This window comes from Pinus tabuliformis, chromosome 1_1, assembly GCF_031772625.1.
Source record: "Pinus tabuliformis cultivar Carrire ecotype Pingquan chromosome 1_1, CPIR1, whole genome shotgun sequence".
Taxonomy (NCBI): Eukaryota; Viridiplantae; Streptophyta; class Pinopsida; order Pinales; family Pinaceae; genus Pinus; species Pinus tabuliformis.
In genome coordinates, this window is record NC_142297.1 from 833,682,520 (window position 1) to 833,826,698 (window position 144,179).

The 144,179-nt window shown below is 38.6% G+C and overlaps 1 protein-coding gene across 2 annotated transcripts; it reads left to right on the forward strand.

Annotated features, from left to right (window-relative positions):
- Window positions 1-22,738: 22,738 nt before the first annotated feature.
- On the forward strand, window positions 22,739-110,529 carry LOC149216720 (putative U3 small nucleolar RNA-associated protein 11). Of its 2 annotated transcripts, none has more exons than XM_089392828.1 (9): window positions 22,739-23,221; window positions 23,406-23,485; window positions 23,648-23,738; window positions 24,030-24,121; window positions 24,203-24,296; window positions 24,393-24,472; window positions 55,198-55,284; window positions 109,769-109,881; window positions 110,079-110,529. In XM_089392828.1, exons 2-9 carry the CDS (start codon window positions 23,430-23,432, stop codon window positions 110,087-110,089), a joined length of 624 nt encoding a protein of 207 aa, XP_089248954.1. In that variant the 5' UTR covers window positions 22,739-23,221; window positions 23,406-23,429; the 3' UTR covers window positions 110,090-110,529. The 2 variants fall into 2 exon arrangements, with proteins under 2 accessions (XP_089248954.1, XP_089248953.1); XM_089392827.1 differs by having other exon boundaries at window positions 22,743-23,221; window positions 109,769-109,868; window positions 110,079-110,468.
- Window positions 110,530-144,179: the final 33,650 nt, after the last annotated feature.

Here is a 144,179-nt window from a genome sequence, read left to right on the forward strand (position 1 = left end):
AATCATGTCATTTCAGGTGGATGGGTTTTCTTCAATAGTTTCATCTGGTAATAAAGTATAAGAAGAGCACTAGCAACAAAGTGGTCGATATGCTATCTCGCCCTCATATTTCTGCTTCTATTATTTTGCATAATGCTTCATTGTCTTTTGAAAGTTATGCTGAACAATATGCTAACGATGATGAATTTAAGGAGATTTACGCAAAGCTAACCCATGGTTCACAGGTGGACAACTATCACTTGCAGGGGAAACTGTTGTATCACCTTAGCAAATTCTACATACCCACAGGAGAAAGGCTACATGTAATCTGGGAGGCCCACACCTCCCTTGTGTCTGGTCATTTTGGTATTGAAAAAACTTTGTGTCATGTACAAAGATTTTGTTTTTGGCCTCATATGAAGAACATTGTGACTCACTATGTAAAGGGTTGTGTGACGTGTTTTGTTTCAAAGCCCTCTAATAGAAAACTCGGGCTCTACACACCACTCCCTATTCCGAGTCGTCCATGGGAAAGTGTGTCGATGGATTTTGTAAGAGGTTTTCCTTTGTCTAGAAAATTTCATGACTATTTGTATGTCGTCATTGACCGTTTTAGTAAGATGTGTATTTTAATGCCTTGTAAAAAGCAGATCACGGCAGAGCAGATTGCTCATCTTTTCTTTCAGCATGTTTGGGTCCATTTTGGGTTGCCCACATCGATTGTGTCAGATCAGGACTCTCGCTTTCCCGGAGAGTTTTGGACTAGCTTGTGGAAGATGGTGGACACTAAGTTGAAAAGAAGCACGGCATTTCATCCACAGACTAACGGACAGATAGAGGTTGTCAGTCGCACCGTGGTAAATTTGTTGCGAGGATATTGTGGGATGAGCATCTTCCATATGTGCAACATTCCTACAACCAAGCAGTGCACTCATCTACGCAGCGTTCACCATTTGAGACATGTTTTGGTTACCTGCCAAAGGACCCTTTTGATATGGTCTTTGGAAGGGAAGATGACTCCAGTGGACGTGATGATAGGGACAAAGCGCAACAGTTCATTTAGCGGATCCAGTTGATTCACCAAGCAGTACAGGAGCAGTTGGAGAAAAGTTAAGCCCGTTACAAGGCTCGACATGACAAACACCAAGTCGACCATCAATTTCAAGTGGGCGAAAAAGTGTGGTTCCATATCAGTAAGGACAAGATGAAGGGAGAAGGGAAGAAGTTGTGACCAATCCGGTATGGTCCATTCACCATTTTGGAGAAGATTGGAAACAATGCCTTTCGTCTTGATTTGTCGATATATATGCAAATGTACTTCGTAGTGAATGTGGAGAACTTAAAGCTGTATGAGCCACCATTGATTATGGACACCGAAGAGGTGGGCACAGTTCCTACAATTGATGATTTTGCACCAGAGTATCTCGATGAGTTACCTGAAGACATCATCCTTGACAGAAGAACCAGGACTTCACGACAGGGAGATGTGGAATACCTTCGAGTTGGTTTCAAGGGGATGCACCCTAGCAAGGCAAAATGGCTGGAGAAGGAAAGAGTGAGGGAACAATTCCCTCACTTGCCAATTGACTGATAAAGCTTTTAGCGGTCCAAAAGCTCCTCAATGGGGAGGATTGATCCAGGTGGATCTTCAGACATAGTGGCATGGAAAAAACTCAAAATTCAAAGTGGTAGAAAGGTGATGAACTTGACATCAGATCAAAGTGCTCGTCGCCCTGATTCCAACGGTGTGAATGACACTCCAATCCGAGTCCGGATGAAGGAGATAGAAGCAGTCAAAGTTGGGTTGACTTTTGATGACTGGGCACGTTTAACGAGGGCGCAATTTGGCATTTTCCGGCAGACGGAATCTGGCTAACTCCGACCAGATTCCGGGAAAAATTGTGGCCTCGTTAAAATGACCCCTTCGGTCCAAAACCGAATTTCCAAAGTCGCACATTTTGTTTTATTTAACAAAAAATAAAAATATAAAAATAGGGGTGGCGGGCCACCAACCCCGCCACCCCAACTCCCAACCGAATCCACACAATAAATTTTAAATAAAATAATTGGTGGAGGGGCGGGCCACAACCCCCGGCCCCTCCCACGGGTCCCTCACACCACTCCTTCGCTCCCACGGAGCCACCCTAACCATCCCACGGAGCCACTCATAACAGCCCACACTATGTGGCCATTAAGGTGGTGGCCCGACCTTGGGGCGCGGACCCATCCACTTGAAAAAAGAATGCGGGCAGAGATGGGTATGGTGGGCAGTGCAGGCAGAAATGGGTATGGTGGGCGGTCCGCCCAAGATGGGCCCGACCCAACCATTATTTTAATTTAAAAACAAATTTGTTTGTGGTGTATAAAAAAAGAAGGAGGCGGGGATTGACCTCCCGACCTCCTCCCTATTAACCGGATCCTCAACCAACGTGCCACAACAGAAATCTTGAGAAATCATATCAGCAATTTTTTATTTAAAACGCATTTTTTAGTGAGCTCAGAGAGGATGCTGTGCACGCGGTTCGAGGCAGAATTTTGTAGGAGGGGCGAAATTTCACTTTGTCAGAATTTGAAAATTTTTATATGGTTTCAGCAATTCTCAACGCCACGAACGCAATGGTGTTGTCCATTTCTCCGTCAAAGTTCTGCATTTTTCGGCCATTTTTCAGTATGGAGGTATAAGACTCCTTTTTGTAACTAGTGCTTGTACTCTCATTTTTCATGCCACTTAATGAATGAAGGCCTCCCCATTGATCGAGCAGGGCCCGGAGACGTAGTCCGAGTCGGACGACCTCCGTTATCAAGTCTTGTTGTCTTCTTTCATGCTTTTATGTGTTTCTCCTCTTGTCTCATGTGCACATTAAGTTTTCTATGTTAAGCTACAATTTATGCATGTAATTCTTTAACACATCTATAAGCAAAAGATTTTGGATCAGCGGTGGAGACAGCATGTTACCTGGTCAATAGATCACCTTCATCAGCGTTGGAGGATAAGACTCCACAAGAGGTATGGACTGGTAAGAAACCCTCTCTTTCACATCTAAGGGTATTTGGATGTGATGCATATGTACATGTTCCAAAGGAGAAAAGAACCAAGTTAGATAGTAAATCTGAAAAGTGCATCTTTATTGGGTATAAGGATGGTTTAAAGGGTTATAAGCTTTGGAACCCAGTAACAAGGAAGGTTGTGTATAACCGAGATGTGGTGTTTAGAGAGGTGAAAGATGTTATTAAACATAAAGTCCAACCAAAGGAACCTGAGAAGATAGAGTTTGAGCTTAAGGAGGAAGAATCAAACTCTACAACAGAGGAGGAATCAGAAGATGAAGAGCCACAAACTCTGGGTGTGAGAAGATCAGTTCGAGAAAGAAGGCAGCAGAAAGGTATAGTCCATCTGCTTTCTGTTCAAATTTTGTTTTATCTGTTACTGATGATGATCCCAAAGCTGTGAAGGAAGTAGTAGATTCGAATGATGGCAAACTCTGGAAAGAGGCCATGGTTGATGAAATGGCATCTTTGCACAAAAATGAGGCTTGGGATCTCATGGAGTTATCGGCTGGAAGGAAACCCATTGGCAGAAAATGGGTGTTCAAGAAGAAGACAAATGCAAAAGGAAAGGTGGAGAAATACAAAGCTCGGTTGGTAGCAAAAGGTTATTCCCAGGTATTGGGAATTGATTTTGGTGATATTTTTTCTCCTGATGCCAAGGTAGCTTCTATAAGATTACTTTTATCTGTCGTTTCTACTTTTGATTTTGAGGTAGAACAGATGGATGTGAAGACAACGTTTCTTCACGGGGATCTGGAAGAGGAGATCTACATGAAACAACCTAAAGGTTTTGTGGTGAAGGGTAAGAAAGAACTAGTATGCAAGTTAAAGAAGTCTCTGTATGGGTTAAAACAGTCACCAAGGATGTGGTATCAGAAATTTGATACATTTATACGGGGACTTGACTTCACTAGAAGCAAAGTAGATCACTGTGTGTATTTTAAATTAATTGGTGACCTTGTTATTTATCTGGTCTTGTATGTGGATGATATGTTGCTGGTTGGAAATGACAAAGAAATTATCGAAGATTTGAAGACCCGATTGTCCTCCAAATTCGACATGAAAGATCTTGGTGCTGCAAACTATATTTTGGGCATGGAAATTAAAAGAGATCGGGCAAAGAGGAAGCTCTGGTTAAACCAGAGGAAGTATGTCAAGACAATATTGCATAGGTTTAATATGCATGATAGTAAACCGGTGAAGGTTCCTATTCCTATAGGTGTGAAGTTATCTTCCGAACAATGTCCTAAGACACAAGAAGAGGAGGAGGACATGTCCCGTGTTCCATATGCAAGTGCAGTCGGTAGCCTGATGTATGCAATGGTTTGTACTAGACCAGACATTGCACATGTAGTAGGAGTATTGAGTAGGTTTATGTCAAAACCAAGGAAGGAGCACTGGACAACAGTGAAGTGTGTTTTCAGCTATTTGCGTGGCACTAGTGATTATGGTTTGTGCTACCAAGGAAGACCAAGATTGGACATAATGTTGCATATTCGTGGCTTTGTTGATGTAGACTGGGCTGGAGATCTGGATTATAGAAGATCTACAAGTGGGTATGTGTTTAACCTATTTGGAGGTGCAGTCAGTTGGATGAGTAAGAAACAATCTATAGTGGCACTATCAACTACAAAGGCAGAATACATGGTAGCCACTCATGCAAGCAAGGAAGCAATTTGGTTGCAGAGATTGTGTTCAAGTGTGGGGTTAGTATAGGGAGCTATAAGGATAGACTGTGACAGCCAAAGTGAAATTTTCTTGGCAAAAAACCCTGCTTATCATTCAAAGACAAAGCACATTGATGTTCAGTATCACTTTGTGAGGGATATGATAGAAGACAAAAAGGTGTTGCTGGTAAAGGTGGACACTTTGAAGAATATTGTAGATGCATTGACAAAATCTATGAGCTCTGAGAAGTTCTCTTGGTGTAGAGAAACAATGGGCGTTTCAGCGCTAGATAAATGAATAAGCTCTCATGTGGAAAGGAAATAACAAGTGGGAGAATGTTGGGTTGTGTTATATTCTTTCCACAACTAGCCTAACCAGGGGGTTAGAGGGTGGCGGGAGCCCCCCCTTCGTTGCACCGAATACACAGCGGGGGTACAGGGTCCGCCCCGAAGAATTTTTTTTTGGACCCTATATTAGGTTGGGCGGACCTACCTATGGTTTTTCGCACATGGTTTTGGACGCGATGGTTTTCGGTCCATGGTTTTGGATGTGATGGTTTTCGGTCCATGGTTTTGGATGCAATGGTTTTCGGTCCATGGTATTAGATGCTTCGACATGTATAAATATGTATTGTAACATTGAAAGGAACATAATGAAAAATCAAGCTGGTAGTCCCGGTTTTGGGATCTAGGGGAAAATCTCTGTGTATATGTGTTTTATGTGTTATGCTCTCGCATTGTTTATCTTCTATTCTTAGAATTCGTATGCAGGTAATTTATGTACGGGGTTCAAACCTACACCAAGTACATCTTAGCAATCTAGGGGAGCACTCTAGGCCTTGATGTTTTCTAGACCATTTTGGCACTCACTCCAATATGGAGCACTTTGGGCCATTTTGACACTCACTCCAATATGGAGCACTTTGGGCCATTTTGACACTCACTCCAATATGGAGCACTTTGGGCCTTAATGATCTCAGGACGATTCTCCCTAACCACATTACATGGCAACCTAATTAGTACCTTTGACGTAGGAAGAATGTTTGTCCTTGATGTTATAACATCAAAACTCCCTCTAACTAAGGGAAGCATTCTCAACTACTGAAAGCTTTTCTTTGAAGTATACAAACTTCAACCTGGAACAGAGGCTTTGTGAGAATGTCAGCATTCTACTTGCTTGTGAAAAAATGCATTGGAGATTATTGCTCCCTTTTGTATGTCTTGGATATAGTGATACTAGATCTCAATGTGCTTTGACTTGTCATCATGGTTATCTCCTGCACTTATTCAAACAAAGTTGCAAGTAGCTTCTGAAGCAACACTGCTTCACAACTTGCTAAACTAGCTGCAATATACTTGACTTTTGCAATGTTGAGTGCAACATATGTCTGCTTCTTGCTCATACTGAAACAACATTTTGATGTGCACTTTCTACTTGATTTGTGTATTCTTGAAGTTGTACTTCATTATTTAGACATGTACCATGTTGGTACCCCAACACATATTATATCGTATGCCTCAGCTCAACCATACATTGAACAACTTTACTAGATCCGTCAACACAGTTGTTTGACACTAAAGGAAATACTGTTGTAGCAATCATGTATGCTCCCTCTATCATGTGAGTCCTTTTGTTCCCATAAAATATAATTCATATCAGGTATCCATCAATTTGAAAAATAGAAAACCTAAATTTCCTGCTTGCGGTCATATAAAATCTTCTTTATTATACAAACATGAGACTGTGACACCCTCCTCCCACATCTATACTAGTAACTGAACAACCGAGGTAAACGTGTGACGACATGCTACCATGATATGATTCAACCTCCTAGGTGACCTTAACGAAGAGGAATTGACGGAAACACATCAAATCTACCTTACACGTCAGCAACAACACTCTCAGGAGCCATCCCTACCACTCATGTATCATGTCCCTGGGTCCCACCGAGTTTTTAAGCTATTAAACCTTTGTACTCTCCCATAATATGGGCATGCCAGCATCCAGAGAGCTCTGTATGCTCCCACAAGCCTGCATGCCTGCGTCCAGGGACTATATCCAACAGACCTATTCCAGAGTCAGTGAGATTTAAGGCACTTTTCAAGCCCAGAATTCAGGCCACTGCCCAGAACTTGTTGTAACTTCCGGAATCCATTAAACACATGATGACAAGACTAATAAACCAACAACTAACTCCAGGACTAGGCCTGACCATGCCCAACCGTGATTGATATTCTTTCAAACACTTGGCATCAATGCAATCTACGAGTGTAAACAACAAATTTAAGCATAGGGGCCTCATACTTATCTGAGATTCGCTAAGAAGCATTGTCCCTTATATCATTAGATGCATTATCATCTATTAGGTCATAGATACATTGTTCATTCATCTACAAATCAAAACATGAGGAGAGCCATACATAGCCACTTTCATAAAACACATACATAACCAACATAATAGCAACAAAAATACCAAGGAAATCGTAGCCATATGATCCACATATAAACTAGTATAATACTCATAGAAATACAAGGAATATTAACCTCATATAGATGATGCAAAATCCAAGCCTGGGATGGGACTACCACGTTCCACCCGACCATAGAATGGCCAAGCCAAAACTCTCTTCAGCCATTCACCCCCATGCCATATTCCAAGCATGAATGTGGAACTCAAACCAAAAGAACCAACCAGGGCATCCTGCGACTAAACCACCTCACCCTCATCAATAGAAATCAATTTTTAACGTAATCCATCTCAGATCATTAGGCCAACATAATAAACATGTAATAACAAACTTTACCATGATCTCCTCCCGATCACTAGGCCAAACAAGCATGGATGCCACCAGAATTATCCCCCTACACCATGAGGAATTTTCTTGTCTCTTAGTCTCTCAGGTTTTACCACAATCCACACCATATCTCTAGGCCTTAAACCGAGACCCACTCTCCAGGCTTTACCGCATATCCCATCCCGGGATTACTAGGCCCAATGGAGAGCAATCCACCTCTTGGATTTACCATATATCTTGCCATTCACCGACAAGGATTCCTAGGCCCACGGGGCACAAAATCCTGACTTTACCGCAACCCACAATCTGGCTCTGGGGTTACTAGGCCAGTGGCTTTACCATGATCCACAGTCTGGTTCAAGACCACTAGGCCATGTGTTCTATCATTCGGAGATCCACCTCACTGAGTTTCAAATCCATCCGGTAATCCAGCTCAACCAAAACATGAGAACCCCATCACACCATGGCTATCTGGAAATGGCAAGGCTAGGCTGAAAACATTGTCACACCTGGCAAAACCATGCCATGACAAAAAAGAACCACATGCAATACCATGCATGCCAAATATAGCAAGGAAAACACAGATGCAAATCGACACCTGCAAAGAATATTGCTGTAGTTGCTTGATCCTGCTCTTCCTTGCTTGATCTTTTGCTTCCTCTTTGCCTTCTTTGCCTTTCTTAATCCAATGTTGAGCAAACGCTTTTCACCCACTGATCCTCAGAAGCCTTTTATCAATGAGACCTCTATTTTCTTCAATTTCCACTATTTTCCTTCAATTTCCTCCTCACATGCAACTTGTGACCTTTCACCTTCCTTCTCTCCTAATTTCCATTATTTTCACAAATAAATGTGCCAAAATGCCATTTTACCTTTCCAAAGTCTTAGCCATTGCCTTTACCAATTTCCTTTAGCCATAATAAACCGAAGTGACACCCCAGTAGGATGTTTTTCCCACCATTCAGATTGGAATACATGTCCCATCACTATGGCCTTATATATTTTTTACATGGAATTTTCACTAGGGATGTTACAGAACCCTCCCCCTTGGGGGAACGTCGTCCTCGGTGTTAAATGACACCTATAGCCAACAAGACTACTGAAAACAAAACATGCTACCCATGGAGCTTTATAACACAACTCGTTGAAGTATTTACAATGACCATTGTAGAAAACATGACAACATATCGCATACTGGAGCTTTATAACACAAATCATTATGATATTTACAATAATAACCACATATACACACATACACATTTGCTTCATCCAACAAATAATCATACTTTCTATGGATATTTATAAATCCACATTGATACAATATTTACAATAATATACATATATACACATATGCACATTTGCTCAACGAGCAAATAAAAGAATGCTATGCATGTATTAATCAACATGGGAATCCAGGGTCTCACCCTCAAAATTAGTACCAAGATTCACTTCCTTACCAGGAAGTCTCGAATCCACTGCCAAATTCAAAGATGCATCCAATGTCTAGTCACTATCCAGCGCTATAATTCCGCGCCAGTTGTCATCTCAATGAACGGTTATCGGCTCATTGTTCCAGGGCGCACTCCCAATGTGAATTTGATTCCATCTGGAAATGTTGATGACCAAAACAAATCCATCCCTGACCTTCCTTTCTCTGCTACACAGTCCCTCGGGAAATTTGGTCACCCCCTTCCGTGCAGTCACTCACCTTCCACTTTCCTTGACATTCCTTATCCCGAGCGATCCATCCCTTGGCAAGGCTTCCTCGCATCAAAATGTCAACAACCAAGGCATATACCTGCCTCAAAACCATCATACCGGTCATAGCTTTCTCATGGCAATCAATGGACACTATTGGGTATCAGTGTCCCACAATGGCCCTACTCCTGAAGTTCTTTACCAACATAATGTTGCTCGTTTGAATTCCTTTCACTGCTGCTGCTAATTCTTGTAGTCAGTTTCAACCACCCAACTAGGAATTTTTGTGCTTTCCTGTACCAAGCACATAATTTCCATTAGATTGAAAAAAATTGAAACAACTTCAAATCATACCTCATTGATGGCCAGTCAACAAGGTACACTTGCAATTTTGTTTGCTTCCTGTCACAACAAGTCAAACTAGCATCTTTGAACAAATCATCATGTATAAACATATCACATCAGGTTAGCTCAAAACATAACCATCATGGATCAAAATCATATATCACATGTAACCATCATAAACCAGAATCATAGATCACATGTAATCATCATAGACCATAATCATAGATCACATGTAATCATCATAGACCATAATCATAGATCACATGCATAATAGAACTAAAATAACATAATGATACTTTTCTTTCAATTAATTCTTATCTTCTACCTCTTTCCATATTCCGTATGCACACCGTATCAGTTTCCACACTCAACAAACACCTAGTGCCTTCTCCTGAACCATGTGCACATACACATAATGTGCATCACACACATACAACCACACATGACATACAACACCATGCAATACATGCACCTGCACTTGACATACCACACATACACCTATACCTAGTGTACAACACAACACAATACATATGCCTACATCCAGTACACCACAACATAATGCATACACCTACACTGGATGTACAACACAATACATATACGTACACACTATACAACACAATGAATACACATGTCACGATATGACGACTACACAATGCACATACGTAGTATCACATGTACACAACACAACATGTACGACATGCATATAATACCACATGTACAACATGTACATAGTACCACCTATACACAATACCACCTATACACAACACCACTTGCATAACGTGTACGCAACATCACATGTACACAACACCATCTGCACAATGTGTACACAACGCCACATGTACATCGTACCACATGTACAATGTGTACACAATGTCAGACATACACAACACCACATGCACGACATGTACACGACACCACATGTACATAACACCATATGCACGACATGTACACAACACCACATGCTCACAACACCACTTGTACAATCATGCACACAACACCATATGTACATAGCGCCACATGTACAACATGCACACAACACCATATGTACATATCACTGCGTATACAAATGTACATAACACCCTATGTACACAACATTGCATATCCAACATGCACATAGCACCATCTATACCCAACACAACGTATGCAATATTCCACAACATTATTTGTACCACTATCTACGTAACATTGCATAAATAACATGTACACACATTATATATAGACCACACCGCATGCGCACAACATCACAAATGCAACATGTACAACATATGCACAACATTAGTACCACACATCCAAAACCACATTGTATCTACCAAGCAACCTTGCTTTTAGTGTCTCTTCGCCATCCATGCTTATCCCAACATCGTGCAGACCACACTGCTTTCATTTCATTGATGTATCCCTCGGTATAGCATGTCCATAAGATAGACATAGTATAATCACATAATATCAACTCATAACCACATGATATTGACCTCATATATTTGTCACGACTACTCTCCCCAATTGATTCCCCATAAGACCATGAACCTTGTCATGCCATTCACCTACATAAGGAATCATTCCTCCACAAGAATGATCCCTAATGACCATGTCGGACAACGATACATACATACATACATGTATACACATATAGACATCAGCATAATCATGATCACAACATAATAACTAGATATCGTAAGGTCAAGGTTAAGAGAACTCTCTTTATCCAGGCACCGCATTCACAACATTGAGAACAATCGTTCTCGACATAGCCAAGGAATCGGATGCCTCACATCCATTCACTTTACCTTTCCTGTTATCTTTCTCATGATTGTCCAACCACCATCCATTTACACTAATGGACCCAACCAACTTAGTCGATTGTCATACTCTTACCTTTATCTGCCATTACACATGCACAAACTTCATCTAAGTCTTGCATTACCTATTGGGTTTCATCCGACTCTTCTTGAACTCCATCAACTTTCCACTTTCCCAAACTGATTCCCAAGACTCAAAACTTAAAAGGCAAGCGCAAGAAATAAACAAGAAGAAGACCATGAAAACCAATAACAACACAACACCACAACAAAGTGGCAAGGCCTTGCACCAAACATAAACAAAACCGCAAATCAAGCTCAAACAAAGCACAAAGAATCGAAATCACAAGACTCTCAACGGACACCATGACTCAATCCCCATGGTTCCCAGTGCTTCAAAAGGAAATCTCAACCTAAGCCTTCTCTAAGATTTCATGGCAGTGTCTTTGCCATGCAATCCCCTGCATCATATTGCCATAAACACATAATTGTCAATGCATAAATAAACATGACAATACACCAGTTACCTTACCTTGTTGTGCCAAGCACGTTGCTTGCAACTGAACACATCTGTGCCATGTCTCAAGGGAGTCCAATTCCCTTGAAGGATCTAGCCATAACTAGAACCAACTGTTATACCTGTCAAATACACATTTATGAATATAACACATATCCTCATAATGTCAGACAAATTCAAGGTTAAGAAGGCTTCCTGTATGCAAAGCACTCAGCGTTTGGAATTGTAGTTTCCAAACATAGCCAAAGCAATTATCACCCAATTCATTTATTTACCATTTTACCTTTCTGCAATCAAGTCTTACTATGTACTGTCACATCACCTCGATGTTAGTTATATAAACAATTCAACTACTACCTTGTCATGATAATACTAAACATGCTTCCTGCAACTATTTACACATGTTAACCACATGTTCCAAATATCAATGCAATCGTATCTATCAATTTGAAATCAACCTTTACCAAGACTAGCAATCATGTCATAATCCATAGTCAACTCATAGTCATTAGACATGATGCTACAACTGTCACTATTACACTCAAGTACATGTAAGCTATCTCAACACATATGTGTTAGTACAATAATCTTAAAACAAGATCATTCCGACAATAAATATTATAGAAACATACTCATATCGTTCAAGTAATAAAACATTCAAACAATAGATAAACGACATAATAGACACTCAAACACTCAAACCCCAAATAAACGACATAGTCAAAACACCAAATACACGACACAAGAAAACTCATACCTTAATGTATCTCAGGGGAGGCTATCTTGTTTTCACTATCAACCTATATTAGCATGTTATAACTTCACAACATATCAACTCAAACATAAATAAGGTCATGATATCCATAATAGTCACTAGCTAACATGTTCACATCATAAACTCATAAACAATTATCATTCGTACATAATAATCACATCTGCATAATAAATATAGATTAGTATGACATAATATCACATCATATTAACTCATACCTGAATGTCCTAACCCTAAGCATTTGCATAGACCAATCCAATTTAGTACGATACATTTAACATCAAGATCTTAATGTAATAACCCTAATCATTAAGTTACTAGCATATAATAACAATAAGTTATACATCATGCTCATCAACAGCATATAACCTAATCATCAAGCTAACTATCATATAACAACAACATGTTAACCCATCAACAACATATAACATAATCATCAAGTTAATTAACATAAAACAACAACAACAATGCATATAACAAGAAGTTACTATCATTCAGGACTATCTGACACATGTGCATATGACTACACTAATCAATTAACATCTATCTCATATGTAACCATAAAATCAATAGAATGAAAGGCATACACATAGCCATAATTCATATAACAATCCTTAACCTACATACCTGCATGTCAAACATACAATACCTGTATGACGATATGCTCTTGCCTCGAGCTCCAATGTTGCAACTTCACTTTAATGATTTGCATCTACTGCTCTATCTCATCCAACACATTAGCATCATAACATACCAATAGCATCATGATGACCTAATTGCATATAATGACCTCACAATGCATGTTTGACCTACTATACATGCATAACTATAACTATAACCATGACAATGCATGCATAATGACATATGGACACTGACATGCATAGCAAATGCATATACAACCATACACTCATGAGGACACATTCCACAACAACACCATCATCCTTCACATGGCGACATCACTATAACCATGATCAAAACCGTGCAAACACATCAAGCACATGGACTACAAGCATAAGGAACACATATGAAACCGACATGAATGCATGACCAACACACCGCCCATCCAGTCCGAGGGGTGAACCATGCTCTGATACTACTCTGTGGTATCAGATGTGACCCAAAGAGAGCGCAACCCACTCTGGTACCACTCTGTAACACCCTCCTCCCACATCTACCCAAGTAACCGACCAACCGAGGTAAACATGTGACAAGAGGCTACTATGATATGATTCAACCTTCTAGGTGACCTTAAGGAGGTGGAATCGATAGGAGCACATCAAACCTGCCTTCCACATCAGCAACAACACTCCCAGGAGCCATCCCAACCACTAAGGTATCATGCCCCTGGGTCCCACTAAGTTTTTAAGTTATTAAACCTCTGGATGCTCCCATGCTATGGGCATGCCAGTGTCCAAAGAGCTCTGGATGCTCCCACAAGCTTGCATGCCTGTGTCCAGGGACTATTTCCAGCAAACCTGTGCCAGAGTCTGCAGGATTTAAGGCACTTTTCAAGCCCATAATTTCGGCCACTGCCCAGAACTTGTTGTAACTTCTGGAATCCATTAAACACATGATGACAAGACTAATAAACCAAAAACTAACTCTAGGACTAGGCCTGACCATCCCCAATCGGGACTGACATTCTGTCAAACACTTGGCATCAATGTAATCTACATGTGTAAACAACAGATTTAAGCATAAGGGTCTCATACTTATCTGAGAATCACTAAGAAGCATTGTTCCCTTATATCATTAGTTGCATTATCATATATTAGATCATAGATACATTGTTCATTCATTTACAAATCAAAACATGAGGAGACCCATACATAGCCATTGTCATAAAACATATACATAACCAGCATAATAGCAACAGAAATATCAAGGAAATCACAACCATATGATCCACATATAAACCAATATAATACTCATAGAAATACAAGGAGAATCAACCTCATATTGATGATGTAAAATCCAAACCCGGGATGGGACTACCACGTTCCACCTGACCATAGAATGGCTGAGCCAAATTTCTCTTCAGCCATTCACTCTCGTGCCATATTCCAAGCATGAATATGGGACTCAAACCAAAGGAACCAACCAAGGCATCCCGAGGCTAAAGCACCTCACCCTCATCAATAGAAACCATGCATTACCATAATCCATCCCGAATCACTAGGCCCACACAATAAACATGTAATAATAGGCTTCACCATGATCTCCACTCGATCACTAGGCCAAACAAGCATGGATGCCATCGGATCTCTCCACCTACGTCGTGAGGAATTTTCCTGTCTCTTAGTCTCTCAGGCTTTACCGCAATCCACACATGGTCACTAGGCCTTAAACTGAGACCCACTCTCCATGCTTTACCGCATATCCCATCCCGGGATTACTAGGCCCAAGAGAGAGCAATCCACCTCTTAGCTTTACCGTATATCCCGCCATTCACCGACAAGGATTCCTAGGCCCATTGAGGCACACAATTGTAGATTTACTGCAACCCACAGTCTGGCTTAGGGGTTACTAGGCTAGTGGGTTTACCATGATCCACAGTCTGATTTAGGGACCACTAGGCCATGTGTTCTATCATTTGGAGATCCACCTCACTCAACTTCGAATCCATCTGACAATCTAGCTCAACCAAAACATGAGAACCCCATCACATCATGGTTATTTGGAAATGGCAAGGCTAGGCTGAAAACACTGTCACACCTGGCAAAACCCATGCCATGACAGTAAAGAACCACATGCAATACTATTCATGACAAATCTAGTACGGAAAATACACTTACAAATCAATACCTGCAAAGAATACTGCTGTAGTTGCTTGATCCTGCTCTTCCTTGCTTGATCTTTTGCTTCCTCTTTGCCTTTCTTGATCCAATGTTTAGCAAAATCTTTTTGCCCACTGATCCTTGGAAGCCTTTTTATCAATGAGGCTTCTATTTTCTTCAATTTCCATTCTTTTCCTTCAATTTCCTCCTCACATGCAACCTGTGACCTTTCACCTTCCTTCTCTCCTAATTTCCATTATTTTCACAAATAATGTGCCAAAATGCCATTTTGCCTTTCCAAAGCCTTAGTCACTGCCTTTGCCAATTTCCTTTAGCCATAATAAACCGAAGTGACACCCCACTAGGATGTTTTCCCCACCATTCATCTTGGAATACATGTCCCATCACCGTGGCCTTATATACTTTTTACATGGAAGTTACACTAGGGATGTTACAAAGACTTCTTCTCATGTACCTCAAAGCCATGACAATTTGAGCAAATATTTCCTCAGTGTCCTCTTCCTCTTTTTGGAAGAACCTTCTTGCCATGGATCTTGCTCTATATTACCATCTATTGTATGCTTGATCTTGTAGATCCATTTGGAAGTCACCACTGACTTCCCTTCATGTCTCGGTATAATTTCCTCCACTATGACATCTTTTCAAACTTACTGGATTGCCTACTTCCTCTAAACTAGGAGCTCTCATGGTTCGAGATGTCAATAAAATTTCTCCCTCTTGAAAATTACTCTAGTTGATTTCATGCTCGATCTTGGGAGATTCTTGTCACCATAAACTTTGCTTCGTTCTTCCTGACGCTTCCATCTATTGACAGAGCCTTGGTGGTCTTCACGATGTACTTGCAATCTTGAATAAGAGCTCATAGAAGAAATGATTATAACCCAACAAAAGAAACAAAGATAAGAGGCTAACTAATGATAAAACAATAATAATCAATGAAGAGAGAGATATAGAGTACTTATCTTTTATTCTGAGGGTTAGAGGCATTTTACAACTCCCTCTTGATCTTAGCCTTCTTGCAGAAACTCATCTACAAGCTCATCATCATCATTATCATCATCGACTACTAGTGTATGTAGTTTTCCTTTGTACGAGCTAGGATTTCTTTGTCCTCAAGTTATATAGCCACACCAAGAAATCAATAATAACATAACAACATATCTTGGATCTCTTATTTGTATTCCTTATCTCACTATAGGGTTTACAAACCCTAAATATTCCATTTCTTGTACCAACTATCCCTTTCTTGTAATAATCGTTTTCAAACCTATCATATTCATCCACAAATGAATTAACAATACAAAAAAAATCAACTCCAGACACTAACATCAATGTTCATATTGAGCCCTGACACAAAGAACAACTTCAGGAATATAAGTGGATCTAAAAACCATAATTCCAAAAAGACAAGAATTTTGGCCATTGATTCTATCACGCAACTAAGTCAATAGGTATTGTTCTGGGGTTTCAAAAACTCTGAAGACTTCAATACAAGTTATAACTTCTAGCTTTTGGATCTACCATCTTTATAAAGACTTCATATTCAAGATTCTTTTCTTGTTTGATATGAAGGAGCCTTTCTCCTCAACTCCTTTTAGCTCTTAGCCTATTTATCGAAAATCAAGCAAATTCTCATCCTCATCATCATATGTTCTATCATACGTACATTTCTTTTGATGTGAATGCCGATCATTATTGTATGTTGCTAAAGCATCCTTCCTTTTTCTATTATTATTCCTTTCACGACACTTTTTTTATTGTGATCATATTTGAGACAATGGAAACACCGAATCTTTGACATATCATCTTTTCTTGGTCCTGAGTGGGATTAGGTATTCTATTTGCATTATTTTTCTGAAAATTTCTAAATTTTCTTCTTCTTTCTTTATAATGCATGGAACAATTTGCAAATGCTTAAGGTCTCTGAATCTTCCCTTTTGACATTAACCTAGATTCCTCTTGGATACATGATTTCCATAGTTGATCAAACATTGTTTTGCCACTAATGTTTGATATAAAAGAATCCCATGAATTCAACAAGCCATTAAGAGTTGTAGTCACAAGTTCTAATTCACCAATAATTTCCCTAATGGCTTTGCGTTGATCTCTTAATTAAGAGATCTTCATGAAGTAGGAGGCCACAATGTCTCACCTAGTCATATGAATACTATGAAGTTGATTTCTCAAGGTCATTTTCTGTCCAATATTATTGACTGTATACAAACCTACTAGGGTATCATATACTTGTTTCGAAGTCTTCATTCCTAAAACAAAAGGAATCAAGTTGTATTTGATGGATTCAACAAGAAACCTCTTGGCCTTGATTTCCATTTTCTTGTGCTAAATCTTTTCCTCATTATCTCGAGGCTCATAAACATTGTCTTTTGCATATTTTATAACATCATTTCTTCAAGAATGAGATCTATTATGGTCTTCCAAGCTTTGAAATTTGATGCACCGTCCAACGCATGGCTTGATAGATGAAGCCATCATAGTTAAAAAACCGGTCACAAATCCGATTGCAGAATATGTGTCTTCAATGGGTGATCTCAATGTCCTTTTTTCACCAAAGCTCTGATACCATGTTGATTTTCTAAGTGCAATATAGACGAGCACACTTTTCTGCCACTGATAATTACTTCAAATGATATTATTATTCTTTAGCATAATCCATATCATTAAGAAATTATACTTTAGAAATTTTTAACCATAAATGTAATAGGATAGTAGATAGATCACAATAGAATAAGGATGCACAAGAGACAATTTTTTTTACCTTGGGAAAACCCAAACTTGGGAAAAATCCAACAATCTTTTCTTAGGAGAAATTGTTTAATTTAACACATCTACAATCTGAATATCCTAGTCAGACTTGGTCAAACTGACCAAACAAATCATATAGCTCAATCTTGGTCAAAAGAGAGAGAATTTTTGTCTTATGCAATATCTAGTCAAATATGGTCAAGCGTGTCTAATTAGATTCTCCGTAAGTTCTGGTCAACTATGGTTAAATAGGCCAAATTTCGGCCTCCTGAATTGCCTCAGAATTTCAGACAATTGCTTCAGGAAATTTGGGTAAATTGTCTCAGTCAGCCTACGATCAACGTTGATCAAATAAACTAGAAAAGGGTACGGTCAAATAACCTAGAAAAGGGTACAGTCAAAGCCCATAATTTGGTCAATTATTTCCCCAAAATTTTGGTCTTAAAAAACAGGAAGATTCTTGGTAAATGTAGGTCAAAATAATTAGGAGAAAACATAGTCAACATTAGTTAAAGTCAGTCAATCTTCTGGTCAAACTTCAGATATCTTCTTGCTCCTTCACACATGTGAACATATGATTAGGTGATTTTATGTGTGATCCAAACTGATAACAAACGGTGGAGGATGAGTAGCCTTTTTATAGTGATCTGACGAGCCTATATATGTGTCTTTAGGGTTGGCCTACTTGAACTTCTTGGAGGGCCGACTTGACTTTTGGAAGCCAAAATTTTGGATTTCAAAATTTAATTTGGAGCCGTCTTGAATTCAAATTCACATTTTTCATTTTCCTTTAATTTATGGGCTAATGCAAATAAAGAATACCAATCGCAACTACAAAAAGTCAACAACGATCAATATATCAAAGTGAAATTAAATTATTAATATCATAGCAAGGAGTATAACAATCAATTTCACTCACTTCACTAAAATTTAGAAAACAAATTTGATAAATTCTTATATTTTTATTTTAATTAGAATTAACTATTTTGTGATTAATCACAATGATTGATATGATATAAGTTACATTAAAAAAAACATTGCAAACACTAATAAAACTCAAAAAAATAAATTAAAACTTAAAAACTTAAAACCCGCCTATATTCATCTTAATTTTGGATCCACCAAGCATCTAGAGAATCTCTTTTCACTCTAAAAAAGGTTTGCATCTCAAGGAATTTGATCCCTCTTAACACTTCATAGATTCATATCAAAGGATTCAATCTCTTTGGACACTTGATAAATTTAAAATTAAGATGAATCTAAATTGATTAATAATAATAAAAAAATTTCTAACCTCTTCACACTCAAAAATATAAAATAAAATAAATAATTATTTGAAATTAAATTTTAAATTACTTATCTAACACTCTTACAAAAAAGTCAAACTTGTAATTTTCCGACACTAATACTGATATTGAAATATAATATTTTCATTTAATATAAATATTTGTATATTCTAATAAAAAAATATCTTATATATTCTAATAAGAAAATTATCATCTAATATATCATTTAGTAAATAATTGATGGTTTAATATAAATATTTACATATTCTAATAAAAAAATTTATCATATAATATATCATTCATGGCCATGACTTAGCCAATGCGGCCTTTAGCTTGATAGATGATATTTACCATTTGGGATGTTTTGGATTTACTTGCAAACACCTCTTTGGATAAAACTAAATTACGGGCTATACATAAAATAAAATTATTTAAAAGATTAAATATATCACTTATAAACTTACTCCTGCTTCGAATACTAATATCGATATGGATATTGAAATATAGTTTTTTCTCATTTAATATAAATATTTACATATCTTAATAAAAAAATTATTATTTAATATATTATATTTAAATATAAATTATTTTTAAAAATTTAGATAAATTTAATTTTTTGGTTGATCAAAAGGATTTTCATTAGATGGTCAAAATTTTACAAAAGGAGTTTTCATGATTGTCTACTCTTCTAGCCTCACTCCTACAGATTTGTTGATCATAAGAGAAATTTCTGCAGTTATCCATATGCCATAAACCAAAAAAGTTTACAAAAAAAACCATGTAGGCTCCAAAATACATTTAGAATGTAAACAAAACCCACAGTCATCAAAATTTTTCAAGGGGGTCTCTACCCATTGGAGGTGAGTCGGGAGGTTGTCCATGCACATGAAATTCCAGGTGCTCGATTCTGGCCTCGAGTCTTTCCAAACGAGCATGGAGACGACGCTAGTTCCTTTTGAGAGACGCGAGGTGATCCAACTGGTCCCATTGGGTCTGATGAATATCCTCCATGAAGCCCAAAGCCTCAACCTATTGTTCCTGCATCTGTCTCCCCATGTCCACAAGCAAAGCCATAATTTTGTTAACTTGTCTTTCAATGAAATCAAGGGTTAGAGGAGCTACTATTGATGAGGATGCTGACAGAACCTCCTGTGCCAACTCTCCCTCCTGCAACTCATTAACAAGGTCGTTTGGAATGGCACCACGGGGTCGAGCATCACGTCCAACCATACCGCCTAAGTGAGCCCCTGCACATTGAACTTGCCGACGCTGCATAGATAACCAAGCAACCAAAGCAAACCCGTAAGACGTCACAAATCATTAGCACCACCAAATACCAGAAGGAGTAATACCCTCCACCAACCCGAAACAACACGAAATGTCTCCTTCCAACATAAGCTTTGCACTAGACCACAATCAGGTCCTCAATTCCGCCAGAACCCACCTCTAGTTTCTAAGGATCGCTTGCACTAGAATTATGCACAAGCAACGACCCACAACCAACCCAACCCAACAACATGAAACACCAACACCACTAGTGTGTAGAGAGGGGCCTCCAGACCACACAATCGAGATAATGCAGATAGCCGCAACCCCACACCACCGTCACCCTCTAGTTTCGACTACGCCCCAACTCTATAAAAGGCAGCCACCACACGAGGGAACTTCAAACCCCAGGCAACACATAGAGACCTGCACCCGACCGATGCCGTCCAACTAAGAGCCACAACATAAATTGACCCGAACTCTCCCACCAACCGAGGTATTGAGAAGATTATCTATCCCAACTTATCCAGAAATGATAGACCAACATCGAGCAAGGGCAGGAGATTTGGCCCTCCTATTTTCAAACTTGAACCACCGAAGGTAAGTGAAGCACACGTCGTCCTGAGTCAGCAACACCTGCGAGAACACAACACAAATCTAAAGAAACCGACTTCCAACTAGTGGAGTGCCCAAACACCCTATAACTACATAGGCCCACGTAGCTTTCTCCAAACCCAAAACCAGGACAAAAACAACATAAATGAGGGAGCCCGCTTACCTCTCAATTATGCCGCGAAACCTCCACGTATAGACACAACCACTCAGACAACAACTCTCTTGCTGGTCCCGGGTCCCAGGTCCAAAACCACAACAAATGTCCACAACTCCCCAAAGCGCCCCTGCACCATGCAAATTTAACCCCCACGCTAAGCCATTGCTTCTCCAATGCCTCCTGGAGACTAGTTTGGGCACACTTAATTACTCCCGGAACTGAACCGACATCTCCCATCCAACGATAAAAGACCGTTACCTTTCCCCGTTGCAAAGTTAGCCAGCGAAGAGCCACCACCTAAACGCTTTCAGAGTACCACTCACCCATGCTCCAAATATCACGTCTAGTCATTGGAATCATGGCACATTAACTGCAATGGGAACGACCACCAAACACATACACATCTTGATTATTGTACTCCGTCACTTCACCGAGAATAAATAAATTCATTTTAATTTACAACTCTTTTTGTTTTTATGACATCCCACCTATCCAAAATTAAAAAACTTAGAGAATACAAATTATATATAACAGCCAATCCAAAATTAAAACAACTTTCTAATAAAAACACATCAATATTTATTATTCTAAATTATGTATATATATATCCCACTCTATCCAAAAATAAAAAAAATTTATACTCGGAAGAAAACATCAATATTCACCAATCTTATTCTAAATTATTTTTAAAAAATTATATAAATTTATTTTAATTTATATTTTTTTTTACATCCCACCCCATCCAAAATTAAAAGAACTTTATACTTCGAGAAAAACATCAGTATTCAACAATCTTCTTCTAAATTAATTTTAAAAAATTATATAAAAGTACAGTGTTTGTAATGTTGGACTAAGGTAATCATCACAATTAGAACCACATTCAACTAACCGTAACTTTCTCTTTATATATATATTTTTATATCCCACCTACCCCGAAATAAAAGATTTTTCTCCTCTTAAGGAAAACATCAATATTCACCAATGTTGTTCTAAATTATTTTTAAAAAATTATATAAATTTATTTTAATTTATAATTTTCTTTTTACATCTCACTCTATCTAAAATTAAAAAAACTTTTACTTCAAGAAAAACATCAAGTATTCACCAATGTTCTTATAAATTATTTAAAAAAAATATATAGAAGTACAGTAATGTATGTGTAATGTAAGGTAATCATCACAATTAGAACCACATTCAACTAACCTTAACTTTCTCTTTCAGCAGTTTCCCATAGCATTATGGTTTAGGGTTTTGTTTTGAAGGAGGGTTTATAATATGTTCAACGACTCAAAGCTACCTGGTCTTTTGCAGCGCTAGGCTTTTGTTTTGTTTCTTTCATCGGTTTTTAAAAAGTAGCGGAGTATAGTCGAAAGGCAAAATTGCCATTGTAGTGCTTTGAACCATATTTCTGCATCGATTATAATATAAACAGCTGGATTTTCACTAGTATTCATGACATTTTTTGGCTTTGAAAATTCCCGTTAGTTGCCTGCTTGCAAGCCAAACTCTAGATACAACCTGAAAGAATCTCCCGGTCTCCAGCTTTTTCCTGCACCTATCAGGCTGAAGCTCAGGAAATCTATATGTTAATTAAGTGAAGGTTGAATCTGAAGCGGTTGCCCTCTTGAACTCACCCACTGGTCCACTGAAGAGGGCTTTAAAGCCTGAACTGAATTTTGCACAGCAGCAACGAACTCTGGACTCGACAGCTTGAGGTTTGAACTATATGAATTCGGTGTTTAACTTGTTTCTAATTAGAAACATATATTGTCTGATTGCTTTATTGTCCCATTAGGCTGTAATCATGCTATCTAGCTTGTGTGTCTGGGCACTCAGCAAGGATGAGGAGTACACTAAAGAAGTTTTGATTTCTATTTTCAAATTGTTTTGTCTTTGCAGATTTACGTTATCTAGTTTTCAATTATGTCGTCGTTAAGAAATGCTGTAAAGCGGCGGGCTCACAAGGAACGTGCTCAACCGTATGTATTTCTTCTTTCTTTGATTTTTCAGTCTCAGTTATTTCTTTTGGAAAAGGTAATACAATAATAGGATTGTTTTGGCATATTTCTTTGAAAACTTTGAAAACCTAGGAATATAAATCATGAAGAAAAAAACAGACTATTAGCATTTTGTTCATGCAGGGCTGCAAGGAGTAAATTTGGGTTACTAGAGAAACACAAGGACTATGTACTCAGGGCTCGTGATTACCACGAGAAACAGAAAAACATCCAGGTATGCCATGAAAAATTCTTAATATATTGTTTTTCGATAAATTATTTTTGGGTTGAAATTGTTTCTCATAATGTTTGCAAACTGGAAAAGCTGCATCTAGGACTACCCATAATCTTCTTTTTGTGAAATGGCATGGATCCGGAATGGCATCTCTCATTTATGATACAGTTGTCTGTGCAATTTATATATATCGGCATGCGTTTGCTGATGCGTGTTCATATGTTACTTTGTTAGTATGCTTTTCTTCACTGTCTTTACTTCTGATGGTTTGGATTGTTGTTGATAATGTAGAGGCTTCAAGAGAAAGCAGCATCTAGAAACCCCGATGAATTTTATTTCAAGATGATCAACACTAAGACTGTTGATGGAGTGCACCGTCCAAAGTAAGGAAATATTTCATTCTTTCTTGCTTTACTTGCAACGAAGTTTAAGATGTTAAAAGTTAATTATTTTTTGTTGCTTAGGAGTCGTGCAAAGCAATATTCCAACGAGGAACTGTTATTAATGAAGACCCAGGACATTCAGTATGTGCTTCAAAAAGCACAGAGTGAAAAGAAGGTACAAACATTACTAAGTACATTGCACAATGTGAAGGCGGATGGTATTTTTATATTTTTTTGCAATATTTTAATGGGTTTATTATGAATGATACAGAAAGTAGAGCGACTTCAGTCTTCACTTCATTGCATTGGTTGCCCTCCTTCAAACAAACACACTTATTTTGCCGAAGACAGGTATTATTAGCATGCCAATTTTGTTCAGTAAGCCATAATACCTTTAGTTGTCAAATGTGTGATCACAGATATGGCAAAAGCAAATGCATGCATCAACATTAATTTCTCTTTAGATTCTCTTTGCTATTAAATTCAGTTAATCGTATTGAATTTTGTGCTTTTGTTTGGCAATGGAATAATAGAGGTAATCCTGGGGTGAGCCCTAGAGCAGGGATCCACTCCACTCCTACCACTGAATCTCATGTAAAGCATGGAGACTAGTACTTTGGATCAAAGGAAATAACCTTTGGCAGTAGGCCCTCTTGGAATTCACATGCCTGCTAGTCCTTGGAAGTCTATCCCAGCCTTGTCAGTCAGAGTCTCCTCAAATATCTATCAGAAGGAGGACATCCTGCTGGGGGAGGTTGGGGGAAGAAATTTGAGTCCTATCTGCTCTGACATCTAAATGAAATCTAAGTCTCTGGCTGTTGTTTTCTACTGAAACTTGTTTGGACAACAGGGAAGAAAGCATTGATGCCGTTGGACAAATCTGGTTTTAGACTCCTAGCTTGACAAGTCACAGTTCCTCCCACCAGAAGCATCATCCCACTCAAATTAATTTATATATACTTTGTGGTAGTGAGACCTCCAAGACCTATCTTATGCCTCATAAAGGAAAGAACTATATGTAGTAGAATATCTTCTCCTTTAGAATATATGGTTTTTGATCCTTATCTAGCATCAAGTCACCTTGCAGAATTCAGGAGACCTAACCCCTTGTCCTCATTTATTCACGAGCCTGAAGGGGAATCACCCAATTCCTCCAAGAGAAACAGGGTGTCCTCTGATTACGACAAGGAGGGACATTCTTTCAAAACTTGTCTTCTTCATCTTCAAAAAATTGAAGATGTTACCGAGCAAACAATTAACAACAATAACATCTTTGAAGACATGGTTAGTACTTCTAATATTGCACATTTAGTTGTGCGGTTTGCTTTATAAGTTTATGGTCTTGAATTTCTTCACTTGAATGGATTGTAGATTTTGGGACATCTAGACAGATGACAAAGCACAAACACCTTCTCACCGACTATCGGTGATGACTCAACTCTCCTTATATTTGGTTGTGGCATTGTATAGTGATGTTCTCTGTGTTCGTGGAGTTGGATCAAATCTTCTATCTATTTATCATGTCACACACTCCAATAAAAAGGTCCAATTTTGGCCGAATAGATGGGATGTTAAAGACATATAGGACGTGGTCAAACTTGTTGCTTCTTGATGTTTTTGATGAAGTGAAATGCATGTTCAAGTTTGAAAAGTCTTCTTCATCTTAAGCTTAGAATAATTTCACTACAATGGAGGTTAATTTTGATGATGACAATAAACTATGGTCCTTTCGTCTAGGTCACATCCATTATGAATCCTTGAGACATGAGTTGTCTTAGCCTCACTAAGAGTCTTCCATAGATCAACCCTCCTAGGGGTGTTTTTGATGGATGTGTGATGGCTAAACATCATTGAGACTCAAGCCCTTCCAAAGGACAACTCAAGGTGTGCCTCTAAGTCCTTGGGTTAGTTCACGATGATATTTATGTTCTCATTGTCATTTGTCTTGGGAGAGCCTAGTACTTCCTCTTTTTGTTGATTGTCCTCGATTTCAATGGGTCTACACCATTAAATTGAAGGTTGATGTGTTTGGCAAATCCAACAATTCAAAACTCTTTGAAGCTCAACACAAACAACCAATCAGGTATCCTCAGATTAATGGGGAATGCGAGTATATTGGTAATGCTTTCCATTGGTTTCACCGCTCATGGCATTTCTATGGTCCCATTGACCCTACTTTGTGGTCATCTATTGGAAACTAATATATTTATCTTTTACTTAGTTGGATCGTCTCTCTCCTTTCTGATATTCCTTGGATGCTCTTGGTCACCTTCTACCTACTAGACAAGAGTTGAACAAGATCATCAGGGAGGACATCTACAGGCAGTTCGTCCAGGTCACTTGGGTCAATCATCTGGGATGGTTGCGCCTAAAGATGGCCTTCTACACTGAGCACTTCTTGGAGTTGAGAGATGGGCTCATTACTCGACCCCAATATATGTTTCGCCACTGGATGCATGCTCTTCGCATTCCTCTAGGCCAGTTCAGAGTGGGTTCTCAGAGACTTTGGGTAGGGACGGACCACCAGATTGATAGACCAGATAGAATCTGCTAGGTATGTCATTTACAGGAAGTAGAGATTGAGGTGCACTTCATTTTTGGATGCCCTATCTACTACGAGATCAGAGGAAGGTTCCATTGCTTGTTCAGAGACTCTCAAACCCTCGCAAACTTTTTCAGGTATCCCGATCAGAGATGTTTGGCCCTATATATGCAGGAAGCTCTCAAGTTCCTAGCGCATATTCTTCAGCCTCCCATCAGACCCGACCCCACACAAAGGATCACGACATTTTTCAGGGTACTACCTTTAGACAGGGGCACAAAGAGAACGATTGATACCCTTTCATACCCAAACTCTAGACCAGTGAGGATCCGTGGAACCTCACCTTGTCACACGAGACCTCAGCAGCGAAATTGTCTCAAATCCGTCCCTGGGAGATGGACTAGGTCCTCCAGACCTCAACGGTGTGCAAACTCCCCCAGACAATGGGTTAGTGGACAGTCCGCACCTCCCACTGGCCCTTCATCAGGGCAACAAACTTTTTGGAATTTTTTTCAATGTTCTTCAGTGAGTCTCAGATGTTGCGAGAGATGGGTCTGATCCTTAGACCCATTAGCCCCTGGATCTTCTCCGTCAGGGCATTCCATACATTTTATCTTCTATGTTCTTGCATTGTACCTTTTATATTCATGCATTGTATTTTTTAGAGGAAACTGTTTGGTTCTCCCGCATTTTATGGACATCATTGTACTCAACAATCCCTTTGACCTACTTTGTGGTCATTAGTTGGACACAAATATAATTATCTCGAGCAAAATAGAGTGGCCGAGCATAAGAATAGGGCATCATGGAAATGGCCTGCTATATGCTTCATTCTTAGAATATAAAATTGTCTTTTGGGGGAAGGCCATTCTTTGTACAACATGCATCATCAATCATTCCCCTATACGTGGCCACTAGTATTACTCTTTACGAGTGTTGCATAGGTAGAAGCCTTCCGTCTTGCACTTTTGTATCCTTCTATTTTTATGTATCTAGAGAAATCAACTACTGGGCTAGGCTCGTACTTTTGTGACCAACAATTTCACAACCTTAGCAGCCTCAAACCAAAAATCTCACCCCCCCATCGATGCATACAACCCAACGTAGTGCATCCCCTTCTCTGCACCCATAGTCCATCAGGCTGTGCCATTACACTTCTAGAGTTTCCGACTTGGATTGGCCAAGGATGTCATAGAGCCTTGTGGCTTCAAGGAGTTCCAGCTGCCCTTGGGGGTATCCACATCCACTCTAGACCAACAGGGACACTTGTCCCTCCATGGCTCTGACATTTTCCAAGGTAGCCCAAGGAGAATTGCACTCGTACCTTGACCCACGTATGGCCCTCGGGTACAAGAGCTAGGGGTCTTTCTGTTCTCTCCAAAACTAGCACCACAGTGACCCCTTGGTAGTTCCTGATGGAAATGAAGGCTGAATGATAATTCACGCCCCGCCCCGTACCCTTTACCTTTTATTTATGGCTTAGGATAATAATATATTATAATATTATCCCATAAAGTTACTTTAAGAAAATTATAACAGTAATAGTAATTTGGCTTTGGAAGTTGGAACCATATCTTGGTTTGACCACCTTACCTTTTCCTTTTTGTGGAGTCCGATGCTCGAGCCCTCCATATTCTTTTTGTCCATTGGTCTGCAGTTGTGGTGTTATTTTATTAATTCAGCATGTTTACATGTTATATTTGTTAGGCTCGTTGGCCTTTAAACACATAAACGTTACTGTATACTGGCCTGTAGGCCTCGGCAGAACCTGGCTCACCAGCGTAATTATCATGTACTGGCTCACCATTCTAGGTATCATATGTACATATACATTTACAATTTTGGGGACCAATCGGGGGCATTATATTCCCCTCCCCCTTATGTATGCACTGTTTTCAGTTGACAGTGCATCTAGATATGGTTACAGTGAAAAGTTACAAACAGCTGCAACAACTACTGCTGCATGCTCCTTATCAGTGCATCATCAGACTCTATGGTTTTGAAGAGTAACTCAAACCATTCTGCAGCACTCTCACCTGCATATTGTGCTGCAGGGAGCAGATTCATCAGCAAGTTGAGGAGTCTAGATCATCTTGCTGAACTCTGAGCACACAGGACACCAATTAAGCCACATATTTCTGAGCCTGTAGACTGGAAACATGCACTGAAAACTAACTCAAATACCCAAGGACTCTGTTCAAATGCTGAGAATTCATTGGCAATAGACATCTTAAAAGCCTTTTTTTTTTCCATTTAAGAACATACTTGAGGCATGAATGCATTGTTCTTCACGTTCTTCTCAATTTGAAGCTTTTGCATTTTCATTCCTTTCTAATCTCATATCACATTCCATATGCTCATTCAAATGTGCTACTTGATCTCTTAGTGAATCTGTAAAGCCTTCGTCAATCTATACTTGTTTGTCCCAAAACTGTTCCTTGCCAATCCTGTCTTTGATTAACTTCATTCTGCTTAGCTTGTAGTTCCCCTCCACTCAAGATGAAGTTGGACATGTTATGATTTGTTTCTTCTACTACCAAAGCCTTCATTTTATATTTGTCTTCTGACTTGGAAACTTGCTCTTCTGCACTAGCAGCTCTTGTTAAAGCCTCCAAAGCCTTGAGCACAAGATTTACAAGCTTTGGAGCTTCAGCGTGATCCAGGTCAATTACCTGGGGGTGTTAGCCAGAGCTTGAACTATCCCTGCATCAATATTTGTGAAATTCCCCATCCTTGAGAAGCTCTACATGCTTTCCAGCTAAGTTGGCATGCTGCTTTGGATGACTTTTGTTCTGTTTTAGAGGGATTTTCTTGCTTTTTACTCGCTGCCCCAAATAACTATCCTTCCACCAAAATCCTCCTCCACCATCTGTCAAACTGTCTCCAAGAATAATCCTCAGTGCTGGACTTTCAGGCATATCATTGAAGTGGCCATTTGTTCTCATTAAATTCACAGCAGTTAACTATTATTAAACTGATTTGTAGCTGGCTGTAGCATGCAGTTTGATGACAAAAATACTTTTCCCAATGGTCAAATGCTGGACATTTTCTTGCTGAACTGAAGCTATATACAACTTTCACATACAAGAAACTGCTAAATGTTCATTCCCTGTAGCTGCCGTTTCACTGTTTTCTCTACAGGAAACTGCCAGCTTTCCTGATCATGACTTCGCCCATAAATTTGTTGATTCCGCTCATAGCTGTACACTGGTCTCTGTAAGTTTTAACTGCTATTTCCAGAATTAATGTGTGAGATATGCTGTTGTCATCACTTAACTTTCCAACATCTTCTATGCTACCACTCTTTGTGCTAAAACATAACCTTAAACATAACCACGTGAGTATCTCTGAGGGTATCTCCCATGCCTTACTTGGATAAGAAGATCAAGTTAATTCTTAAAGCCATGCATACAAAAAGTATGTGAAGCATTGACTCAGCTTTTATGCGCATTGACTTAGCATGGGAGTCTTGCTTCTAAGGTGACTTGGTCATGTACAGGTGGCCATGCCTAGTTATCTGTTTGAATTCTCATGCCACTTTGGTAAGTTTGACCTCAGCCTTTAAATTGTGAAACTAACATGTGAAAGTCAACATGTCCATCAGCAGAGAATGACAAGGTGAACTAGTGTTATGGTCTTCCAATATTTTGCTACCTCATATCAAAGGGGAAAACTCATCTTCCTGCTTGACATTGACTTGACTCCTCGCTTTATCTTACATGGATAGTTGCCATGCCACTACATTTGTACTTAATTGCATTATTCAGACACACAAATGGATTTCTTGCATATAGATTCAAAAATAAGATCATAAAATCTTGCTAAAACCATTTGTAACTTCCCACAAAGAACCCCAAATGAAAACAAGCTTGAACCTTAGAAATTATCCACCACCAAAATATCCAACAAGAGATAACAATTCCTAAGCCAGGCTAACAACTAAGTGCAGTCTATGCATCAACAAGAGAAACATGTTAATTGATCTGAGAGGCTCATTCTACAGCCCAGTATGATGTTTAACGCTGTCTGTCCATCACCAAAGTTGAAATTTTGCTCATCTCGGTCAAAATAAAAAAATTTAAAAAATCTAAAAATAGAAAAATAAATAACTATACAAAATATTTATATAGTTATTTTATTTATTTATTTATTTTTAGATTTTTAATTTTAATTTTAATTTTTAATTTTTATTTTGACCGAGATGAGCAAAATTTCAACTTTGATGATGGACGGACAGCGTTACACATCATACTGGGCTGTAGCATGAGCCTGTCGGCTCAATAATGTCGACTCATAAAAAAATTGCATGTGAAGACATTGTATCCCTCTCGGCTATAATGTTAGATCCGTATTTAAGATGGATCCTATGCTGGTATACTAACAGTTGAATTTACAGTCTTGAGTGATTTCATTGCAACCAGACACTGTGACACCTATTCAGCACAGTTGTGTGCCTCTGTTATAGTAATTTGGTGGACAACATCACACCAAAAGATTCAGACTACGATGCAGTCTACTACCCACCTAATTCAATTCAAGGAACTGGTGTGCTCCCCACCCAATAAGTAATTAAGGTCATGTGATTATTGAGGAAAGTCATTCGAGTGTATTGACCTAAACTTTCGAGTGATCTATCGAGTAACCTATCGAAGGAGTGACCTAACCTTGTGTACGGAAGGAAAATGATGGTGAGAATGATCCCCTAGAGTCTCTATCTCCTGATCAGGTTGGAAGGGTGGCTACCTTGCAGCATAGTTCAGTAAGCGATCTTCAACAAAAGCAGCTATTTCAACAAGGACTGTTAGAGGCCTCTTCAACATCAATGAAGTCATTAGGTCAAGCTTGACAACCAACTATGGGTGACTGGAAAGGGAACGTTTATCAGGGACTACAAAATCTGAAGGATATATATTATCTAGAGAGAAGAATTATTTACGGCTACCTTGCAGCATAATTCAGTAAGCGGATCTTCAACAAAAGCAGCTATTTCAACAAGGACTGTTAGAGGCCTCTTCAACATCAATGAAGTCATTAGGTCAAGCTTGACAACCATGGGTGACTGGAAAGAGAACGTTTATCAGGGACTACAAAATCTGAAGGATATATATTATCTAGAGAGAAAATAACTATTTACAAAGCTTTCAGCAAAATGTCAACAGCCTATGCAACCTGCTCATGCTTTTTAATGCAAGAACAAGATGTTTTGGTTTCAAATTTCAATCAACTTCTGAAAACTCTTTACCTTCCCCTTGCCTGTCTTAACAACACTCTCATCTGTATCCTTTAGGCCAGAACCTATTCTGTGGTACCATCTTCTAACAGAGACATTTCCAGATTTCCTCGTATGAGAACTATTGTGAAAACTTACCTTTTCAATAATGGAATTGTTATCCTTGAGTGTTACCAAACTATTTTGATGGCCACTGCATTTCCATGATTCCTGGAAGACATATGAAAAACATCCAATACTGCATAAGGATGCCCCTCAAAGGATCTATTTTCTGTTTACCATGTAAATGCATCATTATCAACAGTATACAAAGTGAATTTCAATATTTTATTCGTGGAGATGGGGAATATCAGATGTTGCTTGAATACCATTTGTAAACCTTCTCCTAGTTTTTTCACAACCAGAACTTTCCAATATGTGGAATTGAATCTTGATTTTGATATTTTGAAGTGATAGCAATTATTCATCATGGTCATCATCGCCAGCAAAATGCAATTTATTCACTAGATCATAACTCGACTGAAACATTCTTACAGTACTCTTGTTTGGGGTGATTTTTTTAATCTCTAATAAATCTTAGTACCATATCAATATCTCTTTACTAAAAAGATAACCATCCATTAATGGTTCAATTTTTGAGTATGATGAGAAAAATGGCTCCAGCGATTAGCTAAGCAGTATGTCATGACTTGGCATCTTAAACAATACTTTGAAGCAGTACTAAAATTTATACTATATAGTATAAAACTCATATTGAGGTGGTGTGTGGATTATAACAGGATTTGTCATGTACCCATCCTTAACCACAGTAATTACTTTTTTATTTTTTGCTAACAATCTACCCACTTTTTGTCGGAGTTGTCTATAATGCGACTTTTTGGAGATTCCGGTGACGGAATCCGGCGGAAGAAATTGAGGTTAAGTCTTGATTTGTTGCAGTTAAAATGGTTTTTTAACTGCATATTTGGATTCAGCACCCTAGAAAACCCCTGGGACGCTTTCATTGTGCAGAAACTAGCTATCAAACTTGCCATTCCAATAAATTCCTGCCGGATTTCGACCGGGAAAACCCGCCAGAAAGACTTTCAAAAAGTCGCGTTATAGACAACTGCCTTTTTCTCTCTTAAAAGGGAATCTCACATCAATGAGAGCTCTCAAACCACCTGAAAACATTCCTGCAGATTCATTAATTTGTAGAGGACCAACCCAACAATCATTGCACTCAACAAAACCATATTTCATTGAGATACTCTGTAAAGCAGTTGTCATGCATTCCCCATGTTACTGCATTTCATACACATGTAAACAAGAGGATTCATAGGAAAAAAACATTTGAATCAAATCCAGATTTGATGACATGACTATGAATCCTTTTTTTCAAGTTCCCAACTCACAGACCACCACATGAAGAATAGCAGAATTATTCATTGCACCTGGGACTAGCATGCTAACTTCTTTTTTGACTTAGTTATTGTTATAGATGTTTCCCTTGCATTCCTTGCTTAAGTATATCTGACGATCAGCTGTATTTTTAACAGAAATAATTTGAACTGTACCTTGATCCTCCAATTCAACTCTGTTATAACTTATGATAACTCCTATTTTGTTGTATTTCTCAGAAGTAACATTGTTAACCTTGCATTGAGGTTGTACAACAGAATCTTTGCAAAAAGGTCTAGACCAGTTGTTATTTTCCACTCAAGATGTCCCCATTTCTATTCATCCTAATTTTTTGTGTATATTGGGGAAATTGGCAATTATCACTGTCCTCTAAAGGTAATGCCGCTGAGGAATACCCATCAACAGCTTCAATTGTATCTACCTGGTTGTCAAGAGATATATCTTGCATATGCAGCTTTAGGAATGAATGCTTTGTTGGGTTGTGTATTGTGTAGGGATTGAAATTTAACCAAAGAGGTTGAGGATTCTTTTGATTACCTCATTGCAGGGAAAAAAAATTATCAACTTTGGTCCCCTCCATCTGGTTTTCCAACAGATGATTTCTTTCTCAATAAATAACTGCTCATATTCCATGATCTTATCTAGCTTTTACTTCAACCCAAGCACTTACCCTGGAGCATTTGGCGAGTTTTATTGATAAAACATTTCGCTCAAATAACTTCTCTTTCTACTGCCTCAAGCAAGGCCAATTTCCTCCTCAACTTTCCCATTAAAATTGCAAGCATAGTTTCTTTTGTATCAATATCATGCTTCAATTCATAATAGGCTGCCTTTGTTGGAATTTCCACACACCCTAGGTCTAGTCTATGCCCTAGCTAGGAACACAAACACACTAGAGATGCCCAAGTTCCAACAATAAAGTACTTTGAGCAGTGCAATATAACAACAATGAGATAAAATAACAATACACAATATTTTATGGCCCAAAACACATTCCTTATTAGTCCTTCAATAAGAAAACCTTAGGCCTCCCGCACTGGGGATGATGGCCCCTTACAAACCCTAGTACAATGCTAATATACAAATGTGTCCTTTGACCAATACAACTAGGGTTGAGGCCTAGTTCATCAGGCCCTCATCTGCCTAAAAACAAATACACCTACAACTATCAAGTCACATAATCAATGTTGATAATATCGGTATCGGCAAAATATTGGCGAGGGTCCAGAAAACATTTATCAACAATATTGGCGAAAATATCTTTTTTTTTCTCGATAACACTGATCTATTTATATTACAAAAAGTCAAAAATATTACAAAAATTACATCTGGGCCAAAGCCCTGTACCTTCAGAGAAGATATCAGTCATTGCTACCTTGCATAGAAGAGCGACACGTAGCATACAGTAATCGACATGGTGGATTCATTACATGACACGGTGAGTATCGAAACTGACACGATGGATGCATTACTGGACAAGGTGAACACAAATCGACACGCTGTGTATGGAAAACGACATGGTGAACATGTTGAACGACGCGTGGGCTGAGACTATGGTGATATGGACCGAAATTACAGACATAAACTCCATAATAGATATACAAAATCATGAAAATGAAAAGGTCAGAGAAATTCATTCCTTGCTGCCCAGACTTGGCGACTGCTGAGTTAATCGTCATCCGTGGTGTGAGGTTCATCAGATGCTGGACCCTTGAGCTTTTCCGCTGCATCCTTACCCTGGCACGAGCTCCTTTGAGCAGGTTCCTTACCCTGGCACGAGCTTCTTTGAACAGGTTCGCTGGGGCCAGCTTCATCCGTCTGAACCGGACGCGTGAAGTCTACAGTGGGAGTCTCCATGTCGACCCGCGGGACAGTCACCGTATCCAAGCGCCCACGAGCACTGCTACAATGCTCCACAGTAACCGACACTATCAGAGTGTTATTAGCAAAAGCACAGGGAATTCTATAACGAATGGCCGGATGTTCCGAGTGACCACACTCCGGAATGCCCCAATTGCCTCTAGCATTGCGGCCTGGAGGCCTGTTTTGCTCAGAGGTAATTTCAACTGAGGACGTTGGAGAAATCTCAGGCCTCTGAGAGGCAGAATGCCCTCTAGCCATTCCTCTGCGACTGCTCATCCTGAGCCTCTCCCTTGGCATTTGGCGATGGCTTCCCTCACCTACAATTCCTCCAGAAACCTTGTTCCAAGCAATAACCCACTCAAACGGCCTGGTATGCGGCAGAGAGGTCAGGGAGGCAACCTTAATAGCTCCCATGCTCCTCGGATATTGCAGCGCATTGAATGGCGCCTGCAACCTCCTGTACATTCCCCCGTCGTTCCCCTGCTCCAGACTAGACAGCCTAACTACATTCCTCTCCTCGCAAAACATTGCGAATTTGCTGATTGCATCGCCTTCCGGCGAATTTAAGGAGCCTGCTCCTTGGCTTGGCGTGGCTTGTCCGGGCTGACAGAGGCCCATGTGACAAGCCACATGCCTCATAACTGTTCTAACACGCGGCATGGACAGTGATGTCACCCGCATCCGGGAAATATTGGCGAAAATATCGGCAAGCATAAAAAATCATTTTTTTTTCATATTTTTAAACATAGCTGATATTTTCAAAATATGGCGATATTTTTTAAACATGGATGATCGACAAAGTTTTTCCCTCCGGCCTCACTCCAAAACTATGGTGGAATTTATCGTCAAGGTTTTAGGTGAGTCCTAATGTTTTAGTCGAGTCTTTTGTAAAAAGTGATTTGGGAATAATTTAAGTTAATTGGCTAAATTATTTTATTACAAATCACTTGGTTTACTAGATCATATTGAGTCACAGAGTTGGGTAATAAATTGAGGGTTTATAACGCACTCCCCTTTGAAGGCTGAAATATAATTATCTTATGTAAATAATATTTTAGCACCATGGCTAAAATATTTGAGGGTGGAAAAAATTATTAATTCTCTCATGTGTCAATTAATTAAAATTTTTGGCAAAAATAAATTAAAATCCTGAGCCAAAAACTTAATTAATTAAAATCAAAATTAAAATTCTAGAGAAATTAAATTTTCCAAGAGGAAAAAATCGTGGGTCTTACAGAAATTAATTTTTGGAGGTCCCCCACCAAGGGATTATTGGAAATTTCAAGAAAAATTGGACCTTTGGGCTTTGGTGGTTAAGTCAAAGTCAAATTTTTGAGAAAATTAGCTCAAGGTAATTAATTTTGAGCTATAATAAAAAATGGTTTTTATGAGAAATTCGAAAATTCCTCGAAAATAAAGATTTTTGACAATGGAGATTAAAAGATGATCAACGGTCGAGATTATTTTGACGGGGATCAAGCCAACTAGACATTTGGAGAATTATGAGTCATTTGCTTCTCAAGTTACAATTTTTTTTGAGAAAGCTCTAAGTCAAGCTCTGCTACTGTAATATTTTTATGGAATTAATAGAAAAAACTTTGGGGTTTATTCATGATGGTGTTCCTCTTCTGTCTACTGATCATATTTTTTCTGAATCATGTGTGCCTAAATGCTCTATTTAATTAAATTTTATAAGTTTTTCATTTCATTAGCCACCAGTTGAATTATCTATTTGCATGGGTATCTTGCATTAGGTTTTGGGTTTTAGAAAAACGTTCTAATTTGATAGATCTAGCAGGTATTTCTAGATCTTGATGGTTTTTTTGTGTATTTACACCCTTTTGAAGCTACAATTTTAATCTTAAGTGTGTAGAGATCTAATCGAGATTCAAATCTTGGGTGTGAGGGAATTCTTCGATTAGACCAACCAACTCCCAAGTCCAGAGACTTAATTTCTGAGATCTATTTGACGATTATTTGTTTTGCAGAGATCTTGATCATGGCTTAAAATTATTATTATTATTTTTGTTTAATCATTTATCTCCAATTTAATTGTGCACATAAATGTAGATCTGCTAAGTATAGCTTGTGATTAATTGTAAATATTATAAAATAGATTTTGTAAATAATTTTGTTCTCTAACCCTTCATTGCAATTGGGGTATCTTGGGTTTTGGGTTTTATTTTTATTTTGGTACATATTGTTTAGGTATTTTATTTTTACTTGTGTATGTGAAGATCTAAAAGCATATTCAAGAGAATGAGTTGGGGTTTGAGATAGATCTAAGCCTAGGAGGGCAAGATTTAATCTCATATTTGTTTGTAGGGCTAATGTGAAGGACTATTTAGCAAAACTGATTCAGTTGGAATTTTTTTTCATTGAAATTCTGTAAACTTTTTTGACCTTTAGCCTTGGTCGTGGGCCCCTATACCCTTGTTGTCAACTTCCCTGTGCTCCTGGTAGCCTAAATCTCTTCGCTACCCTTGTCTTGGCCTACACTCCCCCCTAAAGCCCTCTTCTAACCCTTGACCCTCCTTAAATCTGCTCAGTAACACCTTTTTCCTCCTTTTCCCTGCCTTGCTATTCCTCCGTAGTCCCTATTCCTCTTTTCCAAACCCTCATTTTACCCTCTTGCTTTCTTCTTCCTCCCATGCTGCATCTCGACCTCTCTCTGAAGATTAACGCAGGCCCTTTTTAGGGCTCTCTCTCCTCTCAACCTTGCTGGCTGAGGCCATCAAGGCCCTTCATAACTTAACGTAGGCCTTTGAGGCCTATCGCAAATCCTCTGTCCTCTTTCCTCTGGGTCTTAAGCCCACAACGCTGCCTTAAAAAGCCTCAGAGTCCACTTTCCGTAGGGCTTTTATTTTGAAGTTTTGGAGCAGAGATACATGCGCCACTTCATGACAGATGGTATTGGGCTTTGATTTGAGGAAAAGTGAAGCAGGTGGTGAAGCATTGAGCTTGGGCCAAGATGAATGAAGGAAGATGGCAGAGAGAGCTTTTCAAAAGCTTGAAGACATGACAGGTTATTGGAAGGACAAGAAGCAACAACACTATGAGGCTCTTGTGCAAGAGTGGGAACTCTTGGGGCACACTCGAGATGGGATAATGAAGGTGCAGAAGGAATTGGGTAATCTTCATGGCAGGTCTGCTGAACTTGATGAACTTGATGAGAAGATACGACAGGGTTATTGAAAACTCCAAGAACTCATGGAGGAATGAGTTTGATTGAGGGAGAGAAGTACTGTGTTGCAGGCTAAAGTCAAGGGACTTGAGGATGAGATCAAGAGGGACTTTCTTGATTTTAAACCCGTTTCTATAGATGAAGCTGAACTCGATTACGTTGACAGACTTGGAGCTTATTACCGAGCCATGCAGGATGATATGCGAATGGTTGGGTCACTTCGAGTGGAGGAGGTCAATGTGTGCCAAGTAGGTGCACTTGAGCATGATGCAATGAAGGAGAAGCTTGATGGAACTCAAGCTAGACCAAGATTGAATTGCTCAAATGAACCGAAAGGGTTAAGAGGACAACCAGGTCGAAGCGCAGGTCAAAAAACTCCTCTGAGGTCGAATTGTTGAAGAAGGTTGCTGAGGTAAGACACAAGATAAAGCCTACAAAGGATGTAGACTCCTTGAGGTTGAGTTTTGTGCAGGTGACTGTACATGGCAAGAAGTTTGCTGCATTGGTTGATACGGGGGCTACACATAGTTTCCTTAGTAGGAAGGCAACAACATCTTTTGGGAAGAAAGCTGAAGTGGAAAGAGAGTTGAGTGCTTTCAAAGCTATAAACTCTACCATGAAAGCTGTGGTAGGTGTTTTGAAGAACACACAAGTGAGAGTGGGTTCGTGGTTTGGCAGGTTGGATTTGAGGGTGATTGATATGGATGATCATGCTATGGTGCTGGGGCAAGACTTCTTGGTAGTTGCACAAGCCATACCAATGGTGGACCGTGACATACTCTTGATTACAGCTGGAGGGCAGACCATGATTGTTCCTATGACAAGGAAGAGTCACTTGGGATATCAACCAAGGATTGCTTCGATGACTTTGTATCCAAAGGACCCAGATGTGAAGCATGATTATGTGGAGCAAAGGGAACTTGGATGTATGACTCAAGCAACAAAGGAGAAGAGGATGATTGATTTTGTTGCGAGAGCTAGGAAGAAAGATGGAGGTGGAAAGGCAGTTCCACACATCTTGAGGAGTATGACAGGTGCATCTTCTACTGAGAGACTTCACCATGGAGTTGCTGATGAGAGGGGAAGTTCGAGTACTTCTTCTAAGGCAGTGGTTGGGGAAGGTTATGCAGGTAGAGATCCAGCTGGCATTGTGGACTTTTGCAGGTATGCTATGGGCATATATGACTTTCAGTTGACGAAGGACAAGCTTGGATGTACACATGAGGAGATTGTTGTTGTGCATGAGTACTTGAGGACGCAACATCAATCGGATACATGGGTGGATGAGAGCCAGGGAGGCAACTTCTTGGCCCTTCTCACACGATAGACCTTTGGAGGTGGGTGTGTGCAGTGCCTTGATGATGAGGAGGACTGTACCACCCTCACAAAGGGGCCTTTGGGGATGATAATAGTTGAAGTAAAATTTGGCGGTAGTAGACAACTAGAACGGAGAGGTTGGGGTTCAGGGTAACAGTCCCTGACCTGAGTCGTTGCCGCGATGCCTGTACAACTTAAGCGACAACATGTCCGATGTTGTAACCGATGCTTTGATACCACTTGTAACACCCTCCAACTACCCAGCCAGGGTGATGCCACTCACAATGCTATTGAACCCCCCCCCCCCCCCCCCCCCCCCCCCCCCCCCAACAGAGACACAAAAACATACAACATAACCAAAAAATAATAATAACATGCGTGAGAACCATAAACAAGATAAACCGTTTTGAACACTTATTTGATAAAGTCCTTTGATTCGATGCAAACCTGGATGTTCCACCCAACCATAGGTTGTGCTACTCATAACCCCTTAGCAACTGATCACCCTTGAGCTAGGTTCATGACTCCATAATGATAATGGCTACCTAATGCTATGTACATAACCAAGATTAACATAATCAGGCCATGGTAACAAACCCCAACAATCCTCCAATGAAAGTCTCGCATCCCCCATTGTTTGACACAATCAAAGATAGTGCACCCCCTTCTTTGCACCCACAGTCCATCAGCTATGCCACTACCCTTCCAAGGTTTCCAACCCACGTTGACCAGGGATGTCTTAGAGTCCTGTGGTTTCCAGGAGTTCCAACTACCCTTGGGGGTCCCTAGGCACCATACAAACCCATACAGGGACCCCTATCTCTACACTTCTCCCTCCAGGACTCTAACCTTGCCAGAGACAACTGTCAACCCAAGGAGAAATGCACTTGCACCCTAATGGTAGTATATGATGGAAAGGAAAGGTTGAATAATAATAACCCCTCCCTTTACCTTTTATTCATGCCTTAGGATAATAATATATTATAATATTTCATTATAATATGTTATAATATTATCCCACTTAGTTACTTAAAAAATATTATAATAGTAATAGTTATTTGGCTTAGGAACTGTGTCTTGGTTCCACCACCTCATCTTCCCCTTTTTGTGGAGTCTTAGCCCCCAATACTTTTTGCCTCTTGATCTTTAGCTGTGGTGTTATTTTATTAATTCAACATATTTGCTAGGCATATTGGCCTTTTAACACATAGGCACTCTGGCCTCTAAACATAAACGTACAATGGCTCATAGGCCCATCACACATATACATAAGCACCCAGGCCTCTAGCCTAGGTATTGTATGTATCGGCTTGCTAGCCCAGGTATCATATGTACATATACATTTAAATTCCGAGGACTAATTCAAGGGTATTATATCAATTATCTCAAGACAATGATACTTGACCATGAGTTGCCAATGTCTCTTTGGGCAAAGGCATGTAACGACACAATATATAAGCAAAATAAGGATCCTCATAGGATATTGTGGAACAAGCCTCTAGAGGAGGCATTCATAGGGTTAGAACTAGAGTTAGGAAACTTGAGGATATTTGGTTTTACAGTGTACATCCATGTTCTTGTGGAGAGGAATTGTTAATTGAAGTTAGAGATGGAAGGGTTTTGGTAAATTTGGTAGAGGGATCCATGTAGATTTTCCTTGAAATTCTGAAGCTGCTTGATGAACCAATTGAAACTGGGTTTGATTCACCAAGGCCCAAAATTTCTCTACTAAAAATTTGTAGTGGAATAATTGCAGAATTAAAAAAGACCATCACACAATACAATAACACAATATTTTCTAGGGAACCCAATTGGGAAAACTCTCTGCTAGCTGTAGAATTTTATTGACAGAAAATAGAGCAATATGATCTCTTTACAAGGCAATTGTTTCAACAAAGAATACAACTTATCTCACTGCTTGGACTAAGCTAGAAACCTCCTTGCAAGACTTGACCTCTACTCCCTATTTCCTTGCTTTGTTTGGCTCCAATTTCCTACTAATGGACAACCCCTATTATTTAGGAATTCCTCCTAAATCCTAGCGCACTTCTACAAGGAAATTCTTTGCCAAGGATCTGCGTATAAGCTGCTCCTAGGTACACTCTTCTCACAACTAGCTCACACACAAAACTCATGCTCAACAATAATGTTACAGTTGTGCCTTTCGACCTCCTTTTATGCAATTCGACTTAGCTAAATCTGACAAGTTAATTTTAGAAGTCGGACTTGTGATTGATTAGTTAACTGAGTCAAACTGACTCTTGTAACTCGTCCTAGCCTCAATTAGACATTGAGACTCTCACTTGTCCCTTTCCAAAAATAAACTAGCACTTGGAGACACACAAAACTGAGCCTCCAAATTTAGCGCATAAGTTAACTGCTTCATGACTCGTTCTAATTTCTAGGAACTCGTTCATGCTAAGGAAGTCTTGAGCGAGGTCTATCTCGACTAAGGCACAAGTCAAGAAGACATTTACTCGCTACTTTTCAACACTCCCTCTTAGCGAGGAAGGGTTCTGTACAACTCCCAACTTATCTTTGAATTAAACAAAACTACTTCTTACTAATGCTTTGGTCAAGATATCTGTTGTCTGTTCCTTTGTTGGAATGTACGGTAGCTTCGCTATCCCTTTCTGCACATAATCTCTAAGATGATGATACCTGATCTCGATATGCTTTGAACGATCATGAAAAATTGGGTTCTCAAAGAGCTTGATGCAACTCTGATTATCACATTGTATCACAGTAGGCTCCATCCTCTGTCTGAAAAGTCCTACAAGCAACTTCCTGATCTAAATATCCTCACATGCTGGCAAACTAGCAGCCATGTACTCAACCTTTGTTGGACTTAGTGCAACCGATCTCTCCTTCCTGCTGTACCAGGAAACAACTGCTGACCTAATGCCAAAGACGCCACCTGAAGCACTCTTCTGATCTGTGGAGCTCCTTGCCCAATCTGCATTTGTGAAGTCCTCAAGCCTCACTCCAGCAACCTGTTTGTACCACAATCCATAATTTGCTGTGCCTTTGAGATACCTCAAAACATGCTTCGCAGCAACCTAGTGAACTCTGGTCAGTTCCATCATGAAATGACTCAGTTGGTTGACTGCAAAACAAATGTCAGTTCGTGTGTTGACCAAGTACGTTAATGACTCGATGAGCTGCCTATATACTGTAGCATACACTCACTCTACTCTACTAGCATCCACCTTCCTCATTAGAGGTGTGACCATGGGCCTACAATCTTGCATATGAAATCTTCAGAGAATCTCTGTAATATACTTCCCCTGTTCCATGAAAATATCACCATTACCCTGCCAAACCTCCAAGCCAAGGAAATAGTGCATAAGCCCCATATCCTTCATCTCAAACTCCCTTGCAAGGCCCTCCTTTCCCTCTTGGATCAAGCTATCTACTCCAATCAATATAAGGTCGTCAACATAGAGCACTAGAATGAGCGGAAGCCCTCCAACCATGATGCAGTATAGTTTGGTATTCGCCTCACTGTTAGTGAAGCCCAATCCTTGAAGGTAGCTGTCAATAAGAGTGTACCATGTTCTTGGATCTTGCTTGAGCACATAAAGCTCTTTAGCCTGCACACATGTGTCTCTGCTGAACTGCTCAAACCCCGCTCCATATAAATATCCTCCTCAACCACTCCATTGAGAAATGTTATCTTCACGTCCATTAGGTGGATCTTCCACTCCATCTATGTTGCAAGTGCTAGAATAGTTTTGATGGATGAATATTGTGTCTATGCCCTCAATCCGTGAGAAGCCCTTGGCCACAAACCTGGCCTTGTACTTCTCCACACTCCCATCTGCTCCATGCTTCACTTTGTACACCCAGTGTGAGCCTACGACTAATTTGCCCCTCAGTTCGTGGCATAGTCTCCTAGATATTGTTCTTCATGATGGAGGAATATTCCTCCACCATGGCATCCTGCCAAACTTGCTGAGAAGTTGCCTCCTTATAACTAGAAGGCTCATTGACCACCACCTATGTCATTAGTGCCATATATCCTGTGTACCTCTATGGCTACCTGCTCTGCCTGAACATGGTGCTAGGCGCTTCAACATGCTTCCGTGCCTTCTGAATCAACTTCTTGGCCCACTTGGCTTTCTACCTCCTTGTGCTAGGAGTCCCTAATTGAGTAGTTGCTTGCACTCGTCTTGGTCTCTTCTCCTCATCTTCTTGCTCCACATCCTGTTGTGCAGGCTTGTTGCCAACTGGATGAGACTGAATCTGTGATCCTCGCTGAGGCTCTTCCTTGGGAGCGACTGCGAGTAGCTCCTCCATCTTAGATACTCCAACCTGCTCTCGCTTTAAGGACTCCCTGAAAGCTCTCTTTTTGAGTCCTGGTAGATACACTCGGTATGCCTGTGCTGTCTCACTGTATCCCACGAAAATACCCTTCTCTGCTATGGGCTCCAACTTCTTCCTGCTATGTTTGGATACATGGCAATAAAATTTTGTGCCAAAGATACAAAAATGTGAAACATCAGGCTTCTTGCTTGTGAAAGCCTCCTGTGGTGTAACTTGGCCAAGAACCCTGTGTGGACTTTTATTTTGCAGAAATAATGTAGTGTTGCATGCCTCCGCCCACAAGAACATAGGCAATCCCTGATCATGCAACAGGGCTTTGGCCGCTCCAACAATATCATAGTTCTTCCTCTCAACCACCCCATTTTGCTGAGGCTTATGGGGTGCTATCAACTCTCTCCTAATGCCCTCTTTCACACACAACTCTTTGAAGATATTGAAGACATATTCTCCACCATTGTCACTCCATTGCCTTGATCTTCTTTATGATTTGGTTTTCTACCAAGGCCTTAAACTCCACGAACTTCTTTAAGACCTTATCTTTTTTCTTCGTGAAAAATATTCAAGTTTATTGAGAAAAATCATCAATGAAAGTAACATAATCTTGTGTCTCATTAGAGACAGAGAAGAGAAGGGTTCACATACATCTAAATTCACCAACTCCAAAATCCCTTTGGCTTTGTTGTCTTGGCCCTAAAAAGAAGTCTTGGCATACTTGCCAAGTGTGCATCCCTTACACACATCATGTTGATCAAAACTATATACTGGTAATCCTATGGAGATTCGTTGAAGAACCTTCAACGCCCCATGATGCAAATGTCCCATGCGCCCGTGCCAAAGTTCTTCGACATCTCTACTTTGCTCACCACCTGCCTTGCTGCTCAAGGCTACGCATGTCTCAACCTGCAATCTGTAAAAGTTATTCACCCTTACACCTATCTGCTTCACTGCTCCAGAAGATAAGTGGTTGAGGTAAGCCTTACTTTTGCTGAAGATGACATCATATCCCTTGTCCTCAAGGGTAGCTATAGAAACAAGGTTCTTCTTCAGTCTTGAAACATAGAGGACATCTCTGAGATGGAGAGGACTCTTGGACTCCCCCTCAAAGCTGACAATACCAACCCCCTAGATGTGTACTTGCCATCATCTCGTAGCTCGACCATAAACTTTAGTTGTCTTTTATTTAGTTGACTTGCATAATAATAAATTGCTACAACAATGAATTTGTTGGGTAGTATTTGGCTAGGTTGTCGAGGTTAAGAAAATTAGATTATGGTAGATTTTGGAATTTCCTTTTCAAGATGCTTCCAAAGATCCTCCTCCTCCATAGAAATTTGAAGCTTTAGCTTCCATGGATCAAAATTAGAGGTTGTATCCAACTTGTCACGTTCTTTAAGATTGAGAGTCACCTTACACATCTCAAACAAGTCTCAATTGCACAAAATTAGTGGTATATGAAGTAGAATTGACACTTCCAAGGGTTAAGTTGCTTTCCACAAGCAACCGAGGGTTATCAAATTAGAAGTCCCCAACTTCAACATGGTCAAGAACCTCTCTGAGGTAATCACCAATTGAAATACAAGCTCCCTCTTACTTTGGAGTGATCTCAACCACAACAATCTCTTATCCCATTTTGAAATTTTTGCGAATTGAGTTTTAATGCAAAACATAAATACTTCACAATGTTGACTAGCTGTTTCACAAATCTAAACCTTTTGAATTTTCATCCTTTTGGTTTTGATGAAATATAAAACCACCATGGAAAGGGTACAATATTACATTATAAAATAACATTAGAAATAGTACAATATTTCTCTGTCAAACAACCTAGTCTTTTAGGTAATCTAAGGAGAAAAGATAACAAACTATTTAGACGAGTTTTGGCCCTCTAGGGTGTCTTATCCCACATAAACCACATCTGAAAAATTCACTTTTATAGAAGTAAAGCAATGGATATAGTAGGGGAAAAACAACGCTTGGCTTATTCAATCATGAAGTAAAATCCACTGGGTAGTAATTGGCTAGGTTGTTGGGGTAAAGAAAATTAACTTGTTGGTAGGTTTTGGAATTTCCATTTCAAGATGCTCCCAAGGATCCTCCTCCTCCTTCAAAATTTGAAGCTTTAGCTTCCATGGATCAAAATTAGAAGATGCATCCAACTTGTCACGTTTTTTAAGATCGAGAGTCACCTTACACATCTCAAACAAGTCTCATTTGCACAAAATTAGTCTTATATGAAGTAGAATTGACACTTCCAAGGGCTAAGGTCTTTCCACAAGAAACCGAGGGTTATAAATTTGGAATTCCCACAACTTCATCAAAGTCAAGAACCTCTCTAAGGTAATCAACAATTGAAATACAAGCGCCCTCTTATGTTGGAGTGATCTGAACCACAAGAAGTTCTTATCCCATTTTGAAACTTTTGCGAATTGAGTTTTAATGCAAAATATAGATACTTCCCAATGTTGATTAGCCGTTTCACAAATCTAAACCTTTTGAATTTTCATCCTTTTGGTTTTGATGAAATATAAAACAACCATGGAAAGGGTACAATATTTCATCATAAAATAACGATAGGAAGAGTACAATATTTCTCTTTCTAACAACCTAGTCTTTTAGGCAATCTTAGGAGAAAAGATAACAAATTATTTAGATGAGTTTTGGCCCTCTAGGGCGTCTTATCCCACATAAACCACATCTGAAAAATTCACTTTTATGGAAGTAAAACAATGGGTATAGCAGGGGCAAAACAACGCTTAGCTTCTTCAATTATGAAGTGAAATCACTTAACAAATTTCCATTTTACTTATGTCAAATTATTAAGACTTTATATAGCTGTAAATTACATTGCGTAAGTTTTAGGTAGTTGAAAACTTCACTAATATGCTCAAGTATATACCATGGCTCTTTCTCAAGCATAATACATACCCAATAGTTCTCCAAAACCCTAGTTTATAAAAACAATTAAAGACCTAACTCAACAAAAGAACTACAACATGCAAGAATCCCTTCGACACATTGTCTCGAGCAAGATGTCCTCTTTTCTTCTTATGCCCTAAGCTTTTGTCATGAAACCTTATTCTCAAACTACTAACGGATAAACCTTAGACTTTCAAGATACTCTAAAATCATTATTACATGCTTTCTTTACTAAACACCATCATACCCCATGTGACCTTGACCCTTAGTCTATGTTCTCCCATACCACTTTCCTTTATGACATCTTCAGACAACCCCCAAAACATATTCCCTCTCCCCCATTGTCATGTCATCTTTTCTCTAAGTGGGATATTAAGAGAGCAATCAAAGCTATGAGCCCCAACAAAGCAACAGATGAGGATGGCTTTCAGGTGGAATTCCTTGAGACCTTGTTTTGGTATGTAGCGTGCCATCTAGGCTCGACTTAGCAAAGGGTATGGTTCCCCTTCCCTTATTGAGAGACAATGCTTATAGATTCAGTGTTAGGACATCTCATCCGAACTCTACCTCATGGATGCAATTATTGGACCTATGGTCCTCTATGGCTACGAGATTTGGGGGCTAAGCTTGGTATAGTTAGACTGAACCCAAATGGAGAGAGTTCATATCTTGCTTCTTAGGCGCATCATTTGACGCAAACGTACAGTCTCACAACCCATTATTCAGGGTGAGTTTGGTGCCCATCCCTTCTTCCTTGATGTCATATTTTGGCTGGTTTCCACCCTTCATAGAGTTAGACTTTCAAAGATTCAACAGTAAAGACTGACTGATACCCCTACCTTGGATTTTGTTATTCAAAGGCCTTCAGTTTGGCTCACCCCTTAGGCCAGATGCGAGGTTGGTTATTAGATGCTTCTTGACTTCACCAAATACCAATCGTCTCCCAAGAGCGTCTTTCCCCCTTTAGATTGCCTCTTGCTACACCTAGCCATCTCATGCAGTCCATATAGGTATTGAGTTAGCCCATCACAGAGGATATCTATAGATTGTACATTCAGGTCATCTTGACTCCCCCCCGATTGGCTTAGGCTCGAAGATGTCCTTTTGTCTTGAGCATTTTTTGGAGTTAGAGGATGACATCATTGTCCACCCTCCATACAAGCGCAAGCATTGGATGCACTCACCTAGGATCCCTTTGGGCTAGCTTCAGGTTGGTTCTTATCGACTTCGAGTGGAGACTAACCACCATACTAAGATTTGATAGGATCTGCCAGGTGTGTCACCTTCAGAAACCGAATATAGAGAAATACCTATACTACAAGATTAGAGGCCACTACCACTGCCTTTATAGAGATTCAAGAGGATTCCTCTCTACCATCTTTCAATCTCCTCTCTAGAGATGCCTAGCCCTCTTCATGAGGGTGATATTTACACATGGATCTTCGATCTTACATACCCTGCCTCATCAAGGGAAGATTTGTATGATTGCATCATATTTTAGGTTGATTCGACTGATTGGAGCAAGAAGCGATGAGTTGAGTTCCAAAGTATCTTAGATAGTAGAATAATGAGATCTTGGCTCTCCCATCAACTTCCCCCTCCCTTGGGTGGCAACCAGTATCCTTGAGACCGTTGTGGAGGTGCTGAGCAACACATCAATTCTCTCACACCTAGAGCATCAGAGGGATTATTTCCAGATGAGTCATGAGTAGGGTGCCCCCCTGATGGAGTACTCCCCATCCCCCCCGCTTAGTAGCTAGAGACTTATCCAAAGCTTCTTTCCTTCATCCGTAGATGCGAGGAGCATCCCTTGCCCCTACATTCCCCTAGGATCATGCAACCAAACACCTCGTTGGATCCAGAGGACTACGATAACGAGCCAGGACCACTGTCACCCCCCTTGTTGTCAGCTATTAGACTTGATCATTCTTGACATCATTGACCTCGAGCCTTGGACTTTTCCATTTAGTCTTCTACCTCATCGAGGGCCTTTGATCCAATTATATACATGTTTAAGAGGTTGTCCTATTGGTGTATCCTTCTTTACTTCATTTTATCCTAGATTTAGCTTTGCCATTTTCTAGGAGTTGCGGTTGCACTCCCGCATTGTACTCATACTAGATGTATGCTTTAGTCCCATTGACCTACTTTTGTGTCATTCATTGGACATTAATAAAATTATCTTATCTTGTACAGTGATGTGTGGTTTAACGGTAAGTCAAACGGGCGAAGCCCGAGGGACCAAAGTTCAAATCTCATTGAGTACAGTGACCTGCTGTGGTGGCGGCTAGAGGGGCGGACCCCCCCTCCCGCGGGTCTGCTCTTGCTAAAATCATAGGATCTTAGCATACCCGACTTGCAGGTGGTTGGTTATGCTCTTGGTGTTATAGTGGCAGCTATGAGGTTTGATCCTGGGTCTCCCGTGGATTAAACTTGATAGTTACCGATTCACCATGTGGTTAAAAAAATAAAATAAAATTATCTTATCTTAGAAGAAAAGGAACCCTATCAACCTAGAGAGAGAATACAAACGAAAAGAGAGAGAGAGAGAGAGAGAGAGAGAGAGAGAGAGAGAGAACTAGTGTGCACTCTTCTCTAAGTCACATCTCAATTCTCAACATGAAAGTGAATGAGTGATAATATCTAAATTCTCCTCCACAAGAACAAACCCTAGTAACAAGACAAAATTTAAAACCAAGACATTTTGTTTCCCTTCCATGGCTTCTCCTAGGGTTTCCTTATGAACCCTAGTAAATCACACTGAGAAGGCAAGTACAAATGGAAGAGTAGAATGATGATGATGATGGAATTTGTTTGTCTTCTCTTTATATATTAGATGTGAAGGAGTCCAACAATACAATGTGGGCCTTGTTACAACAAAATCTATCTCCCCGATATGATGTAAAGTCGCAAGCATCAAGGGGCTGATCTTGTGCCACCTAGGAAGTCTACCCATTGTCACCATAGTAGCTATTCATCTCACTTTGGGTTGGCTCTTCTCCAGCTCGTGGGGGGCTTTCTTAAGGATATGATTGAGAAGGTTGTAGAGTGGAAGCATATGGTAATATAGTGGACACTAAGCCTAAACCAAACAAATTGAGGTATTATATGTGGAATGATGAATGGCGTGAGAAGGAAGATGAACGGGTAAAACCCAAGATCAAGTGCCTAATCACACCTTGGTCAAATGGAATCAAGTATGTATCAATCAAGGAGGACAAGTGCTGAAAATGTAATGAAATAGGGGCTGTTATGCATGCCACAAACCAGCCTTAGCTTGATATTTGTATCAGAAAATTACCTTGGAAGGGTAAAGGTGCTATGCTTCAGCATTGTCACGAAAGTGAGGTTATGTTAATCTATCAAAAATTGGATTTATTCGATGAAAGATTAACACAACCACAATATTAATCTATTCAAATGAAGCTTAGGTCATCACAAGGCCATTTGGAGCGTGCTTCAAGTGAAATAAAGTGAACAATGAAAGCCTCACATAAAATGATATTGTACTTCCAATCCTCCATCTAAGCTCCAATAATATGATGTACAAATGAAGTTCAAGGAGAGAGCTCCTCAATCCCTCAAAGTCTCAACAACCCTTACAAATGGAGTGAAAGCTCTTTTTTATGAAGGGAGTCTTTTCTCTGGTATAATAAAAAAATTCAATTTTTGTTAGCTAACTTGATGACAAGTCAAATAAATATTATATAATTGGAGTGGGTATGTCCTTCATCAATCCATGGTGGATCATGTCACAATATGTGGACACACGCTTTCAAGGAAAAATCGTCCTCATCCAAAAATAGGGAAGGGATAGTTGTTACCACACAAATCAACACCTTTGGCTTAAACTCCGTAAAATAGGGGACTAGGCTTGTGGAGCTCAAGCAGTTGGCCACAATTATCTCACCAACAGTCTGATGCACTTTAGATAGAGGAAAATAGTCCCAGCCAAGGGGGTTCCCCTATTGGTTACTAGTTGCACTTTGTGTGGTTATGAGTGAGAGTGAAGACAAAATAGAAGTGAGAGTGAAGACAAAATAGCAATTATAAAAAAATGAATGCTAAGATGAAATGGTTTTGGTGTGATGAGTGAAAGGGAATCTAGGGCCTTGTCTATTTGGATAGGGAGTCTTTTAGGCAATTTCAAGAGGGAAATTCAAGGGTTTAGGCAACCATATGACGCGCATGCCACAAATCTAGGAAAAAGCGACACTTGGAGGAAATATCAACAAACTATCAAGTGATGTGAATTAATGTACCCCTAAGTTTTAATGATTAAATCTTACAAGGTTACAAGGGAGAGGGTCTATTTAGATCCACGTCTCAAAGCAACAATGAGGTGGCCCCTTAACCAATCCTATTTATAGACACACCTAATCAAATGATGTAGAATGTGTAGTGTCGTGATCTTGGAAGTAGATGACACAAGGAATATGAGGGAGAGGGTCTATTTAGATCCACATCTCAAGGCAACAATGAGGTGGCCCCTTGCCCAATCCTATCTATAGTCACCTAATCAAATGATGTAGAATGTGTAATGTTGTGATCTTGGAAGTAGATGACACAAGGAATATAAGGGAGAGGGAAGAAACCTAAACTTTAGCCAATGCTTTCCATTGTAGCATTGTGCTCATTTATGGCCTATTATTGCCTTTGTCATTCATAGTCCTACAAAATATAATCTCAAAATGGTGCCCTAGAACATGCATTCACAATATAGAAATTAACATAAACAAAACCAACACTTACATATATAGGACAACTTGTTCTCCAAAGCTTGGAGCTAGCTTGCTCACAAGTTCTTCGATTAATCTGGAAAATCCAATCCAAATTGCAAATGGAGTGAGTAGATCCATATGTAGATTTGAGCTTTAACTCCTGCATACAATAAACAATGAATTGTTTCCTGAGATCCATTCGTTTTCCTAGGACTAATGATAAACTAATCATCTCCAATGAACTTCTTGCCCAAAATAGATAAGAATTTGCTGAGATCCAAAGATTCCTCTGGTGGGTTACAATAAAATAATTTATGAAACAACTCTCAATGAATCTCATATTTAACTAACTCCGATAAGTAGGTGAACAACAATAGAAAAGTGGAGTTAGTTACAACAATACCCAGAAATAGCAAGAAATGTAATAACCTCCTATATGTAGCTACTTTGACTTTGATAGATGCCTCCATGATCTCCATGAAACATAAGAAGAATGGCTTCATCAAAGACTAATAATCACGCAACAGTTTATTCGTGTGTTGGCTGACTTGTATTAAGACTAGATCCATGTCTTTGGTGATGCGTGTACACATCTCACATGATGATGGCTCATCGCATATGGTGTATCCTCAAGTCAAAGGGGTTCAATGTCATCTTTGTGACAACTTTATATTAGAAGTAATTACGATGAACAACAACACATGTATTGACTCTTCCTTCAAGTAAATGCCAGGGTTCAGAAGTGACAAGTAGTGCCATCCTTGGCATTTGGCATCAACCCTGATCTCTTTCAATTTCAAGAGATGCTTTCGTGGTGAGATATGGCTGGTGGAAGTGTAGGCAGCTTCAAAAAATGCAAACATTTAGGGGGAGTTCCATGTCGAAATTCATATGTATTGAACACTGGCCAAATGAAATGTCCATGCACATAAATTGGTCTCTTTACAATATGTCACTTAATTTCATAAAAGGGGGCTCCAATATATTTCACAAGTCATGCCATGTCATAAACATTTATTGCATGAATTAAGTGGGTCACCCCTCATAGATGGTGCCACAATCTAATAAATATGAGTATATAATAATAATAATAATAATTAGTGAAGAGACACATCCTAGTGAAAAGGCATGTCTCAACTAAAGGACATTACTTTTAATGGAATGGGCACCCCCACCTATGTATTTATAATGAGACCTTCATTGTACAATCATCATATCATTTTTTCATACATTTATTGAATATATATTATTTTATCCTAAACAGGTTTCTCAATATCTTATACATTTAGACACAATTTTATCCTAAATGGTTTTTTATTTTTTATATTCCAAATATTTTGGATTTTTATCTGTCAAGTGTTTCTTTGATTTTCACAGGTCCTCAACTGCAACTGGCTTTTGACCATTTACAGTTTGGATTCCCATCAAAGGAAATATTGGTCCACTGCAAAATCGGATAAAACTAGAAATCTGAAAATTGAAAATGATAATTAAGAGAAAAAATTGAGTCCCAGACTATTCGTTGAAGAGTGACTACCATGCTGCAAAAAATTTATTCCTCCCCTCCCCCTCCCCCTCCCCCTCCAAAAAAAGGAAAAAGAAAAGAGAGAGTCCTACTATGATCTGCCTAACCCCTATAACAACTGATCTGATTTGTGACAGCTGGACAAGTTAGAGAAGGCCTTATTGGAAGTAACTTGTCGAATATTATTTAGATACAGGCCCACCACTATTGGATTAACCACCTGCCACTAAGCAATGATATTGCAGAAAATACCATCGCAAGGAGACAGGTCATGATTGTGGCTGCAGTGTGTTAAATGATTCCTATGCCTAATAGTACACTGTAGTTGAGATTGGGGTCAATTGAGCCAAGTTTTGAAGAATAGGCACACTGTTGACCATCATGACCTTTCACAAGATCAATATGTCAAATTTACTAAACAAATCAAACTGCAAATCCCATTCCAGCTGTCATTTGAGCCGCCATTGTCATAACCATATAGAAGTTGCATGTTGAAAAGAAAAAAAAACCAGATACACGTATTTCAGTGTGCAAATACTCGATAGGAGCAAGCTTAACCATTCCAAGTGTCATTTATCCCCAAATGGTTGTAGTGAGTTAAAACCTCAGCAGCCATATCATGGTTTTGTGTCACAACAAATGACATGCGAATTCTCTTATTAGAAGAGCAAAGAGTTCATTAACATGCTTCCCTAGTCAATATTCTGAATCTTCTATAAGTGACTGTTAAAGGGTGATTTGAGATCAAGTGTACATAAGAAGTGCATAAGTGGTATATGTTAGAAAAGGAAATCAGAAGTTGTTTTCAAATCTTAGGCTTTTAACTTCAATATTATAAAAAGATATATGTAGGTACTCTTTAAAGTTAGTTAAGTAGAAGTTCCCAGGGTTGAATTCAAGGTTTTAAAAGGGCCAATTTGAAGTAAGGAGGAGGGGTATTAAATACAGATTATTTTTTTGTTTTCCATTAGAAATTGGTGAAGATAATATTAAATCACCAAGTACAAAAGTTACAAAGGAAAAAAATTTGCTACAGATGAAAAAAATTATAGTTCCTACAGGTTATCAACGAAGTTGTAGTACAGTTGGACAAGTTACTTTCCTTGTAGTGAGGATGTTACAAGTTTAAACCCCCCTCTCTCTCGTTTTAAATGACTAGATGAATTGGCAACTGGACCAATTTTGTACTCATGTGACTTGGAGTCGATTTTGGCTGCTACCACTATAATCTCTGAGTGCCTATGTATGCCCCTTCGGCAGACATGGGTAAATTGGGGGGGGAGGGGGGATTTGAACCTCAAATCTCTTGGTACATAGGACTTTATTATCACGACGATCGCCAATTGAGTTACCTCTCGTGGGTTAAGTTCAAACCTATAGTTGTCCTATCCTATATTCCCTAATTTTTTTGAAGTCACTCTATTTCTTTATTATCACGACGATCGCCAATTGAGTTACCTCTCGTGGGTTAAGTTCAAACCTATAGTTGTCCATCCTATATTCCCTAATTTTTTTGAAGTCACTCTATTTCTTTAGCTCCTGTTCACCAGTCACTTCTTGCACGGATAACAAGGCGTAAGGAGCTAAGATATACATTTTGCTCTACAATTTAAAAATTTGGTTTTAAGTTTTTTTTTCCCAAAATGTTGAGAAAACTTAGATTTTGTGTCTAAATTATTTTTTACTTGATTTTATTTGGTTTTGTATATGCATTATCTTCTACTTGATTTGCAAGTTAGGTTAGTAATTGGTTGGTCTTTCCCTTATTCATGTACACTATTATAGGAAAACCCTAAACAGTTGAAACTGAAAGAAATAGATGATGAAGGGGATAAAGAAGAAAAAAAACTTTTGCTTTTGTTGCTTGAGGCGTTCTTTTAGTCGTTCCTGTTTTGATCTTTTGTTGATAAAATTTCTTTATCTTTCTAATAATTGAGAAAGGTTTTACAAGTGATATATCCAAGTAGTTTATGTGGGCATATAGTATTTTTTAGACTCTATTGTATGCTTGATACATATAATTTATCTTTTTTGCTGTTTTTGGATTCAAGGGAGGAGGCAAAAGAACTGGAACAACTAATCTTATCAAAAAAAGAGAAGGCAATTATTCCTGCTCAATTGCCAAAGCGTATAAAAAAGTGAGCTTTACTTCCACTTCCATTTCCTAGATTATTAGTTGGAAAGATAGGATGTTATTACTTGAGTCGATGATGATTACAAGGCTGTATTTCCAAATCCTATATGTTTTCCTTTCCTAGTTAAAATTGGCATGTAAAACCATTAAATAGTTGAAACATATTTAATTAATTCATCAATGTTTAATAATGGGTTCAGTTTAAATATGTCTTATACATGCTTGAGTGTCAACACAGATGAATGATGTATCTTAGTATTATTGATTACCTTAAACTATTATTCTTAGTTTTCTCATCAAATCAGTGTTCTTTTTATTAATTTTATTTTTTGTCAAATATTTTGATGTGTGTACTCTTTAGTTTTGCATATATATCAGTATTAGCAAAATTTTGGTGAGGGGCATAAACTTGGGATATCAGGAAAAGGGGAAAATATCAAGGAAATATGGGAAAAATATTGGCAAGCCTTAAAAAATATAAAATAAGAAAATGCAAAACAAATTTCGTTTTCTTTTTCTTTTTTATGGGATGTTTTTGCATGCATCACAACCTAAGTCACTTGACATGAGGACATGAGATACGGAGGATATGAAAATACGAGTATTTGACACGTGACACGATGGCCTCCCCAAAACATGACATAGAGGACCAGCGTTGATTTTTGTTGACTTTGACTTGTTGGAGGTGACTTGGAGGAGGGCTGATTTGGATTCTTATTCTTGGTCTTGGTCTTGGATATCTCATTTTTATTTGATTCTATAAGAAAGGATTGTTTGTTTTTCCCCCTTTGTGGGGTTTTTCCCTAGCTTGGAGCCTAACTTCTTGTGTTCTTTGTCTCCTTGTGATTTTCATGTTTTGTATATTTGTTAATTGCTTGATGAAGAAAACATAATATAAGTAATAAGAAGCCAACACACGTTCACACATAATTATCAAGTTAAGAGAAGTCAATCATTATCTACTAGTACCTGGTTTCTCAACACTAAGGAGATCAAGGTTCACAAAGTAGGTCAAGGCTATTCAGGAGGGGAACAATTGTGTCCAGGACCAAGATCAAGCAATGATCAAGGTTAGCCGAGATCGATTGTAGAACTTGAAATTAGCGAGGAGAAGGCTAGCACTTTCTGAGAGACAAGTTTCTAGTTGCAGTAGCAACGTGAATTGTAATACATCCATTTGCTCAAAAACAATAAGTAAAATACCACAACAAACAAAGAAAGCAGGTTTTCCCTTTTGGGTTTCCTAGGTAAAACAAGCATGTCAATTTTGTGTGCATGTGTTTTTATCTCTAGTGTTTTTCCACTACTTATTGAAAGTTAAAAAACTTTGTATCTTGGTGAAAGTAAATTTGGTTTTAGTTTTCAGTGGCCTTATTTTTAGTAATTCATCTAATAAATTAACAACACTAATCCATATAACCAAAATAGTGTTGAGTGCAAATGCAATCCATCTCCGAACCAAAAATACATAAACAAATAGGCCATAAATGGCTTGTATAGTTCAACAAAAATCATGCAACAAAAAATAACTAGTACTATCTATCATCAAAATCGTTGCATATATTGGGATCCTCATCATCAATATCTCCCTCTAAGCATTAAAATAAGATAGAAAAAGCTTAACATATCAAATCGAGATACTATTTGAGTGATGGGTGCATTTTTACTAGGGTCATGATAGAGGAGTTCAAAACTCAATGCTGCCAACATCGCGGTACGTAAAGGGCTTGGTCCTCTTAATTAAATGCTAGTTCCATACCCTCATACATGACAAACTCCAATGTAAACGTTGTAATCCCCCCAATCTTGAAATCCTGAAAATTGCTAAGTTTGTTGGATTTTGAGTGGGATTGAAAATTCTACTTTCTCCATGTGAAATCCAATGAGGTCGAAACCACTCTCAAACATCCTGAATCAATTAATGGTAATGTTAAAAATTTAAGTGAAAGGATATATTGTTGCAAAATCTAGGCGCCCTTGGAGAAAGGTACCCTACAAGGTCTCCAGTAGACCAAGCGATAACAATGCCGTAGTAGTAGCTGAATGTCACCACAACTACTACCCTTGATGTTTATGGACTTTAAATAATGGGAGGAGTCTTGGTATCTAGGTCACCTAATAGATATTCTAGGTTTAAAGGTGTAAGGTGACTAAAAGGCTTCTAAGGTAAAGGCACAATCTAGGTTCAAGGCTCCAACTATGAAGAGGAGGCAAATTGCTTTCCTTATAGAGGGCAAAATGGGGCAATATAAGACTTAGGGGTTGGTTGATGAGTTGTGAGTTGGGATGACCTAAGGCCAAAATGCCAAGAAAGGGTTTTCTACAATGTATTTCAAGAAGGCTATGGCACATGAAACCCTCAAGAAACCCCCAAGTTGAAGCTAAAACCAAACTAGGGTTTTACCCTACAGTAAACAACTAGGGCAAGAGAAATTATGGATGAAGTTGGAATGAATGCTTACTAGGGGGAGTGAGCCAACCCCTTCAACCTCCAATATTTACTCTCCAAAACATAAACTCTCCATTCCTAGTCAAGTCATACTAAATTCTGTTGATGTTTCTGTAGTTTGCATCATCAGTGATACATTCTCCCATGTGGTCATGTTGATTTGATTAGGGGAGAAAGATACATTCACACATGTGGCCATGTTGATTTGGCCAGGGGTGAATGGCCTGGGGCAACCTTTCTCCCATTAGACTTGGTGTTTGCGTGGGGAGATTGGACCTCGGTACTCACATTCCTTGCTTCAGGAAGGAGTGAACTTTTTTTTATAGAGCACAGTTGATTTGTTTATAAAATTTTAGTCTAACGTTGAGTTGTAGTGTAGGGCCAATAAGTGAAAGGGTTCCTTGTGATGAGGGGCTGCTTCTTAATGGTTCTCCACTCAACATTAATGCTCTATATAAATAGACGTGCATGTGATGAGGCACTCATCAACATAGAAAAGTCATTCAGTCTTTTCTAGTGGAGAAGTTTCATTCAAAGATAAATATGTTCCAGGGTTCATCCCTCATCTTTTTCCATCATTCATTTTTGCTCTTGGAGACCTCACGTGCCAGGTTTTGGCTAAGTTGGACCGCAACTTTGACTGATCTGTACAAAGCACGTGTGAAGCATTGATCTCAAACTATTTGATCGAGTCTGATGGCATATAGTTTCACTGCGTTTGACCATAGACTTTGACCCAGTTTGATTGAAGCCGCACGTGTGAAGGGTTGATTGCAGGGAGTTGATCACAGGTTTTTGAGTTGACCTTTTGACTAGTTTGACCAATGTTGATTAGCAACATTTTGACCAAGCTTGACTAGTGATTTGACTTGTAATATTGGCACAAATTTCTAGACAAATTTTGATTTATAAACCTTGCTGAAAAAGATAAATTTTCCTCAAGAAAACATTGTTGGGTTTTCTCTTGGATTGGGTTTCCCAAGGTAAAAATTGTATCTATTGTGCATGAGAAACACTGTTTGAAAGTTATTAGGAAGTAATTATCAGAAAACAAATTTGTCCTCTATTGCATATGTCATAGAGTTTCAACATGGTATCAGAGCTTTGTTGAAGGTCAACTATTGATTTTAGCCTCAGATTTCAGTATTCAATAGCTTGAACAAACTTCAAATCTCTTGTTAGGATGCTACCCAGTGTCAGAGTAGTAGACAAGTTGGATGGTGGTACAAATTTTAGATCTTGGAAGACTAGGATACTCCTTGTCTTGGATGAAAATGAGATTCAAAATTATGTTAAGGAAAATTTCTCAGAACCAAAAAGTGTAAGAAGAATGAAGCAATGGATAAGAGGATCTTGATAGATTCCATAAAGGACCATTTGATTTCACATGTTTCTGAACTGAAGATTGCGAAAGAAATTTATGAAGCCTTGGTGGGATTGTTTGAGGGTAAGAACACCAGTAGGAAATTAGCCTTGCGGTATCAACTTTATTGTATCACGATGTCCAGATTAGATTCAATTGTCACTTGTCTCATGAGTCTCCCAATTGACAGATCAACTTAAGGCCAATGGAGATACCATTGATGATGCAAAGTTTGTTACAATGACTCTTAGTGTATTTCTTTCTTCATGCAATCCATTTGTATAGGGTATTTGTACACGGGTTGAGCTGCCCAAGTTTGATCAACTATGTATTGATTGTGTCCAAGAGGAGGCCAAGTTTTTGACTAAGAACAATTTGTAGATACCTCTGGATGAAGAAACCCAAGCTTTGCAGCTCATGCAAGGAAAGGAAAAGCAAGAAGTAACTTTGGTAAGAAAAATAGAGGTGAAAGATTGGTTCCAACTCATGATAAGAAGAAGAAGTATCTTTCAAGGATCAGGTGCTTCAAATGTCATACATTTGGTCACTATGTCTCCTAGTGTCCTCAAAATAAAAGCATGGGAAAGCAACATGCTTTAATAACCGATGTTGATGATGGTGATGAGCATCTACCACAAAAGAAGACAAAGGAATCTAAACTTGATGACATTGCAGATGGACTTAACAAATAATATTTCTTTGTAATTGCCTCAGCTCTTTCAGGAATTGTTATAGACAATAGTGATATTTGATTGATGGACAATGGTGCTTCTAGGCACATGACATGTTCACGAGATTCTCTCACAGATTTGGTAGAGAAGCATTCAACATTGCAGGTGGAACTTGGAGATAATGCCAAGTATGTAGTGAAAGGAGTTGGGACAACATTGTTTCAACTAGAGTCCGAAGATTCTCTACACGTGAGATGTATTGTTTGTACTGGGATTGAAGAAGAACGTGTTGTTTATTTCAGTGTTGGAGGACAGATGTTACATAGTTGCATTTGTAGATGGTCAAGTTCTTGTATGGCCCAAGGACTCGAGCATAGACTCAGCAAGAGTGATTGGTGTTCGAGAGGGAGCACTGTACATATTGTTAGGATGTCCAACCTCGGCATTGGTACATGAAAATATCTATTTATGTGAGTTATGGCATCGAAGATTTGCTCACTTGCATTGCCTTTGCCAACATTGAAGGAAGATGGTTACAGGTTCCTTTGCCAACAGTGAAGGAAGATGGTTACAGGTTCCTTTGCCAACATTGAGGGTGTTTGCAGGGGTTGTGCACATGGAAAGAATGCAAAGGGATCTTTTCCGACAAGTGATAGTATGTCTGAGGGGATCGTGGATCTAGTACATTCAAATGTATGCGAACTGATGACAATATCATCTTTGGGTGGCTTCTTGTACTATGTAACATTCATAGACGATTTCTCCCAGAAGACATGGATCTACTTCATGAAGACCAAGGATGAAGTCTTCAACAGGTTCCAGAGTTCAAGGCTCAGGTAGAGAACTTGACAAGGAAGAAGATCGATGTTTTGAGGACAGATAATGGAGGAGAGTATGCTTCCAAAGACTTCAATGATTTCAACAAGGAGGTAGGGATCAAGAGGGCATGGATAGTTCCTTACAACCCTCAACAGAATGGGGTTGCAAAAAGGAAGAATAGGTCCATTATGGAGGATGCCAAGGCAATGATTCATGATCATGATTTACCCATGTTCTTATGGGCAATGGCATCCAACACGACAATATATGTTCAAAACAAGGGTTCTCACCAAATATTGGGCCAAGATTCCCGAGGAGGCATTCACGGGAGTGAAGCTAAAGGTTAGTCATTTGAGGATCTTTGTTTGTTTAGTATACATTCATGTGCCCAAGGAGAAGAAGTTAGAACCTTCTAAGAAGAAGGGTACTTTTGTGGGATACAGGAAGACTTTGAAGGCCCATAGGATCTACATTACATGACAATGCTAGATTGAACTTAGTCACGATGTTACTTTTGATGAGGAGGTAGCCTTCGGGAGGTCTTGAGAGTCTTATATGGAGATTGATAGTGAGGAGCAGGAGGTTTTGAAGGATGTGGGTACAGATCTCTCTAGTCTAGTTGTTCATCCTTCAGACTATCAAGAGGAATGATAGAGCCAACAGAGCCAGTGGACCCACCTAGAGATGTTGCAGGGACTAGGAAGAGGTCGACATGGCTTTGTGGCACTTTGCAAGATGTAAAGAGGCATGCAACTACTAGTGGTATATTCAGGGAAAGTAAACGACCACAAGCGTTCTCGAGTTATATGGCATTGATGAGACATATCATTGATTCCGAACCTTCCAGTTTGGAAGGATGCCATGATGGAGGACTATCAGTCCATCATGAAGAATGTTGTGTGGGAGATAGTTTTGAAACCAATAGGGAAGTCAATAGTGACTTCCAAATGCATATATAAGATCAAGCATGCAAGAGATGGCAACATTGAGAAGTATAAAGCAAGGTTTGTGGTGAGAGGATTCTCCCAGAGAGAGGGAGTGGACTATGAGGAGGCTTTTGCTCCAATCACTAGGCACACTTCCATCAAGACTATTATTTCCTGTGCTTCAGTTGTGGGTTGGAGGTTTACATCAGATGGATGTAAAGACCATGTTCCTCAATGGTGTGATTGAGGATGAAGTGTACATAGAACAACCTCGGGGCTTTGTGATTCATGGGAAGGAGTTCCAAGCTTTCAGATTCCTCAAGCAGGCACCAAGGGCATGGTATTCCAGGTTTGATGGATACTTGATGAGTTTGGGCTTCACCAAGAGTGATGCAGATCCTAATCGTTACTACAAGGTTGTTGATGGTGATCGTTTGACCTTGGTGTTGTATGTTGATGATCTGTTCCTTACTAGAGCAGAGAGGCTTATTGTTGGGTACAAAAGGGAGTTGGCTTTGGATTTCGAGATGGAAGATCTTGGCTTGATGCATTATTTCTTGGGATTGGAGGCGTGGTAGTGGGCATGTGAGATCTTCCTCGGGCAGGGGAAGTACACAGTTAAGATCTTGAGAATATTGGTATGTTAGACTACAACTCTATGGCTAACCTATGGTGAAAAATGCAAAGAAGTTGAATGTTTTTGCTTTTGATTCGGATTTGGTGGATCTCTTTATGTACAGGAAGTTGATTGGATCCTTGAGGTACTTGGTTAACACTAGGTCAAATATTTGCTTTGCAGTGAGCACCCTGAGCTAGTTTATGATTGAGTCGAGGCATGTACATTGGGTTGCAACAAAGCATGCGGTGAGGTACTTGCGTGATACAATTAGATATAGTTTGAGATATGTCTAAGGTGGTGAAGTGAGGCTATAGGGATACACCGATTCTGATTGGGCTAGGATTGTAATGGATAGAAAGAGCACCTTGGGGTGTTGCTTCAACTTGGGATCAACTATGATATCTTGGTTTAGCAGGAAGTAGACTTTTGTTGCACTCAATACAACAAAAGTGGAGTATATCATAGCCAGTTTTGCAAGTTAAGAAGCAATGTGGCTTCAAAAGCTTCTTGTAGGACTATTTGATCGGGTGTTAGAGACAACCTTGATACATTGTGATAATCAAAGCCGTGCCAAGCTTTCAGAGTATCTAGTATTTCATGACAAGTCGAAGCAGATTGAGATCAATTATCGCTTCATTCGAGACATGCTACAAAAGGGAGGTGTGAAGTTCTAGTAGATATCCACAGACGAGCAAATTGCGAACATTCTCACCAAGACTTTATCTAGAGGGATGTCTGTATACTTCAGGGGAAAGCTTGGTGTGATGCATAATGTCTTTCTCATTGAGAGGGAGTGTTGATGTTTTTGTAGTTTGCAACATCAGGTAAACATTCTCCCATTAGGTCATGCTGAATTGACTAGGAGTAATGATACATTCACCTTTTGGCTAGTGCTGATCTGGCTAGGGGTGAATGGCCTGAGGTACTCTTTCTCTTATTAGTCTTGGTGTCTCTGGGTTGGAGAGATTGGTCCTAAGCACTGACAATTCCTGGTTTGGGATGGAGTGATTTATTTTTTATAAAGCAGGGTTGTTTTGTTTATTTAATGGGGTTTTTCACCCACTAGTGGAATAAACAATTTTAGTCTAATGTTTAGTTGTAATGTAGGCTCAATAAGTGAAGGAGTTCCTTGTGATGAGTGGCTTCTTAATGGGCACTATCAACATTATAGCTCCATATAAATAGACGTGCATGTGAGGAGACATGTCAAACTAACAAGTTCATTCAATCTTTTCTACTGGAGTAGTTTAAGCTAAGGGGAAATATGTTTGAGGGTTCATCCTTCATCTTTCTTCATCATTCACTTTTGTTGTTGGAGGTTGCATTTGTGAGGGTTTGACCATGTTTGACAACAACTTTGACTCATTCGCATAGTTGCACGTGTGAAGCATTTATCGTAGACTATTTGATTGAGTTTGTCCGCAGATTTGACCAAGTTTGAACGCAGATTGTTTCACTGGGTTTTACCACACATGGCTTTACTGAGTTTGATCTCACACATGCGAAGAATAAAACTATTATGGTTTTTCTTGAAGCATGGGTTTCATGCTCAAGGTTATTTGATTGTCAAGCACCCATTGAGTGCTTCTAGGGGTGAATGGCATGGGGTAGTCTTTCTCTTATTAGTCTTGGTGTCTGGGTTGGAGAGATTGGTCCTAAGCACTCACAATGCTTGCTTTGGGATGGAGTGATCTATTTTTTATAAGCAGGGTTGATTTGTTTATTTAATGGGGTTTTTCACCCACTAGTGGAATAAACAATTTTAGGCTAATGTTGGGTTGTAATGTAGGCTTAATAAGTGAAGGAGTTCCTTGTGATGAGGGGTTTCTTAATGGGTACCCACTCAACATTATATATCTATATAAATAGACGTGCGTGTGAGGAGACATGTCAAAAGAACAAGCTCATTCAATCTTTTCTAGTGGAGAAGTTTCAGCGAAGGAGAAATATGTTCTAGGGTTCATCCCTCATCTTTCTTCATCATTCACTTTTGTTGTTGGAGGTTGCATGTTTGAGTGTTTGACCAAGTTTCATTGCAACTTTGACTGATTCGCACGTGTGAAGTGTTTATCATAGACTATTTGACTGAGTTTGTCCATAGAATTGACCAAGTTTGAACGTAGACTGTTTGACTGGGTTTGACCACATATGGCTTTACTGAGTTTGATTCCAGTCGCATGTGCGAAGAATAAAATTATTATGGTTATTCTTGAAGCATGGCTTTCATGCTCAAGGTTATTTGATTTGTAGGTCAAGCACCCATTGAGTGCTTCTAGGGCTTGTCATTAAGTCTACAAGTCAATTGAGTCATTGTCATGTATGGAATACCTTCTTGGGCATGCTACATATTGTAAAAGAAAATCTATTTTAAGTAAAAAATAGAGTCAAAGACCCTCCAAGACCTTGTCAACGTGCAAGCAACAAGTCCGCTGACCAATCAGTGAAGGTGACCTCCTAAAGATGACATGTTGACCTAATGAGTCTCTCTAGAAGCCTATATATAAGAGGGAGGTCGATCACATTTGGGATCCATCCAAGCAGTTCACAAGAAGTTCGATCAAGTGATGAAAATAAGACTTAAATTAGTGAAGAAGAAGAGGATTCTAATGAAGAAATAGAGTTTTGGGCACTGTTTTTGGGCCATCATCTTGACACGTGTGAAGGAGATTTAGGGCACATTAATATTGTAGCAAGTTTAGATTGCAACTATCAAAAGGAGCCGAGTTTTGGGTAAAAAAGAAGTCCCTTTGCAAAAGCTTAATTTCCTAGGAGATGGAATAATCTCAAGCAAAGGAAAGGGAAGGGTAAAATTACCATATTCTCCCCCACGTGCAAAAATTAGGGTTTTTGCAGTAGCTGAAATTGCAGAGCTGATAAAGGGGTTGAAGTAGAAGTTGCAACTATTGGAAAGCTAGTTTGCTAGAAGAAAGTTTTTCAAAGGAGAAGTTTGACTTGGTCTTGGAGGGGTTTTGGTCAAGGGTATAGGTCTTGGAATTCATAATTTGAAATTCTATAAGAAGAGAAGAATTCTTGTGGGTTTCCTCTCAAGAGGAGAGGTTTTGGCCCTGGATGATTGCATATATCTTGTGTCCTCTTGTCTCATTGTTCTTTATGATTTTGTAGTTGTTTGATGATAAGAACACTAAATATAATCAAGTGAAAGAAGAAGCTAATTAAGTTAAGTAAAAATACATCACAAGCATTTATCAGAGTAAGAGAAATCACTTAATCTAGTTGCATTAGATTTCTCAACAAAGTGAGACATAAAGATCGAGCAAATGCGTGCCTCTAAGAATTGCGAGCCTGTGAGCCTCAATGAATTGTGGTCTTGAGAGAAATGCGATCCACTGATAGTCAATATGAACCACTAAAATATCGAACCATAAGCCAACCCTCGTAAAATAGCGAATTACAAAAAGATAGCGAGCCATAGAAGAACAACAGATCATTGTTTGGTAGAACAAGCCTCTGCGAGGTATTTGTGCGAGCCTTTCAGAAACTAGTCAATGAACTCAGAGAGCACCAAAATCATCTACCAATGGAAGAGGATTATAGCCAATATATAGTTGACTTCATGAATGAAGGGTCATGACAGTTTGGCAAGTCGATTTGAATTTTGAAGCTGATTCATAGAGGGAAATATTAAATTCGAATTTAATTTTGTGTTTAATATATTTATCAAATATTTTGCCTAATTATTTTTCACATCAAATAATAATAATTTTCCTTTGTATAGTTTGAATACTCCTTTTGACCAAAATTCTCTTTGGGGCAGTAGGGTTTCCCTTTGGGAAGTTCATCTCGTAGCCGCCCAAATTTGAACACTCTCTCTCAGCTAGTGAGGAATTTCCATCTGCATCATAAGTCCCATTTTAGATGACATGTCCTAATATAAGAAGGTAGGCAACTGCATCATCATTGCATCTGGACCCGTTTGATAGAAGAAGAATAATCCACAACCGATAGTAGGGGAGATCAATTAGATCCTCAAACCCTACTAGTCTTCAGCTCAAGTCCCATGACCTTCATCTCGCCTAGATCAACAAGACATCCAGCTCATCGCATCTCTTGTCAAATCGTCTCACCTTTGATCATCAACTGAACAATGATGTCTCTATCTAAAGAAGAAGAATCATCATAGGGGAGCTGCAACTACCACTGTATATCCACAAATAATTGGGGAGATTAATCTGCCACCCTATATATCCGATCGACAATAGGCAAGATACCACTTACCATGAGAGGTAAGGATCACACTCTTTCCCATTGTCCAACAATAGGCACGATACGACTTACCATGGAAGGTAAGTATCATAGTCTATCCTATTGTTCGCTGATCTTCCCATCATGACCTTTGAGAGTTAGTGGTAGAACACCTACATCCCATCACTTGAGCATGATACCATACCACTTACCATAAATGGTAAGGATCACAGTCTATCTCAAGTCTCCTCACCCATTAGCTAGATGGGTGGCAATCCAAACAAGCTCAACTTGTGGGTAGGATGCCAACTGGGGTATACTTTGTCAAGTCCTATAAGTGACAATAGGTAGGATACTACTTACCATGAAAGGCAAGGTTCACTGTTTGTCCTATTGTCTAGAGTTCCCTCAACCCTAGGAGCTTTTCGGCTTATTCCTCTCCTTGTGAGCTCAAACAGGAGGGAAGAGCATAGCTTAGTGTCCTCAATCAGCCGTGGCCCCTTCCTTTCATAAGTGCCTTCACTAGACTTACGATTGTTAGTCCTGGCCATAGTGCATGACACCTAGAGAATATCGGGTTAGCCGCAAGCTTACATGTTGCAACACAAGAATCCAATTGTATGCATGCTCATCAATCAACATGTGAATCTCATTGCTCCTTTCAACACCATATCCCGGACATAGTGATATCTGATCTCAATGTGCTTGAACGTGTCATGGAACCAATGTTTTAAAACTCCGACTCCGACTCCGACTCGGTCGAGGGTCGACTCCGACTCCGACTCCGACTCGGTATCTACTCGGCCGGCTCGATTTCAATGACTCAGTCGTTGTAGAAAACACATTAAATATTTATTTTTTATAAAAACACATAATTTTAAAGATTTTCATTCATGTTTCCAAACACACAGCATTAGAATATAGATAGAGGACAACATATGATCAAAGTAGGCTCATGAATATATCCATTATATCAAAATGGCACCCAGTGCACTGTCCAATACATACACGGTGATGATATAGAGATCAAAACAAAAACACATAACCAAGGAGGCTATAAATGGCCTCTACAACAAAAGTCTGTGACCAGTACTACTGGCTACTGCTAGAGTTGCCAACATCACCTGGCTCAGTGTTACTTGGGAGCGGGAGTGAAAGTGGGGAGCGAGAGCGAAAACGGGAGCAGGAGCGACATTTTCAGAAGCTCCTAGTTTGGGAGCGAATCCCGGAGGAGTTCGACAACCAATGTCACTAACATCAAGGTACATAGAGGGATTGGTGCTCTTGATTAAATACGAGTTCCATACCTTAATACATGACAAAATTCAATGGAAACATTGCAATCCTCCAATCCTGAAATCCTGAACAACTGATAAGTCTGCTGGATTTTGAATGAAATCTAAAATTCTACTTTCTCCTAATGAAATCCAATGAGGCCGGAACCACTCTCAAACATCCTGAGTCATTTCATGGTAATGTTAAAAATTTAAGTAAAAGGATGAAAATGAAAATTAAGGAGAATGTCACTTTTACTTTAAGAATTTAACATTACCATGAAATTTGAATAGCATATCAATACTAGGAGGGGAATGGACCCCAAATAGAATTTAACTAATTTAGAAAACACCTTGGCGTCCAAACCAATCAGCAAACACTTCAAAATTTCATTAAAAAAATGACAAATCGCTGTTTTGATGGGGTTACAGATCGCAGGTTATGACTCGGCCGAGTCAATACGGAAACGGCTGAGTTGGCCGAGTCATGGCTGACTCGGCCGAGTCATTCAATAACTCGGCCGAGTCAGCCATGACGCGGCCTCCCGAACCGTTTCCTCCACCGAGTCACAATTTTGGGCATTGAAACGGATCAACTCGGCCGTTTCCGTTTCGAATCGGCCGAATTTTAAAACTATGCATGGAACACATGATTCTTTGCATGTCGGATCCCATAAAATGTCACAGTGTATCATAGTCGTGCCCAACATATGCTCAAACAACTCTCTAAAGAGCATTCTCAACCACACTGTCACGTAGCTAGTCATTCTAGCAACAATGCACACTACCCCACAAAGCAACAAATTTCTATGCCAGGAAACCATCAAGGAAATGAGGGCAAATCTAAGGCAACACTCAGATGTGCTATTCCAGTCAAGACCATTCTCAGTATCAGTGTATCCACAAAGTCTTATGTATCCGACAATGTGTCTCAGTTCATGAAAGACTACATTGTCTAGGTATATCAATACCAACTTTGCAAAATTCCAATATACATATCCATGCTCTATATGGCTCAAGGAACATATTGTAAGTCAAGAATCCATCAAAACTGTATTTGAAGAGGATGCTCTGTCAACTGCTTAGTGTAAATCATCAGTCTAAGTCTTTGACATCATACTTCCCTTGACAAGGAAGTCATCATCTCTCTGTTACACTTCTAATCTCAAGAAGTGGATCATCTTGGTTTCAAGAGTCAACTCCCCTTGGCACTTGTTGCCGCTCGTCACACACACCTACCATTTAGTGAGAAAAGATTTTAACCCCACAAGGTGTGGTTGGTGGCAAATTAGAGAGAAGGCGCTGTCACCTATTCCCAACTCTCTCCGTTTAAGCTATCTTAGGTTAGCTAAGGGGCGTGGTCCCTAAATGGAAAACTAAGTTAAAAGATGCGAGGTTTCTTGGAGATGTTAAAGTGAAATGGATTACTTTTGAGATTACAAGTAAATATAATATGAGCAATGTGAGTCAAAATCGACTTTAATAAGCATCAACACATCAGAGTCAAGTTATGGTTTGTTTCTCAATCTATTTTTTTGCCGATAGAGTAATATCTTAATCTTGTTGTAGCAGACCCATACTATGCCCCGAGAGTCACCAAGTTTAGGTCGCGACCATAGAGCACAGACCCCCGCCCATAGGTGAAAAAGCAAGGCATTTAGGTGTGCAACAAGATGGATACTGGTTTATTGATTGTAAATCAGGTTGAGATTGAAGCTCCAACTTCATCTTTGGTCTCAATCGCAGGACGACGTTCTTCTTACAGAGAAGCCTCAAGTTTTGCATCTACCATATCTATTACAGAAATAGACCCATATCCGAATTGGAAAATCCCGCCAATCCTACCTGCTCAAGTATATAACATGCCATTTTATAAATATTTTGCATCTTCTCAGATTCGACTTCATTCTGTTGATGTTAGTTTTACATCTCAAGATGAACCTACCCAAATCCCCTTGCTCGAAAAGTTGCAGATCGACTGGGCAAAATCCCATGGCTATAAATACTGTCATCTCGACGCCATCTGTTTTGGCCTCAATGCCCTTGTAAGACCATACATGAATGTTAAAAACTTATGTGTTGTCATAGACACTCAACATAACCAACTATCTGATGCAATCATCGGTGGCTTTGCCAGTCCCCTTCATGATGGACCAACCTTTGGCACAGTTTACCCCAAGTACTCTGTCTCCTTAGATGATCCATACATCTATGACCTCCTCCAAGCCTATATTCATCCACAAGGCTTTGACATGAAACATTGGTCCAAAATAATTCAGCTTAAAACTTTGACCGTCGTCCGTTTCGGCAATGACAACATGCCTCCACTCCAACCCCAGATCCGTCAGACTTCACATCTTGTAAGTGAGGTGGAATCTAGTTCCAGTAAATCCACAACTCCCATAACATTTGAGTGGACTGGAATCCAATACCTTGAACTTTGGGAAACCAAATACGACCAATATCGACAATCCGCCTTTTTGGAAGATAACCAGAGAATTGTGAAAGCCAAGCCCATTGCTTTCAATCCAGCCTCATAGTCTTTTCGGTTACCACCACAAGTTTAGACAACCTTCAAAGAAAAGGTTGCAGAAATGGTCAAGGAATATCCCTCAAGCTCTACGCCCCAAGGCACCGAGCTTGTTACAGAACACAAAGGTCAACATCAACAGTGTCCAGCCTGCAATCAATTGATATAGAAGTTGAGCCAGGTTGCTCAACCCGACCGACCTCACATCCTAATGTTTTCTCTGCTTCCCAGAGAACAAACCTCCAAAACTGTCAAGGTCTCTACAAGAGAAGAATCGTATGTTCCTAGCAGGAACTTACCCTACGTTTCCTTCTGACAGTTTGATAATGATGGTCAGAAGAAAAGGGAATTCGTCCCTTATGCCACAGTATCGACATGCATCAGGTACTACCACAACACAACTTAATTATGAAAATCTATAGCTTGACCTAGAGTCAAAGAACATAGATGATTTACACAAAGACTTCCTTAATGTCAAACAAGCAGTCTCTGAAGAAAAAGATTGGAATTGCTAGACCACAAAGTTGCTGATATCTCAGTCCTAACAGTTGCCCATGCAAAGTTAGAACAATGACTGACAACAATTTTCTCCATTTTGTCTATCCAGACTCCAATCATCAAAAAATTAGGAGCCAAGGTACCCACACCAGATTATTCGGTGTTAGACAAACCCACCAAATCTGCTATGTTTATAGATGACCCCAAACAAAAGCTAAAACAAACCTACAATTTTAGTGTGGCTAGTCATGAACTACCCACTTGGAATTTTGGGATCCAAACAGCAGAAGAGAAGGCAGCACAGGAATTGGCTGAAGAAATCAATGAAGCCAATTCAACCATCCTATCTTTCTTGCAATAGGTGCAAGAAAAGGGTCCTGCTCTCACAGTTAGGGTTTATGTCAAACAGGAACTGGGAGTCCCACTACGGATTACCTAGGGTGAAACATCCAGACCAATTTTCGTCATAACTTGTGTTTCATCAATGTCGCAGGAACCTATGTTTTTTCCCAATTGCCATCCCAAACTTGAAATGGAGAACGCCATTAATCTCCTCAATAGCTAGGCAACGGAAAAACAGGTGGATGACCCTACCCTTTCTCTCCGCAGTATAGCTCAACTGATTGTCAATGGATTCGGTGGCCTTGCCCATACCTAGTGGCATTATGCCTCTATAGAAGGTAAGGAAGCCATCCTTGCTCATGCTGATCATGTAGTTCAGTTACTTATTGCCGTCCGTGCATAGTTTGTCGGCCTTACAGTTGATGAAGACCTAAACCATTACAGTGAACTGTTCATGTCTAACTAGTTAGGCAATATTGGTCTTATGGAAGAATATTTCTGCCAAATGCAGGATTGGATCATTCGATCTAAGTCCTATTCAAATATTGCATACCTCAAATGGTATATCCAAAGTATGCTTGGTGTTCTTCCCACAACCATTAACAAATATTTCGAAGACAAACATCTCTCCTTAGATGGCATGACCCTAGCAATGGTGCATGGCCACATAAAGAAAGTCATCGAGGAACATTGTTTAGCCAAACGTGTTATGACTGACTTCAAGGAGTACAATAAGATCTTTTCCAATAAGGTTTGCACGACAGTTGGCCAGATGCCCAACTGGGGGAAGGGACCCTTTAACCGCAATCCCAAATGCTCTTGGAAATCCAAAGATCATCCCAAGAAGCATTGGTCGCCATAGAGTAAGTTTCAGCTAGAAGCTTACAAGAAGCCATTTCAGCCTAGAAGGAAGCCCTTCCAAAAGAAAAGACCTTTCCTAAGACATCGCAAGACACCGTCAAAATCAATGCGATGTTACATCTGTAACAAGGAAGGTCATTGGGCAAATGAATGCCCCTAGAAAAGCTCGTAAGCCTAAGCTTGCGGCCTTATTTCAAGACACGCTAGAACCAACCATGTGGGATCTATTCTATTGTGATCTTGATGACGAACCGACCAGAGAAATATACTATCCTGACAGTGACTTCGAGCCCAAAGAAGATGGAAACCCCATTACAGGTTTTCATGAAAGTTCTGACGATGATGATAGTTTGCAGTCTTATAAATTTTGCATGTTTTCTATGCCTAACAAACGACTTGTAGAACTTCAGCAAAAACTTGTAGAAACGCCGCCATGGCAGATGAATCTCCGCATGAATCTTCATGATGAGATCCAAAGCATTATGGCCGCCATGACCGCATTGAATCGTCCAGAACTAGAGTCGTCCAGTCAGATGACGACTAAGCAAAAGGGAAAGGAACTAGCCTATTCGGTTCCATCCCACTGGCATCAAGATGAGTGTTACGTTGACCATCCGGCCAAGCACACAGAGTGACAACATGTCAAGCGTGCTTCTTGCACTTCTCTGCGTATGCAGATTCATGACAAGCAAGCAAAGATCAGATCCCTTGCCGCTGAGATCCAGGTTCTCAAAACACAGTTGCACCAGACTGAAAAAGAAGTTGTTGACTCCTCTGATGAGGATTTAGAACAAATTGCAACTACGGCTCTCGACAGTCCGGAACCTCCTTCCCCTATCTCGCCTACCCCTGGTTATGCACAATGGCCTGATTCCCCTGATCTGTCACAACTCTATCCTGGTAAGTCACTCTCTCTCGCTTGCCAACCCAAATTGTATATTCCCCTTACTTTTTGTCCCCCCGATTGTAAACCTTATTCATTGGATTGTTTACTTGATTCCGGCGCCCAACTCAATTTAGCTCGACATTTTTCCATTCCTCCCTTTTATTGGGAGAAATCAATGGAGGGTGGAGCCAATATTACCAGTTCTCTGTTTTCTCTTCCTCACCAAGTCATTGGTTTCCCGGTCTCTATTCAGACCCATTCTGTCCAATGTACATTCTTAGAATTAGATGATATCCTTGCAAACATCATTCTTGGATCCGAGTTCTTTACCCGTTGGTCCCCCGTTTCAATTGATTATTAGAAATTACTGTTTACTCTTACTATTTTTGATAAGCCTGTACAGGTTCCCCTTAAGACTTCTTGTACATTCTCTGTTCCCCGTATATAGAAACAAGAACAACCAAAGCCTATTGATGTCCAAAAGAAGGCACAAATCATTTCGTTTGCCATAACTCATTGACAGGATTAGCTGAAAGACATTTCCGAGAAGATAATCCAACAATGTTCGTCAGACATCCCCAATGCTTTCTGGGCAAGAGAAAAGTATGTGATCAATCTGCCATATGCAGATGATATCTAGATCTGCCCACAGAAAGCATCAGCTGCTTTGATGAGTCCAATAGAGTTCGATTATTGCTAGAAGGAGATTGCTGATCTCCTCGAAAAAGGTTTGATTAAACCAGCAAAGAGCCCATGGGCCTGCGGAGCCTTCTATGTGAATAAACATTCCGAAATCAAAAGAGGCCGACTGCACATGGTGATCAACTACAAACCCCTCAATGCAGTGCTAAAGAATATGGCATATCCTCTGCCAAATCAAGCAACACTTCTCTAGAAGATGAAAGGTTGTAACATCTTCAGCAAATTTGACCTAACATTCGGTTTCTACCAAATCGAAATAGCTGTCCAAGATCGTTACAAAACAACCTTCGTTGTCCCGCATGGACAATACCAGTGGAAGGTAATGCCTTTCGGCTTAAAGAATGCTCCCTCTGAATTCCATAAGCGAATGAAAGATGTTTTAAGAGGTTTAGATTGGTTGATCATCTACATAGATGATTTACTTGTCGGCTCCAAGAACATCCAAGAACACCAGAGGCACCTGCAGATCTTTTGCGAGCATTTTGTTAAGCATGGACTAGCTTTGTCCAAATCCAAGATGGAGATTGGATTAACAAATATATAATTCTTAGGGTTGAAGATTACAAATGGCAGTGTTACGCTGCAAGATCATGTTCCTCTGAACCTACAAAATTTCCCAGAGCAGATCCCTGACAAAACCCAGCTGCAACGGTTTCTCGGAAATCTGAATTACATCAGATAATTCTACAAAGGACATGCCCAAGACTTATTCGTCCTGCAGCAGCGCCTAAAGAAGTCATCGATCCCATGGAATTCAACCATGACTGATTTTGACAGTGTCTTGCGATGTCTTGGGAAAGGTCTTTTCTTTTGGAAGGGCTTCCTTCCAGGCTGAAATGGCTTCTTGTAAGATTTTGGCTGAAACTTACTCTGTGGCGACCAATGCTTCTTGGGATGATCTTTGGATTTGTAAGAGCATTTGGGATCGCGATTGTTGGGCATCTGGACAATTGTCATTCAAACCTTATTGGAAAAGATCTTGTTGTACTCCTTGAAGTCAGTGATAACACGTTTGGCTAAACAATGTTCCTCGATGACTTTCTTTATGTGGCCATGCACCATTGCTAGGGTCATGCCATCTAAGGAGAGATGTTTGTCCTCGAAATATTTGTTAATGGCTGTGGGAAGAATACCAGGCATACTCTGGATATACTGTTTGAGGTATGCAATATTTGAATAGGACTTAGATCGAATGATCCAATCCTGCATTTGGTAGAAATATTCTTAAGCATATATAAAACCAGTGCCTTCAAAATATTGCTAAAAAATGAAAGCTACTTGCTCGAAATAAATGAAATGCTTTCAAATGGAAGCACTAGCAATCCTAAAAATGGAACAAAAGATGTTAGCAGAATAAAATAATCAATACAAGATATAAAGATGCTTTCAAGATATATGGTCACATGTTAATCCAAAGTATAAAAAGAAATATATCTTGCAAAGGAAACCAATTAGAATTCTACTTGTAAAATATAGAATGAGATGATATTTGCCAAAACAAAGTATTCAATTCAACACATATTCACAAATGACAAGTGTAATGGTTATTTGCAAGTAAAACAATAAGATGTGTTAATATGAAATGCACTTACACTAAAACTGGATGCAATTATCTTGGTTGCATTTTAATTTAAATGCATAATCTAGTTGAGAGATCCTCTTTTTGAGCTTTTGCCAAACGGTAAAAATTGGGGTGACTGTAAGAAAGACGGGGCGATGACACAGTGGTGTCATTAACGATACCTGTCCCCTGAGTCTTACCAGCCAGCGTGTGCTTTCGTTCCTGCAAGGAGACATGCTGCCTTCATAATTGCAGGGTCACACACTTTTACCTTACTTCGTACCAGTTGGAAGAACTTTCCATAAAGTCTTTTTCCGATGATTTCTATCAACCAAGCTTGTTCTTGAAGGTTAATTTTCAAATGCAACTAAATTAGAATGCTTAATATGACATGCAAGTGAGATTGTAAGTGCTATGTAAAAGATGGAAAATGCTTCAATTAAATATGCTCCACAAGGTCACTTGTATAGTTGCTCAAGTAAACACAAGATGCATAAGCTTCATGAAAAATTATGAGTTGCTAAAGATAAATGATGAACCAATAACAAACTAAAGCAAATGAAGCTTGTAAACTTTATCAATGTAAATTGCAAATGCTTTGAAAGATAAGCTTGAGATTTGTGCCCACAATAGCTTTGCAAAAAGAACTTTAAATTGTGAAAATAAAAAAATGACCAGCTTGACATGAAAGTAAATGGTTGCTTTGAAAAGTAAACTTGTCCAATACACAATGTTTCAATATATTCAAAATGGAAATATTGCATAACAATAAAGCATGAATTATTTAGACAAGTGCCAAGCTAAATGTATCAAAGTTTGCTAGAAAATGATAAAAATGCTTGCATAAAGTAAGAGTAAAGTGATTTCCAAATGGAAATGTGAACTTGAAACTTGTAGTAGCAACAATGATAAATCATGCAAGCTTAAAGCATGTAGCAAACTTGAAAAAGAAGTGCGATTTGTGTTACTTCCCAATTAGAGCATGCATATGTGATGTGAAAGAAAATGAAAAAGTTAGAACCAACAAGTCAATCCAGCCAAGTTATCTCCCTAAAATGGAGAGATAAGGATGCCAATCGGTAGGCCCACACTCGCACAACAAAAAAACAGGAATTTTATTATTACAATGCTACAATGAGGTTAGAGACTTTTTGAAGGCTACCCCTAGGAGTAGTGGAAAGATACAATGATAGCTCTTTGAATAACAACAAATTCCCCACACGAATGGGAGCCTCAAGAGAGAAGAAGAGGCATTGCACTTAGAAATTAGAAGCTCCAAAGTGATGCATGACCTAGCTTTTTCCACAAGCATTCCTTATGCCCACGACCTCCTTGGAAATGAAGCTTTGGAGCTTGAAAGAACGTACAAGGAAAAATGATAGAGCTGCAAAACTAAAACCAAAGTTAGTGTGAAAAGAGAACATGTAAGTGGATGATATTGCTACAAAATAATATACAAAAACTAAATCAAGTGATGGGAAAAAACCCTATCACTTGTTTAGCTTATGAAAAACTCGACTAGCTAGATAAGAAATGAAAGCACAAAAACAAAATATGTAGATTTGCTTGAAATAATTGATTTAAGCACAAACTATGTCAAAAGGACCTCTGCAAAACCAGCACTCTCGAAAGATAAGCTATCAAGATTCAAATAACGATAGGAGCTCCTTGAAAGCTATGCCAATAGTGGGTTGGTCTCTTGAAGACTTTCCTTCGTGCTTTCTAGTTGATCTAGAAGATGGCCTCTACAAAACTTCAAATGCACATTAATTCATATGGATTAAATCAATAAACAATGACAAAAGAACTTTAGAATTTGTATGAAAATAGATAGTGGTGTCTAGCCTAGAGCATATCAAATAACTAATTGCAAATGGAAGATAGCTATGCATTCACAACTCTCTAAAAGCATATAAGAAAATGAAATCAAATTAAACACAAGTAGAGAATTATACCATCATTGAGCTAAACACAAACTCCAAGAGAGAAACACCCATGAATGAACCCCAAATTATTTTCTTCATATGAAAAATAAGATTACATAGAAATCAAGCTTCTCCAAGCACAATAACTCGTTGCAAAAAGATACAATATGAGAGCCCAAGGCTCAATTTATAGGAGAATGGGTGGAGATTCCAATGAAGAACCAAATACCAAATGTGATGATGACAATTCCAAAGTTGAACCATTCAATTCAAATTCCCCAGAGAGGCCCACACAGTTCATGAGTGGAGCTAACTCGTTGTTGAAGAGGGACAAATGGAGTGGTAGGAGACCACTCTCCACTCATCTCTAGTAAAATTTCAATTCAAAGCCCACCAAAAAGTTGACTCATCCTAGCAATTCAAATTCCTTTGCTTAATAAATGCGTTTGCCCTTGGGAAACTTGTGGTCCCCTCTAAAAAATCGATTTTCTTGGAGCATCTGTCTTTTCCTTGATTTTAGGAGTCCACATCACCTTGGGACTTCACTTTAACTCGTCCATGATTTTCCACTTCATTTCCACATCATTTGGCACGTGTGGATATTTATTTTTCTCCATTTATTTAATTGTTGGCTTAATTTATTGCCACTTTTTCCACTAAAATTAGGAAAAATAGGTTTTGAAGGTCCAAAACACATTTATAACCCCTTAAAGTGTGTCTTAGTAGAAAGTTGAGATTGAGAGGTGCAATTTTTATTACTCGTACCCCATACAACCTCTCTATACATCTCTTATTAGATTTCAGATACAAATTTTATTTTAATTTTCGCCGTGCTGGAAATTTTAAAAATTAAAAAATGACCCCGTAGTCCACGAAACTTTACGAGTGATCTAGTATGGTAATACACTAGGACTCACTCAAGACCTCACCATCAAGACATACTCTGACATTGGGGTTATGCTTGGAGGGAAAAACTCAATTAATTATTAAGTCTTGGTAGGGAGATGATAATTAATCTAGTAAAAAAACCTCCCAGAGCAATACTCACTTGATGACATGTCCCAAACTACCAAGCCCTATTACATGACTGAAACCCATCATACTAACATAACTTTACGTCATCCTTGTAGGGCTTGTGGAATTTGGGTACAACAAAAAATGACAAGAAGAAGAAGTAGAGTTGAAAAACTTCGGTAATATGATGATCTATGATGGTACAAGCATCCTTTGGTACATCTTTGGGCATGGAGTCTTCAAATAATCCTCAGGTGCCATTCCAGTGGTCAACAACACTGAACGCTGAGATGATCTTGATCTTGTCAAAAATAAATTGTCAACATATAAAACAAAATATCAAAGACATACTTTCAATTATGAAGAGAGATCGGGGTCTGCATCAAATATCTATCATTCTAAGCATGCTAAGCCCATGGGACTTGCTAGAGTCCATATGAAGCTTTCTTCATTCTGCAATCATGGGTCTACTACTCATGCCACTCAAGGTTTAGAGATAACTGCAAATATGCTTCTTCCTTAAAGACATCATAAAGGAAGCCTACTTCATATATATCTGATAATAATTTGTTTGTCAACAGATGTTAGGATCTCATCGTAGCCTTCTTTCTTTAAGAGCATATTTCTTGTCATAGTTTGAATCTTAACATGGAAGCATCAAACACTGTTACATCTCAGTGATCTATAATGGTCCTTATATGAAGGACATATCACTTTTATGTTGTAGTCCATCTACTCCCTCTGAATAGGAAGCTTCTTTAGTCAACGAGTGAAACTGCAATCCTTTCTTTGATATCTCGAATTCTTGTCCATTTCATAAGTCATGGGATGACTCTCCATCACCCTCAATCTTTGATATAGAGGGCTTAGTCCTCACATTCATCAGATATACATGTGACCCCAAAACAAGAGCAAGAGCAATCATGGCAAAGTAAATAAGCATAATGAGAGTGTAGGTGGTGATGAGGCAAGACTGTTTTTCTTTTTTAGATGTAAGAGTGGCTCTTGCATTATCTTGCTGCAACTCCCTCCAAAGTTTCCTGCACCAGTTCTCTCTAGGAGCTTTCTCTTCTTGCATTACTTTGCATCTTGATGATTGTCAAGATGGATCACATCCTCATATAAGAAGTTAGTGAAACAAATAAAATATTCATGCAGGAAGAATCACCAATAAAAGAAAATAATAAATTCACAAGAATAGTGACACAAAGAAATGATGTACGTCTTGAAAGTACTTATCTTTAATGTACACTGTAGGAGGCTCACAACTCCCTCTTGATCTTGTCTCCCTCTTAGTCAGGATGCATCACTGTCCATCGATCATATGTCAATATCGTCTTTAGAAGAGATGCATCCTCATGAATACCACATATATCCTTTATTTCCTTTCATCGACAACCAATTCCAACCACCAATGTATACGATGACGGTTGACCACTAAATCTGCAACACACCCTTCTTCTAGGGTTTCTTTGAATCTCTCAGGTACTTGAATAACAAAATGACATCTTACAGTTCATATAATATCATGAATAATTCTGAATCATACTAGGCCTTGTCCATATGAAGGCCACTCCTAGGGTTTCTTCCAAACCCTAGCTTGTACTTGCAAGAGTAGAAGGTCTCCCTAGGGTTTCCTTCAAGCCCTAACATTTTTTTAGGTCTCAGCGATCTTCATATGCTTCCATCATTGGTGTCTTCAAAGGGTTGTTCTCAATGATTTTTCTTCAGCGCAACTCTGATACCATGTAAATTTTTCTGAGGGTTAGATTGTTCTTTGTTGTAGATAATTGCATTTTAGACTTTTTCATAATTTACATATTACATTCACCCTGTAACATGTTAACATCGTTAGCAATTATGTAGAAAGAACAATAACATCAACATTGCGACGAAACATAACAGAACAATAGAAGAAAAACATGCACAAAGAGGACACCGAGATTTAGGTCAGAGACTAGGGCAAGACCCCACAAGGGGGAAAACCCAACCAAATTCTTCTTATATTAGATATTCACGTCAAGATTAGGTCACAGTCATTGTCATGCCTCCTCACTGTTATTACTTGTCATAGTCCTGGTTAATGTCATAGAAATCCAAGTCATTGTCATATAAATATGAGACACTGTAATTGACGTATAAATCCAATCGCTGTCATAGTCATATACATTTAGGTCAATGACATATATGTAAAGGTAACAAAAGAGCGAAGCCATAGAGATATGATCTAAATCGTAGACCAAAGACAATGCCATTGAAATATACAAGTCATATATGCGAGCAATTGCGAGTCATAAGAAAGAGTCACTATGACAATTTGATGCATGCATGTAATACGATGCTACGGGAGTTCTACGATGCCTTTGTAATGCTCAATTTATAAAAATTGATGCCCCTGTAATATGCCAATATGTATAATTGAATGCTCTTGGAATTCCACTGTCTATAATTTTCCGTCGCTTGCGTCAATAAAATGTTGCAGCATAACAATTAATGCCATTGGAGGTAACAAGCCGCAGAGTGGGCTACTGTGAGATGCAATGCCACTGTAATTTATGTTTAGAGCCTCTTTAATATAGTGTGTGCCTCAGGGAGATGCATATGCGAGCTTTGAGAGAGCCACATGTAATACTATCATTGATTACATAAGTGAGCCCTAGAGATCAAGCAAATGCATGTGTCTAAGAATTGCAAGCTTGTGAGCCTCAATGAATTGCGGGCCTGAGAGAAATGCGGACCATCTCAATAGGCAATTCAAACCACTGAAATATCGAACCATAAGCCAACCCCTGTAGAATAGCAAATTACAGAAAGATAGCAAGCCATAGAAGAATAGGATATCATTGTTTGGTAGAGTGAGCCTGCACAGGGTATTTGTGCGAGCGTTTCAGAAATCAGTCAACAAACTCAGTGAGCACCGGACTCATCTGTCAATGGAAGAGGATTACAATCAATATATAGTTGACTTCATGAAAGAATGGTTATGCCAATTTGGCAAATCGACTTGCATTTTGAAGCCGACTCATAGAGGGAAATATTAAATTCGAATTTAATTTTCTTTTTAATATATTTACCAAATATTCTGCCCAATTATATTTCACTTCAAATAATAATACTTTTCCTTTGTATAGTTTGAATTCTCCTTTTGACCAAAATTCTCTTTGGGGCAGTAGGGTTTCCCTTTGGGGAAATTCATCCTGTAGCTGCCCAAATTTCAACACTCCTCGATGCCAAGAAACCCTTTGCTTCTCCTTAGAGCTCAAACACATCACCAAGCATGCAAAACGAACCAAAAAAACATCAAAAGCTAATTTAAATTGCCTTGGAAGCAACCTGCAAATTTTTCGACTGGCTTGAGAAAAAACTGTGACTTTTATGATAAAATTGGGTGTTTTCCAAAACAAAATCATCAATAAAATTGACTCTTTGAAAAACTCGCAAGATTCTAACATTTATTACAGGGAATTGTTTTCAGAGGTCTTTTAGTTTTGGCAATTTAGTTTCTTGTAGGAATTATTCTATAGGGTAGAATTTGTTTAACCAAGGTTTAGAAAACTCTACATGTTCTCATAGTGTAGATGTTAAAAACTTCAAGAAGTTCGTGTGTGGATATTATGGATGTTATTTATGAGAGGGAAACATCAGAGTTTTAGGGGCACAAATGCCCATGATCCATGCTTGAGAAAGTACAATGGTCTTATAATATGTTTTTTTAGGTTGCTGATCTTTGTTTAGTATGATGGTCCAAAGCAACAATGTGGCTTCATTTGGTGTCAGATATGAAGATAGATTGGAAGGTCCCTCTAACTTCATTTGTGGAAGTGTCATGTGTAGATGTTGTTTGAGAAGCAGGATGGATATATGGGACTGTGTTAAGAAACTAGTTGTAGTGCCTAGAAATCCATGTCTTTTACAAATCATAAGAAGATGGCCATGACCAAGCAAGTTATCATTCACTCTATGAAGGATCATTTGATCATTCACATGTCTTGGAAGACCACATGAGAGGACATGGTTGATGCTCTAGCACTATATATCAGAAGGAGAATATCAATTGGAAATTGTTGTGGTGTAATAAGCTTATAGCCACATGAATGAGTTGTTAGGTTTTGGGCATGTGGGCACTATGATCAATGCACACACATATGCCGGATTTGGTAATCGTCTAAAAATAACTGATTAAACACCAATGTGCCTAACCATAAACAAATTTTGCATAGCGTAACGCATAAAACCAACAATCAAATCATGCATAGTAACACAAAAATTCAGCCCCCAAAGAAACAATTCTCATTAGTCCTTCAACAATAATCTAGGGCTCTTGTACAAGGGAAAATGGCCCTTTCACAATGCTTAGTAAAATGTCAACTACAAGGGAAAACTAACATAGAAAAACCCTTGTCCTTACTGTTGAAACCCTTCTCGTTCTCCATGCCACAGTCTAGTCACTATACCTGCCATAATGTGCTCATTGTTGGCTGCTCTATAGCTTCCTGATCACTAGAAGCCAAGGGCAAACTCAACCCTTCAAATTGTGCTACACTGCTACTATTTGGCGATAAACTAGCCCTCAGGACCTCCTTTATGGGCTTTAAAATACAACTTCTAAGTCTCAACTTGTCTCTCTTTTGCTGATGTCTTCTTCTCAGACCTTTAATCAACCCTTAAAACTTGGTGCTGCTGGTACCTAACAGGCCTCGGCCTGTCTTTCCTCTTGTAGCCTGTCTTAGGCCCTATTGCAGCCTTGTTCTTTAGGCTTACGACCAACCCTTAGGGCCCGTGGCCAGCTGCTACAAACTTTTGTGGGTTGTGTCCCTCTTTCCCTTTGCTACAACCTTCTTTGCTAGCCCTCTCATAGGGATTGATGCCCCCTTTCTTGGTTTGCTACCACACAAACAAGGTTACGACCTTCCTTCTTCCTCTCGCTGTCACAACAAAGCATACTCAACCCTCTCCTTGCCGTAATCAACCCTCACACAAAATTGCCTCCTCATAGGTTTGCCCAAGATTGAGGCCTAGTTGGCCTTCACAAATAGATCTGAGGCCGAATCGACCTATTTTCCTCCACAATACGTCCTGTCTTGTTCTCATGCCACAATAATGGATCACTCAATCTTGTAATGAACCTCTCTGAATGCCTTGTATTTATATTTTTCCAAAAATAGAACCATGGGTCTATACTCTGGCTTATCATAAACCGGAATACCATGGGTTATCATAACACACATTGTCCACAATGGATTTTCAAGGCAAAAGTCCAAAGTGTGTGTCTCAAATTTATTCTCAGATGCTCAACACCAATGGCATGTGTGAGAATACCTCCCGATGCTACAAAACATCAACACGAGCAAGATAGATATTGTTGTTGCCTTCTTGATGAAGATTATTGAACTTCATGATCAACTTGTAGTATTTGGAGAAGAGTGAAGAGTTGGTATCCATTGCATAAACGAGTTGTCGTCTTCTTTTGTAAGATTTCATTTATAGGGTTTTCCTTGGAAAAACTTCTCACTTTTTGAGAAGCTATTGTTGATTTTTCAATAGTTCTTTAGGTTGATAATTGTTTTTCATGATTTTCTCTTAGATTGATCTTTTCTTACATTTATTCATCACAAAACAGTTACACAGAGAACTTCAACAATAACAATATGCCAGTGAGATCATAAAGAGACAATTACGCAAGAAACACAAGAGTTTACCTTGGGAAAACCACACGGGGAAAAATCCAACAACCTTTTCAATAGGGAAATCTCCAATTCAACAGAGTACAACTTATCCAATAACTAGGTCAAACTCGGTCCATCTTCCTAGTCAAGTCAACTAGCTCTAATTTGCTTCAATAAGGACATAAATTCAGCCTCTAGACAAGTTCAGCCATGCTACCTTCAACAAACATTTCTTTCTCAGAAATTTCGACTCATCCCCATAATACCACTACAAAAATTCAGCTCATTCAGAAAGATTCATCCTTCAGTAGAAGACTGCCACATAGATCAAATTCATCCTTCTTTCTCCTTAGATTCTTCCTTGTCTTCTTGCTTCAGACTCGATCTTGTCTCTGACTCTCTACCTTAAAAGCTCTTGAACAAATGATTCAAATTGTGTATCAATGAGAGGAGGAGCTATATATATAGCCTTCTACCTTGACGAATGGGTGTCAATCATGCCTGGGCCAACTTGATTTCATGGAGCCAGATTGAACTAGGAGGAGTGCCGATTTAAGTTCAATTCTAAAAGTTGAATTTTCCTTCTTTTTCAAAAGACATGAAGAACATGCCTTTTTACATTTTTCTTTTGACAAATGGCATGAAGAACATGCTTTACAAATATATCAAGAGTAAGATAATTATTATGAAGACTGACCATTGTTATAAAATTCAACACTCCCTCTTAACTAGGGAGGTATTGATAATGACCATCTACATGTTCTCATGTTCACAATTTCTCTATGAAAAGGTTATAATAGAATCATCATTAAGCTTGTCAGCATATCTGACATAAGGTGAATCTTGAGCATCTCTTATCATTAGCATCATCTAGTCATCATATCTGACATCATCAGAATCATCATCAATATCATCCAGGTCAACACTCTTGATCTATGACAATCATAACATCCACTTAGTACGATTATCTAGGTTAACACACCTAACCTATTGTAAATCATCAATATCCTCTAAGTACCATCATCCAGGTTAGCACACCTAACCTATGTCTATGTCACAGGGTTCGCCGAATTTGAACCTTGAGGTTTGAAATTCAGCGAACCCAAAAAAAAAAATTCAAATTCGTTAAGGTTCGGCGAACCTCAAATTCGAACCTCAACGAATTCGAACCTGAAGGCAAACCTAAAGACAAACCTGAAGCCGAATTTTTATTTATTTTTTTAAATTTTTTTTGCCGTTCGAGGTTGAGTTCGAGTTGTTTTTGTTAGTTGTTTTAAGGTTTATGAGAAAAACCATGGGAAGTACATGGTTTTATCTTGTTTCTCTTACCGCCACTTAGTTTCTCGTGATGGCCACTAGTTTGGCTTTATTTACCATGGTTGTCGATAGATTTTCACAAGCCAACTTCAGTTTGAGTGTACTCGCTCTATTGTGCTCAGTGTTGCTGTTGCGTGTTGTATTGTCTGCAATTTCCTGAATTCAATTTCTAGATGCTGCTTGTCCTCGTTGCCCGGAGTGTGAAGTGAATAGTGGTCGTGATTTGTGGCTCGTGGGTGCTCACTGCTACTCATATAGCTTTATTGATTGATTTTGATTTTTTATTATTTTATGTCATATATATATATATATATGTTGAAAAATATGTATAGTCGAACTTAATGTCGAACCTCATATGAACCTCATCGGAAAATTCGAATTCGAATCAAACTTAATCGTTGTCGAACTTGAATTCGAACCCAAACCATGTGACATAGACCTATGTTACATCTTCAATACACACTAGGTCCCATCATCTAGTCTCACACACCTAGCCTATGTTACAACATCAATATCAACTAGTCACCATGATTTGGTCGACACCCCAACCTCATGGTATACGCACTAGTACAGGTTTTCCATCACCACAGTCAAACCTTAGGGAACATCCACATTCCAACTTCATAGGGTTGGGCAAACCCTAGAGGACATCCACATCCTCACTCCATAGGGTTTTCCATCACCACGGTCAAACCCTAAAGGACATCTACGTCGCAATTCCACAAGCCCAATTCCAAGCCATACTTCACAGGCCTCACACCAGGTCATATTCCACAGGTCTCACTCTAGGCCATCTTCCACATGCCTCACTCCAGGCCATGATGCTATATGGGCTCACTTAATGAGTAACTGAGCTTGATGCTAAAAGGCACCCACTCTTATAGAGTTATTGGGCCAAAACATTGAAAAGCACCCACTCTTTGGAGTGATTGGGCCTTGAGGACCATTCTTCCTAATCCGGTTCAACACACTTGATTTAGGAAGAATGATTGTCCTCCATCGTATCACCATAACTCCCTCTCGCTAAGAGAGGTATCAACAAGTCCTAGGCTCCAACTTGTCCCTGAAGTACACAAACTTTGCCCGAGATAGGCTTCGTTGGGATTTCAACTATTTGCTCATTAGTAGGAATATATTGGAGCCTCACTACTCTCTTCTGCACTACGTCACGAAGATAGTGGTACTTAATCTTGATGTGATTTGACCTGTCATCCTAGTCGTCACCTGCACCTAATCAAGATAAAATCTTGCAAGTAGCCTCAGAAGCCATACTGCTTTTCAACTTGCCAAATCCGCTCCAAGATACTCAAATTCCAGCTCATCTAATGAAATCATAACAAAGCCCGAATTGAAGCGATATCCTCATAAACTCTTTATGCCTTCAACACTCTAAATCTGTAGCTATTCTTCTCAAATCATCCATGACCAACTGTACCATGTTGGTACTCCAACACATGTTGAGAAACATATCTTGGCTCAACCATAAACTGTTAGGCTCCCTTCCATTGGATCACAAATGTTTTCAAGTCACCCATACTGAGTGCTCCCTCTTAGACTGAGGCATATCCTTCTGTGGTAATTCAGGCTGCTGCCTCTGCCATTGTTGTCTTTCATTATATTACCTATCAATGACAATCCATCATCTCGAACTCAAAGGTCATCTCCCTCTAAAGTTAAAACAAGGTTCCTGGGGAAGTATTGAATTCTCCTTCAATAAGCTCTTCTACTCACAATCTTGAGGTAGCTCTTATGTACACTTCTTCCTCAATTATTGAGGAAAGTAGTTTCTGCATCAACCTGGTGCAACCTTCAAAACAATGATAATAGAAGTGTACCTCACAACAGGGACAAATGTCTTGTCATGATTCTCTTCCTCTTATTGGGAAAACCTTCTATTGCTAAGATCTTTTAGACACCATGATCAAATCTTACTTCATGCTTGCTGATCTAATCACTCCCTCTAAGTTCAAATCTCATCTAGTACAATATCTCTCAACACAAGTCATGATTATGGGAAAGTCCTCTTGCTTTGCTTTGTATTTGCACTTCTTCCATCTACTTGTCAAAGCTTTGATAACCTTTACTATGTATCTACAATCCTCACTAGGAGGCCATGGAAGAACAATTACAAACAAACAAAGAACTCAAAGACAAGGGACTAACTAATAGTAAAATAATCAAACAAGAGAGATTTAAAAAACTTATCTTCTTGAGGATTAACATGGTATGTTAACTCCCTCTTGATCTTAACTTCCTTGCATCCATTGCCACCTTATCATCCTTCTCCTCGTCATGATGTCATTCCCTCCTTGCTAGGGTTAGGGTTTCTTCTTTTAGTGGAAACATACAACCCTCGGTTTTTGTCCATGAATCGTAGGCTTTCTTCTCCAGGCCCTTTACACCATCTAGGGTTTTCAAACCCTAGATCAATGTCTAAATGACAAAACCCTAGATTTTTCTCTTTGTAAGTGAGATGAACTTCATTATTCAAATCAATCAATTACAAGATGACTTGATCAATAATTATCCTTAGTTTCTTCAAACTAAGAGGTCTGCTTTCTCAAAAGTGTTGTAGCATCAATAATGTTTTTGTCCTTAGATACTTAAATTTTATTTTAATGGACTCCACTGTTCTACATGTGAGCATGTGACCTCAGTACTCAAGATTTTCCAGAGTAGTGTATATGACATTAATTCATATCCATTCAAGAATATGCCTTCAAGTATTTATGTCCTTTGGTGATAGTGAGCTAGTCATATCCAGTGCACATCCTCCGTTAAGGTACATCTTCTAGGTGTGATGAATTTGTAAAAATACAATGCATTGTTTAATTTCTCCTTTCATATTTGAGCATTATTGTTTTTCGAGGCTTCCAACCCAAGTAGCCTATGTCGAGTTTCGCAGATCACTTAATTTTCTTGAGTGGACTTTCAACCTTGAAAGGTGACTTAACCTCTTTTTTACTGTGAGCTTAGCATGAACATATACAATGTATCTTAATGTTTTAAACATTCTTGCAAGGTTCAATCCGAAGCTCTCTTAAAGCCTTCAGTCTTGAGGAGGAACTTGACCTTGTAGTATTATCTTCAGTATGTGTAATGGCAAGAAGTGACTTTGTGTTGATAAATCAATGCTAGTAGGATTAGGGTTAGATTTCTCTTTCTTGATAATTACTTGTGAATTATGTTTGCTTATTTTACTTCTTTGTTATATTATCTTTCATCAAGTTATTGCCAAATTATGTGTGCATGAAGATCACAAAAACACAAGACACAAGATGTAGGCACTTTGCCAGGGAAAAACCCCTATCTAGGGGAAAACCCAATCAAAAATCTCTTCCATCAGTAGTTTTTCCTTGAGACTCTTCTATCTAGACAAATACCTCCTCCACACCAAGCCAACCTCTCCTTCTTCGATCCTACCTTCGACTTAGCAGCGAGAACACTTCGACCCTAGAACTTCGACTTGGCAACATTTGGCATCAACAACAAATTTAACTTAGACTAGGAGACTTCGATCTCCTAAACCAGCCCACACGAGAGAGAGAGAGAGACACCAAAATTTCGATTCCATCAATAGTTTTTTCTTTAGACTCTTCTATCTAGACAAAGACCTCCTCCACACCAAGCCAACCTCTCCTTCTTCAATCCTACCTTCGACCTAGCAGCAATAACATTTTGACCCTAAAACTTCGACTTGGCAACTTCCGACATCAACAAAAACTTACTTAGACTAAGATACTTCGATCTCCTAAACCAACCCACACGAGAGAGAGAGAGAGAGAGAGAGAGAGAGAGAGAGAGAGAGAGAGAGACCAAAATTTCGATTTTCTTCTTCTTCTTCACCTAGACCAAACTCGCACTCCTTTTGGACCCTTCCTTCAACTTTGCACTTCTTCCTAGCTTCCAGCTTCCAAAGATCGAACTATGCTTGAGAGAGTGAGATTCTCAAATGAAGTTGAGCTGCCTTGTATATATAGCCTTCCAATGAGGTCGAATTGCCTTCCTTGACGTTGACTTTTTGTGGAGGTTACATAATTTATTTTTGACCCAAAAATAATTCTTTTTACATCGTTTGAAAGCCCAAGAAGGGTCTCATAAAATATACAATGACTTTATTGACTCCTTATTAATCCTAGGAGTCTTCAATGGGGAGTTTGACTAATAAAATGATGACCCAAGCATGAAACCCATGCTTTAATAAGTCATTGTAACAACAATTTTTTTTTCTTTTGGCAAATACATTTTATGGAGACCGAACCTAGTTACATTTTTCAACACTCCTTAACTAGGGAGGTATTCATGCGGAAGATCTCAAACTATATGAACTATGAAGAGTTTAGGCGCCGCAATGCCATTGACTAGATTCTGGACTAGGGAACTCTATCCAAGGTCTCTCAACAATTTAGGCACCGCAATGCCATGGACTAGATTCCTGACTAGGGCAATCTATCCAAGTGGGACTAAGATGGACTAAAGCTTTTAGCTTCTCTAGGTACCATCAAGCTTACTTGCCAACCTCAACCCAGGGATCTAGGTGCATATCCGAGGTTAGAGCTCCAACATAGGAACTAGACATCAACTCATAGTGCCGACTAGATTTCATCCCAGGCCTTGTGTCTCACACACAAGGCCTCAACAAATCTCTTCCAAACTTTTATCATCTTCAACAAAATTAGCAATATCAACTAAACAAAGCATGCTTTATGAAGATCGAACTGAATTTTCAACACTCCCTCTTAACTAGGGAGGTATTCATACATAAGATCTCAAACAATATGAACTATGAAGAGTTTAGACACCACAATGCCATGGACTAGATTCCTGACTAGGGAACTCTATCCAAGGTCTCTCAACAATTTAGGCACCGTAATGCCATGGACTAGATTCTTTACTAGTGAAATCTATCCAAGTAGGACTAAGATGGACTAAAGCTTTCAGCCTCTCTAGGTACCATCAGGGTTACTTGCTAACCATCAGCCCAGGGATCTAAGTGCATATTCGAGGTCAAAGCTCTAAGGCCAACACCACCCTCCCTACTTCGAGAACTAGGCATCAACTCATAGTGTTGACCAGATGTCCTTCTAGGCAATGTGTCTCATACACAAGGCTTCAACAAATCTCTTCCTAGCTTTTATCATCATCAACAAAAGCGACAATATCAACTAAACCAAGCATGTTTGTAAGATACTCAAACTTCTACTCATCCATGAGATCATGGCAGATCCCAAACTAAAGCATCCACTGGTAGTGCTTTTTCCATCGGTCTAACTGCCACCCCAATTTGAATCCGTGAAGCCAATCAACTTGACTTCCTTGCTATTGTACTTTAGGCAGTGATGTATCGTACCACAAAGATACCTCAATATATGCTTTGTAGTGATCCAGTGATCATGACAAGGCTCCAACTGAAGTTGACTGAGGATGTTCACAGCAAAACATATATCCGACCTAGTATTTACCACATACATCAGAGAACCTACCAATTGCCAATAAGAGGTAGGATCCATTAGACTTGAGCCAAAGCTTCTCAACTTCTTGAGATTGGTAATCATAATAGTAGTCATGTGCTTGGAATCCATCATCCCAAATTTCTGCAACAACTTGATGATGTACTTTCCTTACCCCAAATATATCTCCCCAGGATTTTTCCATACTTCCAGACCTAGGTAATAGTGCATCAGTCCTAAATCCTTCATCTCAAATTCGGCTACCAACATCTTCTTACATTCTTGTATTCTTCTCTCCACACCTGTGATGAATAGATCATCCACATACAATAGAATAATGGCTGGTTCATTATTCACAACCTTGATTTAGAGATTAGGATCAACGAAACTCTTTACGAACCCAATTCTCAGAAGGTATGCATCCGTTCTTACATACCATGCCCTAGGAGCTTGCTTCAAATCATATGTGAACTTCTTGAGTCTACACTGTACAAACATGAGTGTCCCTGCTATTTTCTTCAAAGCCTTCGGGTTGCTCAATGTATACTTCCTCATCGATGGTCCCATTCATAAATGTTGTCTTCACGTCCATTTGATGGATGTTCCATCCCATTGTAGCAGCCAACAAAACCAAAGATCTAATAGTAGTATACCTTGTAGTGGGTGGAAAGGTTTCTTCATAATCTATGCCTTCCTTTTGAGAGAAACCCCTTGCAACAAATCTGGCCTTGTATTTGTCTATGCTTCCATCAACAACGTGTTTGATGTTGTAGATCCATTTTGAGGTGACAACTGATTTGTCACTAGGTCTAGGAACAATTTCCCTAACCCCATTCTTCATGATGGATTGATATTCTTCTTGCATAGCTTTCTTCCATACTTCTTGATGAACACCTTCTTCAGATGTACATGGTTTTGTGTCAATTAGGCTTGTCATATATGCATCATATCCAGAATATCTCTTCGACCTTTTGCTTTCCCTAAAGGTTCCTTTTGTAGCTCCATGCCCTTCAAATCTTCAAGTGTGGCTTTTAACCAATTTGGCCTCTTCCTTGTGCTCAGTATGACCACAACTTGAATGGGCTCACTTGGTCCTTCTTCTTCTTGAATTGTAAAAGGGTTGTCGTGTTGTACTTCTTCTTCTTCAAATATGGGTTGATCTTCGTCATCGGAATCAATAGGAATATCCTTCAACTTTTTGTAGGTTTGATTCTCATCAAATGTAACGTCCCTGCTTACTTCAATGTGTATCCCTTCCTTGATGTAGATTCTATATGCCTTTGAGGAGAGATTATAGCCAACGAAGATCCCTTTAATGCTTGTAGAATCCAACTTCTTTTGCTTGTCCTTTGGAACATGGATATATGCAGGACTCTTAAAGATTTAGAGATGGTCCACAATTGGCATTCTTTCCTGTGAATGCTTCCTCGGGTGTCATATTATCAAGAATTCTATGAGGACTTCTATTTTGAATATTGTCATTGTTGCTTCTCCCCATAAAAACTTTGGCAAATCTTGATCAAGTAGCATTGTTCGTACACCTTCAATTGTCCTATTCTTTCTTTCGGCCACTCCATTTTGTTCGGTATAATAGGGAACAATAAGCTCCCTGTTAATTCCTGCTTCTTTACAATATGCAATTAATTCTTTAGAAGTGTATTCCCCACCATTGTCAAATCTCAAAGTTTTTATCTTTCTTTTGTTTAGGGTCTCCATGTCACATCTAAACTCCTTGAATTTCTCAAATATTTCATCCTTTTTCTTGAGAAGATAGAGCCATGTCTTTCTAGAGTGATCATCAATAAATATTACATAGTAAAGATGAGCTCCAAGTGATTTGTCAGACATGGGCACACACACATTAGAATGTATGAGGTCTAATATTTCTTTAGACCTTGTCTCACTATTTGAAAATGATTTTCTTGTATGTTTTCCGAAAGAGCATCCCTTGCAAATTCCTTCACGATTTTCTTTGATATCAGGGATGCCATGAACTAGATGTTTAAGAGTAGGAATGACTTTGTAGTGAAGATGACCATATCTTCTATGCCATAGCTCAATAGGAGATATTTCCATATGAACTAGGGCTTGCGAAGGTGGTGTAATGACTCTATACAAACTTCCTTCATGAACTCCAATGACCCTAGCTTTATTAATACTGGAATCAGTTCCCTAGACCAAGACCTTTCCATCAACAAAAGCAATTCTATCCCCTTTATCTTCTAAGCAAGAAATTGAAAGCAAATTCTTTTTCAAACCTGGAACATATAGTATGTTGTTGAGATGTAGTTTTGCTCCATTCTCCAACTTCAAAGATGTTGATCCCAGGCTTCTAACATCATAGCTTTTGTTGTCTCCCAATTCCACAGCATGAGAGGATGGTTCCTTTGATAGAGTTTGAAGTTGCTTACTTTCCCTCATCATATGCCTTGATGCTCCACTATCAATGATCCATGCATTATCATCATTGAGGGATCCTGTAAGTGCAATTTAGAACCCTTGACTTATGACCTTGTTGAATAAGTAGTAGACAATATTCTTGGTTCATATTCCTGTAGAAGTGAATCTTATTCTTATCATAGAGGGACAAATCATTTCCTTTAAGCCAACGAGGTGATCTTTAATCTTCTTCTACCTTACCTCTGATACCATGTTGAGAAATCAATGTTAGTAGGATTAGGGTTAGATTTCTCTTTCTTGATTATTACTTGTGAATTATGTTGGCTTCTTTTACTTCTTTGTTATATTATCTTTGATCAAGCAATTACCAAATTATGTGTGCATGAAGATCACAAAAACACAAGACATAAGATGTAGGCACTCTGCGAGGGTAAAATCCCTATCTAGGGTAAAACCCAATTAAAAATATCTTATCTCAATAGTTTTTCCTTGAGACTCTTCTATCTAGACAAAGACCTCCTCCACACCAAGCCAACCTCTCCTTCTTCGATCCAACCTTCGACCTAGCAGCAGTAGCACTTCGACCTTAGAACTTTGATGGCAACTTTTGGCATCAGCAGCAGATTCGACTTAGACTAGGAGACTTCGATCTCCTAAACCAACCCACACGAGAGAGAGAGAGAGAGGCACCAAAATTTTGATTTTCTTCTTCTCCTTCACCTAGGCGAAACTCACACTCCTTTTGGACCCTTCCTTCAACTTCGCAATTCTTCCCAGCTTCCAAAGATCGAACTATGCTTGAGAGAGTGAGATTCTCAAATGAAGTCGAATTTCCTTGTATATATAGCCTTCCAATGAGGTCGAATTGCTTCCTTGAGGCCGACTAGGTGTGGAGGTTACATAATTTATTTTTGACCCAAAAATAATTCTTTTTACATCATTTACATTTTTCAACACTTTGTAGCTTCAACATTCTACCAGACTTTGCACTGGTTATTGAATTCACATTCTAAAGGTTTTAGGAGGCATCATTCTTAGATTGTAGTATGCTTTGTATGCAAAAAGTTTAAAAGCTTCACTAATCTTACTCTTCTTCAAATGAACTTCAATGACTTTAGAGATAGAATACATATTTTGGATTTCCTTTGAGATTGGTCCTTACTGAGATTTGATTGTAATGTATTTGAAGTGGAAAGCAAGTAGAGACTTTGATACAAGTTTAACCATAAACTTCCAACTAAGCTTGAAGATATAGTCAAAATTAAAGAGTGTAGAGACATAAATTGACTTCTGGTCCTTAATACTTCTATTCTTTGAACATGAAGGATTTTCAAACTCCCTTTGACCGCTCCTTCCAAAGAGACTTCAATTCAATCTATTCTCTGAGGATTTAGATATATGACTGAGTATTCTTGGTTCTCCTGAAGATCGACTTACTGCAACAGATTAAGACTTGGTTGAATGGATCAAACAAAAAGTGTAGGCTGAATTCTTCCATTGACTTAGGCATTTCAGATCTATTGAAGTCATCCAAGAGATTTCCTTGTCTTCAATGCTGGGATAGAGATCTAAACTCTTGGGATAGGCTTGTCGCTCCTCTTGTAACCAAATCATGCTTTGAAATATTTTTCAAACCTCTAACGCTGTGACTGAGATTCTCTTCCTACAATGACAAGTTCTGAATTTTTCTTGGGGATTAGGGTCTCAAACCTTGATCATTCTCTCTGAGATTTTTGACCTTCTGAGGTTCCTTCGTCCTGAAGTTCCTTTCAACAATTGGTTTTGGCCTTTTCAAGGTCTAGGGCTTTAGGCCTATAGAGACAAATAGCTCAAATTTCCTTTCAAACAAAGACATAGTTCATTATGGAATGTATTTCATGAACTAAGTTTTGCTAGAAACAAGGATGGCATCCTTACTCCGGTCGTTGTTTCACCATTAGCTCTAATACCATGTTGATCATAAAAAAATTACAAAGAGAACTTCAACAATTATAATATGCTAGTAAGATAATAAAGAGACAACCACACAAGAAACACAAGAGTTTAACTTGTGAAAATCCACATGGGGAAAACCCAACGACCTTTTTAATAGAGAAATCTTCAATTCAACAGAGATACATCTTAGTCAATAACTATGTCAAACTTGATCCATCCTCCTAGTCAAATCAACTGGCTCTAATCTGCTTCAACAAGGACATACATTTGGCCTCTAGACAAGTTCGGTCTTGCACCCTTGAACAAACATCACTTCTTCAGAAATTTTGACTCATCCATAGAATACTACTACAAAAATTTGGTTCATCAACTAAGATTCGACCTTCAGTAGACGATTACCACAAAGATCAGATTTGTCCTTCTCTCTCCTCAGATTCTTCCTTGTCTTCTTGCCTCAGACTCGACCTTGTCTCTACCTCGAAAGCTCTTGAACAAATGATCTGAATTGTGTATCAAATATGAGGAGGATGAGCTCTATATATAGCCTTTTGCCATGATGAATGGGTGTCAAACGTGTCTAGGCTGACTTGATTTCATGGAGCTGACTTGAACTAGGAGGAGGGCTGATTTAAATTCAATTCTGAAAGTTCAAATTTTCTTCTTTTTTAGAGGACACAAAGAACATTCCTTTTACATTTTTCTTTTGACAAATGCCATGATGAACATGCTTTACAAATATATCAAGAGTAAAATAGTTATTATGAAGGGCAACCATAGTTACAAAATTCAACAACTATGTCATGACTTCATCGAAGAGGAGAGGAGATTGGAGAGTTTTGTAGTTATGGAGGAGCAAAATCTTTACCTCACCAACAAAATGAAGAGTAAATGAGATTAGAGAATCTTGGAGGTATGGAGGAGCAAAATATTTCAGTCACCAACAAAATAAAAAAGCGTAACAAGAAAGGAATAATTGGAAAGGGTCTAAAAGAGAAGAAAGAGGGTTTACGGTCCTCTAACGATGGTAAGGAGGACTTGTGGTGGATCTAGTGTTTCAAGTGCTAGGTTTGGGCACTTTGCTTCTTATTCTCATGATAAGATGATATTTGTTGTACAAGGAACATAATGGACGATAAGAAAGAAAATGTTACACTCACATAGAAATATAACAGAGAGCACAATATATACTGTAAACCCAACTTCTATTAATGAATAAAATAGCAAAAATTGTAGGGCACAAACTTGCTAGAATGGTGATAGATTAGGTTTAAAGAAAGAGAGTTGATGACTATGCTCATTTGCAAAAGCTATTACAAGAGGTTGAATGGATGAACTTTTAACATAAATCGAAGAACCTCAAAGGTCCAAAACTCTAACCCTAGGAGATGAAGCATCAAAAGATCTATGAGCTCTCGTTGGTTAGTTGATGTGTCAACTTTTTGGGGGTGCATCCTTTGCATATAAGCTCCATTCGTGGCGCATGTTTACTCGTTAGAAAGATCTAAGTGAGAATTACAATTCATGGCTAGGCCTCCTTGTTGTAACCTTAGGCCCTTGAACCATCACAAAAACATCATTTAGGGTCTAAAAATAACCCTAGAAGTTTATGACCCAAAAAATCATAACAAAAACTGCTAATATGGAGAACCGTGTTGATTTAGTGGGAGAGGTGGATTGCTATTGATATCTACTCGGGTTAGAAGAAGGGGAACGACAAGCAACAATATTAGAAACAATTTATAGGTATTATAGAAGCATTACTTCGAGTCAGTGGGATTTCATTCAAGCTTGTGACACATTCTTTGTGCTTGAGACAAGTCCTTTTCCCCAAAGGTTTTTTTTGCAAAAGTCAGAAAAACCAAATTAGCAAGCTTTCAAAGGTGCAAGGGTGTCTGTTTACCATTCTTCAGCTAGGATGCCCAAGTGGCTCACTAAAACACTATAGGAGGCGCAGGATCAAGTTCGAGCTCCTATGACTTCATTTCAAGTAAGTCACCCTTTGAAGAAATTCCAAATTATGTGGAACTCGTGTTTTCAATTAATTTAGTATGATTGTGTGGGGTGGAGGCAATATTGCACGAAGTGGGGACAAAGTGGATGTGTTTTTTGGAATCGAGGGCCAAGAGCGTCATTTTCCAAAAATCCTCTGAAGAGAAGCGTCTCAGAAGTGTCTATTATATATGTATGTATCATTTATATTAAAAAAAATCTAGAATGCCAAATTAGTTGCTGAATATATCAAATCATGCATATTGTACATAAATCAAGATAGAAATGGCATCCATAATACATTAATGATTAATTGTTCGAGCATTAACCATATAGAATGTAGATTCTTCCCCTGTTGTCTAACCTTTGCCTTTATCTTGATTCTCTAGGGATATTAATCAACATTGCCCAATTTTGATCAAATTGCCTAATCCAAGCCTTAAAATATGATAGAAAAAGCTTAACATGCATGATCAATGATTTTGACTGGAGTGAAAGGTACATTTTTGCTAAAGCCATGACAAAGAAATTCAACTATCAACACCACCAACACTAGGGTACATATAGGGCTTGGTGCTCTTGATTAAATGCCAATCACATACCCTCATACGTGATATAATCTAATGAAATGCCACAATCCTATTGATTATGAAATCCCAAAAACTATTAAGTACGTTGAATTTTGAATGGGATATAAAATACTATTTTCTTCATATGAAGTTCGATGAGGTTGGAACATCCTGGGTCATTCGATGGTAATGTTTACAATTTGAGGGAGGGACAGTTCCTACAACACTGGGTGAAGAGAAAGCTTGACATGTAATTGATATAAACTAACTCTTAGGGCTTGTCTGGTGTTGGTAGTGAAGCGTACAACCCTTGATTCTTGATGGGTTTAACCATGGAACATGCAGTGCAATGCAGTGTCCAACGTCATACTTTGTTTGGCGTCTTGTGGAAGTTGTGGCCAATAAGGGTACTTCTGAAGTACCACTGCTATCTTTTCCACATCGAAGTACCCTACCACTCGTCTGTAATGTGCTTCCCATATTAGATTTGCACGCTTGCTTAAGGAACATGAAGATGGCCTAGATAGTGCAAGAGTATGTCCCAAAGGTGGAATCCTTGAATTTGTTTGCCTAGGTGTGTGATAATTAGTAGTGAAGTCAAAGTCATTATGGTATTTAATTATGGCCACTCGTAGGAGATCTAATGTCCACATGAGTTAAAAATTGTAGTTAGCATGACAACCAATGGTCGATTGAGGTAATTGACAACATGGTTGGTGCTATCCTTCTTGTATTTAAATGTTCCAATGGAATAGTTATAGGTATGTGAGCCTCTTTTGATGGTGTGGTCATTTTGTAAATTTTTCTTGTGTCGACATGAATTGCAAAGGATTGTGATCAATGTTGATAATCATTTCCTTTCCCATAATATAATGCTTCCATCATCGACATGCTTACATAATGGAGTACATGTCCTTGTCATAGGTGGGGTATTTGCAAACAACATTCCTTAATATTTCACTATGATAGGGCACTGAATGTCCTTGCCGAGTGAGGACTACATAGATAGCATAGGTAAGAGCATTTGTCTTGATCCCAAATGGTTGTTGTAGATATGGTTGTGTGAGGATGGATGCAAAGCAAAGATGGTGGTTCTTATTCTAGAATACTTTCTATGGCGACTCAGATCGTGGTAACTTGGCTTTAGCTCCACCCTTGGTCACTTGACTTAATGACCAAGTGATCTGAGAGAACCCCAACATGAACCTACAGTAGAAGTTGGCAAGGCCTAAGAAGCTGTGCAAGTTGGTCAAAGTTGTCAGGGTTGGCTAATCGTGAATGATTTGAATCTTGGTTGGTTCTTCTTCTTTTTTTATTTTATTTACTTATATATTTTTTTTGGTTACTTTTTTTTTAAAATCTCTATATGGCCAAAGGCTTAAAAAAATGGAGAAAAGGAGAAACTCCCAAATATTGAGCAAAATGCTTCAATTATACGGCAACAAGGTTGACGAATTTCGATAGCCAAAGACTTGGATCGGAGAACGAGCTTTGTACACAGGTCAAACAACCTAGAGGACCGAACTGCTCTGCTACCAAATGAAGCGAACAAAGTTCCTTCTGCAAATTAATTACTCCAAAAGACTTGGAATATCAAGATATCCATGAGGATACAAATATTATATATTAAATATGTGAATGAAAATGAAAATGATTTACAAATGAGAACGAGTGGCTTGCTTATATATCAGGGAAGTGTCTCTTCATGAAGAGTCATGTCTCATTTAGACATGCCTCTTCAACCTAAATACTAGCTTAACTAATTATTATTTATGATTATTATCATTTACATTATATTTATATTATTTATATATTTTATTCGTTACATATAACTACTTGAAATTCACGCTCTCCAGCTCAACATTCCTCTGAGGTACACTTTGGGGGGGGGGGTCAAAAAGTCAATAACACTACCTCAAAACCCACTTTTCCTAAGTGGCAAAAAATGGAAAAACATTTAAAAAATTATTAATTGAAACATATTAAATATGTTTTAAAGTAAAAAAAGGGCAAGTGATATGACAAGGAAAATCAAACTAAAATCAAATAGCAGTTATGGGCTGATTGGACAACCAAATCATCAACAAGTCTGAGTTCTAAAAGAAGGCCAAGTTGACTACCTCTTCTTGGCTCATGAATCTCCAAGTCAACAATTTGATTCCATCATAAATCTTCACAGATTGGAAGGATCAGTGTGGGGTCAGTTTACTCTAGTTGAAGTGGAATATTTCTCCACTCTAATCTCCACTTATCTATGAGAGCCTTCAAGCAGTTAAACACTTCATCAGGATCAACGTTGGCAGTCTGAAGCCACATGCTAGTAGGGAAGAAGAGACCACATGCAACATCATCTTACGCTTGGTTCTTCGTGAGGTATCACTTGGAGTTTACAACAGTTGATTGAGGAGTTATCTTGCCATTCCACCAACATTCATACACATGGCAACAATCCTCCCCTACGCATATCCTAACACTGATAATGCACAACCAGTGAGGGAAGTACACTAGCCAATAAAGACAAACACACAACAATTCGATTAGCCACTTGGAGAGGTCGATTTCATTGGGATCTTAGTCATCTCAGCCTTGTGATTATCATCGAGCTCACACTTGTCATTGCTCCTTTACATTGGATTTACTCCCAAATTTGTATAAATAAGCCAATTGGGCTCTCATTCTCATGGTTGGAAGCATAGTGCTTAGTTAAACTCTGCTCATTTGTACTCTCATTAGTTGATTAATAATATTAAGACTTTGGAGGTCAATTCACTTGGGTTGTGGACTGTGCTTAGCTTATGGAGGCAACATTTGTATTTCTCCAGTGGTTTTTGTTGCTGATATCTATGCTGTTTAGTTGCTTGCATTTGAATTCTTTGGTAGCCTAGCCCATAGGGGCACTCTTGCCTAGGGGAAGAGGAATCCAATTATTTGGATATCCTCTTTGACATTTTTTCATATCCTAGGCTTGGCTTAGGCTTATGTGTTCTTGGTTGAACAATAAGCCCATCCTTGCCATCATATGAGAAAAGTCTCAAGGGTTTACTAATACATGTTTTGCAAGTGCGTGGTTTAGTATTGCTGGTTACCTTATATGCTTGAAGGTGGTGAAGTTTTCGGCTAAACCATCCACCTCCAAGAAGGCTTTAACGAACAAAGTTTGTATACTCAGAGAAATGTTCTGATACTAATGTAACGAATAAGGTTTGTATATGTAACAAGAATGCTCAGAAGATCTGGTATATGTAAATATCCATTATAGGACTATATATTATATAAGAATTGTATGGAAGATATGCAATGATTACAAATGAGGGTGAGGATCTGCTTATATACCTTATGTAGGTACCTCTTCACCAAGGTCATGCCCTTAGTGACATATCTCTTCATTAACTAATTACTAGTTAATTAATCATTATTTATTATTATTATTGTTTACATTATTTGTATTATTTTATATATATTTTATTCATAGCATTGCCTTCCTCTTCAAAGTCTTTGTCCTCAAAGCTTATTGTTGAAAATGCTTGATCTCTATTTTTGTTTTGAATGTTTTCTCGTCTCGGAACTGTCATCTTCATTGATACAAAGACGGTATGATCCTTGGAGTGATAAATAAAATTGTCGAACTGAGAAAGGATCTGACCATCCTAAATCAATCTTCTGAGGAACTTTGCAATTACTTGATAGTTGAGATAAATTGTTATTGTCAGACTGGATTGTGCTGAAATCATTATCCTTTGGAACATAAGTCTGTTGTTTTTGTTTTGAATCATATAGATACGCAAACTGATTGAATTGTTTGCTCTTGTGATTTAGATGTCGATAAGGAATTCTTTTGGTTTGACTTCCTCTTATCAAGTGTGTGGCAATTTTCTGATTTACTTCAGGTACTGAGGTTGTTGATTTGGTTACAAAATCTTCACTTGGAATTTCCATTGTTTGAATTACAACATCTGAATATGTTTTTCCTTCAACTGGTTTGTTATTTTCTTGGGTTGTGATATTGCTTGGATTGGTGTTCGTATCTTTTTCTTCAACTTCGACTAAAGACTTAGACACTTCTTTCATGATAAATTCTTCTAATTTGTTGTTCAATGATTTCTTGTCATTTTTAAGTTTCTGAATTTGAGTGAGTAGACTTGATTATGATTTTTGAGCTGTACAAGTTCCTCATTTTCTGAGTCGACTTTATTTTGGCATTCAAACCTCTCATCTTTGAAACACTTAATTTGTTCTAATAACCTTTGATTCAGGGCTTTTAAGAGCAATTTTTCTTCTTCCTTCTCTGATAGAATCTCGTTGAATTTCTTCTCGACACATTCTTTTTCTTCTTCTATTTTTTTCTTTCTTTCCTTGGACTTCTTCACATTAACAAGTAATTTTTGGCTATAGTCCCTTAGATGCAAATTTTTCTCGTCCCTTTCTATTATTTTTTGTTCTAGTTTTGCACGTTTTTCCTCTTGTTCTGCCATTTGCATCAGTACATCATCTTGACATTCCTTCACATTAAATAGTTTTCCACATGTTGGACAACATAATTCGCAATTTTTATGAATCTGTGGATATTCAATGTATACAAAACAAAGATTTAGTCCAAAATAATGACTGTTGTGTGAAACTCATCTTCTGTTCTTTTCTTGAATTCCTTTCTGAAATCGCTTATATATATATATATATATATATCTATTATTTTTTTTTTTTAATATAACCCTTTTTTTCTTCGATTTTTTTTAATGATTTTGTTTCTTTTCCTCCTTTTATTTTTATTTTATTTTATTTGTAGTTTTTCTCTTTATTTTATTTTATTTTTTTAATTTTTTTAGTTTTATAATTTTTTTATATACATCTTCTTGTTTTTAGTAATTTGATTCTTCTTTGGACCTAATTTCACTTTTATTTATTTGTTCTATTTTAATAAAATTTCAAAAAGTAACTTTTGTTTCCAAAAATTAAAAGAAACTACTATGAAAGATGTGATGCTTTGGACAAGTTGTGTCCCTCTCTAAGGTCGAGTCGTTAGCCTTTTCTTGCAACGATGTTTCGACTAGGTTAAGGAAATATGCAACAATATGGCAACACAAAATAATACAAAAAATGGTGGAAATAGTATCAATGTTTATTGAATCTATGGCAACAGATAGTTCTATATTGTAGTCGCAGTGATTGTACAAACTAGTGTTTTAAAACTAGGCCGGTCTGAATCGGATTCGCCCTGGTCGACTGAGCCAGATCCCTGCTCGGGCTGGCTCGCTATAAAAATCTGTTTGAAGATTGGTTTGTTACCGAACCGGCCAAGTTGGACGCCGGTTCGACCAAGCTCGTCATAACCAAGTCGAGCCGGTTCGCGATGCTAAAGGGAGGAATGAGAGGCTTCAAAAGTTTTTTTTTTTTTGGTTTTAGGTTTTCCTCACTTCATCTACCTTCTCCCAAGCATATAAAAATTACCCCAACCCCCTCACATTTCCTCTCAACTATCTCATTGCAGTTGTGTGAGCATTTGTGAGGAGTTTGTGAAGAGTTGGAGTTGGTTTTTGGAGCAGTAGTGAGGAGCCTCTTGGGTAATCATTGCAACAGCAGTTAGGAGCCTCTTGGGCAATCATTGGAGCAACATTGAGGAGGCTAGAGCCTAGAGGTTTTTTTTTTCACTTCTCAATTCTGCCCTTGTTTTTTTTTTTTTGCAAATCTGGAAATTGAATAGTGTAATTTTTTTAAAAGCAATGAACATTGAGTTGTTTTTTTATTTTCTTTTCATTTTTCAAACTTTTGTCCTTTCATTTTTAAGTCCAAATATCAGAAAATGGCTCCTAGAATAAAGATGCTGCTTGGGCATATGCTGAGATGATTGATAATCAAATGTATTGCAAATTTTGTCATTAAAAAATTAAGGGAGGTGGAAGGGGCATCCATATGCTGAAACAACACTTGGCTGGTATTAGAGACCAAATTGTCCTATGTGTAGCACCAAGAAAACAAATTGGGGATATTAGGAAGGAGTTGCTAGAAAAATTTGAGAAGTTTTGAGGAAGAAAAAACTAGGCAAAAAGAAATAGAGGCTGAAATAGAGGGAGGAAGAGGAGTATAAAACACATGATGGCTGCCAACCCCATTTTTGATTATGAGGGCTCTTCAGCGATCCCTTGCACTGATGCATCCAACCCCTTCCGCTATGTTCCTCTCTCTTTGGAGGCTATTCAAGAAAAGGGTAAGGGTAAAATTAAAAAGAAGGGTGATATCAAGAGTTATTTCACAGTGACACCCTTCTCTCCCTTTGATAGTGCACAAGGTCGTCATGCTAATAGAGGTCAAATGTAGCCTACTTTAGATGACCACTGGAAGAAAGAATTGAGAGAAACTACTTGTGATTACATAGCTAGATTGTGGTATGATGCTGATATCCCATTCAATGCTTCTCATTACCTTGTCATCGGACTTTGGAGGAGTGGGAATGGCGACGATAGATTCCTCCTTGGCATGCGCATGGACATTGTAAAGCTCCATAACTTTATCGTAATTTTCCGCCCACCAACGTTGTGCTTGCCATTTGTTGAATAATTCAAGGCTGAAGGACAAAAATGTGTTTTGAAAAGGGTAAGGGTAAAATTAAAAAGAAGGGTGATATCAAAAGTTATTTCACAGTCATACCCTTCTCTCCCTCTGATAGTGCACAAGGTCGTCATGCTAATAAAGGTCAAATGTAGCCTACTTTAGATGACCACTGGAAGAAAGAATTGGGAGAAACTACTTGTGATTACATAGCTAGATTGTGGTATGATGCTGATATCCCCTTCAATGCTTCTCATTCACCATATTATGAACCTATGTTTGATGCCATATTTGCTGCTGGAAAGGGCTTCAAAGGCCCTACTATGTATGAGTTAAGGGGGTCCCTTTTGCAAAAAGAGGTTATGTCCATTGATGAATATTTGAAAGATTTCAAAAGCTCATGGGTGAAAACAGGATGTACCAGTGTTGCGGGGGAGTGCCCCCCCCGATCTCGCTCCCAATCCGCGCTCCGGGCGGGAGCGACTCGGGAGTAGGTCGTGAGCGCGCTCCTTAAAAAAAAACGCTCCCTTTCTTTTCGGGAGCGTTTTGCCTTTTTTGCAAATTTTTTTTTGCAATGATGTTCAAAATGCAATTTTTTTTTGCAATGATGTTCCAAATGCAATTTTTTTCAAATAAACAAATAAGTTTTGAGTGGGGCAGCTCAATGATCAAGTCTATGGCCTTAGTGTTGATATGTGATTCATGGTAATGTTAAATTCTTAAAGTAGAAGTAACATTCTCCTTAATCTTCATTTTCATCCTTTTACTTAAATTTTTAACATTATCATGAAATGACTCAGCATGTTTGAGAGTGGTTCCGACCTCATTGGATTTCATATGGAGAAAATAGAATTTTAGATTTCATTCAAAATCCCGCAGACTTATCATTTTTTCAGGATTTCAGGATTGCAATGTTTCCATTGAATTTTATCATGTATTAGGGTATGGAACTCGTATTTAATCAAGAGCACCAATCCCTCTATGTACCTTGATGTTAGTGACATTGGTTGTCGAACTCCTCTATCATGACCCTCCTAAAAATGTACGCATCACTCAAACAAAATCTTGACTTGACATGCTATGCTTTTTCTATCTTATGTTAATGCTTAGAGGGTGATATTAATGACAAAGATCCCTATACAGATACAAAGGTAATGACAAAGATATCTCTGGATATTAATGCTTAAAGGGTGATATTAATGACAAAGATCTTGATTTTCCAACAAGACTAAAAAATTAGACATTTCTCGTGGTAGCAAGAGGCCCAAGCATAAGCAATAGATAATAGATTTATTTGTCTTTTCTAGTTTTTAGTAGTTTTTATAACTATTGACTCTTTCATATTTATTATGATATTTTTTTAAACAATATATGACAATTTAAGTTTGAAGTTGGCAATTATAACTCATTAGTAATGAATTATGGATATGATGCTTCATGAAAGTTGAAAGTTGTTTCATTTCATTTTATAACATTTTATTTCATGTTAGATATTATTTGTTGTAATGGTTACACTTAGCTTACAAGTACAACTTTGGTGATCAATGATGATAAATGTTATATATTGAATTTTGAAAGCTTGAAACTTTAAGATTGATGAATCATGAGACTCAATATGTTGTATGTTACTATGTTACTAACTTGTGGATGTGGTTGATGAAGATTATAACTTCTAGATGATTGTTGTTATATGGTTCAATCTATGTTTTTTTTATATTTAATCATCGTTCTACATGTTTTTGTTGACATACATGTATCAAAATATAAATATATATATATATATAAAACGCTCTGGGATTCGCCCCCAAACTGGGAGCTTTTGAAAATGTCGCTCCTGCACCCGTTTTCGCTCCCACTCTCCGCTTTCGTTCCCGCTCCCAAGTAACACTGGGATGTACCATCATGTCAGATGGATGCACTGATCAAAGGAACCATACCATCATAAATTTTCTTATCTTTCTCCCATAGGGAACTGTGTTTCTAAAATCAGTTGATGCATTTGATAGGGTGAAAGATGCACACTTGTTGTTTCAACTTTTGGATGAGGTTGTTGAAGAGGTGGGGGTTTAGATCATCACAGATAATGCCTCTAAGTATGTTCTGGCTGGTAAAATGTTAGAGGAAAAACACAAAACCATCTTTTGGACCCCATGTGTTGCACATTGCATAGACCTCATGCTTGAGGATATTGGTAAAATAGATTGGATCAAGAACACTGTATAGCATGCCAAAAGCATAACAAAATATATCTACAATCACTCAAGGATTTTGAACCTGATGAGGAAAAACACAAGGGGCAAGGATCCTATTAGTCTTGCCAACCCTAGATTTGCAACTCATATTTTGACATTGCAATCTATGCTTTCCCAACATAGAAACTTGCAGAGGATGTTTTCCAGTGATGAATGGAATGAATGTCAATGTGCTCACAAATAGGATGGCAAAGATGTGAGAAAGAAAGTTAATGAAGAAATATTTTGGAAAAAAGCAGTAGAGATTGTGAAGGTTGTTGAGCCACTAGTTAAGGTGTTGCGGTTACTGGATGGAGAAATATTGGCTATGGGCCCATTTGGGAAATCATTGATCAAAGATGGAACAATCAACTCCATCGCCCTATACATGTAGTTGGGTTTTTTCTGAACCCAAATTATCATTATAAAGCTCTGGAGGCAGAAACTTTGACTGAGGAGGTTAGAGATGGATTGCGTGAGTGCCTTGAGTGCATGGTCCCTAAGGAGAGTGCCTAACTGGAGATACACCAACAGATCACTTGTTTCAGTAGAGCCACAGGTACCTTTGGCAAGAACGTAGCAAGGATTGCAAGGGAAGCAGATGAGCCAGGTAAACAAGTTCAATTTTCAAATTCTTATTTTGTTAAATTGTTTATAATTTGAAAGTTGGATATAATTTGTTGAGCTAACACATTACACAACTATGTTTTTTGCAGCACAATGGTGGGAGGCATTTGGTAGCCATTGTCCTCAATTGCAGAAGTTTGCAATCCGTATTTTGAGTCAAACTTGCAATGCTTCTGGGTGTGAGCGCAATTGGTTTGTCTTTGAGAGGATTCACACGAAGAAGGATGGTTAAATGATCTAGTCTATGTCCAATACAACCTCTGGCTAAGACGTAACCAATTGCTGAACAAAAGACTTGATACAGATCCCATTGTGTTGGAAGATATTGATCCAACATCAGATTGGGTAGTGGAGAGTCAACCAACAGAGTTTGACCCTAGATGAGGATATTGGCCTTGATTTAGATTTAGAGATGGAGGCATTACTTGAACATAATGTTCAGTTAAATGCAAATCCACTAGTACCAGGCCCAACCCCAAGTCCTCTAGTTGCAGGCACTTCCTCTACTCAACCATGATGCAAGCGCATAGCTTGTCTATCTCAGCATGCATTTTCTACCCCTGCTACTGCTACTACTTCTACAGTTGTAATTGGAGATCTTGATGAGGAGGAGGAGCCACGAGTTTTCCCATTTGACTCTCTGATTCAGAGTCTGAGCCAGATGATGTTGGCTTCTCTAGCAGTAGTGACTAGTGACTAGTGATGTTTTGTTGTGGAGGCCATTTAGAGCCTCTTTGGTTATGTGTTTTTCTTCTGATCTCTATATATTACATGTATTGGACAGTGCACTGGGTTCCATTTTGATATAATAGATATATTCATGAGCATACTTTGATCATATGTTGTCTTCTCTCTATATTCTAATGCTTTGAGTTTGAAAACATGAATGAAAATATTTGAAATTATGTTTTTTCATAAAAGATAAATATTTAATGTATTTTTTACAAAGGCATAGTCATTGAAATCAAGTAGATCGAGTCGATATGGAGTCAGAGTCTATCCTCGGCCGGTTCGGAGTCCTAGTCGACCCTCAACTGGTTTGGAGTTGGAGTTGGAGTCAGAGTCAGAGTTGACTCTCGGTCGGTTTGGAGTCGAAGTCAGAGTTTAAAAACTATGATACAAACTGAATGGAGTCCAAACTTCGTAGATCGTACAAATTGTACAAAATCAGTTTCTTTTTACATTTTTTTTGCACTAACGGAATTCCTACAGTGAGTAATTCCCTTTGGGTCCGAATGGTGGTTGCATGTTGCGGTAGCGGTGACATAGGATGGTCTTCAACGATGGTAGTGGTTTCTGTTGGCTCCTGAACTAGTGCAGATCCAGCGGAAGCAGTAACAGATGGTCGATAGGTGCAAAGTTGATTCCACTGTGGCAACAAGAGTCTAGGAGCATCGACGGTCTAATATGATACAGACGGCGAATGCTTTGGCAGCCGGTTTATTTTGTTAATATGGCCTTTATATATAGATTTTTTTTAATATATATATGATTTTTTTTAACTTATCAATTTTTATATAACTTTTTTTTTGTCTTTTGTCTTTTCTTTCCTTTATTTTTATATTTGACTTTTTTAATATAAATATTATTATTATTATTATTTTTAACTTTTTTTTTAATATATATATATATATATATACACATAATGTCCAAGGCCTAAGGGTAGGTTGGAAAAACTCCAAAACTTGTATAGTGAAATGCTCGAATCATGATGACAACAAAGTTGATGAAGTTCGATGGCCAAACGTCGGGATCTGCCAATGTAGCTGTGATACCAATGTAACAAACAAAGTCCGTATACTGAGAAGTTAAATACTCCTGAAGACTTGGAATATATAGATCTCCATTGAAGATACAAGAATATATATTAAAAATGTATGAGTGAGAATGATGTTACAAATGAGAGTTAGGGTCCTGTATATATAGCCAGGTCGCTACCATTTCATGAACAGTCATGTCTATAGAGTGTCGAGACATGCCTCTTCATTACTAATTATTAGTTAATTAAAAGGAGTCTCAATCCAAAGTTGACAAAGGCCATCCAAGCTTTCCAGAAGATTAACCAAAAGAGGGCTTTGAGCCCCTCAAGATTTGCTTCTCTACATCATATAAATCTCAAATCATTTCTTGGTTACCTTTTTTGGGTTTATCATTGAATATCAAAGCGTTAGGCCTAACAGTAGACCACTGTCCCGACAGTGGTCAGTCTCCCTTAAGAGGGGAACAAGCTTGCTTCTTCCCTTTGAGCAGAACTTTGAAATAATTTTTAACTAAGTCTGCTTGCTTTAGAGTAGCTCGATGCTCTATTTTCATGCTAGACTTTGGTGTTTTATTAGCTAACGAATAGACTAACTCTCACTGTCTTTTAGGCAGAAAATTGTGGCAGTTTAGGCTGCCTTTGAGGGCTGATCACTAACACTATTCACCAAGTTGTTGAACTGTCCCTTTTTGCACACTGTTAGAACATAAGGGACAGAGTTATGGGGCTGATATTTGGGAAGACCTCAAGCCTCTTTCTAGGCAGAAATTTTTGGTTAGCATAAGGATTTTTGACAGTCCCTACAACTAATTTTTCAGCCATGCTTTGAACAGAAGAAGACAGCCTTGGAGACTGCCCCTTTGGGCAGATTTTGCTTCATTTCAGACTGATTTTTTTGTAGCCTTTGGGCAGATTTCAGGTGTCTCTTAGGGGAGAAATTCGATGCTTTCTTGGATGATCTTTCACTGTCTTTCAAGGCAGAATTCCATTTGCACAGTTTCCAAGAAGGAGCCTTGATTTTCTTTCTTTGAGAACAAAGGAGCCTCGATATTCCTAAGCTTTTTCTTCTAATCAGTAGCCCAGACTCATGGTAATTTAGGCTAAGAACTTGTATCACTTGATTTGGAAAGAATATCATTCCGTTTGAGGGAAGTGTTTGTATATTCTTTCCAAATTAACCTCTCTATCCCTTTGTTTCTCAGTTCTTTTACTAAATTCTTGTTTGTCATTTTGGTCTGATAATGAACCTCTTAAGCTGTTCTTCTACATAGATGTTCATATAACCTTTCAGATATTCTCACTGATTTAGCCTTATCTTGATAAAAGGACTTGCTTGCTAACTGACCGTATCTTTTATAGGAAAGTCGCCGCAGCATACAAGGAGCTAGAGGAAAGAAAGAAAAGAGCAGATGAGATGCAAAACATAGTTATGGAAATGAGTTTGCGGAAGGAGTTGATGGTATGCATATTTGGTAACTTTGCAATTTACCTGTTTGCATGTTTTAACTTGCGAGAGTTTGTTTTGGAGTAACTGCATCAAATATTCCAGTTACATGTTGAGATTTGAGAAAATTTGCTTGCTGAAAGATTTTAAGTTTTCATTAATCTATGTGTATCTGATACAACATTCATAAAGAAATTTTCTTTTTTTTCTTTTTTCCTTTTGTAGGGGAAGGGTAGAAAAAGGAAACTCCGTGACGATGAAATTGTTAATCCAACAGCAGGACCAGTTTATAAGTGGCGCAAGGAACGGAAAAGGTGATTTGTCGACTTCATTGAGCAGAACTCACGTTGTAATTGAGACATTATAGAAAGAGAGCATGGAATCCCTTTTTGAAGAATTTGGATGAAAATGTTGGGAAATCAGCACTGCTACGTGTTTATCAATACAAAGAACATGAGTTTGGATTGAAGAATACATGATATGAAATCTCTCTACATAGGATGTAGGTGTTGTGGCCAGGGCTTATGTGTAACTTGTTTAAAACCCCTATATTGCTGACAGTAACATGGAAGAAAACTTTTTCCCAACGTATTTTAAATCCTTGTGCTATTCTAATTGCCTAGAGGATGAATAAACCAGTGAAAAATATAATAACCAAATTCTGGGATTATAAGCAGTCGATAGTTTAAAACATTACACATGGATGTGATAGTGCACATAGGATTTGCTTTTTAATTTAAAAATTGATACGGAAAAAATTAGAGCAATAAAAGCTTGTTTTTCCGGGTTTTTTTTGTTTTTTTGTTTTATTAGCTCATTTCTTCCGTATTTTAAATCTTAAGTTTTAGTTTCTTTATAAGCTTCTTATTGTATTATTCTATACAATGTGTAATTTTCTACCTCATGTATATAAACCCCACGACAATAGCGTAAATAATAGCGCATGTCTCACGTATTAATTTTCAAAATATAACATTTCTGTTTTAAATGGTACGTAAATGCAGTATCATGTTTGTCTATTTTGACCATGGTACATAATTCGTTGTAAGATTAGTTTTGTTTTTGTTTTTTAATTTGGGTTAATTTTTTAATTTTTGATTTTGATTTTGTTTCTGTAATTTAAATAAAAAACAAAAAAATCATATAGCAAAAAAAACTTTTTGGATCATTCTTTATTAGTTTGTTAAATCTAACTCTTATTATTTGACTTTAGTTTTATTTATTTAAAAATTTATCCCTTTTTTTATACTTTTTCTAATCCTATATTCAAGAGTTTGGATTACAATGCCTTATATATAATTGTTGCTTAATAATACATTATTTTACTCTCTACATTTGTATTTGTAGATATCCTTTTTATTACACAAAACAATATTTGAAGCTATAATATTGTGGCCCAAAGTTTTCTGAGGGTGGAATGTTTAGACTTCAAAGTAGCAAATCTAGCGAGTTTAGTTAGTGTTTTTGTGAGGGCAATGCTAGTTGAACAATTATGCTCTATGTATTGTTTGTGTGACTTGAACCATCATGCTTTGGCAAGTCTTTGGTGTGATTTGATTCTTTTAACCATAGCAAAAACATTTCTCTTTTTTATTTTTTTTGGTCAAAATTACAACATTATCAATAATTATCAAAATCCATATCAATATAATTAAAACATGGGGACCATGCACGGAAAGGCAAAAGACACAATGCATTAACTAGCTATGTAGTTGGTTCCAAATTATAATAAATTATGTCAAAGTTATTATGAGCTAGGATATAGGGTATATAACTTACCTCTCATAAATTATCTTGAAGTCGAGGTGTATGTCATAATGGTTGAATACAATGTGGATTTTGTTGACTATCATATATGTGTTAAGAGGTTTTGGGAGATGTGTATTCATTACTCTAAACATTAGATTATAAATAGGTATAAGTATAAATTGTAAAAGATTATAGGTGTATACAAACTTACTATTCATTGTGACATTGGATGTGAAGATGGTTGTAGCATTTGAACCATTTTATTTACATTCTTCTTAAGATTTTGACCATCTTCCTAGGTTTTCATTGATTGCACTGATTTCAAAAGAAACACCTACACCATAAATAAGAAACAACATATAGAGTAAAATAAATAAATGTGTAAAATCAAATAACAAATCAAGGAAAAAAATGAAAACATATAGAATATCTATTTCTCACCCTATCATTATAGTAAAACACAACAATTTATATATTGATGTTTTTGTGGAATAAGTTGTATGGAAGAAAAACTTACTTGCCCCATAACCCCTTGAAATCTAGGTGAGCATTGTAATGATTGGTATCTTGATGTTTGTTGGATATCCAAGTCAATGGATCTATAATTAGTAACACAAATATGTGGAGATCTCTCTAGGGAATTTTGTTGATTAGGCTATGCATATCAATAACAAGGGGAAATAAGTATACAATTTGTAATGAAAGTGAATATTGTTTAACATTAAAATGTCTTGAAAATTAATACATGCACCAAAATGGACCAACTGTATTCATTGTTATTATTAGTTTCATCAATGTTTAATATATGAGTATATGATCATCTAATCCTTCTTCCCCTACATTGTTAGAAAGCTTTGTCCTTACTCTTTGTTTTTAGAGCAATATCTATAGGTAGACTTTAATCCCAATGATGATTTTTTTCACAATTTTTTTCCTTTGAAGTATCACTGAGCTTATCAAATGTAGCAACTGACTCTGAAAACAAGTTTTAATAAATTTAGTCCACAATAATAAATTTATATTATTTAAAAACACATGCACACAAATGCAAATAAATACCAAAAAAAAATAAAATTTCTTCATTAACAAGTCTTATATATCCTTGTTGGTGTGCGCCACATAGCTTTTCATCTAGATCATTTTGTAATTTTGCATTTTTCCTTTTAACCATACTTGTTGATTTGGCAATGCGTTTAACATTTGCATCTCTCACAAGACCTATTTGACGTGGGGGAATAAGAGGGAGATAATTTAGATCAACTCAAGATCCCAACATAATCACCAACAAAACAAAAGAACACTTGTTTGGTGCCTTTGAAAATTACATCCCATTCATGTCTATTTTCCTCCATTTTCTAGATTCCTTATAAATGAACATGAAAACTATAGTGATATTAAAATTATCATAAAATCACCTTTAAATAAGAATCAATATTCATATCTATTTCTTTCTTGTTAGTCACAAATGAACCATGTTGTTACTGTAACAACCCTGGTGAAAATTACATGTAATAAAAGTTAAAAACAATAACCACGGTTGATCGGACATTTATTCCAAGCTGAATGTTGGGCAAGACATCTTAGGGGGTGTTCATTTGGTTGTTTATGGCTAAGGAAATTTGAAAAGGCAATGGCTAAGGCTTTGTAAAGGCAAAATGACATTTTTGGCACAATTATTTATGAAAATAATGGAAATTAGGAGAAAAAGGAGGTGAAGGTCACAGGTTGCATGTGAGGAGGAAATTGAAGGAAAATAATGGAAAATGAATAAAATAGAGGCCTCATTAATAAAAAGGCTTTTGAGGATCGGTTGGTAACCTTTTGTCAGTTGAGTTTTGGATCTCTTTGATTATTATCTCTCTCTTTCTTTCTCTCACTCTTGGACACTTGGAGTTTCTTGGAGCACTTTGGTATTGGAGCAAGAAAGGCAAAGAAGACAAGAGGAAGCAAATATCAAGCAGGGAAAGGTAGGATCAAGCAGCTATAGCAGGATTCATTGTAGGTATCGACTTGCATGTGTATTTTCCTTACTCGATTTGGCATGCATGGGATCGCATGTGGTTCTTTTCTATCATGGCATGGGTTTTTCTAGGTGTGACAATGTTCTTCAGCCTAGCCTTTCCATTTCTTGATAGCTTTGATGAGATGGATTCTCTCATTTGGTTAATGTGGGATGGCCAGATTGGATTCAAAGCTGAGTGGGGTGGATCTCCGAACTGACAAACAGAGGGCCTAATGGTCCCTGAACCAGACTTTGGATCACAAAATCCACTGGCCTAGTAACCCCTAAATCAGACTATGGGTTGCAGTAAAGCCAGATTGTGTGCTTCTGTGGGCCTAGGAATCATTGCTGGTGAATGGAAGGATATACGGTAAAGCTAAGAGGTGGATTTTCTCTTCGTTGGGCCTAGTAGTCACGGGATGGGATGTGCGGTAAAGCCTCGAGAGTATGTCTCGGTGTAGGGCCTAATGATCCCTGGATCAGACTGTGGATTATGGTAAATCCTGAGAGACTAAGAGGCACTCAAATTCCTCACGGTGTAGGCAGAGAACTCCGGTGGCATCCATTCTTGTTGGTGTTTTTGGTGTTATATGAGTCCCATATTCATGCTTGGAATATGGCACGAGGTTGATTGGCTAAATAGAGACTTGGCTCAACCAATCTATGGTTGGGTGAAACGTGTTAGTCCCATCTCTAGTTAGTTCATTACATTCATTAATGTGAAATTCATTCCCTTGATTTCCATGTGTAAATGTACTGATGTATATATGGATTTTACGGTTGATATGTTTATGATATTTCTGTTGCTATTATGCTGGTTATATGTATGTGTTATGACAACAACTGTGTATGGCTCTCAACATGTTTTTACTTGTATATGAATGGGTGATGTGTTTATGACCTAATAGATGATAATGCAACAAACAATATGAAGGAACAATGGTTCATAGCAATTCTTAGATAAGTATGAGATCCCTACACTTAATTCTGTTGTTTAAACGTGTAAGTTATAAGTTGATGATGTTGAATTGAGGCTTTTATGATCCATATCAATTTTACGAAGATTTTTCGTCGTAAATCACATGATATTTCATTTGTCGACGCGTTTCGAACCAACCAGTGTGGTTCATTGTTAGGACAAGTTGAAGAATCAGATCAAGCTTTTGCATGTTAAATTGTAGTCATTGGAGGTTCTGCTCTAACTATTTAACATGCAAAAGCTTGATCTAATTCTTCAACTTGTCCTGACGATGAACCACACTGGTTGGTTCGAAATGTGTCGACAAATGAAATATCGTGTGATTTATGTCGAAAAATCTTCGTAAAGTTGATGATGTGTTTGACGAAATGCTTGTCATGGCCAGTAGGGTTTTGGTTAAGGTCTTCTTCAACTTATTGCTTTTGCATCATTGTTTCCCTATACTTTTACTGATTTTAAGCTATCACTCCATTCTGGGTAGTGACCTGGGCTCTGGGCCTGAAAAGTGGCTTAAATCCCAGGGTGGCTGGCACAAAACTGGAAATTTTAGTCTTTGGTCGCTGGCAGGCAAGCCTATGAAAGCGACTTTGGGTTTCTGGTCACTCCCTTGCCTATAGCATGAGAGCCACTGAGGCCTAAGATGTCTAGAACATCAGTGGGACCCAGGGATAGGCTGTCTGAGTGGCTGACATGTCTCCTGAGGATTTTGAAGTTGATGTTGGATGATTTCGTGTGATGTTTCTGTTGGTTCCACTTCATTAAGGTCACATGGGAGGTCAAATCCAATCATAGTGGCCTCTCATCTAATGTTTACCCTAGTCGGCTAGTTACTCTAATATATGTGGGAGGAGGGTGTTACATAGTGGTATAAGAGCATGGTTCAACCCTCAGACTAGATGGGTGATGTGTGTTGGTCATGCATGCATGTTGGTTGCATGTGTGTCTCTTACACTTCCATTTCATGTGCTTATTGCATTTGCTTGATGATTGATTATGCTTATAGCAATGTTTCCATGGAGAATTTGATGTTGATTTTGTGGAATGCATTTGTCATGAGTATGTGACTGGTTGCATATGGAATATATGTCGCTTACATGTTGATTTTATGTTTCCTACTTAGATCCTTGTATGTTAGGTTACATTCTTGTATGTTTTGATTACATGTATCAAGTCTTGTAGATTGATTATAAGAATTGATCGCTTATGCTCGATTACATGTGTTTATGCGTATGTGTAGTTGATTAGGAATTGCTTATGCATGTTGTTAGTTGCATGTGGCAATATATACAATGGAGTAATGATTGTTGTCATGCATGAGGTCATAGCATGCATTGTTGATATGGCCTTGCATTGATGACTGGACCCTAACTAGAGTGATGTTTATATGTTGATACATTTATTTGCGAATGTATATATGTTGTTATGTTTATGTCATATATGTATCACGCTGATTTGCTGATCTTGCAGACAAGGTATCCTCCCCGAGCTATACTAAGGTACATTGATTTATTGTGATTTGGTACATCTGACATATTATGCATTGCAAGAAATAAATCACATGGCTAGCAAGATGGTTGAATGCAAAGACTCTCCCTATGAATCCGAAGAGTAGTATGGTGTTGGGAACTCTTCCGATTTGGAAATTACATTGAGAAGTTTGAAGGAAGAGATAAGGAGTTGTAAGGTGGATAATGATTGGATCATACAGGCATAAGAGAAGCAAGCAAAGGTTAATGCTATACTTCTTTAGAGTTTGTCAGACTTGCAGCAACAAGGGCCACTCCGGATCAACCATGGACATGGGGATGGAACTAATGGGGCATATGGAAATAGGTCTCCTAGTAGACAAAGATCGGATAGATCTGATACAGGGAGAGATGGCAGGTTGTTGGACACTCCGGATAGGAGGGGTGATAAGTACATGTTTGATGGAGATGAGAAGAAGCTGGAAGAGGTAGAGGCTTGAATACTTGGGATGAAAAAATTCTTTGAGTTGCATGAGTACACAAATAACACGAAGGCCAAAATAACCATCTTCAGTTTGAAAGGTAAAGCAAACATTTGGTGGGAAAATGTTAAGCGGATCAGAGACATCAAGACAAATGACTTGAGTTGGCGGGAGTTCAAGAGGATTTTCAGGAAGAAGTACTTATCAGAGAGGTACTACGATAGTAAGGCTAAAGAATTATATGAGCTAAATATGGGATCAATGACAGATGAAGAGTACATGACCAAGTTTCTGGAGCTATTGAGGTATGTACCATATCTTACTGATGAGAAGGCTAAAGTTCAGAGATTTGTCAGTGGTTTTCCATTAGCATTTAGAGATCGGATTGAGTATGATGAGCCTCAGTCACTTGAGGAAGTTATTGGGAAATTGAAGCATTTCTATGAACAATCAAAACATAAGAATGAATCTCAGCATGGATGGAAGGGAAAAGAAAAAGGTAGAGGTAAATGGTAGCCTAAGAGAACAAGGCCTCAAAATGCAGATGGGAAGGAAAATATGGCACTGCAAAAGAAGTTTAATGTAGCTAGACAGGGACATGGGTCACAACAACAACAACATAGAGGTGAGGGAACTGGTCGGTTGGAGTGTTGGACATGTGGTGGGGACCACCTTAAGAGATATTGTCTACAACATCAGGGTGGTATGCCTTAGATATACAATGCACAAGAGGTGAAAATTATTGGGGATTTAAGTATGGGGGTTTACGCAGTGCATTATATTAGATATAATTTTTGGGATTCAACTGCGTTAAGTAAGTCATTCACGTATGACCATTTTCATGAGAGGTAGTCGTAACTGACTAATTTCTCATGATTTTTGAATAGTTCACTTAGCACTCATTGCATCGGGTGATGCTCACAGGGGTGAAGAAGTGGGATTGAAACTAGTGAAATGAATCACATAGCATCAATCATCACTTCCGGGGCTTGCACCCGGTAACTAGGACTTCCCAGGAGGTCACCCATCCCAGAACTCCTCTGGCTCAAGCGCGCTTAACTGTGGAGTTTTCCCCACAATCAAGCCCACTTAGCTTGCTACCCCATTTGCAAAACCTTAGCAAGTATTGTGCCTCATCAACCATTCAAGTAGAGATCCCTTGACTCTTTTTGAATTTAAGTATGGGGGTTTACGCAGTGCATTATATTAGATATAATTTTTGGGATTCAACTGCGTTAAGTAAGTCATTCACGTATGACCATTTTCATGAGAGGTAGTCGTAACTGACTAATTTCTCATGATTTTTGAATAGTTCACTTAGCACTCATTGCATCGGGTGATGTTGGCCAAAGTATTCCTTGTATTTATGCGACCATGGACAACAATTAGGTAGAACACCAGGCATCTATCATTGAGATGGACGACAAGCTTTGTGATCAAATTATTTCTATTTTGATTGTGTTATGCTCTTAACCTGCAAAGCAATACCCAAACATAGAATTTGCGAAGAAAAGATACCGGAATATGCGATGAAAATATACCCAGAACACAGAATAGCAATGATTTTATTATTCAGAGAGAAATGTTCACAGGCCTCTTCGAGGGGGCAACCTCCAATAGAGCAGAGCTCGATTACAAAACAAGACACGATACTCCTCGCAGGGAGTCTCTATCCTTTATATATGACTCATACATGCAATACCACGGGCCAATATCGTGGGTTTTATTAATACCATCTATCTAATACTACCGCCCATTTACCATCTATCTAATACTACCGCCCATTTGCAACTAACTGTGGTCCCGTCATTAATTGCGGGTTAACCACTTACAAATATTAATATGGGCTTTATTGACTCTTGACTATGACGTGATCCCATGACATAAATAAGGGGGTTAGGGTGGGACCCTAACATGCCCTCCCCCTTAAGACTAGCCTTGTCCTCAAGGCTGAAGCTGCGGAAACTGCTGAAGAATAGTGGCTGGTTCCCAAGTTGCATCTTCCGGAGAGGTGTCTTTCCATTTGACGAGGACCTCCTTAAGCATGCGGCCGCGCAGGTGCTTGTCTCGTGTGTCTAGAACCTGTTCAGGTTGAAGCCAGATTGACCCTTCGTCCAATTCAGGTAGACTGGTTTGAACTCGGCAATTGTTCCCAATCACTTTCTTGAGGCACGATACATGGAAAACTGGGTGGATTTTCGCTGTAGGTGGCAAAGCCAACTTGTAAGCCACTTCTCCAATGCGCTGAAGTACTTGGTATGGTCCGTAGAATTTTGGAGAGAGCTTTTGACAACCCTTGTCTTTGAGTGATGTTTGCTTATATGGTTGCAGCCTCAAAAAGACCTGATCCCCTTCTTGAAATTGGCGCTCAGAGCGATGTTGGTCAGCCTGTTGCTTCATACGGTTCTGAGCTTGATGAAGATTCTCGCGCAGATGGGCAAGCATGGTTGCGCGGTGTTGTAGGAGTTGATCCACGGCTTGTGCTTTGGAGCACCCCGTGAGATAAGAAGTAGGGGAAGGCGGAAGTTGTCCATAGACTGCTTCATAGGGAGTCATTTTGGTGGTGGCATGATAGTTGGTGTTATACCACCATTCCGCCAGAGGTAACCACTGTACCCAAAGGTGTTGTTTTTCTGAAGTGAAACACCTAAGGTAGGTTTCTAGACATTTGTTGACGGCTTCGGTTTGACCATCTGTTTGCGGATGATATGAAGTACTGAGTTTGAGTTGAGTGCCTTGTATTCTGAAGAGCTCCTGCCAAAAATTACTGGTGAAGATTGGGTCGCGGTCGGACACTATAGAAGTGGGCATGCCATGCAATTTGAAGATCTGATCCATGAAAGTTTGAGCAACCAAAGTGGGTGTGAATGGTTGGGGTAGGGCGCAGAAATGAGCATACTTCGACAGTCGGTCCACAACCACCATGATGACTGACTTGTTCCCAGACTTTGGAAGACCTGTAATGAAATCCATGGAGACCTCCGTCCAAATTGACGCCGGAATAGGCAATGGTTGTAATGTGCCTGGTGTGTTGACGGTTTCCCCTTTGTGGCGTTGACAGACGTCACATTCTGCTACGAAAGTAAGGATGTCCTGTTTCATGCCGGCCCAAAAAAATGATCTTCTGGTGCGAGCATATGTCTTCTGAAAGCCCGAATGCCCTGCAATGGGAGATGAGTGAAATTCTGCCAAAATGCGACTTTTGAGGGTGGATGTTGGTGATATTACGACTCTGTCCTTGTAGCGAAGAATATCATTCTGCCACGAGTAGCCCTTGCTGGAATTAGGATCTACCTGCAATTGAGAAATGAGTTGGGAGAGCCTGGGATGTGAAAACCATTCCCTGCGAGCCTCTTCAATCTAGTCTGGAATGGGGAGGGAAATTGCGAGCAGAGTACTTTCCTCCTCAAATTGGCGCGACAATGCATCTGCTACCCTGTTGTCTTTCCCTTTCTTGTAAATGATCTCATAATCATATCCCAACATTTTGGCTAACCATTTATTTTGTTGTGGGGAAGATAGGCGTTGCTCCAAAAAATATTTAAGACTGTGATGATCTGTGCGGATTTGGAAACATCGCCCCAACAAGTAAGGTCGCGAGGTCTCGACTGCATGTAAGATGGCCATCATTTCCTTCTCGTAGGTAGATTGGCCCAGATTCCTCCCACTTAGTTGTTGGCTGGTGAAGGCCAATGGTCGCCCTTCCTGCATTAAGACCGCTCCAATACCTGTTCCCGAAGCATCACATTCAATGACAAATGATTTGGTGAAGTCCGGTAGTGCTAAGACAGGAGTGGAACACATGGCGGTTTTGAGAGCGGTAAATGCCTGTTGTGCTTCTTCGTTCCAGAAGAAGGAATTTTTCTTTAGGAGTTGCGTTAGGGGCTTCGCTATGCGGCCATAGTTGCGGACAAATTTACGATAATAGCCTGTGAGACCCAAAAATCCTCTCAAGCTTTTCAAGGTCTTAGGTTGAGGCCATTCTTGCATTGCCTGGATCTTTTTTGGGTCCACCTTGACACCTTCACGCCCCACAATGTGGCCCAAATACTCAACTTCTTCCATGCCAAACGAACACTTAGACATCTTGACAAATAATTTATGCGTGCGGAGCAGTTGCAAGAGTAGATCTACATGTTGAAGATGTGCCGCCCAAGTGCCACTATAGATGAGGATGTCATCGAAGAAGACAAGGACAAATTTTCTGAGATATGGTTTGAGGAGGTGATTCATAAGGCTCTGAAAAGTAGAGGGGGCATTACAGAGACCAAATGGCATGACCAGGAACTCATAATGGCCTTCATGAGTTCTGAAAGCTGTCTTGGGAATGTCGACTTCCTTCATGCGAATTTGGTGGTAGCCTGAGCGAAGATCCAACTTAGTGAAGAATTGAGCCCCATTGAGTTCGTCCAGCAAATCGTCAACCACTGGGATGGGAAATTTATCTTTGACTGTTAACTTATTGAGGGCCCTGAAGTCGGGACACATCCGCCACTCCCCATCTTTCTTGAGGACCATGACCACTAGAGATGAATAAGGACTAATGCTGGGACGAATGACACCTGCTTCCAACAATTCCTTGATGATTTTTTCTATTTCATTCTTTTGGGTGAACGGATATCTGTATGGCCGCACATTTGGGGGTTGGGCCCCTGGAACCAATGTGATGCTATGATCATGTTCCCCTCGCGAGGGTGGAAGCTCATGAGGCTTGTCAAAGACCGTCCGATGTTTATTTAAAATCTGTTGCATCTCAGGATGAATTGGCAGAGACATGGTGTCTACTACCTGGATGGCATTAAATTGAGCTACCACTCCATGATGGCCCTTTTTTAACAATTTTTCCATCCTATGCGAGCTGATGATAGAGGGGGCTCCCGCCTGTAGTCCACGGAGGGTATGTGTGGAGTTGTTCTGCTTAAAACTCATATATAACTCATGGAAATCCATTGTGATTGGCCCAAGAGTGCGGAGCCATTCCGCGCCTAAGACAATGTCGCAACCCCCCATGTGTATTGCAATGTGGGTTTTCAATTGATAATCCCCCATTTGAATTTTGACATTTTCACAGCGACCTTCACATTTCATTGTGCCCCCATCTGCAATCTAGACTTGGAAGTTAGAAACTGCCCGGACGAAACAATGTGCTGCTTCAGCGATCTTTTGGTGGATGAAATTATGGGTACTTCCACTATCAATCAAGACTACTACTGGGCGATGTTTAAGAAAACCCCTGATTTTGAGAGTTTGAGGGGAAGAAATTCCTGCCAATGCATTTAGCGAAATAATTGGTTCATCAGATACAATCTCCTTTTGGTTATCTTCTTCGATCGCCTCCGGTTCCTCAAGTGGTGGATCTTCCTCGGTGGAGCTGTAGTCAGTGGCATCTATTTGAAAAAACTTGTGCTCTTTGCATTTATGACCCGGGGAATATTTTTCATCACAGTAGTAACATAGTCCTTGCTTCCTTCTTTCGGCCATTTCCGCAGGTGACACCTTTTGAATCTTAAGTGTCTGAGTCATATTGGGACCCTGTGAGGGACGACCTTTAGCGGGGAAGTTGGGGCGGCTAGATTGGGCTGTTAATGCACGTTCCACCTTACGGGCTACCTGGCAAGCCTCTGTCCATGTGGGAGGGTGGTGGAGTAGAACCTGAGCTTTGATGGCTTCTTTAAGACCGCTGATAAAGCATTCCATGTAGAATTCATCTGTGAGACCCTTAGTGCGGAAGGCTAAGGCTTCAAAAGCAGTAATATATTCCTCCACTGTACCCGTCTGTCGGAGCTTAGTGAGACGCCCCAAAAAAGAGTCTTCCTGTTCAAAGCGACTGCGAAGAGTTTTGGCAAATTGGGCCCAATTCTGAAAATGTCCATTGCAACGCTGATGCCATTCCTTCCATTGCCATCGTTCATTGTCCAAGTACATGGTGCCCACCATAAGCTTAGTCCCCTCATCTGTGATATGATTCAATTGGAAATACTGCTCCATTTGTGCTAGCCATGCGGACGTGTGAGAACCGTCAAATTTATGCATATCCAACTTGGGAGGTCACTGACTGGGTGGTGGATGGGAGTACCAAACGTGAGGAGAGTGGCTAGACTCACCCTCATGGTATTCATGGCCATTATACGCCTCCTCGTGGGCTGGCTCCTTGCCCTTTGGGAGTGCCTCCTGTATCTGGTTACTTATTCCTTTAAGCTCAAGTTGTATCTGGTTACTCATTCCTTGAAGCTCCAGTTCGATCTTGTTCACCGCAGTTTGGAGGGAGTGCACATGGTTTTCAATTTTGTCAATCCTTTCATTGGCCATCGCTTGAGCGCGAGTTTCTACCATACACCAACCTGATGAAAAATTGGGACCGCCTAAAAATTTTTACTAAGAAATTGAATGGTACCACCTTGCTCAGCTCGTCGTCCTGATACTGATGGGCTAGGTCACCAATAAGCGCCCCAGAAGATCTCAGACTTTCTTTTTTTTTTTGGAAAACTCCTAATGGAGTTTTATTCCTTCTTGATCAATACTGCAGTCGCCAAATCCTCAAAATGTCAATGCCGCCAAAAGTCCTGCGAAAATTATATCTAGGTACAGGAACCCTTCACAACTACTCCGATCTGGTGGATCTGAGAGATCTGAATGGTGGAACAACTGCTGCTGCTGATCTGGAATATCCGATCTGGTGGATCTGAGAGATCTGAATGGTGGAACAACTGCTGCTGCTGATCTGGAATAGATGATGTGTGATCCCCCGATAGAAAGGGAACTATGGTCTTGGGGAGTGTCAGGTGCTACAGATCGCAATATACATAAGGGTCTGACAGTAGTACTCGGCCCAATGTTTCAGGGCTCTAACTAAGGAGGATCGACCGTACCCTTAGCCGTACAACCCGACTACCCTATCGTACGGGCGAGTAATCTCTCCGAGTGCTGTTCTCGGTGTATTGTAGCCACAAGACGACCGAAGGTTTATCTATGGCGAGGTTTCAAGGGAGCTAGGGGGCTTCCTATATACCCAGAGGGTACGTGGAAGACAGTCCGTGCGCGGTTCTGTCTAATGCGCTACAACTCGAAGGGGTACCCACAGGGGTTACAAGGGAGTCCAACAGACGTGACCACCTCTTGTATTTCCTGCGTGCATGCCTCCCCAAATCCGCAGGTTTATGCGCTTAACGACAGATCCCGTGGTTTAAAGACGCCGGAACACGTCTCTAGCCAAAATTTTTTTTGCTAAAATTTGGAGATCCCACCGAGCCCTAGAAAGTGCTCTGATACCACTTGTTATGCTCTTAACCTGCAAAGCAATACCCAAACATAGAATTTGCGAAGAAAAGATACCGAGAACACAGAATATGCGATGAAAATATACCCAGAACACAGAATAGCAATGATTTTATTTTTCAGAGAGAAATGTTCACAGGCCTCTTCGAGGGGGCAACCTCCAATAGAGCAGAGCTCGATTACAAAACAAGACATGATACTCCTCGCAGGGAGTCTCTATCCTTTATATATGACTCATACATGCAATACCACGGGCCAATATCGTGGGTTTTATTAATACCATCTATCTAATACTACCGCCCATTTGCAACTAACTGTGGTCCCGTCATTAATTGCGGGTTAACCACTTACAAATATTAATATGGGCTTTATTGACTCTTGACTATGACGTGATCCCATGACATAAATAAGGGGGTTAGGGTGGGACCCTAACAGATTGACCCTGGATCTAATTATAGCTGTGTTAGTCCTCACTTGGTGGATAAGTGTGGTTTGAGTAAGGAATTGCATGAAAAGTATTGGTTATTGCAGTTGGCTACAGGTACAAAGAAGTGAGTTCATCATTGGGTAAGAGTTTGTGCATTTTATTTGAGTGGTATGCCTACCGCAACTGTTAGGTGTGGAGCCTGACTATCTTCTTTATTCAGAGGTATCACTGCATTGGACCCTAGTTCGTAATGTGGCGACAACTTCGCCCGTAATATTTGCGCTGCAAGGGGGGTCCAGGGGGTGGCGACAATAATCTTTAGGAACCCTCACTGGCGGGGGATTGGCGGAAGCACCCCCGAAGCTAAAAATAGATGTAAAGTTGCCTTGTAAAATGTTGTAATTTCATAGTCAATCTGGGTCGTTCATTAGGCGGAGATGTGATGGTAGAAGTTATGTTTAATTTAGGGTTTTTTTCCCTAGAAGGCAACCCTTCGCTATATATGATAGAATTGTATTGCCTCTATGTAGATCTTGTAAGGACCAAAATCCATACTATATATATTTCTTTTTTTCTTTTCTTTTTGTTAACAATAAATCACAACAAAATACAACCAAAAGAGAAACACATTGGGAATTCAAATTTATTCAACACTATTTAACACATTCCTGAAATTCATTTCAGGAAACATATCATAACATTTACATACATTTAACTAAGACCATAAAGCAATCATACAAGATAATATTGCAACACATATGTACCGTTCACTAGAAGACGAGACTCCGCTTGCTTTGCTATTACTGATATTCCCTTTTTGCCGATCACCTCTGAGAGTGAATGACGATGTACTTGATCCGAATGCGATGACTCATCGGTTAACCTCCCAGCCTACTCCTTGGGTACTCTTCTTCCCCGCGGACCCCTGAGCTGCAATGGGGTTGTACAATGGAGGGATGCAATAGCTGGTAGAGGAGAGCACTCCTTGGCTCAAGAGTCCCCTATATAAAATCTTCTACCTCACCAAACTCACTATAGTTTCGTAATCACTGCTCTGACATAGTCTCATCCATCCAACAATAGGGTTCCCCCCCCGCTCCCAAAAAAAAACAAAAATTGGGCTGCGATGTTCCCCAGATATAGTCCTTTAGTTTATAACGGAATTCATGGTATAGATACCTTGAGAAAATTATAACCTGCCCACCGGAAGGTTAGCAAGAGTTTAGGAAGGGTTCCTAGGATATGTGTCATTGTTTTTCCTTTATGTTCTAAGGACTTCGGGACGAAGTCCTTTGTTAAGAGGGGACTCTTAACAATCCAAAAAGGTCCCTTCACCCATGGCTTGCCCCTTCTTTTATAGGAGTCCTCATAGGTGACACTTGGCATGCCATGCATAATTAAATATTTTTATAATTCAATAGTTTGATTATTCACCCACCCATGTGTCACTCTCTCATCAAGGGTCTCCAAAATTATTTACTTAAATTTTAATTTAAAACTAATATTTTCCTCACCTCAACAAGATTCCTACTTCTTCTCCTAGTTGCCTCTTGATCCCCCTTTTTATTCCTTAATTTGTGTTCTTTACTAAAGTTAATTAATGAGTCAAGATTTGATCCCTTATTTACTCCCTAATTTAACTCAAGTTATCTCTTATATGGATATTCTTATGTTGGTTGTTGCCACATGGAGGTTCTCTACATTTCTCTAAAATTTAATTTATTAATCTTATTTTAATTCACCTTCCTCTTCTCTTAATTAGGTTTAACTAGTTTAGGATTAATCTTTATCCTTACATTTATGTCCCTCTTTCCCATTTTTACCTAATTAAACTACATAATCTACGTAATATTTTCCAACATGGGGAGGGTAGAGTTTTTAAGATAAAATATTTTATTTCTTCCCATGATCTTCTTAACCCAAGTTTTATTCTTGATTTAATTACCTTGGTTTCTAACATCATTTACCCTTGATGTAAATTTACCTAGTTTTCATTTCTTGTTTATATTTATTAATTATTTTATTTTTAATGATTCCAAGGGTGCCAAGTTTGGTCGTGCCCTTCAAGAACTTCCCTTGAGCTTCCAAGGGTGCCACGCCTAATAGTTTATTTGTGATGCCAAGGATGCCAAGTTGGTCGTGCCCTTCAAGAATTTCCCTTGAAGTTCCAAGGGTGCCACACCACTTGCCCTTCAAGCATTCAGTGACTACGAGGGGAAAGTATAGGTGCAACGTCATAGACCACTATCATCTCTTATGTTGCCTGCTATAGTGAGACTAATGGTGTCAGAGATCAAGGAATCCACCTTGATGCGTGCCTCCCAGTACAATCCTCATGAGCGACCCAACTTTGGGACCTGCTCTCATGGCATCGTGATCTTCAAGGCGAAGGTGTTTCGATCTTTCCAGCCCAAGTCATGACGAGAGTGCTAGTGGGTGAGATCAGGGACACTGTCCCACCCCTCCCATGTAGTTCCATCCATTTGTACAACCCCATCACCCATATGTGAGTCATTCGGCCAAGAAACTAATCTGTGCCTGCAACCACTAACATAGCATCAGAATATAGATAAACATATATAGCAGGTTTCAAAATTGACTTAGAATTTCAAAGATCAATTAATATAAATTTTCATCAAACCAAGTGTCGTCAACTTGTCATATGCGAGTGCCTCCGGTGGTCTCCTGCCATACTCAATAATCATCAATAACAAGGTTTCAGTGTTAGCCATTGTCATAATAACATTATCGCCATCACCTAGTCATTCACATCATTGTTCATTGTGAACCAGAACTAATGCAAGTGGGTAACCTAGGGGACACATCCATCATGGCTATCATCATCATAACATCAATGAAAACATACCTATCCATCAAAGCTATCATCATCATGATATCAATAGAGAACATACCTAACCCTTAATACCATCATCGTTATAATGTCAATGGAGAACATACATAAACATCATAACGACTAATACCACAATCACTAATAATAGAGTCATGCGTTCGGATCCTCAACCTGAGGTCCTCAAAGAATAAAGTATCTAAGATAATGTCATATTAGGGTCATGAAACTAGAGTGGGAACTACATACACCCCCTCTTAACAATGGAATTCATCCCAAAGTCCTTAGAACATAAAGGAAAACTGACGACACATATCCTAGGAACCCTTCTTGAACTCTTGCTAACCTTCTGGTGGGCAGGTTATAATTTTCTCAAGGTATCTATACCACAAATTCCGTTATAAACTAAAGTGTCATTCTAGGAAATTTTATCCAGATTAGTGTCAGTGATGCTTGAGCCCATATTTTATTCTTGACAAGAGTTTCTTTCACTATCCAGTACCTCCATTGTATGGTACCTTTTAGGCAAGTAACTTTTAGGGAGTTGCTTCACTTGCTCTTCATTCAGAGAACCTCGCATACGGTACTCAAAATTGGTGGGGTGCTTCCATGACTCGTGTAAAGCCTTGGTGAATGCCAAGAGGTCAGTCCTAATTGTTTAGGTTTTGACCTGAAATGCTCAACACTTTGCACCATCCACGTCCTACTTTGCGTTAGGAAATATCATGAGCAGATTCACCAGTGTTCTTGAAAATGAGATAATCACGAACATTTGTAAAACCAACACTCCTAGCTAGATGTGTCATATTCCCTGTGGATTCAAGACCTTGTTCTCTACGATAAGTTCTATAGATGCAGCAATTTGTGCAGCCAAGTCCACACCCGTTCCTACACTTGGGACAAACCCAAGCATTACGTTCCTGCATTTCCAACCTAATGGATTCTCCATGTCTGTTCTTCAAGCACATACCACAGAACTTGTTAGGACAAGAACAAAAAAAAACATGATCCTCTGGCGTCTTATGACAACACGCATGGCAAGGTTTCCCATTAATTGATTCATATGCATGGAAAGATAGTCCTGGATTACAATTTTTCTCAGGGGCAAGTTTGAAACTTTGGGAGGATGAGGTGCTGCTCAAAGGAGGGTACTCATTCTGTTCTTTGGCAAGATATTGCTGATTGGATTTAAGCCTCTTATTGTCACTTAGGTCATTACATCCAGATGAAACATCATCACCAGAGGTAGCAGAGGGAAATTTAATGCTTCTTCCAACACTCTTTCTCAAATATGAAACCCCAGAAATTGTCACCAACTGCTCGGAACGTGATTGAGTCATTGGCGAAATGTGAGAAACAGGCCCAGATTTTTCAGGTCTCAATATAATATGATCTGCACTTCTACACCAACCATGCCCTATTTTTGCGGTGGGCAATTTTAAAAGAGGATTCCCCAGTGTTCATGAATATAAGATAATCATGCACATTGGTAAATTCAACATTCCTAGCTTGATGCACTACAACTCTTGTCGTGATAAGACCTTATGCCTTGTGACAAGGTCCACAGTTGTAGCATTGATTTTAGCCAGGACTGCAACCATTTCTGCATTTGGGACAGACCCATGCATTCCCCTCATGCATTTCAATCAATATGTCCTCTCCATGCTTGTTCTTCAAGCACAAACCGCAGATCCTGATGGGGCAGCGACTACACTGAACATGGTACTCCACAGTCTTCTGAAGTCTTCTGACGACAACAATGACAGGTTTGGCAATTCAAAGAATCATAGAGACGATTTCCCAGAATCCTCACTCCCAAAACAAAAAAAAAATCTGTTGATGATTTACAATGAGATTCATGCATAATTTCCAGAATTGTACAACTTAGTAATAGGAGTACACTAGAATCCTGAATTAAGAAAAAAATATCTATCCTAGTTATTTCTTCTGTGTGATAGTAATTGGAATGTTTACCAAGCAGCTTAAATAAGCACTCTCTACAAAATGTAAGTAAATCTTAAGTGACTACCTTCTGTTGAATATCGATAACTGTATCTTTAATAAAGATGACAACCTAGACACCCTACTATTTGGGATAATCACTCTTTTTATTTCTTATATTGGACTTTATGTCACCAGCTATGTAGTAGAATTGAAATAAAAAAAAATTAGTTGCTTACTGCCTTCACTGAACAAGAGGTTTTCTAAAATAAGGTGTCCACATGCACATGGAAACAAACATATTGATCTGAAAAAAAAAAAAAAAAAAACAAGCTATAAAAGATAAAAGTTGAGAGTCCGAATTCATAATACTTCGTAATGCTTCTATGATTATAAGTAATACACCTTAATCTAAAAACCAACGGGGAAAAAGAACTTGCATTCAACATTGTTTGTAGAGGAAATGAAGGATTTATTCAAGTGTTGGACCACAGAAGATGATTTGATACTCAAGAATGCAGTTGAGGTGATATAGTTTTCTTGCTTGCAAATAGTACTTGCTTATATTTATATTCAGTTCTTGTTTGGTAAAGTATATTTATTCTCAGTAAATGTGATCTTGAGTGTTTATATCATATTTGAGAAATGTCTATTCCAACATGTGCATGTCTCTGTTGACAGTCAGCACGTAGATCGATAATCAGTGAGTGTAAGTTGGCAACATTTTTTTTATTTGAAAAAAAAAAATTAATACCTATAAAATGGTATCTTGCCTGAGAAAGACGGTTACTTAAAAAGTCTAGAAAAGTACTTCCAAAAGCAGGGAGCTTACTAGTTTTAGATTTTCCCTAACTCTAGATATTATTCAAAATTGAACCAAAGTCTTCATGCACATTATATTGAGTGATACATGTCATTTGGGAAGGTTAGCTATGTAAAGTTTTAACAAAAAATGGCCACACACCTCTAGTTCTTCTTTGGTGACAACTGAAACTTTTATGAAGTCTTCATTTTCTAGGTGCAGTATTCTCATCCTGAATGAGAGGCTACTCTTCTTCAATGGATAGTGGGGGGTTGACACTTGAATGCATTGCCTACAAGGATTTTGAAGCAGCTATATTTTTTTGCTTGAATTCTTCGTCCTCCTACTACGTCTTTTCTGAATTCATGCCTTTGCTTGTGGAATCTATGCCCATCCAGAAGGGCAAGTGCTCTCTCCTTGAACCCTTCTTGTCACTATTTATTTTGTTTGAACTTTGTCCTGATAACCCATTTGAACCTGAGAGTATAAATTTTCATTAGACAGTTTTATGCTCCTATAGAGATTGAATAATAATAAAAAAAACCAGAAGAGAAGAGAGAGGGAACCATACAGTTGGAAGAGAGAACTATCAAATATTTGTTCATTTAGGATCAAAATAGGTCTTCTTACATTTTTACAAGTGAACATGGAAAGAAGTTAGATAACATCTTTCCATAATTTTTTATTATTATGTTAAATACTTTAATGTACTTTTATATATGTAAATAAACTCCTATTCACTAAAGAATGACCATAAACATTAATTACACTAATGGCCATTTTGGAAAATACACCAAGCTTGTCTCTAAATTTAACAAACTTATCTGGACCCAGTGGCTTGGTAAATGTTTGCAATTTGCTTGTGTGGTACATTGTTGAAGTTACAGCTTCATTATCTTCTACAAGTTTTCTGATAAAACAACAATGTACATCAATGTGTTTACTGTGCTTATGACAACATTTATTTTTGCTAGTTTTAGAACAACCTAATTGTCACAAAAGAATTGTTGGCTTTGTTTGTTCAAGCATCAAATCTCCAAGTATTTTTCTTTGCCAAACTGTCTCACATGTTTTGTTGCTATCCAGTATTTTGCATTGGCAGAAGAAAGAGAAATGTCGTGTGTTTCTTGCTAGCAGCCTAGCCCAGGATAGTGCACCTGTTCCAACGCTAAATACATAACTAGTTGTTGGTTTCTGGTCGTCCTTTGATCTTTCCCAATCAGAACTTTATCACCAGTTAACTGAAGTGTATCACTTTCACCATATAATAAACATATTTTGTCAAACAATTGTTAGTTAAATTGTGCCTAACAATTGTGATTTTTTTTGAATATTGTTTTACTGTATATTTAGATTAAATCTTTTACAACATTGAAATATATAAAAATATATCACAACCCAAAACTCAAATATATGATTTCAACAATATTTTAAATTATTTAAAAAAAAAAAAATTCGAGTGAAATATGAGATTTCAAAAAAAATAATTTTAAATTCTAGAAATTTCCTCCAAGGGGACAGCGAAGGATCTTTGCCGCAGTTCAAGAAGTCTAGTAATGTTTTAAGCGAAGGGCAATTAAATGCTAAAGATTTCAGGGAAATCAAAAAAAAGAAAAAAAAAAGAAAAAAAAAGAGAAAAAAAAAGAAAAAAGAAAAAAAGAAAAAAAGAAAAAAAGCACAGTTGTCTGAATCACATGTTTGGTTAATTTTTTTAATGAAGAACTTGCAAATGGAACTATCGATCCATATTTCAAGAAATGCAGTAAAGATTTAGTGCCAGACCTTGGAAATGAGAATATTATCGAAGATATTAAGAAATGCAGTAGAGTTTTGGTTAAAGACCATGAAAATAATGAAAGTTTTGAAAAATGCATTAGAGACTTAGTTAAAGTCCATGGAAATAAACCTGTTGGTGAAAATTTTGAGAAACACAGTAAAGATTTAGTTAAAGACCATGGAAAGGGCTTGTTAGTGAACTTTTTGCGAAAGAAAATTTACAAGAGATGGTTCACTTAGCTTTGCATGAAATAAAACACAAAAAAAGAGAGGAAGAAACCCAGACAGAGAACATCATTTAGAACAAGCATCTGGGAAGCCAAAAAAAAAAAAAAAAACTATTTGCCGGAGGCATGGTCTATACAATCCCAAAAAAAAAAAAAAAAAAAAAAAAAACAAAAACAAAAATTGGGCTGCAATGTTCTCCAAATATAGCCCTTTAGTTTATAACGGAATTCATGGTATAGATACCTTGAGAAAATTATAACCTACACACCAGATGGTTAGCAAGAGTTCAGGAAGGGTTCCAAGGATATGTGTCGTCATTTTTCATTTATGTTCTAAGGACTTCAAGACGAAGTCCATTGTTAAGAGGGGGTGTATGTAGTGCCCACTCTAGTTTCCTGACCCTAATATGACATTATCTTAGATACTTTATTCTTTGAGGACCTCAGGTTGAGGATCCAGACACATGAATCTATTATTAGTGATTGTGGTATTAGTGGTTGTGATGTTTATGTATGTTCTCCTTTGACATTATGATGATGATAGTATTAAGGGTTAGGTATGTTCTCTATTGATATCATGATGATGATAGCTTTGATGGATAGGTATGTTTTCATTGATGTTATGATGATGATAGCCATGATGGATGTGTCCCCTAGGTTACCTAATTGCATTAGTTCTGGTTCACAATGAACAATGATGCGAATGACTAGGTGATGGCGATTTTGTTATTATGACAATGGCTAACACTGAGAAGCCTTGTTATTGATGATTATTGAGTATGGCAGGAGACCACCAGAGGCACTCGTATATGACGAGTTGACGACACCTGGTTTGATGAAAATTTATATTAATTGATCTTTGAAATTCTAAGTCAATTTTGAAACTTGCTATATATGTTTATCTATATTCTGATGATATGTTTATGGTTGCAGGCACACATTAGTTGCTTGGCCGAATGACTCACATATGGGTGATGTGGTTGTACAAGTGGATGGAAATACATGGGAGGGGTGGGACAGTGTCTGTGATCTCACCCACTAGCACTCCCGCCGTGACTTGGGCTGGAAAGGTTGAAACACCTTCGCCTTGAAGATCATGATGCCATGAGGGCAGGTCCCAAAGTTGGGTCGCTCATGAGGATTGCACCGGGGGGCACGCATCAAGGCGGATTCCTTGATCCCCGACACCATTAGTCTCACTATGGCAGGCAACATAAGAGATGATAGCGGTCTATGACGTTGCACCTATACTTTCGCCTCGTAGTCACTGAATGCTTGAAGGGAAAGTGGTATGGCACCCTTGGAACTTCAAGGGAAATCCTTGAAGGGCACGACCAACTTGGCACCCTTGGCATCACAAATAAACTATTAGGCATGGCACCCTTGGAAGTTCAAGGGAAGTTCTTGAAGGGCACGACCAAACTTGGCACCCTTGGAATCATTGAAAATAAATTAATTAATAAATATAAACAAGAAATAAAAACTAGGTAAATTTACATCAAGGGTAAATGATGTTAGAAACCGAGGTAATTAAATCAAGAATAAAACTTGGTTAAGAGGATCATGGGAAGAAATAAAATATTTTATCTTAAAAACTCTACCCTCCCCATGTTGGAAAATATTATGCAGATTATGTAGTTTAATTAGGTAAAAATGGGAAAGAGGGACATAAATGTAAGGATAAAAATTAATCCTAAACTAGTTAAACCTAATTAAGAGAAGAGGAAGGTGAATTAAAATAATATCAATAAATTAAATTTTAGAGAAATGTAGAGAACCTCCATGTGGCAACAACCAACATAAGAATATCCATATAAGAGATAACTTGAGTTAAATTAGGGAGTAAATAGGGGATCAAATCTTGACTCATTAATCGACTTTAGTAAAGAACACAAATTAAGGAATAAAAAGGGGGATTAAGAGGCAACTAGGAGAAGAAGTAGGAATCTTGTTTAAGTGAGGAAAATATTAGTTTTAAATTAAAATTTAAGTAAATAAATTTGGAGACCCTTGATGAGAGAGTGACACACAGGTGGGTGAATAATCAAACTATTGAATTATAAAAATAATTAATTATGCATGGCATGCCAAGTGTCACCTATGAGGACTCTTATAAAAGAAGGGGCAAGCCATGGGTGAAGGGACCTTTTGGGGGGGGGGTGGGGAAACCCTATTGTTGGATGGATGAGACTATGTTAGAGCAGTGATTATGAAACTATAGTGAGTTTGGTGAGGTAGAGGATTTTAGAGAGGGGACTCTTGAGCCAAGGAGTGCTCTCCTCTACCATCTATTGCATTCCTCCATTGTATAACCCCGTTGCAGCTCGGGGGTTCGCGGGGAAGAAGAGTACCCAAGGAGTAGGCTGGGAGGTTAACTGGTGGGTCATCACATTCGGATCAAGTACGTCGTCATTCACTCTCGGAGGTGACCGACAACAAGGGAATACCAGTAACAACAAAGCAAGTAGAGTCTCATCTTCTGGTGAATGATACATATGTGTTGCAATATTATCTTGTATGATTGCTTTATGGTCTTAGTTAAATGTATGTAAATGTTATGATATGTTTCCTGAAATGAATTTCAGGAATGTGTTAAACAGTGCTGAATAAATTTGAATTCCCAATGTGTTTCTCTTCTGGTTGTATTTTGCTATGATTTATTGTTAACAAAATGAAAATGAAAATGAAAAAGAATATATATATATATATATATATATATATATATATATATATATATAGTATGGATTTTGGTCCTTACAGATCTGTATTTCGAGTGAGAAAGAGAAATGAGATTGTGTGAGAGCGAAGAGGGAATTACAGCGGATTTGTTGTAGGTTGTATCTCTTCAGTTTGCTGGATAATATAAAAGGAAGGGCTAGCTGTTTCCCGTGGACGTAGCCCAAATTGGGTGAACCACGTATATCTATGTGTCTCTTGTTTTATGTGTTTTTTGTGTTTATATTTTTACAATATATTTTATGTGTTCCATTGCTCTGTAATATATAATTTTCTAACAACAACACATTTAAATGTATTACCGTTGGGATCATATAGTATGTTGTTGGCATGGATTGGTTTTATCTTCATAGAGCCAAGGTAGATTGCTATGATAAAGCTATTGAGTGCGTTGATGACAATGGGGAACCAAGAGTCTTGTAGGGTAAGAAGAAAGCCACACCATTTAGGATGGTGATATCTATGCAAGCAAAGCATAGCCGCAGGAAAGGGTGTACGTAATTTGCAGTACACATTTCTAGTGATAAGGGTAAGGAGGTTGAGGATGGAGATGTGTTGAGCAGGTACCTAGTTTTGCAACAGTTTCATGATGTATTTCATGAGGACATTACAAAGTTTCCACCTCACAAGGAGGTAGAATTTTCTATTGAGTTAGTGCCAGGGGCAGCTCCAGCATCAAAAGCACCTTACATGATGATCACACCCGATTTCGTTGAGTTAAAGTTGCATTTGAAGGAAATGTTGGACAAGGTATACATTAGGCTAAGTGTATCACCTTGGGGCGCACCGGTATTGTCCATGAAGAATAAAGATGGTACTCTTAGACTATGTATCAATTAAAGGTAGTTGAATAAAGTGACCATAAAGAACAGGTACCCCTTGCTGAGGATTGGTGACTTGTTCATCAGTTGAAGGGAGCAGCAGTGTTCTCGAAGATTGATATGAGATCCAGATACCATCAGGTACACATTAAAGAGGAGGACATTTACAAGACTATGTTCTGGACCAGGTATGGGAATTATGAGTGCGTTGTTGTTCCATTTTGCTTGACTAATGCTCCATCTACATTTATGTGTTTGATGAATAACGTGTTGTGTTAATATTTGGATAAGATTGTTATTGTGTTCATTGATGATATAATGATATGTTCTAAAAATGAGGAAGAGCATGCCGAGCATTTAGCAACAATATTGAGGTTGTTGAGAGAGCATCAATTATATGCTAAGCTCAACAAGCGTAGTTTCTTTCAAATTGAGGTACATTACTTGGGGCATGTTGTATCCAAGGAGGGCATTGAAGTAGATCTAGAGAAGATAAGAGCCATCATGGAATGGGTAATTCCTAAGAGTGTGGATGAGGTGAGATCTTTCATGGGTCTGGCAGGCTATTATAGGAGGTTAATTAGGAAATTCTCACATATTTCTTATCCTATCGCATCATTGCGAAGGAAAGATAAGAAGTTTGAATGGACAAAGGAGTGCGAGGTTAGCTTTGAGAAGCTCAAGCAGTTGTTGACACATGCACTCGTGCTACATATTGCATATTCGGACAAAGAGTTTGTGGTATGCACAAATGCTTGCAAGAGAGGGATTGGTGGAGTCCTTATGCATGACGGACAAGTGGTATGCTATGAGTCCCGGAAACTAAACGAGCACGAGCATAACTACTCAACACATGATCTTGAGTTAGTAGCGATCATACATGCATTGAAGATGTTGAGACACCATCTTCTTGGCGGGAGGCTTGTACTTATGAGTGATCACATTGGGTTGAGGTATTTGTTTGACCAACCGAATTTGAACGCCAAACAAGCTAGATGGTTGGCCACGATCAATGAGTTTGATTTGGAGATCAGGTACATCGAAGATAAAGAGAATAGGGTCGTAGATGCTCTAAGTAGATGGGTACAGGTTCATCGCTATGAGCTCCTATGCGACAAACTTATAGGATAGGATCTTGCAGGTAGTCCAATAGGATGTTAGGTATATGGAGATTGTGCACAAGTTGCAACAAGGTACTAATACAGGTGCAGGTGCACAGGGTATGGATTATTGTATTATAATGGATGGATTGGTCAGGTTCCGAGAAGGTGATCCTGAGGGAGTTTCATGCGAAACCTTGTTCAGGTCACATAGGTTATCCGAAGACACTGAAAACAGTGAAGGGATTTTACTATTGGTTGAATTTGAAGAGGGGTGTAGTAGAGTTTGTGGCGAGGTGTTTTGGCTGTTAGCGAGTGAAAGTAGAGTGTAAACATCTAGGTGGACTTCCATAGCCAATTGCGATTCCAGAATGGAAATGGGAGGTTATTTCCATGGATTTTATCACAGGGTTGCCTAAGACAGTGAAGCAACATGATTCCATTATGGTCATTGTGGATAGGTTGACAAAGGTTGCACACTTCATTCCAGTGAAGTCTACATTCTCAGCTAGCATTGTGTTCCAAAGAAAATTGTGTCAGACAGGGATGCGAAGTTCACTTCCAAGTTCTGGAAAGAGTTGTTTGTAGGTTTGGGCATAAAGGTGGCCTTCATCACAACTTATCATCCATAGACAAATGGACATATATAGAGGGTCAACAGGATATTGGAGGACATTTGAGGATGTATGTGATGCATCAACAACGAAAGTGGGAAGAGTATCTCCCTTTGGTAGAGTTCACATACAACAATGATTATCAAGAGTCATTGAGGATGAGTCCTTTTAAGGCATTGTATGGGTGGAGTTATAACACTCCTATCAATTGGAGTGATCCTGTTAGCAGGGCATTTATTGGACCATATATGTTGGCAGACATGAAACAAGAAATGAAGGTGATCAAGAAGAATCTAAAGGCAACACAGGATAGGCATAAGAGTTATGCAGATAGGAACATGTTGTTGAAGGAGTTCCAGATTGGGGAACATGTGTAATTTCACATCAAACTGAAGAAGATCTCCTTACAGATTGGATCATGTGCTAAGCTGGCACCATGGTTTGTGGATCCTTCACTATCATTGAGAGGATTGGGCCAGTAGCCTATCAACTTGCACTTCCTCCAATAATGAAATTCCATGATGTTTTCCATGTATATTTGATTAAGAAGTATGTCAAGGATGTTGATCATGTGATTGGCTGGTCTATATTACAGGTGGAACCAGATGGAGAATTCCAGCCGAAGCCTCAGTGTATATTGCAGAAAAAGGTGCTCATGCTTCGGAACCGAGCAATCGAGCAAGCTAAAGTGCAATGGAAGCACTTTGGGCCTGATGAAGCTACATGTGAGATGTCAGATCAGATGTGGGCTATGTATCCTTCCTTATTTTCCGGTTGAGGCAAAGAAACTTTGATATGGTGTTTTGGTATATGCTTTGATATGGTGTTTTGGTATATGCTTTGATATGGTGTTTTGGTATATTCTTTGATATGGTGTTTTGATATGATGTTCTGGTATATGTTTTGGTACATGTTTTTGGTATATATTTTGGTGATATTGCTATATGTACATATGTATATGGATGTAAATACCACCATGAGCTATGTTATAAATCTCCACTAAGTGGTATGGGTGTCATGTCATTATGATTATGTTGTCATGTTACTATGCTATCATGTGGTTATGTTATCATGATGTTATGATGTAATGTGGGTTGGCACTTAGCAGGATGATCATTGTAAATATTGAAATGAGCTATGTTATAAAGCTCCATGAGAAATATGTCTTCTTTCAATGGGTTGTTGAGGTACATGTGTGATTGACACCGAGGACAGTGACCCCCAAGGGGGAGGGTCCTTTAACAATGCTGGTGAAAATTCCATGTAACAAAACTTAAAAACAATAACCATGGTCGATGGGACACTTATTCCAAGCTGAATGTTGGGCAAGACATCCTGGGGGTGCTCATTTGGTTGTTTATGGCTAAGGAAATTGGCAAAGGCAACGACTAAGGCTTTAGAAAGGAAAAATGGCATTTTTGGCACAACTATTTATGAAAATAATGGAAATTAGGAGAAAAAGGAGCTGAAAGGTCACAGGCTGCATGTGAGGAGGAAATTGATGGAAAATAATGGAAAATGAAGAAAATAGAGGCCTCATTCATAAAAAGGCTTATGAGGATCAGTTGGTAACCTTTTGTCAGTTGAGTTTTGGAGCTCTCTGATTATTCTCTCTCTCACTCTTGGACACAAATTTTCTTGGAGCACTTTGGCATTGGAGCAAGAAAGGCAAAGAAGTCAAGAGGAAGTAATGATCAAGCAGGCAAAGGAAGGATCAAGCATCTACAACAAGCTTCATTGCAGGTATCGACTTGCATGTGTATTTTCCTTGCTATATTTGGCATGAATGTGATTACATGTGGTTCTTTTCTATCATGGCATGAGTTTTTCCAGGTGTGACAGTGTTCTTCATCCTAGCCTTGCCATTTCCTGATAACTTTGATGAGATGGGTTCTCACATTCGGTTAATGTGGGATGGTCGGATTGGATTCAAAGTTGAGTGGGGTGGATCTCCAAACTAACAAACACATGGCCTAGTGGTCCCTAAACCAGACTATGGATCACAGAAGCCATTGGCCTAGTAACCCCTGAACAAGACTGTGGGTTGCAGTAAATTCATATTGTGTGCCTTGGTGGGCCTAGGAATCCTTGCCGGTGAATGACGGGATATACAGTAAAGACAATAGGTGGATTTTCTCTCCATTGGTTCTAGTCGTCCCGAGATGGGATGTATGGTAAAACCTGGAGATTATGTCTCAGTGTAGGGCTTAGTGATCCGTAGATTAGACTATGGATTGTGATAGAGCCTAAGAGAATAGGAGGCACTCAATTTCCTCACGGTGTAGGCGAAGAACTCCAGTGGCATCCATGCTTTTTGGTGTTTTTGGTGTGCTCTATGAGTCACACATTCATGCTTGGAATATGGCACGAGGGTGATTGGCTGAGGAGAGACTTGGCTCAACCAATCTATGGTCAGGTGGAATGTGATAGTCCCATCTATGGTTGGTTCATTGAATTCATTAATGAGAAATTCATTCCCTTGATTTTCATGTGTAAATGTACTGATGTATATATGGCTTTTATGGCTGATATGTTTACGATTTTTTTGTCCCTATTATGCTAGTTTTATGAAAACAGCTATGTATGGCTCTCAACATCATTTTACTTGTATATGAATGGATGATGTGTTTATGACCTAATAGATGATAATGCAGAAAATGACATGAGGAAACAATGGTTCATAGCGATTCTCAGATAAGTATGAGATCCCTACACCTAATTATGTTATTTACACCTATAGGTTACATGTTGATGACATGTTTAGCGAAATTCATGTCATGGCTAGTAGGGGTATGGTTAAGGTCTTGTTCAAATTATTACTTTTGCATCATTGTTTCCCTGTAATTTTATTGATTTTAATCTATCACTCCATTCTAGGTAGTGACTTGGGCTCTAGCCTGAAAAAGTGGCTTAAATCACAGGGTTGCTAGCACATAACTAGAAATTTTAGTATTTGGTCGCTGGCAGGCAAGTCTATGAGAGAGGATTTGGGTTTTTGGTCACCGCCTTGCCTATAGAATGAGAATGACTGAGGCCTAAGATGTCCAAAACATCAGTGGGACCTATTTGAGTGGCTGACATGTCTCCCCAGGATTCTTAAGCTAATGTTGGATGTTTGTGTCTAATGTTTGCATTGGCTCCATTTCCTTAAGGTCACATAGGAGGTCGAATCCAATCATAGTGTCCTCTCATCTCATGTTTACCCTAGTTGACTAGTTTCTTGGGTAGATGTGGGAGGAGGGTGTTACAGTTACTACTATTTATAATCACAACCCAAAGAATGAGCCATAGTCTTTTCATGGGCTATGTAGAAAAAAATTATGAATTTAAAAAGAATAGACAATCAATTTAGTTTTATATGAACAACATATTAGACAAGAAGTACCTCCTTACATTAATCTAGTTTCTTTTGATGGATTCTTGTGGGCTACTTCTCACTTGTGGGCCAAAATTATATATATATATATATATATATATATATATATATATATATATATATATATCCAATGAAAATTTGTAATTTTTATATTCAATATGAAGTCAAATTTTACATTTCGTGGTGTCATACCAATAAGAAAGTCTAAATAGTCCTTGCTTAACCAATTTCCTATCAAAGCTACCATAAATAAAGCAAAAAATAGACAAGGTTTTTCATTAATACATAACCAAGGGCTTTAATCTCACATAAACTATCAACATTTAAATACAAAACAAATATTCATAAAATCATCCCAATACTCCATAAACATAACATAACTAATAACTAATTGTTCCACTAGATATCTACAATAAAATTGGTTGAGAAGAGAAACATAAATCACGAAGGCGAGAAGTTAAACATAGGATAAAGTTTAAGGTAGTAGATTTTTTGAAATTTGGCTTCCCACAAAACTTGAAATATAGAACTTCAAAATTTCACATCAACTATATTGTCCCCATTTTAAGAATGCATTAAGAAGAAAATAGAAGTTTCTATTATGAAAATTCCAAAAATCTTTATATGTCTATTAGGTCAATGCCAACAAAGTTTGTGTTTATTATGTAACCAACTCAAACAATAGAAGAAAATATAGATCAACGACTTCAAAATAAGCCTCTTCGAGAGGGAAACCTCCTTTACATTACACAAATGAACATATCTTGGATGATACAAATGAAAAAACCTCCTTTCTATATATAGGAGTCTAAGGGGTCACAATATAATCACAGTCAACATACCAATAATAATATAAGGGCACAACAATAAAAATAGTGGGCTTCTATGGGGCACAATAATAACAATGTGGGGACAAATAGGGCACAACAATAACAATAAGGGGCTACAATGACAATAGTAAAGGGGGGATCACGAGTCTTATAGGGACCTAACATACCCCTCTCCTTCAGAAAAGTGTGGTCCTCAACGCTTGACTAGTTTTGGATGCTTCTGTATAAAATTCTCATCCTCCCATGTGGAATTTTCAACAAGTAAGTTCTTCCACTTGATGAGATACTATGAAATTGATCGATTTTGTAGCTGCCGAGTTCTTGTTTCTGTGAATTCTTCAGGTTCTAATATGATTTTTCTTTCCTCATCAAGTTTTGGCAATATTGTTTGAATTGGGAGGTTGTCACCTATAACCTTCTTTAAGCATGAAACATGGAAAACTTGGTGCACTCAGGAAGATGCAGGAAGTTCTAATTTGTATGCCATAGTAACAATCTTTTGCAACACCTTGTACGGACCATAATACTTTGGTGATAATTTATTATCCTTCTTAGCTTGCTTGATGGACATTTGTTTGTATGGTTGTAGTCATAGAAATACCTAGTCATCTACATCAAAAATTCTTTCACTGTGATGTTGATCGAACCGTTGTTTCATTCTATTATGCACGAAAGTGAGGTTATCTTTTAAGAGTTGGAGAACCTATTGTTGATGCTCGATGTGATCTTCCACTGCTTGAACCTTAGAATTTTCTCTTAAATATGTTGTGATGGGTGATGGATGATATCCATAAAGTGCCATAAATGGGGTTATTTTTGCTGTAGCATGGAAGGAAGTGTTATACCACCATTTAGCCAAAGGAAACCACTTGACTCATTGTGTTTGTTTATTATATATAGAGCAACGGATATATCCTTCCAAACATTTGTTCACTATCTTAGTTTTCCCATCAGATTGAGGATGGTAAGATGAACTATGAGCTAACTGAGTACCCATAAAAGAAAAGAATTCATTCCAAAAATTTCCAGTGAAAATGGGATCTCTATCGCTTACAATAAGCTTTGTGTTTCCATGTAACTTTTGAATTGTTTCCATAAATGAAAGAGCAATTGTACAAGCTTTAAATGGATGAGATAATGCACAAAATGTGCATACTTGGTAAGTCTATCAACTACCACCATGATGACACTCTTTCCTTCGGACTTGGGTAAACCTATGATAAAATCCATTGAAACCTCCTCCCAATGTTGACTTGGAATGGATAAAGGTTGTAACAGACCCGGGGTCTTAATTGTCTCAACTTTATTTTGGTGGCAAACCAAAAATTCCACCACAAACCTTTGAATATCATATTTAAGGCCATCCCGAAAAAATTCCTTCTTAACCCCCTGGTAAGTTTTTAAAATTCCTGAGTGCCCTCCTAAGGGAGAGGTGTGCAATTCCAGAATAATATTTTGTTTGAGTTGGGAATTCTTACAAAGGTATAAGCAATCTTTGTGCCATAACGAATCATATTTCCAGATAAATGTATCAGATGTACTGGGATCTTGCTACAACTTTTGAATGAGTGCCCACACTTCTTCGTCATTCTTCCATTCATCCCTTGCTTCATTTATCCAATCTGGTTGGATGATAGAGATGGCACAAAGCAATGCTTTCACATCCTCATCCTTTCTTGAGAGTGAATCTACAACAACATTTTGCTTCCCTTTTTTGTAGATGATTTCAAAGTCATAACCCAACATCTTTGTGACCCATTTTTTCTACTCTTTTGAAGATAATCTTTGTTCTAAAAAGTATTTAAGACTACCATGATCCATTTTTACCTTGAAGTGTCTTCCCATTAGGTAAGGTCGCCATTTCTTAAGTGCATGTAGTATTTCCAGTGATCAAACGACTTTCGAAAGCAATGGGTCTTCCTTCTTGCATTAAAACAGTGCCAATTCCATTTCTTGAGGCATCACATTCCATGATAAAGTTTTTTGTGAAGTCTAGCGTAACTAAGACTGGTGCTTGGCACATTGCCTCTTTAAGATATTCAAAGGCCTTCGTTGTTTCTAGAGTCCAAGAAAATGCATCTTTCTTGAGTAATGTTGTTAGAGCTGATGTTATTTTCCCATAATTATTAACAAAATTGCAATAATACCCTGTCAACCTGAGAAATCCTCGCAGATGCTTTGAGGATGTGGGGATTTTCCATTCCTTAATGGATTTAATTTTTCTAGGGTCTACCTTAACACCTTCATGAGATACAATACGACCTAGATATTCCACCTTCTGTACTCCAAATAAACATTTGGAGGTTTTTGCATATAATTGTTTCTCCTTCAATAGTTTGAGCACACTGACAAAATGTTGAACATGATCCTTCCAAGACTTGCTGTAGATTAGTATATCATCAAAAAATACTAACGCTTGAAAATGGAACTCATAAAACCTTGAAATGTAGAAGGTACATTGGTAAGGCCAAAATGCATGACCAAAAATTCATAATGACCCTCATGAGTTCTATGTTGTTTTCGGAATGTCTTCAACCTTCATTCTAATTTGATGATATCCTGAATGAAGATCCAACTTGGTGAAGTAAATTTCTCCATGCAATTCATCCAATAATTCATCAATGACATGAATGGGAAATTTATCTTTAATAATGAGCTTGTTGAGCTCCCTATAATTCAGACACATGCGCCATGATCCATCCTTCTTGTGCACCAATACTACTGGAGCAGAGAAAGAACTTTGACTAGGTTGAATTATACCAACCTCTAACATTTCTGCAACCATACGTTCAATTTCACTCTTTTGGTCATAGGGATATATATAGGGCTTGATGTTTAGAGGAACACTTCCTGTAATCAAATGAATAGAATGATC

What these genes read in the sequence shown, in the direction of transcription:
- LOC149216720 (XM_089392827.1), top strand. Translation starts at nt 23,430, where the DNA reads ATGTCGTCGTTAAGAAATGCTGTAAAGCGGCGGGCTCACAAGGAACGT. An exon ending in AGAAACAGAAAAACATCCAG is followed by an intron (nt 23,739 to 24,029) that starts GTATGCCATGAA and finishes TTGATAATGTAG; the next exon opens with AGGCTTCAAGAGAAAGCAGC. An exon ending in AAGCACAGAGTGAAAAGAAG is followed by an intron (nt 24,297 to 24,392) that starts GTACAAACATTA and finishes TGAATGATACAG; the next exon opens with AAAGTAGAGCGACTTCAGTC.